Source organism: Nicotiana tabacum, chromosome 18, assembly GCF_000715075.1.
Source record: "Nicotiana tabacum cultivar K326 chromosome 18, ASM71507v2, whole genome shotgun sequence".
NCBI lineage: Eukaryota > Viridiplantae > Streptophyta > Magnoliopsida > Solanales > Solanaceae > Nicotiana > Nicotiana tabacum.
Genome location: NC_134097.1, coordinates 78052515 through 78196693, shown reverse-complemented (window position 1 = coordinate 78196693; position 144179 = coordinate 78052515). Strand labels below are relative to the sequence as shown.

The window sequence follows — 144179 nt, the reverse complement described above, 5'->3', positions numbered from 1 at the left end:
TTCTCTGGCGCAAATTTAGATCCTTTTGCTTGAACAGGTGCTGTAAGCTCCGATGATCAGTATAAATCTCACAAGGCACACCGTATAAATAATGGCGCCAGATCTTCAGAGCGTGGACAATGGTATCTAACTCAAGGTCGTGGACAGGGTAATTCCTCTCATGTACCTTCAACTATCTGGACGCGTAAGCAATCACCCTACCATCCTGCATCAACACCGCTCTGAGGTCGATCCTCGAGGCATCACAATAGATCATATAAGACCCCAAACCTGTAGGCAATATCAAAATTGGGGTTGTAGTCAAAGCTGTCTTAAGCTTCTAAAAGCTCACCTCACACTCTTCCGTCCACTGGAACGGAGCACCCTTATGGGTCAGTCTGGTCATAGGGGCTGCAATCGATGAAAACCCCTCAACAAAACGATGGTAGTAACCCACCAAGCCAAGGAAACTGCGGAACTCTGTAGCTGAGAATGGTCTGGGCCAACTCTACACGACCTTTATTTTCTTCGGATCCACCTGAATATCTCCACTCGATACCACGCGGCCTAGAATGCCACGGAATCAGACCAAAACTCACATTTCGAGAACTTAAAATATAACTTCTTCTCTCTCAGAGTCTGAAGCACAGTCCTCAGGTGCTGCTCATGATCTTCCCGACACTGGGAGTACACCAGAATATAATCAATAAAGACAATGATGAACGAGTCAAGATACGGCCGGAACACACTGTGCATCAAATGTATAAAGGCTGCTGGGGCATTGGTCATCCCAAATGACATAACAAGGAACTCGTAATGACCATACCGAGTCCCAAAAGCTGTCTTCGGGATATCTGGTTCCCGAATCTTCAACTGATGGTAACCTGAGCGCAAGTCAATCTTAGAAAACACCTGTACGCCCTGAAGCTGGTCAAACAGATCATCAATACGAGGCAAAAGATAATGATTCTTCACTGTAACTTTGTTTAACTGGCGATCATCGATACATATACGCATAGAACCATCCTTTTTCTTCACAAACAAGAGAGGAGCACCCCAAGGTGATACACTAGGCCGAATAAAACCCTTATCAAGCAATTCCTATAACTGATCCTTCAACTCCTTCAATTCAGGAGGGGCAATACGATACAGAGGAATAGCAATGGGCTGAGTGCCCGGCAACAGATTAGTGCCAAAATCAATATCTCTATCAGGAGGCATGCCTGGAAAATCAATTGGAAACACATCGGGAAAATCCCGTACTACTAAAACTGAATCAACTGAAGGGGTATCAATACTGACATCTCTCACATATGCTAAATACGCGTCACACCCCTTCTCAACCATACGCTGAGCTTTAAGAAAAGAAATAACTCTACTGGGAGTGTGATCTAAAGTACCCATCCACTCAACACGCGGTACACCTGACATAGCCAGTATCACAGTTTTGGCATGACAATCAAGAATAGCATAATGGGGATACAACCAGTCCATGCCCAAGATAATATCAAAATCTACCATGTTGAGCAACAATAAATCAGTTGTGCTCTCAAAACCACTAAGAGCAACCAAACACGACCGATAAATGCGGTCCACAGCAAGAGAATCTCCCATAGAAATAGAAACATAAATAGGGGAACTCAAAGAATCCCGAGGTACACCCAAATGCAGACCAAAATAAGAAGACACATAAGAGTAAGTGGATCCTGGATCGAATAGAATTGATGCATCTCTGTGACAATCTAGTATAATACTTGTAATGACAGAATCGGAGGCAGCAACCTCGGTACAGGCAGGAAGGGCATAATATCTGGCCTGGCCACCCCCTCTAGGGTGACCTCTACCTCCACCTCTAGCTGGCTGAGCAAGTGGGGTAGCAACTAGAGTTGTAATCATAGCCTGAGAACTCTGCGGGGCACGCGGTGGCTGAGAAGCCTATGGAGGTTCACTCCTCCCAAGTATGGGGCAATCCCTCACCATATGGCATGTGTCACCACACTCAAAACAAGCTCTAGGAGGATGTGGTGGAAGTGACTGGCTCGGGCCAGGTCTGTTGGACTGACATCTGAAAGCACCCTGCGTAGGAGGCGTGCTAGATAATTGAGGTGCATAATAAGGCTCCTAAGGTCTAGGAGGAGCTGGGATACCACTGGCTACTAGAAAAGCTGAATGAACATGGCGACTCATATATCCCCTACCTTGACGACCTGCAGCTAGGGCACGAGCACCAGAATAATGGCCCGACTCTTAAGACCTCCTAGCCTCCCTCTCCTCTCTCTCCCTAGCATGCATACCCTCAATCCTCCTAGCAATGATCACCACCCGCTGATAAGAAATATCCATCTCCAACTCATGAGCCATGCTAGACCTGATGTTGGGAATAAGGCCCTCAATAAACCGGAGAACCCTCTCGCAAACAGTAGAAACCAAGGCTGGTGCATGCCTAGCCAAACTAGTGTAATAGACAACATACTCTGAGACAGTCATAGCACCCTGTGCAAATGCTCAAACTCTGCGCGCCATGCGTCTCTAAGGCTCTAAGGAACATACTCTCTCAGGAATAGATATGAAAACTGAGTCCAAGTCAGTGAAACAGATTTATCCGGACTGTCTAACTCATAGGTGCGCCACCACTCATATGTGGCTCCTCGAAGCTAGAAAGTAGTGAAGGAAACCCCGCTCGATCCTGATATACCCATGGTATAGAGAATGCAGTAACACTCATCCAGAAATCCTAGACCATCATTTGATGCTAGACCACTGAATACAGGAGGCTTGTACTTCTTAAACCTCTCAAGTCTGTGCTCCTACCCCGGCCTGAGACGTAGCTACATCAAGGGGAAGCAACCCAGCCTGAGCCAAAGTGGTGTACATGCTCATGAACTGTGCCAGAGTCTCCTAAAGTGCTGGAGTAGTAGTAGCAATAGGCATATTAGGTGTCTGGGCTTCGGCTGGATCTGCTGGTGGTACCTCGGCGGCAGCTCGCATAGGTGCTCTGGCTGCACCACGTGTGCGTCCTTGGCCTCTACCCAGGCCCCGGCCTCTGATGGCTGCAGTAGGGGGCACAGGTGCCTGATCATCTCGGGTAGCGTGTGTCCTCACCATCTGTGAGAGAATAGAAGACAGAAGTTTAGAATTGTGATGTCCAAAATATCGCACGACAAGGAAATCAAATAAAGTGGAAATTTTCCTAACAGTTACATAGCCTCTCATAAATAAGTACAAACGTCTCCGTACCGATCAATGAGATTCTAATAAACCGGCTTGTGATTCATGACTCCTATTCTTTCGATCAAAAAGTCGCAGATTCTATTAGCTTAGAATTTCTTTGTAGAATCAGTTACTTGAAGTGTTATTTACATTATGCAATTGGATTGAATAGATTTGGGCCATTTGGAGTCAAGTACTTGTGGCAGGAGCGTGGTTTCGGATTGATTTGAGTTTGTTCGAGGTAAGTGGCTTGCCTAACCTTGTGTGGGGGACCTTCCCCTTAGGATTTGGTATATTTGATAATTGAAATGCCTTGTACGTGAGGTGACGAGTGCGTACTTGAGCTAATTGTTGAAAATCTGATTTTCTTTAAGTAATTTTAATTGTGTTCCTTTTTCCTGTCTTATACTACTTGAAATTTAAGTCTATTGTTAGCCTAGAAAAGCATGTTTAATTTACTTAATTGCTTACTTACTAAACCTACCTTAATTGTGTTACATGAAGCATGTTAGGTTAGAATTACCTATTTACTTGGTATGAAATTGAGCTTAAATGAGTATTCCTTGTGTTGTTGCTGCGTGTTTTACTTTGGGACTACGGGATGGCATCCCGGGAGATCCCCTACACATATTTATGATTTGAGCTAAGGTGCGGGATACCGAGAGATCCCTAGCACGGATATTAAGGATACCAAGAGATCCTCGGGATACCAAGAGATCCCTAGCATATATTGAGGATACCAAGAGATCCCTAGCATATATTGAGGATATCGAGAGATCCTCAGGATACCAAGAGATACCTGGCATATATTGAGGGTACTAGAGATATCATCAGGATACTGAGAGATCCCCGGTTATTTCCTTGTGATTCTTTTTGCCTCTGTTTTAGTTATTGAATTCCTTGCTTTCCCGTATTAAATTCTTATTGTTAGTTTTCAACTGTACTGCTTATCTTATACTATCATATCTTATATTTTTATTTTATCTCAGTAGGGCCCTAACCTTCTTCGTCACTACCCGACCGAGGTTAGGCTTAACACTTACTATGTACCGCTGTGGTGTACTCATGCCTTTTCTGCGCATATTTTTCATGTGCAGATCCAGGTACTTCGACTCAGACTTACCATCTTTGAGGCGAGGCAACCTTTTGGTGACTTCGAGGTATATCTACCGCATCAGCAGATCGAGAAGTCTCTCTCCATTCTCTCTTGTAGTTACAGCCCTTGTGTATTTACTTTGTTATAGACTTCAGACGACTCCAAATACTCTTTCGATCAAAAATTCTATCAAACCTCATCAGAATGACCTGAAATTCCGCACACACATCACATTCAACACTACGAAGCTATTCCAACTTCCGGAATTCCATTCCGACCCTCGGATCAAAATATCACTATCAAACCGGAAACTTCAAAATTTGACCTTTCGGCATTTCAAGCCTAAATTAGCTACGGACCTCCAAAAACACAATCCGAACATGCTCCTAACCCCAAAATCACCCCACAGAGCTAACGGAACCCTCGAAATTCCATTCTTAGGCCGTCTTCACACTGTTCCAACTACAGTCAACTTTCCAACACTTAAGCTCTCATTTAGGGACTAAGTGTCCCAAAACTCTCCGAAATTCAAAACCGAATATCCCGACAAATCAAAATAGCAGAAATAAATATGGGAAAAGCAGTTAATATAGGATCGAGGCGTTAATTCTTAAGACGATCGGTCGGGTCTTTACAATACCAAGTAGGGTCGGGCCCAAACGAAAACACCTTCTCCTAGTTAAAATAGGATTTTCTCTCTGTAAAAATTTTGGAGGCATGCCGCATGGGGTGATGCACCAAGCGGTAGTAGTGAGAAACATTAGCGAGCTTGTAATTTGACAGGAAGCAGGAATTGTACAGCCGCGGCACCCCACGCACCGCTCCACACGCTGCGGATGTGGAAGTTTCTCAGAATGTTCCTTTTTGCTAGCTTTTGGCCTCTAGTCTTGGTTCTTGACCCTCGAACGTGATCTTGGGTTTTTACTTAGACTTCAAAGCTCCAAATAGCCCGAATTAGCTCCATAACATCTACATCATTCAGAATCACTCCTACAATGCATAAAACATGCAATAAGTACAAAACACTAGCGTTTAAAGCTCCAACAAAATTAAAGTGCAGTGATTTAGAGTGCAAAAGACTAAAACACGAGATTATAGCCTACCATGTGACCAACGAATGAACATGTCTCAGTACATACAAAATTCAGTGTAGAAGTGTAGCATGAGTACGTAAATAACCGCATACCCCGGAAGTATCTAGCCTAACCCTAAAGAAGTTGTGACGAGGGGTTGACATTGACACTTACTAGTGGTCATCCAATAAATCAGGTATAATGATGAGGCATAGCAGGTAAAACAACGAAATAGATATAAGTGAATAATACGATCATCGACAAAACAATAAATGTGAGGTCCTTAATAACTGGATACTACCTCAAATGGAATACATAATTGTCAACACCTGACAAAATTTCCCATCTCAAGTCAGGAAAACTCATGGGTATACTGACTTCTTATTAAATATTACACATGATTCTGCCGAGGTAAACGACCCGATCCCTTAAGAGTATATTACAATGTACTGCTGAAGCTAACAGTTCGATCCCATAATAATATTGCTGAGGCGTTCAATATGATCCCATTAAAATATAAAACCTAAATGGGTCCTTGATCCCACTTACAAATATACGTGTGGGTAATGAAATTTAAGAAAACTCCACGATTAATACGCATCATGCGGGAGAAATCCGTAAGGGAAGTTCAATTTCCACGGCTAATCAAGTATCTCATTAAATATCAAAAATAGTAATTCCATTACTCTACGCAAGTCTAGTCTCAGAATAATGTAAATTAAAGCATTTAAACAAGCAAAAAGAACTCAAATAGTACAATTTAAGCATGGCGTAAGTCTAAGTCTACCCGGACCAAATCAAGAATTCTATCATGTGCATAGACATTTGTCACCTCATACGTGCATATCCCCCACAACATGTAGCACATATCAAATACAATACCTACGGGGTAAATTGCCCCTCACAAGATTAGATAGGAGACTTACCTCGATCCGAAATCAGATTACCGGATCTAACGCCTCTCTAACACCTCAAACAGATGCCAAACGATCTAAAACTAATCAAACAACGTTCAAACCAATCAAAATATACTCCAATACTTGTAATTTAAAAATTTATGACAATTTCCAACTCCACTCAGAAAGTCAACAAAGTCAACCTCCGGACTCACTTGCCCGGATTCCAAAAGGTTTCGAAGATAAACATTACTCATAACACCATTAACTCAAATATATAATTAATTCCTAATTCCATATCCAATATCGCGGTCAAATCGAAAATATCAATTCTAGGGCTTCTGCCAAAATTCCAACATTTTCCACTTACAATCTTGATTTTACAAGCCTAAATTCATTTATATCCATGAAAATATAATCAAAAGTGGGTTAGAAACACTTACCCTCAATAGATGGGTGAAGTGGCCATCAAAAATTGCCCCCACAGTTGACTCCAATTGGTGCCAAATGAAAAATCAGATGAAATCCCGAAATAAATTAAAGTCGGCCCAACGATCCCTTCTTTGATATTGCGGAAAAGCCCTCGTAATCACGAAGACCAAACTTCCCAACTGCCAATTCTCTCTTCACAAATGCAACACATCGATCGTGGATGTGGTGACCAACTCCACCATCCCTACACAAACATGATGCCTCACTCGCGAACGCGTAGGAAATTCGATGGTATCCCTTTCCCTCCTATCCTTCTACTCGATCGCGGAACCCATCTCGCGATCGTGTTGCACTGCTTCCCCCAAAGTTTTGCGAACACGTCCCCTTCTTCGAAAAAGCGAAGTACAAATGGCCAAACACCCCAAAGACCTTCGTAAATGCAACTCATTCTTCCTGGTCACGAAGAAGGATGCACCAGGCATCAGAAACAATAGTCAAAATTGCGAAATGACCCATAGCCTATCTGAAATATGCCTGAGGCCCCCGTGCCCCATCCAATCATACCAACTAGTTCAAAACTTTATCAAAACTTACCTAAAATCTCAAAATGCCTCAAATAGCATTACAATCACGAATCGACGATCAAAATCCTTCTTTTAACTTCTAAACCTTCAAACTTCGTCAAACACATCCGAATCATACTTAAACATTCCAAAATTATGCCAAATTTTATGAATAAGTCAAAATCACAATACGAACCTATTCCAAGGCTCGGAATCTCAAACAAATATCAATAACACAAAATTCCACTTCAAATCAAACTTACGAAATTCTAAAATTTTCAAAATGCCATTCACAACAAGCGTCGAAACGCTCCCAGTCCACCCAAAACTTGATCCTAACATACCTCCAAGTGCAATATTATCATATGAACTTAGTATAACTTTCAAATCATGATTCTGAGATCATTTTCTTAAAGGTCAAACCGTGATCATCTCTTTCAACTTAAATGTAATGACCCGGCCGATCGTTTTGAGTATTTTAGCCCCGTTACCTATTAACTTCCTCCACTATGTTCATTTGTGGTTATGACTTGTCGGGGTGTTTGGTTTGGTTGTGGGTGAGTTTGGAGTTAATTGGTACGCTTACCCCCAAGGTTGGGACTTAAGTTGAAAGAGTTTATCGGAGTTTGACTTTTTGTAGATGACTCCAGAATGACAGTTTGATTGTTCTCATAGCCTTTATAGTGATTTTGGACTTTGGCGCATGTCCTAATATTGATTTGGAGGTCCGTAGGTTGTTTTGTCTTAAATTGGCAAAAGTTGGAAATAGGTTTGACCGAGAGTTGAATTTATTGATATCGAGTCTGGTTTTTAGTTCCAAGAGCCGGAATAGGTCTGCTGTGTCATTTATGACTTGTGTGCAAAATTTAAGATCAATCGGAGTTGATTTGATATGATTCGACATTAGTTTTAAAAATTGGAAGTTTATTAATTTCATTAGGCTTTAATTGGTGTGTGATTCGTGATTTGGATGTTGTTTGATTTGATTTGAGGATTCAACTAAGTTTTTATCATAATTTACAATGTGTTGGTATGTTTGGATAGGGTTCCGGGGCCTGGGTATGATGCAGATTAAAATCAGATTTAGTTTTGGACTTAAGGAGTTTATGAAGTTTAATTAAGTCTTCTGGTGTGATCACACCTGCATGGTTTTGGCCGCAGGTGCGAGACCGCAGAAGCGGCCCTGGGGTTGCGGAAGTAGTTTGGGTTGAGGCTAGATAGATACATAGGTACGAGGATTTTTTCCGCACCTGCAAGCTCGCCGGTGCGGGCAGCTGGGAGCAGAAGCGAATTTGGGGCATGCGAGGCCAGAGTCACAAAAGAGGAGAATCTGTGCAGTTGCAAAAGCATAAAAGCGAAGGCCAGACCGTAGGAGCAGTCCAACTGATGCGCTTGGTCGGGTGATAAGTGGGTTCCGCAGAAGCAGACCCTTTGACTGCAGAAGCGGCTACGCAAAAGCGGAAATTTGGGGCGCATGTTCGATAATGCTTGGGCAGAAGGATTTAAACGAAGGCGTTCGTGTTTTCTCTCATTATTGGACTTGAGGAGCTTGGTTAGGGATGATGTTTGAGAGGGTTTTGGCTGCAATTGAAGAGGTAAGTGAAGTTTCATCACTTTTATTGATAATTAATTAATACCCAATTATTATTACACCTTATTTCATGAATCTAAGTTAGAATTTGGGGATTTTTGGACTATCAATTGGAGAGTGAGATTTGGGGATTTGATGGTCGATTTTTGGTTGGAATTGGATAATTTAAGAATGGTTGGACTCGTATCGGAATGGGTATTTGGATTTTGTAAATTTGACTGGGTTTCGAGATGCGGGGATTGAGTTGACTTTTTGATGTTTTTTAAAGATTGAAACTTTATTATCCAAAATCATTTTCTATGGATTGTATTTACGGTATTAAGTTATTTTGGCAAGATTCGAGCTGTCCGGAGTTGGATATTCGCGGGAAAAGCTTACTAGTAGGCCAATTTAACTTGTTTGAGGTAAGTATCTTGTCTAACTCTATGTGGGAGAAACTACCCCTTAGGATTTGGATTGATTGTGCTATGTATGTTATGTGGAAGACGTGTAAGCGAAGTGACGAGTGCCTACATAGGCTATATGTGATATTTGACCGGTTTATGTTATTTAGACTCTTTCCATGCCTTTAATTGAATTGTCTTAACATGTTATATCTTTTATTGTTAATCTACTCTTACATGTATTAATCTACTCTTACATGCTTTATTTGATGTTGTTAGCACTTGTATTATCTTTTACTTGTCATATTTGCTCTCATATGCTTTAGTTAAAGTTGTTACCATCCTACTGTCTTGTTACCTCTTTATTGTTGCATTACTCTTACTTGAAGTTGTTACTTCGTGGGAATTATCTTCTTCTTGGGTTATTGAAATTGAAGTTGTGGAAGCTATTATCTCATTGAGGCTGAAGTTGTTAATTTTTGAGATATCTTCTCTTGTTGAGTATTTCTCACTCATTATGTCCATATTGAGATTATCTTACACATTGTGGTTGAGCTATATGCTATTTGTTTTGGAATAAATGGTATTGTTGATTTTGGCAGGTTGTGGCATATGGGCATCTGTGGTGCGAATTGTTATTGTGTTTTGATATTGATATGCATTCGGTGATATAAGGATAGGGGTTGATACAGATGCAGTGTGATAAGGTGGTTTTGATACACGTGTTGCTAGTAAGGAAATTACTTGAAGCCACGCAGTAAGATATGGAAGGCTAAGATATGTGAGGCTATTTAGGGAAAAATAATTTTTGGCACATGTAGTGATATAATGATAGATTGTGAATTAAAATTGTAAAATGTGAATACGAGGTGATATATCGGATGTGATTCTTGTTATACATTCCATGTTGAAAAGGTTTATTGGTTGAATAGTTCTTGTTGCTTTCTTCTTTGTCTTGCATGTTTCTGTCCGTATTTGATTACATGTGGTTCACATTATGTGTTCCCTTCTTGTTACCTTTTTGCTTTAAATTTTGTCATTAACTTACATTATTAAACTTCTATTTTATTATTGATTTCCCCGCTTTTCTTTATTTATCTTTATTATGTTTTGTCCCGTTTATCTTGTCCTAGGTTGTGTCTTGACCTGACCTCATCGCTACTCTGCCAAGGTTAGGCTTAGTACTTACTGGGTACCATTATGGTGTATTCATACTATGCTTCTGCTTATTTTTGTTTAGATCCAGGTACATCTGCTCGTGCTGGACTCTAGTGATTGACTTGCTACTTTTGGAGACTTTAAGGTATACCTGCTCGACATCCGTAGGGCTCAGAGTCACCTTCTGCTATCTCTTATTACTATTTATCCTTATTTCATAAAATGATGTATATCGAGATTTTAGTACTTTTCTGTAGAGCTTATGACTCAGTCTCACCGGATTTTGAGAGATATTATATCATGGCTCAGTGTTGAGATTCTTATGAGACTTATCAGTTATTATCTTGTTTTTAGTCGTTACTTTTCTTCTTTTCATCTAGTTTGATAAGCTTACCTAGTCTTAGATGCTAGGTGTCATCATGACATTCTAAGGTGAGAATTTTGGGTTGTGACAAGTTGGTATCGGAGCCTAGGTTACATAGGTCTCACGAGTCGTGAGCAAGTTTAGTAGAGTATTGCGGATCGATACAGAGACGTATGTACTTCTCTTCGAGAAGATGCCAAAACTGTTAGGAAAATTCAACATTTTTGATTCCTTATCACGTGAACTTGTTGATTTTGAAAACTGAATCTTTTCTTATGTTCTCTCACAGATGGTGAGGACACGCACTGATGGATCTGATGCTCAGACACTCGTGCCCCCTGCTAGAGTAGGGGTGCTTATCTGGCAGTTTGAGCGGATTATTACGCTTAATAGTTCAGCTTATCAGTTATCGAGTTATTAATATAGTAATCTGCTATCCATCCAATAAGACAACATGTGATTTGGTATCAGATTAATGATTATCGGACGATTTATCGGCTAAATCAAATTTTTAAAATATTAAACCCTAGTTATTTTGGTTGCATAGCTAAGTATAAGCACTTGAACCTTTGATGTTCAATTTGGAAAGATCCAAGGGTCATCATGATACAAACTGGAATAATATATTATCTTGATCACATTGTACTCTTTGGCAATAGGCAGCTCTTTGCAATCACTTTTAAAAGGATTGTACACATAAAGTGCATTACTTAATAGAGGATCACATATACACAGTAGTTCGTGACATGAGCCGAATCCAATAGTACTTTATATACATAGGGGTAAAGTGTAAATATAAAAATTCTTAACGGATTAATGATTTATCCGATAAGAAAATTGAGTCTCGCCTCCAAACCGTTAAGCCGTTAATTATAAAATCTCAATCCGTTCACCAACCATTACCGCAATAACCAGATATCAATAAGCCAATAAGTCATCGATTCAGTTTGGTTAATGGTTACGGTTCGATTTTGAACAGTCCTATGCTAGAGCCATGAGAGGCTGGGGCCGGGATAGAGGCTAAGGAGGAGCACGTGGTGCAGCAAGAGTACCTGCCCGAGCAGCGACTGAGGATCCACCAGTAGCTCCGGTTGGGGGACAGGCACTCGAGGTGCCTGTTTTCATCCCTGCCTTTCAAGAGATCGTAGCACAATTTTTGAGCATGTTCGATACTCTAGCTCAGGAAGGGTTGATTCCCCTTGACACCAGATACATCTCAGGCTGGATGAGGAGCTTAGACTCCCGCGACCCGGACTCCAGAATAGTGGGTCCATATTGATCAGGTATCGGAGGTTATGCCATCACATCACTTGATATCGGTTCAGTCTGAGGTCATGACAGAGGCATCTGAGGAGGAACAAAGGAGATTTGAGAGTTCAAGAAGTATGATCCTCCTACTTTCAATGGCACGACTAGCAAGGATGCGTAGGGTTTTCTAGAGAAATGTCACCGTATTCTCTGCACCATGGGTATCGTGGAGGCGAGAAAAGTTGCTTTTACTACATTTCAATTGGTAGGAGAAGTGTGCCGTTGGTGGTAGGCTTATGAGGAGGGCAGGCCAGCTGATGCAGCCCCACTCGCTTGGGATCGATTTTCAAAGATATTCTTGAGAGAATTTGTTTCCCAAACCATTCGCGATGTATGGCACACAGAGTTTGAGCAGTTGCATTAGGGGACCATGTCAGTATCAGAGTATGTTATCAGATTCAGTGAGTTGTCTAGACATACACTTGCCTTGGTTTCTACAGTCGGGGAACGGTCGGCAAATTCATCGAGAGGCTCAAATATTGTATTAGATTCAGTATGGCTCGAGATTTAGAGATAGATATTCCATACAAGCATGTGGTGAGATCGTGTGGAGGTTGGGTATGCAGGGTCATGAGATAGAGGAAAGGGAGGCCAAGAGGCCTCGAGATTCTGTAAGATATAGTGGTGCCCGCGCTCCAGTTGTAGCCTATCATGAAAGAGGCTATGTGAGCAGCACGGTTCATTCAACACTTCCAGCTTCTAGTAGTGCCCTAGCTGTCTAATACCTCAGGTTGCACATTTTCCTAACCCACTATCTAGCGCACCTCCTACACGGGTTGCCTTCAGCATTCAGTCTAGCCGACCAGGCCAAGGTAAGTTTTAGTAGCCACGCAAACCGAGCGCTTGCTTTTAGTGTGGTGATACCAGACATATGGTGAGGGACTGCCCCATACTCAGGAGGGGTGCACCTCCACAGACTACACAAACTCCATGTATTCCTCAAGGTTCAAAGACCATGGTTGCTGCTCTAGTTGTCACTCCACTACCCCACCAGCTAAGGGTAGAGGTCAGACGGGTAGAGGCTGCCCTAGAGGGGGAGGCCAAGCCCGTTTCTATGCTTTTCCTGGTAAGACGGAGGAAGTCACATTAGACGTAGTCATCATATGTATTTTTCCAGTTTGCCATAGAGATGCATTAGTCTTATTTGACCTAGGCTCCATTTATTCGTATGTGTCATCTTACTTTGCTCCGTATTTGGATATATCTCGTAACTCTTTGAGTTCTTATGTATATGTTTCCATGCTTTTGGGAGATTCTATTATTTTGGACAGTGTTTATCGGTTTAGTTATTATTGGTGGTTTTGAGATCAGAGTTGATCTATTATTAATCAATATGGTAAACTTGGATGTAATCTTGGGCATGGACTGGTTGTAGCCCTATCATTCTATTATGGATTGTCACGCCAAGACTATGACATTGGCTATGCCTAGTTTACCACGGTTGGAGTGGAGGGGTACATTGGATTACATTCCTAGTAGGGTTGTGTCCTTCCTTAAGGCACAACAGATGGTTGAGAAGGGGTGTGAGGCATATCTAGACTTTTATGAGGGATGTTAGTACTGATACTCATACCATTGAATCAATTAAGGTAGTGAGAAATTTCCCTAATGTGTTTCTAGCAAACCTACCAGGCATGATGCCCGATAAAGATATCGATATTGGTATTGACCTGGTGTCGAGAACTCAGCCTATTTCTATTCCACCATATCATATTTTCACCAGTAGAGTTGAAGGTGCTAAAGGAACAACTGCAAGAGTTGCTTGATAAGGGTTTCATCTGGCCTAGTATGTTACCTTGGGGTGCTCCGGTTATGTTTGTAAAAAAGAACGATTCCTCGATATGGATGTGTATTGATTATCGGCAGTTGAACAAGGTTACAGTGAAGAACAGGTACCCATTCCCCCACATTGATGACTTATTTGACCAGCTTCAGAGTGCTTGAGTGTTCTCGAAGATTGATTTGCGGTCAGGGTATCATTAACTAAAGATTCCCGATCTGAATATCCTAAAGATGGCATTTAGGACTCGGTATGGTCACTACGAGTTCCTTGTGATGTCATTTAGAATGACCAACACCCCATATCATTTATGAACCTGATGAACAGTGTATTCAAGCAATATCTTTTCATCATTGTGTTTATTAATGACATCTTGGTGTACTCCCGCAACTCGTAGGATCATGAGCTGCATTTGAGGATCGTGCTCTGGACCTTGAGTGAGAACAAGTTGTATGCAAAATTCACAAAGAGTGAATTTTGGCTTGATTCAGTGGCATTTTTGGGTCATGTGGTGTCTAGTAAGGGAATCAAGGTAGATCCAAAGAAGATTGAGGCAATTCAGAGTTGGCCTACACCGTCTTTAGCTATTAAGATCTAGAGTTCCCTTGGTTTGGCCGGATATTATCATCGTTTCGTAGAGGGTTTCTTATCCATTGCTACATCTTTGACCAGATTAACCCAGAAGGGTGCTCCATTTAGGTGGTCTGACGAGTGTGAGGAGAGCTTTCAGAAGCTCAAGACTACCTTGACCACAGCTCCAATTCTAGTTTTCCCCTCACTATTGGGTTCATATACAGTTTATTATGAAGCATCACAGATTGGTATTGGGTGTGTCTTGATGCTTGAAGGTAGGGTGATTGCTTATGCTTCGCGGCAGTTGAAGTCCCATGAGAAGAACTACCATGTACATGATCTAGAGTTGGCAGCTATTGTTCATGCATTAAAGATTTGGAGACATTATCTCTACGGCGTGTCTTGCGTGGTGTTCAGAGATCATCGGAGTCTACAACACTTGTTTAAGAAAAATGATCTGAATTTGAGATAGCAGAGGTGGTTAGAGCTATTAAAATACTATGGTACACTATTCTGTATCTTTCCGGGAAGGCCAATGTAGTCGCCGATGCCTTGAGTTGGAAGATAGAGAGAGTGGGTAGCCTTGAGTATATTCCAGTTGGTGAGAGAGCATTAGCATTGGATGTTCAGGCGTTGGCCAATCAGTTTGTGAGATTGGATATTTTGGAGCTCGACTGGGTTCTTGCTTGTGTGGTTTCTCGGTCTTCCTTGTATGAGCGTATCAGAGAGAGTCAATATGACGACCCCCATTTTCTTGTCCTTTGGGAGACATTACAACAAAGTAATATAAAGGAGGTTTCTATTGGGGATGATGGAGTGTTGCGGATGCAGGGCCGGTTATGTATGTCCAATGTGGATGGGTTGCGTGAGTGATCCTCGAGGAGACCCACAGTTCGCGCTACTCCATTTATTCGGGTGCTGCAAAGATGTATCAGGATTTGAGGCAATATTATTGGTGGAGGAGAATGAAGAAAGATATAGTAGAGTGTGTGGCTCGGTGCATAAACTTTCAGCAGGTTAAGTAGGAGCACCAGAGGTCGAGAGATTTGCTTTAGAGACTTGAGATTCCCGAGTTGAACTGGGAGCGTGTTACCATAGATTTTGTTGTTGGTCTCCCACATACTTTTAAAAAATTTGACGCAGTGTGGGTGATTGTGGACAGGTTGACGAAGTCGACATATTTCACCCCGGTTGTGACTACTTATTCTTTGGAGCAGTTGGCTAAGATACTTATCCGTGATATTGTTCGTCTCCACGGTGTGCCAATGTCCATTGTACACGAGGCAGTACCTCATTGTATTATTTTGTTGTTTGTCTCGTGTTGCAAAGAGCTTTGGCAAAAATATTTCTTGTATGTTTTGTTCTTCCTTGTTCTAGCAGTTGTTGTCCGTATATGATCATTTTGGTTCTCTTCAGTTGCTTCTTTTATATTGTTTCCATGTTTAATTTCCGGTATTAGTTCATGATGTTATCTTTTTTCATATGACTTATTTCTTCGCTTTCCATTAATTACCCTTATTACATTTGCATACTGCTTATTTATATCCTAATAGGTGTCTTGACCTGGCCTCATTATTACTCTACCGAGGTTAGGCTTGATACTTATTGGGTACCGTTGTGGTGTACTCATACTACGCTTTTGCACATTTTTGTGTAGATCCAGATATGTCTGCCCGTGTCAGACGATAGAGTTGATTGAGTTGCTGCTTGGGAAACTTCAAGGTATACCTCTTCCGCAGGCCTCGAAGTCACCTTCCCTTTTATTTTGTTTACTGTTGTAGTTCTTTAAGATGGTAATGTTGAAGTTATCCAAGTTTTACTCTATAGAACTTATGGAACAGTTCCACTTGATTTGGGAAGCGTATTGCTGAGATTTTGTTTTGTATTGAAAGGTTATATCAATTATTCAGCTTTATTTTAGTATTTTGATAGTTATTTCTGCTATGTTATTATTATTTTTGAGGCTTACCTAGTCGTAGAGACTAGGTGCCATCACGGCATCCTACAGATGAAAATTGGGGTCATGACATATCTTCTTAATACCTTGTTTATAGATGAAAAGTTGTTTTAATTTATATCAAAATAAGCTAAATTAAGTAATAAAAAAAAGAATATAGGCTAAAAGATTGGGGAAGTACCCAACCTGCACTTCTTTGCAATTGTTTCTTTTATTTTATTTATGTGATTGAGACTTAGTTGACCTCCATTGTTATTTATTTACTGACTTGCATTTGACTTAATTGTGGTTTATGTTATGGTTCGCTTGATTCAGAATACATAGTTGAGCGTCATTGAACTTTTTGAATTTTAATCGTAACAAATTGTTATTTTGTTCAGAAATTTATCTTTCTCGTTCTAGTTGTATCATAATGAACAGGTCTTATCCTACTTTATTTACTTTTACAATTACAAACTCAAAGTTAGTCGCAAATATGTTCCGCCTAAAATCGTTTATACCCCCAATTTTACTGTAAAAATCAAAATCTTAACTTCAAACAACGGATATTCTCTCCCACTTATCCTACCCAATATCTATAGTACCTTTACTATTTTCAATTCCCTCTTCTATGTAAATTCTTTTTATTGTAAATATGATATTTTTATAGGTTTACCTATATTTTAAATTTTTATTACAACTTCCTATAAATTGTAGTTTTGTCACGGCCCAATTTCTATTATAGACCGTGATGGTGCTCAACATCGTTGTTAGGCAAGCCAACAGTGAACTACCCATTTAATTGCTCATTTTAATATTTTTAAAGTCATTGAATTTTATTTAATAAAAAAACAAATAGTAAGTGAGCATAGTAATATAAAACATGAGAGTAAGATAGTGAATTAAATAATCAAAACCCATGAGTGTCTAATAAAATTCCTAAAACCCGGTGTCACAAGTGCACGAGCCTTTAGTAGAATATACAAAACACCCTAAAATTACTGTCTGAAACAGAATAGATAGAAATGATAAACATAACAAGAGAAGGCTCCGAGGGCTGCAGAATGGAGCATGAAAAGCAGCTCACTACTAGGCCTCCAGGTAATGCGGATGCGCGCGTGGACGAACTCCAGATGTACCTACCTCAGAACCTGCACAATATGTGCAGAAGTGTAGCGTGAGTACATAAACAACGTGTACTCAATAAATATCTAGTCTAACCTCGACAAAGCAGTAATGAGGGGTCGACATCAACACTTATTAGTCGTCAATATATATAATGCAAGAATTATAATTAGGCATGAAATATAACAACAACAACAACAACAATAATAATAATAATAGAATAAGAGGCAATAATTTAAATGATTCTTTAATAAAATAACAAATTTAAAGTCCCCAAATATCACATGCAAATCTCAACAAGTAAAGGCCAACATGTATTTACAAATTCTCAAGTCATGAAGGATATATCGAGTATAATCGGACTTGTAGAGACAACACACACGAGTTATCTCGTGGTCGTATGGCCCAATCCATAACAATTGTGTACATACACTACCGAGGTTGTACGATCCGATCCATGGATGCATCACATTATATGCAAATATTATTGAGGCGCTCGGCCCGATCCACAGGAATAGAAAACTCATCGGATTACGAATTCGTGTTTGCAACCCAAGGCAAGCCCATAAAGGAATTATGAATTTTACATTAATAACTAATCATTCCACCAAATCTCTAAGTAGTGAAGTTCGGTTACATAATCTTTAGTCAACTTTTTACTTATCGATACAAGTAATTAAACTAATAAGTTGAATTCAAGTGCAAGTATTTCATGGTAAAATCCTATGTATACCCGGACATCAAATGAATTTTAGCTACATAGGAACTCTCACCACTTCGTGCGTACGTAGAACCTGCAATTAGTAGTAAATAAAATTTAAAAACTTATGTTGTAAATTTTCTCTTACAAGGTTAGGCAAGAGACTTACCTCATTTTCAAATCCAATTTTCGGTCCACAAATCAATCTAAAAGCCTCGAGTCGATGCCGGAAAATCCGAAACTAGCCAAAGATTGTACAAACTAATCAATAACCGCTCAAAAGTTCATCATTTAACTATTAGAGTAATTTTTCAATCCAATTTGGAAGATTCCTAAAATTCACTCCCGAGCCCACGTGCTCGAACTCCAGAAATTTTTGTAAATAATTATTACCCACAACCTTACGAACACACATATACAATTTCTGCCCAATTCCATAACCATTTTCGTGGTCTAATATCATTTTTATCAAAATTTAGGTTTTTCAACAAACTCCTAAAAATTTTACATTTTACATGTTAAAATCTACCTATAATCTATGTATTTTACTTATATTGTATATAAATCACTTACCTTCAATAGCTAGGTGAAAACCCCTCTCCAAGAAGCTCTATAATTGGCCAAGAAAGTGAGAAATGAACAAAATGGCCAAAATCTCGTTTTTATTAAAGTCACTGCCTAGTTGACCTTTCTTCGCGATCATGGAAGAAGCCTCACAGTCGTGAAGGCAAAGCTCCCAAGCCCAGGAAAGTCTTCTTTGTGATGGGGACAAGACTATCACGAATGCAATGCATAGAGCCGCACTCTCATAGTGAACGCGAACCTCCAGTCGCGAACGAGAAGGGCAACTGAGTTGCCCAGGAACAGGCCTTCTACAAGAACGCGACGAGGCAATCACGAACACAAAGGCCAATGGTGCCAAGCCTCCGTGAACGTGGCCTTTTCTTCACAAACATGAAGATCAAAATCACTCCGTCTCCAAATCTAATGTGAGAGTACCTCCATGTTCGCAAAGAAGGAAAATAGAACCAACATATCAGTATTTTTAGACATAGCTCCGGGCGGTCCGAAATGCACCCGAGCCACCCGAGACCCTATCCAATTGTACCAACAAGTCCATAAACATAATATGGACTTGCTTGAACCCCTGGAACATGTAAAAGAACATCGAAAACTAAGAATCGCACCCCAAAACCATATTGAATCAACTTATGAACTTCAAACTTTTCAACTAGCTCTGAACGCGTCGAATCATACTTAGACTACTTGGAATCGCACCAAATTTTGCATACAATTCATAAACTACCATAAAGAACTATTCCAAGGCTCGAAATCCCAAATGGACCTCAATAACACCAAAGTCTACTCCAAACCAAATTTAAAGAACTAGAAAATCTTCAATGAACCAACTTTTAACATTAAGCGCTGAAACGCTTCCGGATCACCCGAAACCCGATCCGAGCACACGCTCAAGTCCACAATCATCATATGAACCAATTGGAACCATCAATTCCCGATTTCGAGGCCGTTTACTAAAAATATTGACTCAAGTCAAACTTGGTCATCTTAGGCCACTATAAAGAACTACGTGTTTCGATTTCAAGCTGAACCCTTCCAAACCCAAACCAACCACCCCCCAAGTCATATAATAGTAAAAGCACATACATGGAGTCTTAATTAGGGGAACAGAGATCTACAAAGCAAACCAACCGGTCGGTTCATTACATTCTCCACCTCTTAAATAAAGGTTCATCCTCGAACGAGTCTAGAATCATGCCTGGAGTGCTAAATAAGTTTGGATATCTGCTCCTCATGTCCTCCTCAGTCTGCTAAGTTTCTTCCTCTGCTAGTTGACCCTTACACTAGATCTTTACCGTAGAAATCTTCTTGGACTTCAACTGGGGAACCTGCTTGTCAACAATAGCAACTGGATCATCCTCTTAACCAAAGCTCACATCTAGCTAAACCGTGTTGTAATCTAATACATACGACCTGTCGGTATGGTCCTTCCGGAGCATAGACACATGGAAGACTGGATGAACTCCCAATAGACTGGGAGGAAAAGCAAGCTCATAAGTAACTTCTCCAACTCGCCTCAATACCTCAAATGGGCTAATAAACTTCGGGCTCAGCTTGTCCTTCTTCCCGAACCTCATGATACCCTTTATCGGTGAGACTTTCAAGAGAACCTTCTCACCCACCATGAACTATAAATCACGCGCCTTTTGATCCGCGTAACTCTTCTATCTAGACTATGCTGTGCGAAGTTGCTCCTGAATCAACTTTACCTTCTCCAAGGCATCCTTTACTATATCAGTGCCATATAACCTAGCCTCACCGAGCTCAAAGCATCCGATGGGCAAACAACATGGCCGACCATATAAAGAATCAAATGGAGCCATCTCGATGCAGGACTAATAACTGTTGTCATAAGCAAACTCGGCCAAAGGCAATAATCGATCCCACTACCCTCCGAAGTCAATCGCACATACTCTAAGCATATCCTCTAGGATTTGAACTGTCCACTCTGACTGCCCGTCGGTCTGAAGATGAAAGGTTTTGCTAAGCTCTACCAGAGTACCTAACTCGCTCTGTACTGCTCTCCAAAAATGCAAAGTGAACTGAGGGCCTCTGTTTGAATATAAATCTGGGCCAATCTTTCTGAAGAGTACGTAGTCACAACCGGAGTCAAGTGTGCCGACTTGGTCAACCTACCGACAATGACCCAAACAACATCAAACTTTCTCAACGTCCATGGTAACGCAATTACAAAGTCCATAGTGATCTGCTCCCATTTCCACTCCAGTATAACCATCTGCTAAGTAGGTCACCTGGACTTTGGTGCTCATACTTAACTTGCTGGTAATTTAGGCATCTCTCTACATACTCAACTATGTCCTCCTTCATCCGCAACCACCAATATTGTTGCCTCGGGTCACGATACATCTTCGTAGCACCTGGATGAATAGAATACCAAAAACTGTGTGCCTCTTCTAAAATCTTCTCCCTCAAGCCATCAATATTAGAAATACATAGGCGACCCTAGAGTTGCAGAACACCATCCTCACTGATAGTAACCTCCTTGGAACCACCCCGTAGTACAATATCTCTAAGAACCAGCAAGTGCGGATCATCGTACTAACAAGCCTTTATTTGCTCAAATAATGAAGACTAAGCCACAACAAATATAAGAACTCGACCGGGCTCTGAAATATTCTACCTCACAAGTTTGTTAGATAATGACTGAATGTACAAAGCCAATGGCATCCCCTCTGCTGAAATAAATACTAAACTACCCATACTCTCGGCCTTTTTTATCAAGGCATCCGCAACCACATTCGCCTTGCCCGGATGGTAAAGAATGGTAATATCATATTCCTTCAGTAACTACAGCTAGTTGTGCTGCCTCAAATTTAGATCTCTCTGGTTAATCAAATGCTACAAGCTACGATGATCGGTGTAAACCTCACATGACACACTATAAAGATAATTCCTCCAGATCTAGAGAGCACGAACTATCGCGGCCAACTCCACATCATGTACAGGGTAATTCTTCTCGTGGGGATTCAACTGATATGAAGCATATGTAATAACTATCCCCTCCTGCATCAATTCACAACCTAGGCCAACATGTTAAGCGTTGCAATACATAGTATACATCCCTGAACCAGAAGGCAATACTAAAACCAGTGTTGTAGTCAATGCGGTCTTGAGCTTTTGAAAGCTCACCTTCCAATCATCAGATCATCAAAATGGAGTACCCTTCTAGGTCAATCTAGTCAAAGGTGCCACAATATATGAAAAACCCTGCACAAACCGGTGATAATAACCTGCAAACCCTAAAAAACTCCTGATCTCGGTTGCTGTGGTAGGATGAGTCCAACTCTGGACTGCCTCGATCTTCATAGGATCTACCTTAGTACCCTCACCTGATACAACATGCCCCAAGAATGCCACATAATCTAACCAGAACTCGCACTTGGAGAACATACCATATAGTTTCCGTTCCTGCAAGTTCTAAAGCACAACTCTCAAAAAAAAGTTTGTGCTCCTCCATACTACGCGAGTAGATCAATATGTCATTAGTGAAGACAATGACAAATTAGTCAAGATATGGCTTGAACACCCGGTTCATCAATTCCTTAAATACCGCTGGGGCGTTGGTCAATCCAAAGACATCACTAGAAACACATAGTGGCCATATCTAGTCTAGAAAGTCGTCTTCGGAACATTTGAAGCACGAATATTCATTTGATGATACCTAGATCTCAAGTCGATCTTAGCGAACACCCTGGAACCCTGCAACTGGTCAAACAAATCAGCAATACGTGGCAACGAGTACTTGTTCTTAATGATATCTTTGTTCAATTACCGATAATAAATGTATATACGCATATTCCCATCCTTCTTTTTCACAAATAATATCGGTGCACCCCAAGTAAACACACTCAACCTGACGAACCCTTTTACTAGCAACTCCTCAAGTTATTCCTTCAACTCCTTTGACTCTTTTGAAGCCATGTGGTACGTTGAAATAGAGATAGGCTAGGTACCTGACACCAAATCGATACTGAAATCGATATCACGATCTGGTGGCATGCCTGGAAAATTAGAAGGAAATACATCGAAGAACTCCTACACCACGGGAACTGAATCAATCATGGGAGTCTCTATAGTAGTGTCTCGAACATAAGCAAGATAAGCCAAACAACACTTCTCCACCATGTGTCGAGCCCTCAAGAAAGAGATAACCCGATTAGATGCACTAATAGATGAACCCATCCACTCTAATATAGGAAACTCTAGTATCACCAAGGTAACAGTCTTGTCATGGCAATCAAGAATGGTATGATACGGAAACAACCAATCCATACCTTAGATGACCTAAAAAAGGTCATGTCGAGCAACAGAAGTTCCGCTCTAGTCTCAAAACCATAGAAAGCCACAATACAGGATCGGTAAACCCGATCCACAAAAATAGAATACCCTGAATCCAGGGGGAAAATCTCCTCAGATGACCAAGCTCCCTGCACTCACAGCAACCTCTCGGTGCGGAAGATGACTGAACTTGAGTCTGACCCTAGGGACCTGAATACCCACTAGAAGAACCCTGAATACCCGGCGGATGGTAGGAGCTCTATGGAGTGATACTAAAATAGGGACGCATTGGTGCACCTCGAGAAGGCAGTGGTACTGAATAAGTGGGTCTACATGATTGATTGATCCCTCGCTAATTGACCTCTACCTCCCAAAGGGGCACCGCTGAATCCTCCAAAATGTCGAGGCCTTTTCTCCCCCATCGTATACAATTGGCATGGTTAAGGATACCCTCAATACGCCAAGCTATCTCTGCAACCTTCTCATAAGGAGTCCCCATCTCAACCTCTCGGGTCATAGTAACTTGAATACCATAATTTGAGATGTAACACTATTAGAATTGATGTTTAGAAGTAGTATTCTAACGTTAATCACATTGAAAACCACCTTAGGTAGCATGAGAACCCTTAGATGGCTTGAGTATGAGAGGGGAGGTTTAATCTTTAAAGAATAAAGCTATTTTCTCTCTCCTCATCCCTTTTCACTACAACAAATTCAGCGATTTTCTCTCTCCTCATATATTTTAGCATCCCGCAAAATTTATTTTGTAAGAAACCGACCAAAATCGGTCGGTTTTTCATATAAAATAAATTAAAATTGATATTCAAAAAATCGATCGAAATCAGCCAGTTATTTCAGACAGTCAGTTTAAAAAACTGGCTGATTTTGGTCGATAATTTTATATTTTTAATAGAACCGACCGAAATCAGTCGGTTATTTTCGTGCGAAAATGCAATTAAAGAATACAAGAGAGTCTTAAACCAAAATGTACCAATAGTCTAGTGGTAGCATAATATAATGCCATAGTACAGGCCCTAGTTCGAGTCCCAAACGATGTATTTTATAATTGCATAATTAAAAGTACCAACTGAATTTGGTTGGAAAATACCGACCAACATCGATCGGTTTTTTTGGCAGATTATTTCTTGTTTGATCTTTATTTTGTTGTTATTATAGATCTTTTGTATTTGAGCCAAGGTTCTCCCGGGAATAGCCTCTCTACTATCAGTCGTAGGGGTATGGTCTGAGTACACTCTAACCTCCCCAGACCCTACTAGTGGGATTATTACTGGGTTGTTTGTTGTTGTTGTCAAAATTAATTTACCCACCAAAATCGGTCAGAAATTGCAATGGAATATGGTTGCTAGTTTTTACCGACCAGCTTAATTCGACGGAATAAAGTTGGTCGAAAACTGGTCGATTTTTTTAGTTTTCCGACCGATTTCGATCGGTATTTCTGGACGGTTTTTGCCAGTTTTCTAGTAGTGGTTAACAATAGTTTACTCTTGGGCATCATAGCTTTCACGACCTAAACTGACAGGCAGCGACGAGTGACCGAGTCCTACCTATCGAACACCCCTAAGCATGCGTCTAAGATATGAACCTGAATGACGTTTGCTGAATTACGAGAATAATATACATGAAGGAAACCTGCCAAAAAGGCATATGTACATATACATGCGAAATACAGTGGACGAGCCGGCAAGGCTGTTATTGACAAGTGTATACCCAAAACTGAAAGCCAACAAGGCCACATGCTATCCGACTATACATAAATGTCTACATGCCTCTAATAGAAATACAACTATACAAAGACGTGACTGAGTCACGTTATACCCATGTATATATACAAGCATATTACACCAAAATCAAAAACCGCTCCGGATCAAGTGAAGCACATCAACTTTTGCTGATCAAGGATCCTAAGAAGGGGGACCATCAGCTTGTCTGCCTGCACCTGCGGGCATGAATGCAAGCCCCGTGAAATAGGGCGTCAGTACAAAAAATGTACTGAGTATGTAAGGCATGAAAATCAGTACATAAAAGACATAGATATGACATGGAATAAAGATATCCATCTGTAAATCTAAATAACTTTATAAATTCTAAAACATTTATAATGTCATGCACGTGCATATAAATGTCGTGTCATGCATAGGTATAGGTGTACATAACATCATCAAGCTACTGAGGGCATCCTATCATATCGTCTCGGCCACTGTGGGAAACATTATCAACATATACCAATTGATCAGGTGGTGCTGCGTATATAATGCCGTAACCTTTTTCCCGTATCCCATATAAATATAATATGCATATATACACGTATATAACTCCATCTGGTCATGTGTCAATGTACATGTATAAATGCATGAAATGCATAAGAAATACATTAATAATATTTACTCGGAATGCCATAAAAATCAATATGCCTTTCGGAAAAACTTTATCAAATACGCATTGTTCTGAGACCCATGAACAGACGATCGAATAATAAGACTTATGGGAGAATAAGAATATACACATCTCTAGCATTTCTATGAGTAGAGTAATTTATGGTAGTTAAGCATTTGCTCGTTTCGTTTGTGTCGTATAAATCATGTCAAAAATAAAGAACGGATAACCTTAACAAACCTGGAGTAGGAATAAATCCGTATAATATTTTTGGAAAAGATTGCACCGCACTCCTTCAGAACCGCAAAATTTTATGTTGCTACGGTTCTAACAATTCTCATTGGAATTGTTTGCAAAATTTTGTTGGAAGCTAATGACTACTTAGTCATATGTTTCCAAAATTTCGTTGGAAGCCAATTTCATTGGAATTGTTTGAAAAATTCTCGCTAGCGTCTGTTCTTGAGTATTTATGAATCACAATTCGCCTTTGAATTTCTCTAATCAAAAAATGAACTAAACATTTTAAAAGTGACCCAATTTTTTAAAAGAGACCAGATGTTATATTCACATTGAGTGTTTGCACATTGAAGTTAGATAGCCACTAATCTTCATATGACTACTTAGTCATTGGATTTGTGAGCTTCCTTACTTCCACGTATTATCTCATAATTTAGTAATTAACTAGGTAATGTCCCGTTACCCGATAATTAACCAATTACCCGCATAATTAAGAATTATCTCAAATTACCTAAAAATACTACTCAATTTAAATATACTTTATACATCATACTATCACGGTCATATGGTACCTTGTATGGTACTAGTCTATAAGTATCGAGTATAATCGCTCGACCTGCATTTTATCCCTAATCGGCAACCTTCAACGAAACTCGTTTTCTTTAATTTGTGTACCCTTTATCTTTCTTGACACTTATCGCTTGTTATAAATAGCATAAATACGTTAACCTCAAGATAATCTCATCCCCGAGTCTACGTCTATTAACTGAAGATGAAACCTTTAACATATGAAAACATGAGATGTAACATCCTTCCCCTCTTAGAAACATTCGTCCTCGAATATTTAATTTCCCAGGATCTACATAACTTTGGCAGAGTCGCCTTTGTAACAACACTACTACCAACTCTCCCTGTAGACGCTCAATAATTCAACACCACATAGGACCATAATCATCAATAAAGACAATGGCCCCACACGACTAATGACAATAACTAACATAAGAATCCGTACACATACCTTAAGGTTGTGATGTCTCAGTTGGACCCTTCTCTGGAGGAGCAAATAAGTAGGAATATCTAGACTTCATGTCTTCCTTAGCCTCCCAAGTCATTTCTTCCACATTGTTGTTTCTCCAAAGTACTTTCACTGAAGCTACGTCTTTAGTTCTCATTCTCCGAACCTGTCTGTCTAGTATAGCAATGGGAGTTTCTTCATATGATAGCTGCTCTATGACCTGAACGTCATCAACTGACACAATTCTGGAAGGATCTCTAATACATTTACGGAGCATAGACACATGAAACACTGGATGTACAGACTCCAAGTCCAAAGGCAAGTCTAACTCATATGCTACCTGCCCTACCTTGTGTATGATCCTATATGGTCCAATGTACCGAGGGCTAAGTTTTCCCCTTTTTTCGAACCTCAAAATGCCTTTCATCGATGATACCTTTAAGAATACCCAATTGTCAACCTAAAATTCCAAGTCTCGCCGTCGATTATCCGCATAAGACTTTTGACGGCTTTGAGCTGTTAATAGTCTTTCCTGTATAAGCTTAATTTTCTCGATTTCCTGGTGTACTAATTCTGGTCCTTCTAATGTAGTTTCCCCAATATCGAACCACTAGATAGGCGGCCTACACTTCCGTCTGTAAAGAGCTTCATCCGTAAAGAGCTTCGTATGGAGCCATCTAAATACTGGAATGGTAGCTATTATTATATGCAAAGTCAATAAGCGGTAGATGATCATCCTAGATACCTTTGAAGTATGTCACACAAGCTCGTAACATATCCTCCAACGTCTGAATAGTATGTTCAGCCTGTCCGTCTGACTGGGATGAAATTTTGTACTAATATTTACTTGAGTCCCCAATCCTTTTTGGAAGGACCTCTAGAAGTTAGCTATAAATTGAGCTCCTCTATCTGAGATAATAGATACAGAAACACAATGCAGTCGTACTATCTCCTTAATATAAAGCCTTGCATAATCCTCTGAGGAATATGTAGTCATAATAGGGCAGATAATGGGTTGACTTTGTAAGCCTATAATGAAATCCATATTGATGGGTACGAGGTAAGCCTATAATGAAATCCATATTGATTACTTCCCACTTCCAAGTCAGAATCTCTATAGCCTGCAATAACCCACCAGGTTTTTGGTGTTCAATATTGACCTGCTAAAAGTTAGGGCACGGAGTAACAAACTCCGCTACATCCTTTTTTCATTCTGTCGCACCAATATACTTCCCTAATATCATGATACATCTTTGCTTCTCCTGGATAGAATAACGAGAATAGTGAGTTTCTCTCATAACCCGCTGATACAGCCCTGCAACATTAGGGACACATAATCATCCTTGATATCAAAGGACCCAATCTTCTGTAATCTCAAACGGTGTCTTCTCCTTCTACAGGGTGGTATCCATATAATGATCTAATAGAGGATCCTTGTATTGGCATTCCATTACTTTAGTTATTAAGGAGGATGTTTCCGTATCCTAAATAGTAATTCCAATATCACCTGAGTCCAGTAACCGAACTCCAAGACTAGCTAGCTGATGAACCTCTTGGGCTATTCCCCTCTTTTTTTGGCTGTAAATATGATAGGCTACCCATAGATCTACGGCTGAGGGCGTCGGCTACTACGTTTGCCTTCCCCGGATGGTATAAAATATCAATGTCATAGTCTTTAAGTAGCTCCAACCATCTCGTTTGTCGTAAATTTAATTTCTTTTGCTTAAAGATATACTGGAGGCTTTTATGATCTATATAGATATCAACATGAATGCCATACAAGTAGTGCCTCCACATATTTAGTGCATGAATCACCGTGGGTAACTCTGAATCGTGGGTCGGGTTGTTCTTCTCGTGCTTTCTTAGTTGTCTAGAAGAATAAGCTATAACCTTACCACGTTGCATCAACACACAACCCAATCCAACTCCTGAAGCATCACAATAGATCACATAACCATCGGTCCCTTCTGGGAGAGTTAGAACTGGTGCTAAAGTTAATATGTCCTTTAATGCCTGGAAACCCCATTCGCAAGCATCAGTCCATTGAAACTTTGCTCTCTTCTGAGTCAACTTTGTCAAAGGTGCTGAAAGGGAAGAAATTCCCTCTACAAATCTCCTGTAATAACCTGCCAAACCGAGAAAGCTATGAACCTCCGTTGGTGTTGTAGATCTAGGCCAAGTCTTCACTGCCTCAATCTTTTGTGTATCCACCTGGATGCCTTCACCCGAAATGATATGCCCAAGGAAAGCTACAGAGGTCAACCAAAATTCACATTTAGAGAATTTTTCATACAACTTCCTTTTTTTTAGAACTCGGAGCACAATACGCAAGTTATCTGCATGCTTAGCCTCTAAACGAGAATATACCAATATATCGTCGATAAATACAATTACGAATAGATCTAAAAAGGACCTGAACACACGGTTCATAAAATCTGTATGCAGTGAAATCAGGGGGATCTATTTCCCACTATTAAGGTACATTCGAAAAGTCATGCCAGCATCTCGAGATTGTAGGATCACGATCGAGCCCCCTCCCTCGAGGATCGTCTACGACCATGCAGAGACTCCAAGGATAAGGAATTTGTCCACGACCCAATGAAGGTTACGAAGACGGGGGACTCCCGAGACTAGTGGCTAGAGTCAATAGGCACTAGTACCATGCCTAGCCGTCCCATCCCCATGTCTTTACATTCAATACACTTTGTACTATATGGTATTCCCTCTCCTATATAAGGGGAATCCATGCCACTTTGTAAATGACTGATGCTGCTCCATTTCTCCACAAGTGCAATAATCTCTCTCTCTCTCTCTTTTCTTTCTAACTTGTTCATTCTTACTGGCCCGAGGTTACCTTGATATCCATTGTTTCCTTACTAGTTCTTCATCGTATAACTCGGTATTGGCCATAAAGAGCCTTGTTTAATTATATCTTCAGTTGTTATCCCATCCCTGACGATCTTCGATACCTCGAATTCGACCCTGACGTTGACCCCGAGGTCCCCCCTCGACTAGACCTACACCCGGGCAGCAGGCCCTCCGGTTCGATAAAAAACTACCTTGTTTTAGCTTTCATCTCGTTATTAAACTCTACATTATTAGCATCAACTGTTCTAACAACTAGCTCCGGAATAGATCGCGTATTTTTAGAATCCCATTTACAAATTTAATTGTTGTTACCATTTTCACGGTAAATAGTTTGACACCTACCGTGGGGCTAAAAATAATAGTGATTATTTTCTTGCTGGTTTCATTGCATAAACACAAATTATCTTTCACACTTTTTCTTGTCCAAGATCCTTGATTTTGGGTCAAAATGTCTGGCTCGGTAAACGGAGTCGAGAACGACAACCTCGAAAATCACGGGGAAAATGGCGTGGCTGTCCCGGCCGCTGGAGCACAACTACAGAATCCCGATAATGTGCCCGAACCAATTATAGCAGACGCAGACTCATAGGACACACAACAAGTCGACGAAACTTCTCACACCAACAAAAGCATACAACACAACGACCAACACGAAGCTCAAAAAACCCCGGCCCGGGAAGATCAAGAAGTTAGTATTCATGTTATTTTTGAAATGTTGCAGGAACAGCAAATGGCTATTGCATAGTTGCAAAGCCATCCGAGAACCCCCAATACAGCGGCACTAGAGATAGCTCCCCCCCCCCCGCCGAGCAAGTACCCGAAAGATCAAGCAACAATGGGTCAGTGGCTGACCCCGCCATAGTGAAGTTGCTCGAGGACCTCACCAAAAAGATCGAATCAGGTGAGAAAATGATTGTAGCCAACGATAAAAAGGTCAAGACCTATAACTCTAGGGTGGATCAGATCCCGGGAGCACCCCCGGTCATAAAAGGTTTGGATTCGAAGAAGTTTATACAGAGGCCATTCCCTGAGGAAGCGGCCCCAAAGCCCATTCCTAAAAAATTCAGAATGCTGGAACTCCCTAAGTACAACGGTACTACCGACCCCAACAAACACGTTACTGTCTATACCTGTGCAGTAAAAGGTAAAGATATAAAGAATGACGAGATCGAGTCTGTATTGTTGAAGAAATTCGGAGAAACACTTTCGAAAGGGGCCATAACTTGGCTCCCAACTCCATAGATTCATTCGCCATGTTAGCAGACTCCTTCGTAAGTGCGCACGCTGGCGCCATCAAGGTAGCAACAAGGCAGTCCGACGTGTTCAAGATTAAGCAAAGGGAGAACGAAATGCTGCGAGAATTCGTGTCTCGCTTCCAGATGGAACGGATAGAGCTGCCGCTATTCTTCGACGACTGTGCAGTGCAGGCCTTCACCCAAGGCCTGAACGAACAAAGTTCGGTGGCCTCAAAGCAGCTGAAGCAGAACCTAATCGAATATTCGGCCGTGACCTGGTCGGACGTCCACAACCGGTACCAGTCAAAGATTAGGACCAAGGACGACCATCTGGGAGCTCTTTCGGGCTCAGTGTACCAAAACAGACTCCTAGTAAAAGAATCGAAACCAAACAAACAAAGATACCAGTCGTACCTCGAAGACAGAAGGAACGCCACAAGGAACAACCTACCTCGCAACGATCGTAGGATAGATCGAGAACAGGACCCTTGAGGGTTCATCAACAGAACCAGGTTTGATCGAAGCATAGAGCCAACAAATGCGCCCCACTTATCGAAATACAACTTCAGCGTCGATGTGCTAGACATTGTGTTTGCCATTAGCAAGAACAGAGATGCCAGATGGCCCAGACCGTTACATTCAGATCCTTCCCACACAAACTACAATTTGATTTGAGAGTTTCACAACTCACACGGGCACCGAACTGAAGATTGTAGGCAGCTCCGAGAGGAAGTGGCCCGATTGCTCGACAACGGGCACCTTTGGGAACTTCTCAGCAGCCGGGCTAAAAATCAATTGCGAGAAGGACAAATGGCAAAGGGAAACAAAACAAACGAGCCTCAACACGTCATCCACACGATCTTCTGACGATCGCCCCGAACACGTTCAAATAAAGGACCAATTAGCAATCGCCAAATAAGCGCCAGAACTCGAGAAGCGCCATCGCCACCGAGGTATAAGCGCCCATCCCCCTTCCCATTTTCTACTTCATGGTTACCCTTGTGCAGGACAATAACCAAGATAATCAGGACGATACCCCGGCTCGAAGATTCCAAGGCTTCAGAACGTCTATTGCACTCTTTTCCTTTGAACGAATTTTTTATCCCGAAACAAGTTTTCTACCGACAAGGGTTTTTAACGAGGCAACAATAACGCACTTCCCAAGAAGGATCTAGCAAGCCTACGGGACTTTCATTACAACCAGCCCCGCGCCGGAAAATGACGAACGAAGCCCCAATAGGGAATAATGCAATGGACCGAACGGTCCAAGGTGACTCGCCAGCGCGGGTCGAGCACGCAACAACAAAACGGCATGTATTTACAGCATATGTCTACGACAAGCGATAAAGGATATCTTTCGGCATCTCATGCTTCAGAAAAGGGAATTTCAACATGCTCGCGGTGAAGGCCTCTCCATCAAACATGTCCCGAGATACTCGGAGACCTAGCATCAGCAATTCAGCACCCGCAAAACCCCAGGGTCGGAACTCCGGGCTCATAAAGTCCTTATAAGGCAAATCCGAGCTCACGAAAAGCGGTCTTCAAGCTTAAACAAATTCGATGACTCGGAGACTATCATTCATCGCCAATCGCCATGCACTAGAAAACCCAAAATTGTAAGACCCCGAGCGGGCAGACTCGGCGTAACAAGATCTATTCTACATTGCAACAAAAACTGTAAGATCTCAACAGGTATGACAAACTGTAAGACCTCAACAAGCATGAAAATTCCAAAGTTTAGGCTATACGTCGCATTTGTAAGAATCCCGAAAGGGCATACCCTCGGTGTAGACGCCTAAACTGTCACTCAGGATCAAAAATGGCTACGACCAAACACATATGACTATGGTCAAAATGACATATACAGCCAAACTAACGCGACTCGGGGACGCCCGACCATCGCTAAAGAAAAATTGCAGGCCACTTCTCCGAAAATACTTCGGAAAGAATCGGTTAAAACAGGCTTCCCTCAACAGGCAAAAACGAGCTTCGACCATGTCATCTCCAAATCACAAGGCTTCAACCTACTCAGCCTACGAGCTATGAACCTTCCAAGGTGCTCGAAACATTACCGATAACGACATGAAATCGAGGTTCTTCCGGAACCGACGATGGGTCATGCAAAAATCTTTCAAAAGACCTTAACGAGCGGAAAACAAAGCCTACAAAAAGCCCATGGGCAAAAATAGCGTAAGAGCCATTGTCTCCAGCTAATCAAGCCTCTGGGCCATATATTAAAGGGTCTCTACAACCTAACAGCATAAGAGCCATTGTTGCCAGCTAAAAAATTGACAACTTGAGGATTAAAATGAGCTCGAATAGTAACCCAATTCGGAGACCGGATCCAAATAGTTAACTATGCAAGCCTCCGGGCCACATATTGAAAGGTCTCAATGACCAAAATAGTGTAAGAGGCACTATTACCGGTCTGAAAATACTTGAAATAGTTAAAGCTCATATTGAAAGGTCTCAATTAAAGCTCGAATCGCAACGCGACTGGGAGACTGGACCCGAAATAGTTAAACTGCAACATGCCTAAGGGCACGACATAAGTTCCACTGTCAACCAGCCGAGTGAGCCTCCGTGTCACGCACCTGTAAGGTCACTTCGACCCGAAGCACAAAAGGCCATTATTGCCCGCCTATGCAGGCAGGAAAGAACTTTAGGGTCAATTAAAGCTCGAGTTGCAATACGACTCGGACACTGGACCCAAAATAGTTGAAACAACCAAATGCCCAAGGGCAAGAAATAAGAACCATCATCGCCAGCCCAAATAAACGCAAAACTCGAGGGTAAATTAAGCTTGAGTCGGATCCCGACTCGGAGACTAAACTCGAAGACAGTTAAAGCACGCAAGCCTAAGGGCAAATCTAGGATCGAATTGACCCAATTGAAACTCCAACAAGCAGAAATACAGAAGATACAAGTTGCGGGGTTCCCCCTCTTATTGCTATATATTGACGATGAAGCGCAATCTCAGCCTGCGTCATATAATGAAAGCTATATATACACAACAAAGAAGGAAAAGAATGGTCATTCCATTTTTTTTCCAGTAGTTATAGCCCGGCTATCTCCTCTTCATCGTCCTCATCATCGGACAGTAGGAACTTGGCATCGTACTCCTCTCTTTTGGCTTGCTCGATCTACCCCGAGAGATCAAAGCCCCTGGCGTGAATCTCCTCAAGGATTTCCCTTCGGGATCTGCACCTCACGTACCCCTGCTATTGTTTACACGATCAAGGGTCTTCTTCAGCTCAGCTTTAGCCGCAGCAGCGCTTCTCGAATAAGCCGCCATTTTCTGTCCCGCCCTGGTATTATTCATCACAACCTCAGACCGGACATTCACCACCTCGGTTTTCGCCCTTGAAAGCTCGGATGAGAGTCTCACGATCATCTTTGCCCGAGCAGAATCATTCGCACAAGCAGCCTAAATTTGTGCCTCAAGAACGAAAGCCCCGGCTTGAGCCCTCTCTTTGGCCGCATAATGGGCATTCACATGCGCCTGTAGCTCGATGAATTCACGTGTGACTTTTCCAACCTCACCTCAGAGTTGTTCTAGCTCATCCGCCTTATCCTTCAACTAAAACAGCAACACGTCAAGACGACGAAACAAAAAGGGAATACAGGCCAACACGAGATACAGAATACCTATTTTTCCAAAAGGGCCTCCCGGGCCCGACTCCGGTCCACCTCACGCCGTAAAGAGATGAGCTCGCTTTCTTTTGCCGCACAAAGAAGTCTAAGGGATTTCTCCCTATAACGAGCATCCCGCAACGGGGCCTCACAACGAAGTAGTTCGGCCTTGAGCCTATCAAAATCCTGAGAAAGAAAGCCACGTAAAAAAAATAAAAGAGAGGAGCGTAGGGAAAGAACATCCTTACAGTGGCCAAAACTCACCACAGGCCTTATCGCACCCCGAGGCATCTTTCCTTTTTTCGATGTTCCTTGACCCTGGGGCCAGCAATCTCTCATTCTCCTTCGGGGGATTCGACCACGCTTCGAAAGGACTCCTGGCACCTGTAGCAGGTAAATCAAATGAGCCAGCAAGAAGGAAGCCACCTCTTAGGGGAGCAAAACGCCAGACACCTACCGTGATGCTTCGCCTCCCATCTCCCTTTTGATAGATCTCGCCACCGGAGCCTATCGTAGGTCGAGCAAGCTACTAGCTTACGGGACCATTCAGCTAAATCAGGGATCTCGTCGGGCAACCAATGAGTTGCTATAAACAAACAACATAAAGATACCATTACGGGGCCAACCCCATGCTGAGTTAAAACACAGTTCAAACGAAGCACTTATGTGTGAGGTTCCATCTCTCAGGGAATGGCAAAAATTCTCCGGGGATAACATCGTTCATCCGGATTTGAATGAACCGATTCATCCATCCGCGGTCCTAATCCTCCTCGCCGCCGATCGCAGGAGCTCGGGTGGATCTACGCTGAAGAGCAATCAGGCCCCGATAGCACAATGGCCGATACAACCTCACGAGCTGGCTGAGGGTGAATTCTATCCCGGCCTTATCAGCAAAATATCTCATCGACTGTACTATTCTCCAAATAAAGGGATGAACCTGCCCCAACGTTACTTGATATCTTCTACAAAAATCAAGCACGACTCGGTCCGGGGAACCCGGCGAAAGAACGTGAATATACATGCTCAAAAACCCCTCAATGTATGTCAAGATACTCTCCTCGAGGGAAGGTTCTCGCAAAATCAAGCCTTCCCCCCATCCGTATTCTTTCTTGATCATCTCGAGGTTTTCCTCCCTTACTGATGAAATAATCCTCGACACATGCTCTCGATGGCCTAGAACATTGGGAGGTCTGCCCGGTATGCCAGCCTTCTTCGAGGCAGGGCGACCCGAATCACGCACTCCCGATATCGGGGGCGAGCTGCTGGTACCAACTAAAGGCGGAGCACAGCAGGGACTCCCTCCATCCGAGGATCAGCCGTCGAAGCGGCGACCATGATTACAGCAGAATAAAGGGAAGAAGATGAGGATCTAGGCAAAAACTTTCTGAAGCAGGAGAGCGGAAGGACTCACACAAAGCGCCAGGCCCTACAGAGGGGTTAGGCTTATCAAAACTGCAAAATCGCCGCTTGAAGGACGGATAAGTAAATATATAGAGGCTAAGTGACAACTGCTCGTTTTCCCAAAAAGGGACAATTAATTCTGGCCGCGTTAACATCACATTCTCCTTGGGGAGTGCACTGGCAGAATTATTCTAAGATCCCTCATAACTCATAAAATCAAAGGACCTCGGGAGATCCCCGACGTCATAAATATCAATTTGGGAGGAACTATCGATTCAATCTCGGGTCGGGGCTAGTCTAGAAGACCCCGGTCTATTCCACGAAAAGGCCCCGAAAGGCTAGTGCCAGAACACAAAAACAAAGAAGTAAGGAGAAGGGCTGATAGGATAAAAGCTCCTTTTATACATTGGCAAAGAGAAAAAATGTCTTTACACTATTTGTTTCCCCGGGGGGACACATGAAGCAAAAACAAAGGCATACAAAAAAGGCTCGGAGACTACTCCTCGCCATATCATCTTCAACCATATCAGGGGCAATCAAGAGCGCCAGTCTTTTTTCCACCGCACGAGCCTCCTCCAGATCAGTAGACAGCTCGTAGCCTCTAGCCTCGAGTTCTTCCAAGGTCTCCCTCTTCGCCTTCGCTTTGGCGTACTCGATAGCTTGAATTAGTCTCTGCTCAGCTACCATGGACATGTCGCGAACCATTGTATGTGTTGTGGTTGCATCTTCCTTATAAGTGGCAGCATCTCGTTCGGCCTCAGACTTAGCCGTGGCCAAAGTAACAATCTCCCTACGAGCGTCCGTGAGAAGATCCCAAGATGTCATTAATTCCCCGTCCACAATCTCGTTTCGCTCTTTCAGCCCGGAGATCTCCGCTTTCAACTGACCAATCCACGAGTTAATGTGCTTGACCTACGAAGAAGGGCAAGTCGATGAATACATGAATCTAGAACATGTGTGGATACGGGGTGAAAGGGTGGGTATGAGCGAGGCAGAGTACTTGAGTAGCGGCCTTCTCCTAGAGCGCCGCCTCCAAAGCGGTCCGAAGTTCTCCCAACTCTTTATCTCCCTAGGCACAACGAGCCTTCGAGTCCTGCAGCTTCGAAGCAACGTTATTACGCTCTTTCTCGTGGCAAAAAAGTTCCCCACGGAGCCGAAGAATGGCATGGTCATACATCTCCTTACACTCCGGCATAATAGGAAAGTTAAGAAAGACGGTGAATAACGCCCGAGAACGAAAAGAGATATGCAAAGTAAAACTATCACATATTGCATGGACTTCTCCACCGATATAACGGCGCTAGAAATATCGAGATCAGCCCTGTCAATTACGCCATCGAAAATGTTACCAATAAAATCTTCACCTTTGGAAGGAGTCCCGGCTGTGACACCGACCATCCTTTCGGCATCCCTCAGCTCCCCTAATGAAACCGGAAAGCTCGAAATGAGGTTGTATGGTTTGCCGACCTCTCCAAATAGCAACCCACGCTCTTGAAAGGCCCCGAGCTCTGGTCCCTTAAGATCAACGCCAACGGTCCTCCTAGCAGAAGCTACACCAAATCTAGCCATACGATTCAAAGCTACATCAGCGTCCTCTTTAAGGGCCCTCTGCTCACTAGCCCGGCCAGAGCCAGCCGTTCCGGATTCAGCAGCCTCTGATCGGGGCGCCTGCAAATCTTTTGCACTGGACATTGTTCTCCTCCTCAACGGACTTCCATAATCGTCCTCCCCTTCGATATTAGGATTCGACCCGGAGGTTAGAGGAGCAGTCCTATTGGGTCAGGCAATGGCTACCCTGCTCTTCCTTTTCTTTTTCATATCAGGCTCCAAGGCCTCTGCTTCACCGTCAAGGGCGGCCTCAATTGCATATTCTCGCCATGACCTGCACCAGCACAATAACTGCGATACGTTTGAGCTAAGGGCTTGGAAGGAAACACAAAATGAGAAGAACAGGCGGTAAAGAAACCTCACCGTGATTCTTGGCCACCCAACGCTCTTTAGCCTGGACGGTCCAAGACCGAACGTGGTACAGGAACTTCTCGTCCAAACACCTGATCCATCTCGACAAATCTAGGACCACCTCCGGATGCCAAGCAGCGGCTGCAGAAAGAACAAAGAGGTTATTATGACGAACGAAAGAATAGTCGAGAAGCGGTTAAAGGGAAATTCTCTTACGTCGAGCATTCCACAGCTCTAGAAAAGGCATCCTCCGGGCCGAGATGATGTCTGAGGTCCTCACTCGGATGAACCTGCTCATCCACTGTCGGTCCTTCCCCTCATTAACGCTCGTGAAAAAAAAGACTTTTTGGACCAGTGGCAGAGCTTGATTAAGCCTCGATACAACCGAGGGCAGTACAGTTGGATCAAATGGCCAAGGGTAAAAACCTCACCTCCAACCCCTTCAGTGAAATGCCTAAGCATTAACACTATCCTCCAGAAGGATGGATAGATCTGACCAAGGGTCACCTAGTATCGGGCGCAGAAGTCTAGAATAACCGGGTCGATTTCCAAGGGAGGAGATTCGACGGATTTATCAGGGCCCAGGGTGAATGGGTAAGTGTATATATAAAGGAAGCCAGCCTTAAAGTCAGTAATATTATCGTTGGGGCCGGGAATCTCTACCTCCACTGCCTTGTTCCATCGGCGGTCCTCCCTCACCTTGCTAGCATCGGTTATGATGCTAACATATCGAGACACGTGCTCACACCGACCCGACATAGAAGAGGGAGTCTCGATGACGAAATCCTTCGACATGTCAAGATCGGGTGGAGTTCATTGCTCTAAAGTGGGAACCAATCAGTTTTCTTCCTCAGGTAATCGGGATGACGATGCAGTATCATTCCGTCGGGGAACCGTCCTAGAAGTCCTAGCCATGAAAAATGGTAAAACCCTTCTATGAAAAGAAGGATGGATGTCAAATAGTAAAATTCTGATTCTTGGCCACCCAACGCTCCTTAGCCTGGACGGTCCAAGACCGAACGTGGTACAGGAACTTCTCGTCCAAACACCTGATCCATCTCGACAAATCTAGGACCACCTCCGGATGCCAAGCAGCGGCTGCAGAAAGAACAAAGAGGTTATTATGACGAACGAAAGAATAGTCGAGAAGCGGTTAAAGGGAAATTCTCTTACGTCGAGCATTCCACAGCTCTAGAAAAGGCATCCTCCGGGCCGAGATGATGTCTGAGGTCCTCACTCGGATGAACCTGCTCATCCACCGTCGGTCCTTCCCCTCATTAACGCTCGTGAAAAAAAAGACTTTTTGGACCAGTGGCGGAGCTTGATTAAGCCTCGATACAACCGAGGGCAGTACAGTTGGATCAAATGGCCAAGGGTAAAAACCTCACCTCCAACCCCTTCAGTGAAATGCCTAAGCATTAACACTATCCTCCAGAAGGATGGATAGATCTGACCAAGGGTCACCTAGTATCGGGCGCAGAAGTCTAGAATAACCGGGTCGATTTCCAAGGGAGGAGATTCAATGGATTTATCAGGGCCCAGGGTGAATGGGTAAGTGTATATATAAAGGAAGCCAGCCTTGAAGTCAGTAATATTATCGTTGGGGCCGGGAATCTCTACCTCCACTGCCTTGTTCCATTCGGCGGTCCTCCCTCACCTTGCTAGCATCGGTTATGATGCTAACATATCGAGACACGTGCTCACACCGACCCGACATAGAAGACGGAGTCTCGATGTCGAAATCCTTCGACATGTCAAGATCGGGTGGAGTTCATTGCTCTAAAGTGGGAACCAATCAGTTTTCTTCCTCAGGTAATCGGGACGACGATGCAGTATCATTCCGTCGGGGAACCGTCCTAGAAGTCCTAGCCATGAAAAATGGTAAAACCCTTCTATGAAAAGAGAGGAGGATGTCAAATAGTAAAATTCTAATTCGCGGACTTGTAAGAAGGGTGAAGATGGGAAGTATCTAGCAATCAGTGCATTTATAGGAATTGCTAGGGAAGTAGAAGAGACAAGCCTATGGCAGTTCGTGGGTTTCTCGATTATAGTATCTGATGGCGGCCCTGCACGGTTCTCTAGGGAATGGCATTTAATGCTCTTAGACGGTTGACGTCATGGAATTAAAGACCTCGAGACAACGATTCAATATCGTTTCCTATTACTTTGTTCTAGGAAACGTGGAGACTATCTGTATGCATTGAAATTAGGGGGATCTATTTCCTGCCATTAAGGTACATTCGGAAAGTCATGCCAGCATCTCGAGGCTATAGGATCACGATCGAGCACCCTCTCTCGAGGATCGTCCACGACCCTGTAGAGACTCCGAGGATCAGGAATTTGTCCGTGACCCAATGAAGGTTACGAAGACGGGGGACTCCCAAGGCAAGCGGCTAGAGTCAATAGGCACTAGTACCATACCTAGCCGTCCCATCCCCATGTTTTTACATTCAATGCACTTTGTACTATATGGTATTCCCTCTCTTATATAAGGGGAATCCATGCCACTTTGTAAAGGACTGATATTGCTCCATTTCTCCACAAGTGCAATAATATATATCTCTCTCTCTTTTCTTTCTAACTTATTCGTTCTCACTGGCCCGAGGTTACCTTGATATCCATCGTTTCCTTACTTGTTCTTCATCGTATAACTCAGTATTAGCCTTAAAGAGCCTTGTTTAATTATATCTTCAACTGTTATCCCATCCCCGACTATACCTGATAGCTCGAATTCGACCCTGACGTTGACCCCAAGGTGCCCCATCGACCAGACCTACACCTGGGCAGCAGGCCCTTCGGTTCGATTACTACCTTGTTTTATCTTGCATCTCGTTATTAAACTCCACATTATTAGCAACAACTGCTCTAACAACTACCTCGGGAATAGATCTCGTATTTTTAGAATCTTATTTACAAATTTAATTGTTGTTACCATTTTCATGGTAAACAAAATCCATGAATAATGTTGGGGAATTGGTCAAATCGAACGACATAACACAAAACTCAAAGTGCCCATATCTGGTCCTGAATGCTATCTTCGGAATATCTTCCTCCTTAGCCCTTACCTGATAGTACCCGAATCTCAAGTTTATCTTTGAAAAACACTTGGCACCTTGCAATTGATCAAATAAATCATCAATCCTTGGGAACGGGTACTTATTCTTGATTGTCACCTTATTCAACTATCGATAATCAATACATATCCGTAAGGAACCATCTTTCTTCCTCACAAATAACACAAGTGCTTCCCATGTTTATGTACTAGGTCTGATAAAGCCTTTTTCAAGAAAATTATTTAGTTGTTCCTTCACCTCTTTCAGCTCTGCGTGGGCCATTCTATAGGGAGGAATAGATATTAGATGAGTATCTAGTAGTAGGTCAATAGGAAACTCAATTTCTCGCTCTGGCGGGAGACCCAGAAGCTCATCGAGAAAAATATCAGGAAACTCATTAACCACAAGGATGAACTGAATGGTTGGTGACTCTACTTCCACATCCTGAACCCGAACTAAATGATAAATACATCCCTTTCTAATCATCTTCCTTGCCTTGAGATAGGAAATAAATCTTCCTCCCGGCGACACCGTATTACCTTTCCACTCCAAAATAGGCTCCCCTAGAAAATGAAATCGAACAACCTTTGATCTACAATCAATGTTGGCATGTCAAGAAGACAACCAATCCATACCGATTATAACATCAAATTCTACCATATCTAATTCGATTAGGTCAGTTATGGTAGATCGACTATGAACTACTATTATACAACCTATATATACTCGCTTAACTATCACTAAGTCCCCAACATGTGTAGACACCTCAAAAGGTTTAACCAATTCAGGTTTTATTCCAAACTTACTACAACCAACGGAGTAATATATGATAAGGTGGAACCTGGGTCAATTAGTGCATATACATCATATGATAAGACTGATAATATACATGTAACAACATCAGGCTATGACTCCTAGTCATGTTGTCCTGCCAATGCATAAATACGGTTCTGAGGATTGCTCGAGCTAGATGCTCCGCCTCTACCATGACTCATTGGTATGTGTGGACCTTACCTGTGTGTGTGTGTGTTTGGGGGGTACTGATGAGACGAACTAGCTACAGATCCCGCTGGCTGAGCTATGCTTGCATCACCTCTCATCGGATAATCCCTCATAATGTGGCCCGGATAAACACAAGTATAACAAATACCCAATCCCATATGGCACTGCCCGATCTGCTGCTTACCACACTGAGCACATCATGGCAAGGGCGGCCTCATCTGACTTGACTCACCCCTATACTGAGAACCTAAGGCCCGGAAATTCTAACCAGACCCTGAATATGTGGAACGATCAAATATCTTACCGCCAAAGTGAGGGGGTGCGCTAGCCGATGACTGGGCTGGATATCTCGGGTATTGTTGCCTTTAACCACCTCGAAACTCATCAGAAGTACCCGAAGACATCGCTCTCTTATTCTGGGCCCTATCATGCTGACGATCCATCCTCTACTTCTGCTTACGATCATCTACACCTTGAGCGAATGCCTGAATACGAGAAATATCCATGTCCGGCTGAAGTGAGACTGACATACAATCGTTAAGCAAGTGTGGCTCTAATCCCATCATGAACTGGTGAACCCCAATCTTCCATCTTAGATACAATAGTGGGAGTATGCCTAGCCAATGAATCAAACTGAAGACTGTACTCTCGAACACTCATGTTACCCTGCCGAAGGGTCAAGAACCTATCAACTCTGGCTCGCCTCATCTCTGATGGTAGATAATGACGAAGAAAAGCTTTTGTAAACTCCTGCCATATTGTTGGAGGGGTATTCTCACCTCTTGACAACTCCCAAGACTCGTACCAATTAACTGCAACATCTCGGAGTTTATAGAAAGCTAGCTCAACTGACTCAGTCGCAGTGGCCTTCATTACCCTTAACGTCCTCTGCATTCTACCAATAAATATCTGAGGGTCCTCGTTTGGATCTGCCTAGTGAATACCATAGGGTCTAAATTAATAAAGTCATGAACCCTCGCACTGACGGACCTATCTTCATGACCAATACCTACTTCCTAACGATGAGCTTGTGCGGCTACTAATCAGGTTAATAGCTGAATAGCATCCTCATCTCCTGACCCGGTGCATCCGGCTGAGGAGCTGGATGTACAAGGGCAGGAGCTGGAGCTGGTTCCACTCGGAACTCTTATGGAAAGGGGGGGTACATGAAGTCTAAGATAGAATCTCACTACGAGACTCTCCCCGAGCCCTGGTAACTCGTGGCAGTCGACAAGTAGTCTCACCATCCACAGACTTTCCATTCTATGTGGCTGTAGTCCTTGGAGGCTTTGCTAAAACGTAACATATCATTAGGAACATGAATTCTTATATCGCATGATCTAAGATAAATGAGAGAATAACATCCTATATGTCTTGTAGCCTTCTATCTATAAGTGTGGTGTACAACACACCCATAAACAAGACTCTACGTGACACGGTCTGTAGACAACCCTAGGACAGAACTGTTCTGATACAACTTTTGTCACGACCCACACCAATAGGCCGCGACGGGTGCCCGAGTCCTACCTATCGAACACCCATAAGCATGCGTCTAAGGTATGAACCTGAATGACGTCTACTGAATTACAAGAATAACATACAAAAAAGAAACCTGCCAAAAAGGCATATGTACATATACATGCGGAATACAGTGGGCGAGCCGGCAAGGCTGCTATAGACAAGTATATACCCAAAACTGAAAGCCGACAAGGCCACATACTATCTGACTATACATAACTATCTACAAACATCTAATAGAAATACAATTGTACAAAGACGGGACTAAGCCACATCATACCCATATATATATATATATATACAAGCATATCATACCAAAATCAAAAGCCGCTCTGGATCAAGTAGAGCACGTCAACTCTCGTTGATCAAGGATCCTAAGAAGGGGGACCGTCAGCTTGCCTACCTGCACCTACGGGCATGAACGCAGGCCCCGTGAAATATGGCGTCAGTACGAAAAATGTACTGAGTATGTAAGGCATAAAAATTAGTACATAAAAGACATAGATGAAACATGAAATAAAGAGATCCATCTGTAAATATGAATAACTTTGTAAATTCTAAAATATTTATAATGTCATGCACGTGCAAATAAATATTGTGTCATGTATAGGTATAGGTATACACAACACCATCAAGCCACTGAAGGCATCCCATAATATTGTCTCGGCCGCTATGGGAAACATCATCAACATATACCAACTGATCAGGTGGTGGTGCGTATATAATGTCATAACATTTTTCCCGTATCCCATATAAATATAATATACATATATAACGTCATCTGGTCATGGATCAATGTACATGTATAAATGCATGAAATTCATAAGAAATACATTAATTAGATTTTCTTGAAATGCCATAAAAATCAATATGCCTTTCGGATAAACTTTATCAAATACACATTTTTCTTAGACCTATGAACAAACGATAGAATAATAAGACTGTGACGACCCGACCGATCGTCTTAAAGATTAATGCCCCGATCCACTATTAACTACTTTTCCCGTATTTATTTCTGCTATTTTGAATTGTCGGGATGTTTTGTTTCGAGTTTAGGAGAGTTTTGGGAAACCTAGTCCCTAAATGAGAGCTTAAGTGTTGGAGATTTTACCGTAGTTAGAACAGTATGAAGACGACCTCGGAATGGAATTTCGATGGTTCTGTTAGCTCCGTTGGGTGATTTTGAGCTAAGGGCATGTTCAAATTATGTTTTGGAGGTCCGTAGCTAATTTAGGCTTGAAATGCTGAAAGGTCAAATTTTGATGTTTCCGGTTCTATAGTGAGATTTTGATCCGAGATTCGGAATGGAATTCCAAAAGTTGGAGTAGCTCCGTAGTGTTGAATGTGACGTGTGTGCAAAATTTCAGGTCATTCAAACGGGAGTTGGTAGACTTTTTGATCGAAAGCTTATTTTTAGATTTTTGGAGTTCTTAGGCTTGAATTCGTGGTTGATTCGTCATTTCGATGTTGTTTTAGGTGTTTTAAGGATTGGTATAAGTTTGGACAGGGGTATTGGACTTGTTGGTACCTTTGGGTGAGGTTCCGGGGGTCTCAGGATGATTTCGGATGGTTGACGGAAGGATTTTGAGTTTGGAGTTGCATCTGAAGCTATGACTACTATCATAACCGCATCTATGGTTGAGAGGCCACTGGTGCGACTCCCACAGATGCGGAATGCATCCGCAAAAGCGACAGATGAGGAAGGATCCCGGAACTGCAGAAGCGGCATATGTACCGTGTAGACATGTAATTTTTGACCCTCCCCGAGATTTTATTCTTTTTAGCATTTAAATACTTAGTTTAGGTCTAATATAGTTATTTCAACTAATTTTGACTCTTTTACATTATCTTTGGCACAAAAACGAAATTACAAAAAAAAAATAGTTTCATTAATATTTTGTAGTCATATTATTTTACTAGGATTTTTATTTTTACATAGTATTGAAAAATACCAAAAGAGTTTCATAGTGTAATATTATTTGTTTTAATTAATTATGATTAGTTTTATATTTTTATTTTATAAATTTATATCATTTTTCAAAAGGAAGAGTGAGTTTTTGGGTTAGTTTATCACATTTTTAATGAGATAGGTCCATTTTTAATCTTTTGGCCCAATTTTTAAGCCCAACAAGACCTAACCCATTACCCCTTCTTTTTTAAACCCTTACACCCCACCCCTAGGGTCTGCTTCTAGAACCTTAGACTAGAACACAAAAAAAAACTAACTGAACTTTAAGAACCCCAGGGGCGCCCATCTTCTTCTTGGAGAGGCTAGCTGAACCATAGTAAGAGAGACCCAAAAAGACTCCAAGCCATCAGCAGCCTGAACACGACCAAACTCACCGGAAAAGAGATCAGCGCCCATATCCTTCTCTCATCAAGCAAACGACCACCCATCGCCGCCTCTCCGTCAACCAGCCTCCCGCGCAGCAGTAAGTCCGGCGACAAACCAACAGCTTTCCACCTCTGGCCCTTCCAAAAACCAACGAAGAACAACCAGGTCAACATCGACCAGCTAACCCGCCAGCGACCCTGCCACCGCCGTTCCTCCGTTATGAACCAGCAGTAGCCTCCGCTGTCAACCAGCAGCATCTGCAAGCTGCGAAAGAAAAACGAAAAAACTTAAGAGGGTTTGCTGTTAGTGTTCATTCTTGAATTCATAGAAGAACAAGTTTCGTCATGATCTAGAAAGAAGATAATGTATATCATCCTTTTAAGAATTACAAATAGCTTGAGTCTCCTAACATCTGATAACAAAGTGAGAACGAGAGGATGAGTTTGGACTAGAGTGTCCCAGTTATCCCTAGCCTCACGAAGGCATTCTCAGTTTCGAGCTTGGGGGCGTCCGTACGAGGTTTCCGATCCAGGTTCGTAGGCTTGAAGCAACCACTGATGTGCACTTGATTTGGAGTTTTACTGTTCAATATAAAAGAGGGAGTCATCTAAGGTTCAATCTTTCTCTTTCCTTTGTTTTTTTGGGTTTATCTCCGTGAGTTGTTTGCGTTTGTTTACTGTTCATGCTTCAATGGTTGTTTTGTGAACTACTTGCAAATTTCGGCTTCAGATTCCTTTGAGTTTTGTTTTGTTTGGAACTTTAATTATCATCTATTTTGTATTAAAGCTTAAGTTGAATGGAGACATTAAGTGGGGTTGGGGATAATTGTGATTAAGTGGTATTGATTTGTACGTCATTTAGTAAATAAATTAAATAATAGACTATAAGCTTGTAAATAAAATCTAATATTTAGGCATGTGTTGATTTTTATTAATTTCGTTTATTTACTTGCCAAAAATCAGTAGTATACATAGGTTCGCTAACACGGGTAGGCAAACCTTAGGATTTTGTTAGTTTCGAGGCGAGAGGTCGTTCCCTTAGTTAAATTTACCCGGGGAATATCCCAAGAGATTTGTATATATTTTATTCCGAGGAATGCCCCGTAGAACTTTGTAATGAGAAGTCAAAAGTAGAACTTGTAGTGTTTTATTCTCGTTTTCTATTTTCTTTTATTAGGCGGGGACGACCTCGAGCCTCATGTGTGTTTATTTTATTTTTTCGTGATTTTACCTCAACTTGAATATTTTAGAAGCCAACTTGATCGAGTTCGCAACCGTACTAGTTACGGGACTCGGGGAATGCCTAACACCTTCTCCCCGAGTCAAATGAACACCTTACCCGATTCTCTAGTGCGGACTTAGTTTTAGAGTCTCAAATGTTTTAAAAGGAAAAGTCATTTTAAAAGAAAAACGGTGACCTGGCACACCAAAATCAAAGTCAGGTGGCGACTCTGAGTTATTTTCCTTTTGAATACAATATTTGTCACTTTCAAAATTGAAAACCTTTTTCAAGATTTTCACTAAATCTTTTTATTCTTTTTAAGAGGGTTTGGTGAGTTTGATAAAAAGGGGGTGTGACATACCGCACCTGCGAGACCGCAGATGCAGATTCTAGGTCGCAGGTGCGGCGGAGAGGTTTTAAGTGAGAACCGCAGAAGTGGTATAGCAGATACGATGGGTGGACCGCAGATGCGGGATTGCTGGACAGAACATATAAATAGTTGTCTTTGTAAATTTGAGCTATTCTTTCACCATTTTCATCCGGGAAGTGAGCTTTTGGGGAGATTTTTGAGAGGAAATTCAAGGGAACTTCGAGGAGGTAAGATTATTGGAACCTAAACTCGTTATTGAGGTGATTTTTATCATTATAAACATGAAACTTTAAGGAAAATCAGCGGTAATTTGGGGGTTAGGGCTTGACTAATTAGAGACCTTTAAGGGACCATATGAGGTCCAATTTTGGTACTTTTGGTATTACTGAACTCGTGATAGTGTGAGGATTCTGGAAATGTAAATTTTACTTGATTCCAAGATGTGGGCCCGAGGGGCGTTTTGGTCATTTTACCTAATTTCGCGTATTAGCTTAGAATTTCTTTGTAGAATCAGTTACTTGAAATGTTATTTATATTATGAAATTGAATTGAATAGATTTGGTCCACTTGGAGTCGAGTACTCGTGGCAAGAGCATGGTTTCAGATTGATTTGAGCTGGTTCGAGGTAAGTGGCTTACCTAACCTTGTGTGGGGGACCTTCCCCTTAGGATTTGGTATTATTGATAATTGAAATGCCTTGTACGGGAGGTGATGAGTGCGTACTTGTGCTAATTATTGGAAATCTGGTTTTCATTAAGTAATTACTAGTATGTTTCCTTTCATGTTTTTATTACGTGCACTATTTAGTCTGTTGTTAGCTTAGGAAAGCATGCCTAAGTGATTTAATTGCTTTATTTGCTCAAACTGCTTTACCTGAATTATGTACAACATGCTAGGCTAGAATTACTTGTTTTCCCTAGTATGAAAATTTGACATTTCTGAATATTTTCCTGTTGCTACTGTGTATTTACATTGGGACTACGAATGTGGGATTCCGGTAGCTTCCCCTTGTCTGTTTACATTTGGGACTACGGATGTGGGATTCCGGTAGATCCCCCTACACAGTTATATGGAACTACGGGACTGTACCCGGCAGATTCCCCCAGTACTGGATATTTACATTTGGGACTACGGAACGGGATTCCGCTAGATCCTCGCGTACTATGAGCTGGACTACTGGACGGTATCCTGAGAGATCTCCGATTGTTATTTTTGGTGCTGAGTCGTACTTCTTTCTGTGTTTACTTTGCCTCTATAATAGTTGTTGTTGTCCTTTATATCCTGTATTACTTTTACTGCGGTACTTATTTATACTGTTCTATTCTACACTGTCGAACTTTATATTTTATTTAACCTCAGTAGGGCCCTGACCTTCCTTGTCACTACCCGACCGAGGTTAGGCTCTGCACTTACTGAGCACCGCTGTGGTGTACTCATGCCCTTTCTGCGCATGTTTTTCATGTGCAGATCTAGGTACTTTGACTCAGTCCTATCACCCTTGAGGCGTGGCGACTGATCTAGAGACTTCGAGGTATATATGCTGCGTCCGAAGACCGAGGAGTCCCTTTCCGTTCTTTCTTGTAGTGATAGCCCTTCTATTTTCTTCTATTGAGGGAGACATTCCGGAGTTAGAGCATTTTTATTATATACATAGCTTGTGATTCATCGATTTCCGGGTTTTGAAAAAATGTATTGGTTTTAAGAGTTAATATTGTGTATGCTGAGCGGCACTTTTAAACGTTGTTTTATTACTCTATTTCTGTTTTAAATAGTTTTCTTCCGCAAATTTGGTTTATTTTTTGCATTTTAGGCTTACCTAGTCGTAGAGACTAGGTGCAGTCATGAGGGTTCACGGAGGGCGAACTGGGGTCGTGACAAAGACTTATGGGAGAATAAGAATATACACATCTCTAGCATTTCTATGAATAGAGTAATCTATAGAAGTTGTGCATTTGCTCGTTTCGTTTATGTCGTGTAGATCATGCCAAAAAGAAAGAAGGGATAGCCTTAACATAACTGGAGTAGGGAAATATCCGTATAATATTCTTGGAAAAGATTACACCGTACTCCTTCAAAACCGCAAAATTTTACGTTGCTACGGTTCTAACAATTCTCGTTGGAATTATTTGCAAAATTTTGTTGGAAGCTAATGACTACTTAGTCATATGTTTCCAAAATTTCGTTGGAAGCCAATTTCGTTGGAATTGTTTGCAAAATTCTCGTTAGCGTCTGTTCTTGAGTATTTGTGAATCACAATTCGCTTTTGAATTTCACTGATCAAAAAATGAACTAAACCTTTTAAAAGAGACCCAAATTTTTAAAAGAGACCAAATGTTATATTCACCTTGAGTGTTTACGCATTGAAGTTAGTCGTAGAGACTAGGTGCCGTCACGAGAGTTCACGGAGGGCGAACTGGAGTCGTGACAATAACTTATGGGAGAATAAGAATATGCACATCTCTAGCATTTTTATGAATAGAGTAATTTATAGAAGTTGTGCATTTGCTCGTTTTGTTTGTGTCGTATAGATCATGCCAAAAAGAAAGAAGGGATAGCTTTAACATAACTGGAGTAGGGAAATATCCGTATAATATTCTTGGAAAAAATTGCACCGTACTCCTTCAAAATCGCAAAATTTTACGTTGCTACGGTTCTAACAATTCTCGTTGGAATTGTTTGCAAAATTTTGTTGGAAGCTAATGACTACTTAGTCATATGTTTCCAAAATTTCGTTGGAAGCCAATTTCGTTGGAATTGTTTGCAAAATTCTCATTAGCGTCTGTTCTTGAGTATTTGTGAATCACAATTCACTTTTGAATTTCACTGATCAAAAAATGAACTAAACCTTTTAAAAGAGACCCAAATTTTTAAAAGAGACCAAATGTTATATTCACCTTGAGTGTTTACGCATTGAAGTTAGTCGTAGAGACTAGGTGCCGTCACGAAAGTTCACAGAGGGCGAACTGGTGTCGTGACAATGACTTATGGGAGAATAATAATATGCACATCTCTAGCATTTTTATGAATAGAGTAATTTATAGAAGTTGTGCATTTGCTCGTTTCGTTTGTGTCGTATAGATCATGCCAAAAAGAAAGAAGGGATAGCTTTAACATAACTGGAGTAGGGAAATATCCGTATAATATTCTTGGAAAAGATTGCACCGTACTCCTTCAAAACCGCAAAATTTTACGTTGCTACAGTTCTAACAATTCTCGTTGGAATTGTTTGCAAAATTTCGTTGGAAGCTAATGACTACTTAGTCATATGTTTCCAAAATTTCGTTGGAAGCCAATTTCGTTGGAATTGTTTGCAAAATTCTCGTTAGCGTCTGTTCTTGAGTATTTGTGAATCACAATTCACTTTTGAATTTCACTGATCAAAAAATGAACTAAACCTTTTAAAAGAGACCCAAATTTTTAAAAGAGACCAAATGTTATATTCACCTTGAGTGTTTACGCATTGAAGTTAGTCGTAGAGACTAGGTGCCGTCACGAGAGTTCACAGAGGGCGAACTGGAGTCGTCACAATGACTTATGGGAGAATAATAATATGCACATCTCTAGCATTTTTATGAATAGAGTAATTTATAGAAGTTGTGCATTTGCTCGTTTCGTTTGTGTCGTATAGATCATGCCAAAAAGAAAGAAGGGATATCTTTAACATAACTGGAGTAGGGAAATATCCGTATAATATTCTTGGAAAAGATTGCACCGTACTCCTTTAAAACCGCAAAATTTTACGTTGCTACAGTTCTAACAATTCTCGTTGGAATTGTTTGCAAAATTTCGTTGGAAGCTAATGACTACTTAGTCATATGTTTCCAAAATTTCGTTGGAAGCCAATTTCGTTGGAATTGTTTGCAAAATTCTCGTTAGCGTCTGTTCTTGAGTATTTGTGAATCACAATTCACTTTTGAATTTCACTGATCAAAAAATGAACTAAACCTTTGAAAAGAGACCCAAATTTTTAAAAGAGACCAAATGTTATATTCACCTTGAGTGTTTACGTATTGAAGTTAGTCGTAGAGACTAGGTGCCGTCACGAGAGTTCACGGAGGGCGAACTGGAGTCGTGACAATGACTTATGGGAGAATAAGAATATGCACATCTCTAGCATTTTTATGAATAGAGTAATTTATAGAAGTTGTGCATTTGCTCGTTTCGTTTGTGTCGTATAGATCATGCCAAAAAGAAAGAAGGGATAGCTTTAACATAACTGGAGTAGGGAAATATCCGTATAATATTATTGGAAAAGATTACACCGTACTCCTTCAAAACCGCAAAATTTTACGTTGCTACAGTTCTAACAATTCTCGTTGGAATTGTTTGCAAAATTTCGTTGGAAGCTAATGACTACTTAGTCATATGTTTCCAAAATTTCGTTGGAAGCCAATTTCGTTGGAATTGTTTGCAAAATTCTCGTTAGCGTCTGTTCTTGAGTATTTGTGAATCACAATTCACTTTTGAATTTCACTGATCAAAAAATGAACTAAACCTTTTAAAAGAGACCCAAATTTTTAAAAGAGACCAAATGTTATATTCACCTTGAGTGTTTACGTATTGAAGTTAGTCGTAGAGACTAGGTGCCGTCACGAGAGTTCACGGAGGGCGAATTGGAGTCGTGACAATGACTTATGGGAGAATAAGAATATGCACATCTCTAGCATTTTTATGAATAGAGTAATTTATAGAAGTTGTGCATTTGCTCGTTTCGTTTGTGTCGTATAGATCATGCCAAAAAGAAAGAAGGGATAGCTTTAACATAACTGGAGTAGGGAAATATCCGTATAATATTCTTGGAAAAGATTGCACCGTACTCCTTCAAAACCGCAAAATTTTACGTTGCTACAGTTCTAACAATTCTCGTTGGAATTGTTTGCAAAATTTCGTTGGAAGCTAATGACTACTTAGTCATATGTTTCAAAAATTTCGTTGGAAGCCAATTTCGTTGGAATTGTTTGCAAAATTCTCGTTAGCGTCTGTTCTTGAGTATTTGTGAATCACAATTCACTTTTGAATTTCACTGATCAAAAAATGAACTAAACCTTTTAAAAGAGACCCAAATTTTTAAAAGAGACTAAATGTTATATTCATCTTGAGTGTTTACGCATTGAAGTTAGATAGCCACTAATCTTCATATGACTACTTAGTCATTGGCTTTGCGAGCTTCCTTGCTGCCACGTATTATCTTATAATTTAATAATTAACTAGGTAATGTCTCGTTATCCGATAATTAATTAATTACCCGCATAATAAAAAATTATCTAAAATTACTACTCATTTTTAATATACTTTATACATCATATTATCACGATCATATGATACCTTGTACGGTACTAGTCATACGCATCGGGTATTATCACTCGACCCATATTTTATCCCAAATCGACAACCTTTAATGAAACCCGTTTTCTTTAATTTGTATACCCTTTATCCTTCATGATATTTACTTATCGCTTGTTATAAATAGCATAAATACGTTAACCTCAAGATAACATCATCCCCGAGTCGACATCAATTAATTGAAGACGAAACTTTTAACGTACGAAAACGCGAGATGTAACAACAGCCCGCGCCCATCGGCAACTGCGACGCCCAAATAAAATTAATTTTTGTTTTGGCGCTCTGATTGGCGACCGGCGCACCCCCGAGCGCCCAAAAATGCGGCCATTTTTCTGATGGACAATCTTTAATGAAACATTTATGACTTTTTATAGGAACATCGAAATGGCGAACGATTTGAAGCGTTAGAAACTCGACTTCAAGGGTTTTCTTTTGATATATAGATAAAATTTCAATTTATTTTATATTGATAAATATGCTCATTGAGTCCAATTCTGTATTGTTTTATATCTTGGCGTACGGTCATTTGTTCCACAACAGACATGTGTCGCTCAGTATTTTGAGGCAAACGGAAAACCGCCACACCGGCACTCCTAATCCCCTAGGAGACGCTTGAGCTTAGGGGGTAGAAACGTCACACTCTTTGTTACCATTTTCTTAGAAAAAGAATCAGAAAGATTTTGTTTAAATAGCTTCAGATTTATTTCATTCCCTCCGAAAATACACAGAAGAAAATAATTATAGTATTTCAGTGAAACTTGTGTCTTGCGAGGCAAACAACCATGCAAACAGATTTCAAACAAATATGTAGGCTATGGCATTTGTCTTAGCACAAAGTATCTGTTACAAATATTGTTGAAATAACCAGATATTACATGAGATGAAAGTTACGTGTGTAGACGTCTAATATTGTTGTCATACTTCCTATAGTTCTTCCTCCACCCCCCCCCCCCCCTTTAAGCACATTCTTGACTTTGGCCCAGTAATAGCGTGTGAACAAGTCTATAAAAAGAAAATAAAAAATGACTAATTAATGATAACTATTCATTAGAATACTAAGAATCCTTTTTATAATATATCTCTGTGACTCTGTCCTTGATCTGACATCGTGAAGGTTTCCGTGACATTAGCAATGTCCTAACTAAAACATCAAATCCTAGATTATTATGAAGGAAAAAAAAAGTAATCGAAAAAAAATTTAACAAGAGGACCCACGAGGGATATCCTTGTAATCTTCTGCACCTCATCATGAACGATTGAACTCGTGAACTTATCTCTAATTCTAGAGAAGGGTATTGCATGAGTTGTTCTATCAGGTCAACTATATATGGGGACAATGCTTAATACTACTATCATTTTTATGTGTTCTAGTATTATCTTCCCACTTATCACCAAAAAAAAAAGGAAAATAAAAGAGAGTGAGAATATAACCAATACTAAATATTTAAATATAGATTTACCTTGTGTAAACTGAGAATGTAAAAAAAAAAAAAAATTGACTCAGCATGTTTGTGTAATTCTATAACATGTTGTAGTTGGTAAGCTTTCTATTCCTATCGAGGGTCATTTCCGAGTACATGATTTTTGATAGAAGAGTGTGGAAGTCAAGAATTAGGGTAGACGTTTAGTAGTAGTCGAGCGTATTTCTTTTACATACATGTAGTATCAATATTATTCTCGGACTTTCTTATACTTTGGTTTTTATTGCTACCGATTGTTTTTTTTTGTTGCGGTTATCTTATTAGCTTCTTATTGTTATTGTTTCTTGTTGCCGTTTCTTTTTCATGGCTTCTCCATTACTGTGTTTCTTTTAAACAATATTGTAACTATGCTTTTCCTGAACCGAGAGCTATCGAAAATAATCTCTCTACCTTCACAAGGTAAATGTAAGATCTGCATACACACTACCCTCCTCGGACCCCATTTGTAAGATTACACTGAGTTTATTGTTGTTGTTGTGGGTAAGCAATACCACTTTTTGAGTTTTAATTTAATATACATCAAGCGAAAAGTTTTAATACGATTAGCGGATAATCTGTGTTAGTCTCAAAGTTATTAATCCAACCTATTGTGAATAGTCACATGTTTTTATCTTTTAAAAAATGTGATAATGTAAGATATCTTATGCGATAAACTCCATTAATTATGGTAATTAACTGATAACATGATACTGTAAAACATTCGTTTATATTGTCGGTATATTGAAATTAAACAGAGACATGAATGAGAGTAACTTTTGTTAATCCAACATTCTATATTCTTTCACTAATTTGAGTCCAAGTGTAGTAAAAAAAGAGAATGTTTGTCTGAAGGAATTCTCTGCTGCATTCAATTCCAAATCCCTGGAAAACTGGTTAATCCATTATTTCAACCTTTCCCATTAGAGAATGTATGTGCTTTCATTTATTACGAATTTTCATTTTTTTTTTAACTTTCCAAATGAACCTACGTACTCTTAACTTTACCAGAATGGAAAATTTGTACTACTCTATGGAACAGGAGGGATTTGTCATCTAATATTGAAATGTACGGAACACATGGACCGTATATTGGCAAAAGATTGTGACAGTAGTAAGTGGGGTATTTCCTGTTTCCAAACCACAGATTCATACCTCTTGACCCACTCCCTTATTAATATCCTTAGTTGTCATTATTGACTAAGGTGTACTCTCTGCATCCATTGCTCATTCATGACATTGACACAAACTGAAAAAAAAAATCGCATTTTAATGATGTGGCCGTGCTTATTAGGCAACAATATCTTAGGTGACAGTTTTGTTATAATTTCTGGCACCAAAATTAATGAGTTTTCAGTGATTCTCATTTTATGGAAAATATAAGGATATTTTATTGTCTGGTAACACAATTTAGTTTTATAATTTTACTGCTAAAAATGCTTAATTTGATGACCATTCCTGAAATTAATCCCAGCATGGTTTTTTTTTCCCCGAAGACATACTCTTTATGTTAGATTCTTGTTCAAAAGACATCTGATGTCTAAAGAAAATAGAATAGTTCAGTGATATTCCAAATATATAGTCTCTTACATTTATTTACATACTTTTTTCTTATTTCAAAACTAAGGACCCGGTTGGCTATAGATTTTATCAAAATATATTTGGCGTTTTTTTGGCAAATACATGTTTGTCTAGATTTTATCTACATTTTGGCAAATTTTCAAAATCCAAAACTAGCTCGAGAGCTGATTTTGGCCCAAAATATCACTATTACATTTTTTAAAAATTGCCTCAAATTTTTGTATTTTATAATAGAGCCCACCATTTTATTATTTTGTAACAATTCTGCTTCGTCTTCTCGGTCACCTGATAGTGTATTATATAGTTTATTATAAAAATAATAATTTTGTACCAAATATATTTATGTTCAGGACAATAGTTTGCGATAATATAATGAATGTTATTGATAAAGGCACTCTTGGGTATTTGTGATAGTTTTTAGAACTTATCGGTATAAGTCATGTTTCATGTTTTTTTTTTAAAAAAGGTGAAATATGTTTTGAAAATTTATGTCCAAACACATTTTCATCTTCAAACCAAACTTCATCCAAATTAAATTTTTTAAAATAAATTTTGGAATCTATGGCCAAACCCTAGCCAAGTAGTTTAAGATGACAATACTCAAGAACTGTCATAATTCATTTATGAAGAGACTACCTCAAGTTTTGGGCACTGAATATGAAAGTGAAGGACAAAGTACCAATCCAGATGGAAGCTGTGGGGATGAATCCAATTTAATCCATACAATAATAGGCATCCATATACTTAGGAGTTGGTACAATTTAATAGGAGGAGCAGAATTTAAACAATATCGGTTGTGAATTGAAAATGTGAATTTTAAAATATCATACAAATAATTTTTACTTAGTTAAAACTCATATATAAAGTTCGAACCAGTCTTGAATTCTGCCCAAATCCGGGTATTCAAGCAGTGCATTTTGTATATGTTTGTAATGCAAGTTGCTGAGCTGGGGACTCTATTTAGGAGAAGGTGAATATTTACCAAGTCCTTTGATGGAAACATTAAAGACATGGGTCCCTAAAACCATAGCAAATCATTACAAAAGAATTTGCACTCAATAGTTGGAGATTACATAAAATAAAATAAAATAAAAGGGAGTTGTGGGGTGTCCTCATTAATTTAGAATATATGATATCATTCTTTGTCGGTCCTTCCCTTTTACAGTATTTTAAAGCTTTAGCTGAGAAAACGATAGTACCATTTTCTTGAAGTTAAAAGTTTTCCACCCTTCTTTTCATCTAAAAGTTCTCCTAATGAACTTCAAATCTATTCTAGAAAGCACAAAAAACTTGATTCTGATTGTCATGATGGTGGCGTTGAAAAATGGCTTTATACTAATTACTCTCTCTCTGTTAATTATAAAGAGTCAATTTAACTAAACTTTGAAACTAAATCAAATTAGTTCAACTTAGTATTTAGAATTAAAATTTAAATATATAAAAATTACACGAAAAATACTATAAGTTATAATTTTTCTTATATTAATATGATAACAAAATATATTTTACAATGTTGGTCAAACTTCACGTAATTTGACTTTCGATAAGCGAAATGTGTCATCTAAATTGAAACGACGGAGTAATATGCTAAATACATGTCAATAGGCAACTCTGGAATTGAGGGGACGTTTAGGTCGTGGCACAACTTTTCCTTAATTTGCTTGTTTATGTTTTCCATTTCGTAATACTTTTATTGAATTTTCATTAAAACGTTGTAATATGTGATTGTATAATGTCTTTTGATATATAGATGCTAACACCAAAAATTTGAATTCGGGCATGGACCAAGAATGTGACTAGGTCTTCGTCTAATCAGACATTGATCTTATATTTTATCATAGGACCATTTGTACATAGAGTGAACATCACCAAACAATATTCAACATCAGACATCTTAATCTTTTACAATATATCTTATTTCTAATGTTGATCATTTGGAAATTGTTAGTTGATGAATTTGGCTGCTAGATTTTACCTATCTCGACCGGTTCAAAATTTTAGGTAACAATTGCGGTAGCATATTGCCATCGTAACTAGTTCGAGGCACGTTTGGATCTAGAAAGTTTGCTATGGGTTCGGCAGAACTCAATATTTGTATTAAGAATTCAACGAAATATATATAAAAATTAAATTCATAATCCTAATGTCACTCTTCTAGAATATAATTAGAGCCATGAAGTTAAATCTTGACTAGGAGTGACAAACGGACGGGTCGAGTCGGGTCGGATATGGTTCGGGTCGAAAACGGGTAATGAAAAATGGATAAATTATCTGACCGACCCATATTTAATACGATAAAAAATAGGTTAACCGGTGGATAATATATGCATATGATCACTTTTGGGAGAATTCTTAGTCTCCCTAACTTGAGGAACATCCAATTTGAGGCTTTACAAATGTAAAAGTTAGACACAGTAGTTATCTATTAGTTATCCATTAGTTTTCATTTTCTAAATGGATAATATGGTTATTATCCATATTTGATCCGTTTTTAAAAAGTTCATTATCCAACTCATTTTTAGTGGATAATATAGGTGGTTACTGTTTTCCTTTAACCATTTTGCCACTCATAATCTTGACTTCGCCTCCGATTTGGATCCTTGTTCTTATATCCTTAACATTCAAGAGAAAATTCATAATTTTTGGAAAACTAGTTTGGTTTTTGCGGGTTGGTGTTAAGGAGCTCTCAAATCATTAGGCATCATTTTACTAACTATATTTGTTTTAAGAAAATTTACAGAAGGGGCCAACTAAAATTTTGCGGTGTTTATGGCTCCGAACGAGGTTGGAAGACTGGTGTTGATTTGTCACATATCAGTACTATATGGGGAAGTGCACATAGTTTTAAAAGAAGCAGAGGATGTCTTCTTCAACGTGTGGCTATGATTTATTAGTGAAAGTAGCACCAAAATCTTAATTAGAGGTCCACCTATGGAAACCTAAGTCTGTTTCTTTGTGTTGTGATTGAAGTGTAGCTGTACCATGTACGATCATAGAAAGGGAGATCTGAGATTTATCCTAACGTTTGATTGGAGACAAATATCATAAGATAAATGAAAGCATAATATAACAACAGTAACATGAGGATATAACATTAAAGATATAATTAAAATGTTAAGGAGATTATGGTACCTTTATTTGGTTGAAACACTATAGGCTATGTATGATCTTGATTTCATTTGAGCTATTTTATGTTATTATTCGTGTCTTCATCATCCAAGATGTAAAAAAAGAATTACGAATAAAAGTAAAAATCTATTAGAGATTTAATAGGTTGTTGATCCCTCGAGAGGTGCTTTAGGACTTCAACGTCAAGGAATTATACTTCTATATAGAACTATGTATAAAAAAATATTAATAACTCCTGTTAGGGGTTTGCTAACCGGTTACAGAGTAAGTTATTCATGTACTAGAGATAACATAACTAATACGTACCATATTTGATAGCCTTTAGTTGCTTTGTACAAAAGTCAACATAGAGGTATAAGTGATATATGAACAAGTTATACAACAAATCCAAGTATTATATATGCAAGGTAGAATGAGGAATAACTTATAATACATGTATAGTAATACGTGGATTAAACAATCAAATGACCAACAACCTCCTATATTTATTTTAAATTACACATTGTATAATTGACATAAATAAACATTCAATAAAATCTAATCTCTACATTACAATCCATATTACTAATTCATACATTACTAATATTTCCTTATATAACTAATCCCTCGTAAGAAAACCACGCATACATAATCCTACATAACTAAACCCTTCATGTTTAATCCCTACATAACTATGTATAACTAATCCTTATATAACTTGTAATGACCTGATCGGTCGTTTTGAGCTTTTGCATTTCACTCGCTAGTTCTCGGGCATGACTAGCCCCGTGAGATGTATTATGACTTATATAAATTGTCAGTTTTGGTTTTCAGGATAATCGGAATAGATTTGGAAGAACAATTCTCAGTTTGAAGCTTTCAATTTGAAAGGTTTGACTTTTTAGTATTCGATCTCGGATTTGGATTTTTATAATTTGGTTGGCTCCGTTAGGTGATTTCGGACTTAGGAGCACGTCCGGAATGTATTTTGGAGGTCCGTGGTAAATTTAGGCTTGAATTGACGAAATTGAAAATTTGATATTTTTCGGTCAGAAGTGGAAATTTTGATATCTGGGTCGGAATGGAATTCCGAAAATTGGAGTAGGTCTGTTGTGTCATTTGTGACATGTGTACAAAATTTCAGGTCATTCGGACGAGGTTTGATAGACTTTTTGATCGAATTCAGAATTCAGAAGTTTTGGAATTCTTAGGCTTGAATCCGAGGGTGATTCGATGTTTTGATATTGTTTTGAGCGTTCCGAATGTTGGAACAAGTTTGAATGATGTTATGGGATATGTTGGCGTGTTTGGTTGAGGTCCCGAAGGCCTCGGTGAGTTTCCGGGTGGTTTCGGACCATTCCTAGGCCATTCCTAGTTGCTGGTTTTTGGCTTCAGGGGTGTATAGTGCGTTAGCATAGATCTGACCGCGTTAGCATAGAGAAAATTTGGAAAAATGGAGTTGTGCTATGCGATCGCATAACTCTTCCCGTGATCGTATAGAGTAAAATTTCTATTGCACTGACCCGACTTTGGAAGCTTATATCTCACAATTTATAAGGAATTTGAAGATGATTCAAAAATGAAAGTTGATGTCTAGTTTTCGGAAAGTTAAACTAATTGTAATTTGGTGTTTTGTACAAAATGTTATGATCATTACACTAGAGGCTGTCCGGAAGAGTTGGAGAAGGCTGTTGGAAAAATTTGTTCTACGTGATCGCGGGGGAATGGTCGTGATCGCACAGGGTAAAAGAAGGGCTGGAAAATTTTGTGCTTTGCTATCGCATTAGTTTTTATGCGATAGCATAGGGTAAATGCCTGGGCAAATTATTAAGTACTCTATTTCGAGGATTTCGGCCATTTTTGCATTTTTGGAGTTGTGGAGCTCGGATTGAGGCAATGTTTGAAGAGATTTTCAGAGGATTGATTGAGGTAAGTATTCTTCATCCAAATTTGGTTAAATCTCATGATTATGTCTTGATTCTTATCATTTAATTTGGGAATTTGGGGTGAAAATTGGGAAAAATATAGGAAGGTTTGGAGAGTTGATTTTAGGAATTTGGATGGCCATTTGATGTCGGATTTTGGTGAATTTGATATGGGTAGACTCGTGAGCGAATGAGTTTTTCCGTTTGTAATTTTTATTGGATTTCGAGACGTGGGCCCGGGGGCCGGGTTTGAGCCAATTTCGGAATTTTTGAGTTAATTTGATTTTTTTGCTTGGGCTTTGTTCTTTTAGCGTATATTGATGATAATATACTGATTTTGGTTAGATTTGGAGTATTTGGAGGCCGATTCGAGAGGCAAAGGTATCGCGGGCTAGGGTTTGGACCGATTTGAGGTAAGTAATGATTGTAAATATTGTCCTGGGGGTATGAAACCCCGGATTTCACATCGTTGTTCTACTTTGAGGTGACGCACATGCTAGGTGACGAGCGTGGGGTCGTGCACCGTTGGGGATTGTGACTTAGTCCATCCCGTATGACTGTTAAGTCGCGTATTTGATTGAAAACTATTTGATATCATTGTGTTTTAAAATTATTACCATGTTTTGGGCTGAATGGCATATTTGGGCCTCGTACCAACTATTTTGGACCTTTGGCGAATTTTTACTACTATTCCTCACTATTTTGACTTTATATTTGTACTCAGTCATGCTGTATTCTACTATTTTTCATAACTCAGCTATATTTACTTATTTTTGTTATTTTAAATGATATTTTGGGCTGAGCATCATGTTTTACTGTTGCCCGAGTGGCTTGAGAGATTTCGGACTGAGTAAGGCCGAGGGCCTGTGTTGTGAGGATATTATGGGATCGGGCTGCGCACCACAACAATATGGTACTGATTTATGATTATGAGGCCGAGGGCCTGATTTATTATGCCATGAGGTAGCTTGATATGAGGCCGAGAGCCTGTTTGATTATGCCACGAGATGGCTTATTATTGTGCTTGGGCCGTAAGGGGTCCCTCCCGGAGTCGGTACACCCCAAGTGAGCGGGGGTACCCAGTGTGAGTGATATGATGTAGCCCGAGGGGCTGTTGTTGTTTCATATTTTAGCTTGAGGGGCTGTTCTTGATCCATGTTTTGCCCGAGGGGCAGTTCTTGATTCATGTTATGCCCGATGGGCTGATTACGAGTGATTGTGAGGTAGCCCGAGGGGCTGGTTCTATTGATATTATGCTCGAGGGGCGATTTATGGTACATGTTTTTCCCGACGGGCTATTTACGTTTCTATCATTTTTACTCACTGTTTTATCACTCGTTTGAAACTATTGAACGCTGTTTTAAAGTATTTTACTGAAACTAAGTTTGATTTACGAAGTAAATGATTTCTGTACTGTTTTGGAAAGGTACTGCATTTGCTGTAGAGTTATGACGTGGTTTACGTGTTTTCTTATTCCTCAGCTTTTATTTACTTTTATTACTTATTGAGTTGGCGTACTCACATTACTCCATGCACCTTATCTGCAGATTCAGGTATTTCTGAACCTGGTAGCGGGTGTTGATTGCACAGTGGCAGAGTCATTGGAGTTAGCAAGGAAGCTACCCGACATTCGCAGCCCTACTCTTCTCTCTCTTGTATTCGTTAAATTGTTTTAGTATATTTTCAGACCTTAGTAGATGCTCGTGACTTGGGACACCCCGATGTCGGGCTTGTGTATTTATTCCACACTGTCCATTTAGGCTTACATTACGAGATATCTGTTTAATTAAAGGCTTAAAATGATTGTTATTGATTAAATAGTTAATTCGGGAGTTGAGTCGGCTAGCGTAGTTTCACGATAGGCGCCATCACGACTAGGTTAGTTTTAGGGTCGTGACAAGTTGGTATCAAAGCCTAGGTTACATAGGTATCACGAGTCATGAGCAGGTTTAGTAGAGTCTCGGTATCAGTGGTGCATTGACGGCTTGTGATTTCCTGATCGAGGGACGAGGTGTGATTTTTGTGCGTTGATCTTGGGCCAGTCTGGAGGACTTGAGGTCGGGCTTTGCCTGTAGCTTGAGCCCTGAGCTATTGATTGCGTGAGCGCACGTTTCTAGATTCATATGTTCGATAGTGCCCCTATTAATAGAAGTAATTACTGGATAGTTACGTGATGAGTGCTATATGACTGTGAGATGTGTTCATATGAACTGAATGAGACGAGGAAGGTATTCTTGGGGGTAGCAAGAACTATCTGGTGCTTGATTTCCATCGTGAATGGATGTATGGCCCCGAATTGTGGGTGTGTTGAAGGATCTTCTCATGATTGCCTAGTTAGGTAGTGAAGTAGATTTTACGTTGTGATATGAGTTCAGACTCATGAAGATTAAGTGATTGTGTAATGTTTATGATGGTGGAAAGGTATAAAGAGATGTTAGTTTGAGGCAAAGCAGGTGGGTTATCTACTGCGGAGTGTTCTGAAGTTTTTGTGATCCTTATGTTGTTTGTTGGAAGATCTCTTTTACCAGTGAAATATATGTGTTGCAATTTGAATTTGGGTCGCTTAAGAGAGTGGTCTTGACTGTTACGAGGGTGAATGCGAGATTTGCAGAAGATTTGAAGTACTAGATGGTCTGTGTTGCACGAGCTTATGAAGGATTGAGTTTAATCTCACTATGGTATTATGGAAGTAATAGGGTATATGCATTATGAGTTATTGTTTGTTTTGATCTATGGCTTTGATCCAAGTGGCGAAGTCTGCTATTGATTAGTTGATTGCACGGTTATGTGCTATGTTGGTTCCAGTTTGAGGCATACTGGTGAATCAGTTATGGCTCATGGAGGTTGAGACCGAGGATGGCTCGAGTAAAGAAAATTTCAATAAAGGTTATGTTATGTTTATGGGTGTATGAGAATCACGGAATGACTTGAGTTGTTATTGGTAAAAGATGTACGGTGCATCGAACAAGAAGTTGCTTGGTTGCATTAAGGTGAGGTTATATTCTGATGTGCCGGAGTGCTAATGGGGCACAGGTCGTCCAGTTCGTTTGATCGGTCTAATTGCGGTTTGAGTAGAGTGGGTGACTCTCGAGAATGGTTCTAATGGGTTCAAGATTTTTCATGTAATAATTGGAGATTTTAAGGTTGTATATTTGGCTAGAAACTGAGGTTTGCATTAGAGGGTGTCAAGACTTGTGACATTTCTCTATCAATTTTGGGATTCTATATATCAGTATCAAGAAGGTGAAGGTAATGGATTTGGATTCGCAGGAAGTCTATTCAGGGTAGGTATTTTGAATGTGATGCTTTTGGGAATATTTAAGAGAGTATTCAGCGGCTTATAAGCCTTAGACGATGTGGTTTTATGCTTGGGTCTCGTGTGGTGAGTCTGGGTTGAGGAATTGTGGTATTATTGCAAGGAGAAGTATCAATTTGAAGGTAATTTAGAAGGAACTTGGATAAATAGGACAGCTTGGTAGTGGGTGGGATCGGCATGGTAAGGGTTATGATTAGTTCTTTGGGTGCTTACGAGGTAATGAGTTTCTACAGGTGTTTCGAGGCAATGCTCTTTGGTTTTAGTGGCCTGCATAGCTTGGTTATGTTAGAGGGATTCAGTCCTGACGGTTTAGTTTTATGCAAATGGAATTCGGAGAGTTCTTGATGGTTTCTACCACGGTTAGAGATGTATATTTTCTATGAGCATGAGGAGCATGGGATGTATAGTGATTTTCTTCTAGATGGGATCACTGGAAAGTTCTTGGCTAGTTGAGTACGTAGTTGTTTGTGGCTCAGAATGGATATGAAGTTCTAATGTTTATCCTAGGATGGTATGGTATATGCGGTGTATTGTGTAGGATTGAGATTTGCATGTGTAAGGTCGCGGTTCAATTTTGAAAAGAAGGTCACAAATTCTTAGGTAGCATGGACAGTTTCAGATGACTAGATAAATGAGATCACTGATTGGTGTGGCTTGATGAGGGTATACATTTTATAAAGGGCAATGTGTTTGAGTTGAGGATACTTCATTAGTATTGCGGCACTCTCTTGTTGGATCGACTACTGATATTCGAGTTTGCTTGGTGGCACAAAAGAATTATAGGAGTACCTCTTGTGGAATGATTGGGTATTAGAGGTGTGTTGTATATTCAGATGGTGGAGTTGGGTTCAGATATGGTGATTCGCATGCTGTATGGATTTAGAGACTAGGAGTCCTCATAAATATGTTAGGTCGGGGTTGTAGACCGCATATATCGGTCTTGTGTGGTAACTATTGGAGGTTTGGAGACCTAAGTGGATCCTTGTTGCTTAGTATGCTAGATTTTGGTATGATATGAGGTATAGACTGGTTGTCTCCGTGTCGTGTTATTCTGGGCTGTTGTGCTAGGACGACGACGTTGGCTATGCCGGGAATTCCATGGATTGAGTGGCGAGGTTCGATGGAGTATGTTCCCAGTATGGTGGTTTCATTTTTGAAGACCCAGAGGATGGCTGGGAAGGGTTGTCTTTCTTATTTGTCCTTTGTGATGGATGTCAGTGCAGAGAATCCTACCATTGATTCAATTTTGGTGGTGAGGGATTTTCTGAATGTGTTTCCTACTGCCGAGCATGTTGCCGGACAGGGTTGTTGATTTCGGTATTGATTTGGTGTCGGGCACTGTACCGGATTGCATCGACAGAGTTAAAGGAGTTGAAGAAGCAGCTTTAGAAACTTCTTGATAAGGGGTTCATTGGTAGGCCAATAGGGATGTGTGTGCTACATCGAGTCAGCTTGGTTGACTCCGAGTTGTATTGTTGAAGGATGTGTTGATTCGATTGTTATTGAGCTTATAGTGATGTAGGGAGATCTATGGGTTACTTTTCCGTGTTGCGAGGCGTTAGGAATTGTTGGTTATAGGCACATGTGGTGCAGTTTTATTGGGGTCTCTCAGTAGGATTCGAGCGGGAAGAGTATTGGGTATTGCTCGGCAGATGTATCGGTTGTGTCCTTTCGGGTTTGTGTAATGTTATGTCAATTGCTTCGCCGTGGTTATGATGATTTGCTTTGGTTCTAGACATCAAATTGCGTGTGGTTGTCGATTTTGAGCATAGTGACTTGCGGTGTTTCATGTGGACCAGTGTTTGGATAGGGTCGCACATTGCAGCGAAGTTATGTGGAGGTATGACCCTTCGGGTTGGATTCATGTGTTCTGTTTCTATGACGTGTGATGGGTTCTTAACATTGTGTTGTGGTGGTACTGGTGAGCTTGCGGTACAGCTCTTTCATTTGAGTCATTTTTCATGAATTGAGTACGTTCAGATTGTTGCTTATTAGTGTGCGGATTGCACGAGTTGTGGATTTAGATGGTATGGATGTGTCATGTCACCAGAGTAGCTGTGTTGGATTAAATGAGATCATCATGATCTAAAATAAATACAAACAGATTCAGTTTCAGCATGTTGGAAGGATAATATCGATGTTCGGCTCAGAAATTTGCTAGGGTCCTTGCCAAAGGAGGAGTGGCTTTATAAATGGTTAATTTGAGGAATGGTTATGACTTATTCTATGTTTCATTTATCATTGGCAGTATACGGAAGTGTTGGAATGAGGCTTTGTTTGATAAGAGATTTATTATTGGTATTCGGTTATTTTGAGCAACTGTTGTGATTAGAAGTGATCATTACGAGTGTTTGAGTACTAATAAATCATGTAATTGCATCTGAGGTTGTAGGAATGGTTTGTTACAGCTTGTTCGGGCTTATTCAGAGTATAGATGTGAGATTCTGATCTTGTAGATTATTTTAGAAGTGGAAATGTGGTTCTAAGGTTTATGACTAGGTTGAATTGTGAAATTTCAGTTACATTGTGTTATCGGACCTATATGAGATAGGGTGACGTGGGATCACCCCCGGATATGTGCATGGTAAGGTTACACAGCGATTTGATGGGTTTTAGAACAACTCTGGGCACGTTCGAGGACGAACGTATGTTTAAGTGGGGGAGAATGTAACGACCCGACCGGTCGTTTTGAGCTTTTGCATTTCACTCGCTAGTTCTCGGGCATGACTAGCCCCGTGTGCTGTATTATGACTTATGTAAATCGTCAGTTTTTGTTCTTAGGATAACCGAAATAGATTTGGATGAACAATTCTCAGTTTGAAGCTTTAAATTTGAAAGGTTTGACCAAGTTTTGACTTTTTAGTATTCGATCTCGGATTTGGATTTTTATAATTTGGTTAGCTCCGTTAGGTGATTTTGGACATAAGAGCGCGTCAGGAATGTATTTTGGAGGTCCGTGGTAGATTTAGGTTTGAATTGGCAAAATTGGAAATTTGGCATTTTCCGGTCGGCAGTGGAAATTTTGATATCGGGGTCGGAATGTAATTCTGGAAATTGGAGTAGGTTCGTTGTGTGTCACGACCCCGGTTCGCCCTCCGTGAACTACCGTGACGGCACTTAGTCTCTACGACTAGGTAAGCCTAACAATGCGGAAATAAAACCAATTTGTGAAAGAAATAATAAAAACGAAATAGTGAAATAAAACAGTGTTTAAAAGTGCCGCTCGGCATACACAATAACAACTCTCGAAATCTGAACACATTTCCCAAAACCCGAAATCTCATGATCACAAGCCTTTGAATGTCTACAAGTATCTAACTCCAGAATATCTAACAAAGGAAAGGAAAATACAGAAGAGCTAATACTAAAAAGGGGGAGTAGAAAGTGACTCTTCGGTCTGTGGACGCAAGAAAAAATGCCTCTGAGTCTCTACAAGCACCTCGTCTCAAGCATGATGAGTCTGAGTGGAGGTACCTGGATCTGCTCATGAAAAACATGCACAGAAAGGGCATGAGTACACCACATCGGTACTCAATAAGTGCCAAGCCTAACCTCGGTCAGGAAGTGACGAAGAAGGTGAAGGCCCTACTGAGATTAAATGAAATATAAGGTATGACAGTATAAGATAAAGCAGTACAATTGAAAGATATAAGAATCAATACAGGATAATAAGGATAACTATAACTGAAACAGAAACAGAACAATCACCAGGAATACCACTCTTCTCAAAGATAATAACCGGGGATCTCTTAGTACCCTCAATACATGCCAGGGATCTCTTGGTATTCCGAGGATCTCTTGGTATCCTCAATATACGTGTAGGAGATATCTTGGTATCCCGCACCTCAACTCAAATCATAAATACATACAGGGGATCTCCCGGGAAGCCGTCCCATAGTCCCAAAGTAAAACACACAGTAACAACACAAGGAATACTCAATTAAGCTAAATTTTGTACCAAGTAAAACAGAAAATTCTAACCTAACACGCTTCACATAATACAATTACAACAGTTTAAGCAATAAAGCAATTAAGTAAATTAAACATGCTTTTCTAAACTAACAACATGTTTAAGTTTCAAGTAGAGTAAGCGGGAAAGGAAAACACAATTAAAGCTTCTTAAGTGAAAACATGATTTTCAACAATTAACATAAGTATGCACTCATCACCTCACGTACAAGGCATTTCAATTACCACAATACCAAATCCTAAGGGGAATGTCCCCCACACAAGGTTAGACAAGCCACTTACCTCGAATCGGCTCAAAAGTCAACCCGAAACCACGTTTTTGCCATGAGTACTCGACTTCAAATGGCTCAAATCTATTCAATTCAATTGCATAATGTAAATAACACTTCAAGTAACTGATTCTACAAATAAATTCTAAGCTAATACGCGAAATTAGGCAAAATGACCAAAATGTCCCTTGGGCCCATGTCTCAGAATCAGGTGAGATTTGCATTTTCTGAATCCTCATACTCTCACGAGTCTATACATAACAAGAACACCGAAATCGGAGTTCAATTGTCCCCTCAAATACCCATTTTAAGGTCTTTTAATCTCAAGCCCTAATTACCCATTTTCCCCAAATATTTCACCAATAATTAGACCTTTAATCACATATAAACGAGTTATGAAGTAAAAAATATTACCTCCAAGTGATTCCCCTTCGGTTCCTCAAAAATCACCCTCAAAAGCTTCAATCCCGTTCAAAAATGGTGGAAAAATGAAGAAGGGTCGCGGATGGGCTATTTAAATACTGCCCAGATATTCCTTCTTCGCGAACGCGGAAGGCCCCTCGCATTCATGAAGCAGAAATTCACTTGAGTCCAGAATCCTTCATCGTGAACGCGATGCCCAGGTTGCGAACGCAATGCAACACCTTCTCCACCTATGCGAACGCGGGAACAACATCGCGAACGCGTAGGTATGAAACCTCCCAGCCTCGCGAAAGCGGGAGACTCTTCGCGAACGCGAAGCAAAAAACTCCCCCAACCCCAGCTCCTCTTTGCGAACATGCGACCCTACTCGCGAATGCGAAGAAGGAAACCAGAACTGGGGTACTACAGTTTTTCTGCAATTTCAACATGTTCCAAAATGCCCCGTTGAGCTTCCGAAACATACCCGAGGCCTCCGGGACCTCAACCAAATATGCCAACCAATCCTAAAACATCATTCAAACTTGTTCCAACATTTGGAACACTCAAAACAACATCAAAATACCGATTTAGCATCGGATTCAAGCCTAAGAACTTCAAAACTCTCAAAATAAGCTTTCGATAAAACATACTATCAAACCTCGTCCGAATGACCTGAAATTTTGCACACACGTCACATTCAACACTACGGAGCTACTCCAACTTCCAAAATTCCATTCCGACGCTCGGATCAAAATCTCACTATCGAACCGGAAACTTCAAAAATTCAACTTTTGGCATTTCAAGCCTAAATTAGCTATGGACCTCCAAAACACCGTCCGAACACGCTACTAAACCCGAAATCACCCAACGGAGCTAACGAAACCATCAGAATTCCATTGTGAGGCTGTCTTCACACTGTTCCGACTACGGTCAAATTTCCAAAACCTAAGCTCTCATTTAGGGACTAAGTGTGCCAAAACTCTCCGAAACTCCCAATAATTCCCCTGGCAACTCATAACAGCAGAAACAAACACGGGGAAAGTAGTTAATAGGAGATCGAGGTATAAATTCTTAAAATGACCGGCCGGGTCATTACATCCTCCCACACTTAAACATTTATTCGTCCTCGAACGAGCATAGAGACATACCTAAAGTAGTGAAAAGATGAGGGTAACGACTGTGCATATCCTGCTCGGTCTCCCAAGTCGCCTCCTCGACCGGCTGACCCTGCCACTGAACCTTCACTGATGCAATGTTCTTTGACCTCAGCTTTCTAACATGCCTGTCCAATATTACCATTGGCTCCTCATCATAAGATAGATCCTTGTCCAACTGGACTGAACTGAAATCCAACACATGCGACAGATCCCCGTGATACCTCCGGAGCATAGAAACATGAAATACCAGATGAACTCCTGCCAAGCTGGGAGGTAAGGCAAGCTCACAAAAAACCTCCCCAACACGCCTCAATATCTCAAAATGGCCAATAAACCTCGGACTCAACTTCCTCTTCTTCTCAAATCTCATACCGCCCTTCATAGGAGAAACCTGAAGCAGAACCTGCTCTCCAACCATATAGGAAACATCACGAACCTTCCGGTTTGCGTAGCTCTTCTATCTAGACTGGGCTGTACGGAGTCTATCCTGAATTACCTTAACCTTCTCCAAAGCATCTTGAACCAAGTTTGTGCTCAATAATCTGGCCTCACCTGGCTCAAACCAACCCACCGGAGATCTACACCGCCTACCATATAAAGCCTCATACTGTGCCATCTGAATGCTGGACTGATAGTTGTTGTTGTAGGCAAACTCCACCAATGGCAAGAACTGATCCCAAGACCCTCCAAACTTAATCACACACGCACGGAGCATATCTTCAAGAATCTGAATAGTGCGCTCAGACTGTCCGTCCGTCTGAGGGTGAAATGTTGTACTCAACTCCACCCGAGTACCCAACTCACACTGAACGGCCTTCCAGAATTGTGATGTAAACTGAGTGCCTCTATCGGAAATGATGGAAACTGGAATACCATGCAGACGAACAATCACCGAGATATAGATCTCTGCCAACTGCTCCGAAGAATAAGTAGTCCACACTGGAATGAAGTGCCAAGACTTGGTCAGCTGATCCACAATTACCCAAATAGCATCGAACTTTCTCAAGGTCCGTGGGAGCCCAACTACAAAGTCCGTGGTGATCCGCTCCCACTTCTACTACGGAATCTCTATCTGCTGAAGCAACCCACCCGGTCTCTGGTGCTCATACTTCACGTACTGACAGTTGATGCACCGAGCTACAAATCCAACTATATCTTTCTCCATACGCCTCCACTAATAGTGCTGTCTAAAATCCTAATACATCTTCGTGGAACTCGGATGAATGGAATACCACGAACTATGAGCCTCCTCTAGAATCAATGCTCGAAGCCCTTCAACATTGGGTACACAAATCCGACCCCACATCCTCAATATCCCGTCATCACCAATGGTCAGATCTATGGCATCACCATGCTGAACCTTTTCCTTGAGGACAAGTAAATGAGGGTCATCATATTGATGCTCCCTGATATGATCAAATAAGAAAGACCAAGAAACCATGCAAGCTAGAAGCCGACTGGGCTCTAAAAGATCCAATCTCACAAACTGGCTGGCTAAGTCCTGAACATCCATCACCATAGGCCTCTCCGATGCTGGTAAATAAGCCAAACTCCCCAAACTCTTTGCTCGACGACTCAAGGCATCGATCACCACATTGGCCTTGCCTGGGTGGTACAAAATAGTGATATCAAAGTCCTTCAGCAACTCTAACCACCTCCTCTGGTGCAAGTTTAGATCCTTTTGCTTGAACAGTTGCTGCATGCTGTGATAATCAGTATAAATCTCACAAGGCATATCGTCCAAATAATGACGCCAGATTTTTAGGGCATGAACAATGGTAGCTAACTCAAGGTCGTGGATCGGATAATTCTTCTCGTGATCCTTCAACTATCTATACGCGTAGGCAATCACCCTACTGTCCTGCATCAAAACCGCTCTAAGGCCAATCCTCGAGGCATCACAATAAACAGTGTAAGACCCCAAACCTGTAGGCAATATCAAAATTGTGGCTGTAGTTAGAGTTGTCTTGAGCTTCTGAAAAGTCGCCTCACACTCTTCTATCTATTGGAATGGAGCATCCTTCTAGGTCAACCTGGTCATAGGGGCTGTAATCGATTAAAACCCCTCAACAAAATGACGGAAATAACCCACCAAGCCTAGAAACTGCGGATCTCTGTAGCTGAGGATGGTCCGAGCCAACTCTGCACTACCTCTACTTTCTTCGAATCCACCTGAATACCCTCTCTCGACACCACGTGGCCTAAGAATGCCACGGAATCCTACCAAAACTCACATTTCGAGAACTTAGCATATAACTTCTTTTCTCTTAAGGTCTGAAGCACTGTCCTCAGGTGCTGCTCATGATCTTCTCGACTCCAGGAATACACAAGAATATCATCAATAAAGATAATGATGAACGAGTCAAGATACGGCTGGAACACACTGTGCATCAAATGCATAAAGGCTGCTGGGGTATTGGTCATCCCAAATGACATAACAAGGAACTCGTAATGACCATACTGAGTCCTGAAAGCAGTCTTCGGGATATCTAGCTCCTGAATCTTCAACTGATGGTAACCTGAGCGTAAGTTAATCTTAGAAAACACCCATGCGCCCTGAAGCTAGTCAAACATATCATAATACGATGCAAAGGATAACGGTTCTTCACTGTAACTTTGTTCAACTAGCGATAATCAATACACATACGCATGAACCATCATTTTTCTTCACAAACAAGATAGGAACACCCCAAGGTGATATACTGGGCCTAATAAAACCATTATCAAGCAATTCCTGTAATTGATCTATTAACTCCTTCAACTTAGGAGGAGCCATACGATATGGAGGAATAGAAATGGGTTGGGTGCCCGGAAACAAATCTATGCCAAAATCAATATCTCTATCAGGCGTCATGCCCAGAAGATCGGCTGGAAACACATCAGAAAATCTTGTACTATTGGGACTGAATCAACTGAAGGGGTATCAATACTAACATCTCTCACATAAGCTAAATATGCGTCGCACCCCTTCTCAACCATTCGCTGAGCCTTAAGAAAAGAAATAACTCTACTGGGAGTGTGATCTAAAGTGCCCCTCCACTCAACACGTTGTACACCTAGCATAGCCAACATCATGGTTTTGGCGTGACAATCAAGAATAGCATAATAGGGCGACAACCAGTCTATGCCCAAGATAATATCAAAATCTACCATGCTGAATAACAATAAATTGGCTCTGGTCTCAAAACCACTAGGAGCAAGCAAACACGACTGATAAACTCGGACCACAACAAGAGAATCTCCCACATTAGTAGAAACATAAACAGGGGAACTCAAAGAATCCCGAGGTACACCCAAATGCGGAGCAAAATAAGAAGACACATAAGAGTAAGTGGAGCCTAGATCGAACAGAACCGATGCATCTCTGTGACAAACCAGTATAATACATGTGATGATAGAATCAAAGGCAACAGCCTCGGTACGGGCAGGAAGGGCATAGTATCGGGCCTAACCTCCCCCTCTAGGATGACCTCTACCTCCCCGACCTCCACCTCTAGCTGGCTGAGAAGGGGGGTAGCAATTGGAGTTGTAACCATAGCTTGAGAACTCTTCAGGGCACGATGTGGCTGAGAAGTCTGTGGAGGCACACTCCTCCCAAGTCTAGGGAAATCCCTCACCATATGGCATGTGTCACCATACTCAAAACAAGCTTTTGGAGGATGTGGCGGCTATGACTGGCTCGGGCCGGGTATGCTATACTGACCTCTGAAAGAACCCTGCGCAGGAGGCGCACTAGATACTGGAGGTGCATAATAAGGCTCCTAAGGCCTAGAGGAGCTGGAATACTATCACACTTCCTTTTTCACCTACACCCCCGGAAAGGGTATAAATACAGGTAAAGGGAGTATTTTCAATTAAAGGACAACCGAAACAGGATTTATTATAAAGATTCAGAGTCTCCACTTGGGAGATTTATGGTATCCCAAGTCACTGGTTGAATCCCGAATCGAGGAAAATATGACTCTATTTAACAGTCCGCGAACTAGAAATCCGGGTAAGGAATTCTGTTAACCCGGGAGAAGGTGTTAGGCATTCCCGAGTTCCGTAGTTCTATCACGGTCGCTCAATTGTTATATTTGGTTTAATTATCTGATTTTAAACAATTACAAAACTATGTACTGATTTTAGCTTTTTAACCGCTTTTATTCAATTTTTAAGGAAGATTGAACGTCGTTCAAAACATGTCATTGGATCGCGCCACATGAAATGCACCCGCAATCCGCGACATATTTTATTCAACATTGTTGGGATTTGGATTTGGGTCATATGAAATGCACACCCGAAATTATTAATTAAAGAAAATCAATTTTAGGAACGCTCCTAAAGCAAACTACGGAGATTCAATTTTCAATAGCAACATTTGTGAGAGCCACGTGTCACGGAAATTATTGTGGAAGGAACAAAATAAATTAGTGTCGGAAATGTGGGCTAGTTTGTAGCCTTACTGACAGTTGGGCCAAACCAATTAGGCGAACAAAACAGTCATTGAGCCGGAGAGTTTTGAACTCGTGTGGCCCATTCATCATTTACCATTACAGTAGCCTAAATATCAAGAGCTCTAATTGTTCGATTCATTTTAAAGCTTAAAATACCACTAATGTAACTCAAATAGCAACAAAATCAGGATCCTAAAAGTTATTGATGCTTTAACAGAAATAAATATAAGCATGTATCACAACTAGTGAACAAATGGAATTAAGAACTCTAAATATATGGCTCTAGGACCAAAACATCTAAGAAAAATTTCAACATAGACTCACATTCATAAAGGGAAAGAAGAAATTGCAGGGGATAAGATAAGCAACAAATCTAATCTTTTCATTTCTGAAACTTAATTAGGCAAAAAATCTCCAAAACATGAAGCATGGGAATTTACCTCTAAACCAAAATTCAGAGAAGTCTTTCGAATGAACTGAGATCGGAACCGTCATCGATAAACTTGTACGACACCTCGGCTTCGCAGACGGATAGCTCGGACGAACCTATATCGAGACTACTATTTCATCAACTTTTCCAACACCACTCGTCACCTCCCTTTCACTCCTGATCTTTCATTGCTGCTTCCCTCCCGTTGCAGCTATGTGCGTGTGTGTTGTAGATGGGAAGCTACGACAACGGAGGGCTTTCTTGTTCAAGGAGGTGTGTCATGGTTGAAGAAGGAATACAAAAAAGGCTGACAGTGGTAAGACGACGTGAGTAAGGAGCTGTTGGTGGCCTTTTCAACTCGTTTTTCGGCGAGGTCATCGTTGTTCTGTTGAAGAAGGCCGATCAGTAACGAAGGGGTCATTCGTGTTGGTTGAAGAAGAAGCTTAGGTTCCTAAGGTTTTGGTGGTGTTCACTGAAGAAGAAGAAGAAGAAGAGAAGGTTCAGTAGGGGTCGTTTATGGCTGCTTCCTTGTTCATGGCTTCTCAAGGAGATTAAAACGAGGGGGTGGGGGGTCGTGAAGAAGACGACGCAGGGGGGTGGGGTTCGTTCCCTGCGCAACTACGTTTTCCAGCATTCTTCGTTATTATCATGCGAAGCTTTGCTGCTTTTCGTTCCAGCCCTCCTCTCGTTAGGTGTTAGCTTCTTATATATACATAGGTCTATGTTAGTTTTGTAGGATTTTTAGGTTAAGAGGTATGGGCCTAGGAATTATGGGCTTGGCAATTGTGGGCTAGGTCCAAAATTAGGCCTAAAGATGGGTTGCTCGAGCCCAAGCTCTATTCTTTCGCTGCGAACGAGATTAAAAATACGGGCCCATTTGTTAATTATTCCTACTATTCAAATAATTATTAAAATAAAACTAACCATTAAAACAAATCTATTTTTGGTATTTTCAAATATCATATTAAAATAAAAATACGATACTATTTTGTATATATATAAAAAATTTTAAGATTTTTTTAGATTAAAAATGACTACAAAACATTAATGAACCTATTTTTGTGATTTTTTGTTTTCTTGTAATAAAATAAAGTAAAAGAGTCAAAATTACTTAAAATATCTATATTATGCCTAAATTAAATATTTTACGCTAATATATAAAAAATCTCGGGGAGGGTCAAAATCACATGTCTATAGCTGCCCCTCTTTGACGGGAAACGTACATAGTTTTCAGACAAAGACTGACTAGACAAGTTTTTGACCCGACCCTTATTTGGAGAGACTAAAGCTAAGAGAGAAAGGAGTGTGACCGAGCCCTAGTATCTGGGCTGCCTACATATCCTTGGCTATAAAGGAATCAGGCCACGTGTAGTTCAGAAATGAGTGAGGTGATGGAGTATACCGAGGTGGAGAGCCGGTCGAGGTGTCGTTCCGTCGAGGTTCCGGTCCGCAGTCCTACTATTACATCAAAATCAAAACATGAAAAAGACTAGCTAAGCCTATCAACTACGAGTTACAAGATTCCTATCTATAAGTCTTCTGAAGCTTGATCTTGAGTCTTGAATGGTTCTTCATGCAGACTTTAGATTTGAACCTTGGCGCTTGTTAGCTGCAGGTGCTAGCTCGTTCTTCTTCAGCTTTTGGGTCAGGACCGGACATGTAGTGCTTGTGACTTCCACCACTTCTTAAGCAGTTCACATCTTTCATCAACTTCTGCATTTGGATTCACTTCTTGCCTTTCTCTCTTTTCTTTATTGTGACTAACTTTTGTTGATTACCTCGGACTGTTGACTCGCATTCTTGCCGCGAGATTCTTTGGTTGCTGACTTGAATTGCAATCTAAGATTATTTTCCTTTTCTTCAGGTGGACGCCTAATTGTTGAACTCGAACCGTCTTCTCTTGTTACTTGACACTGTTCTCCTTTGCACCTTGAACCATTTTCCCCTGAAACTTGAACTGTCTTCCTTTGAAACTGTTTTCCCTTGAAACTCGAGTTGTCTTCCTTCGACACTGCTTTCCCTAGAAAATTGAGTTGTTTCCCCATGTTCTCCAGGTGGGTGCCTTATTACAACAAAAATAGACAAAACAAAGAAATTTTCTGCCCCAGTTTGCACTAGGAAGTTTTGTGGGTTGTTAGCAAAATTGTAAACCGCTTGAAATATTGATGCAGCGATGAAATTACACAAAATAATAGACTAGGAAAACTATAAACTAAGCTTGACTAAAATAAAAACTGACCCTATTCTCCAGGCGGGGCTCCCTGACTGCTAACTTGAAACGTGTTCCATACTCTCCAGGCGGGGTCCTGACTGCTGACGTGAAATGTATTCCCTACTCTTCAGGCGGGCTCCTGACTTGCTGACTTGAAATTTATTCCTTGCTCTCCAAGCGGGCTCCTGACTTCAAGATAGACAAAACAAAGAATTTGAAAGCTAAAATTTAAATTGTACTCCCTTGTTCTCCAGGCGGGCTCCTGACTACTGCGCTTGAATGTATTCCCTACTCTCTAGGCGGGCTCCTGACTTCAACTTGGAATGTATTCCCTGCTCTCCAGGCGGGTACCTGATTTCAACAAAATAGACAAAAACAAAAGTCCCCGTTAAATCTTTCTATCTAAGAGGATCTTTAAACAACTCCCCGTTATCCAGGAGGGTCCTGCAAATCAAAAGTCCAATTTTATCTTAAGAGTGACAACTTTTATGGCTGAATTATACTACCCTACAACAAATTTTATGCTAAATGTTGTTATCTAATCGAAATCTTAAAGCTAAGTCCCATTACTCAGGAGGGTCCTGAAAACTCCTAATTGAATCCTATCTCGAACATGCAAACTTCTAAACCAACTTATATTCTTTTGGGATACATTTATGCTAGATTATGCTATTTTCTGAACTTTAAACTAGGTCCCATTTTCCTGGAGGGTCCTGAAAATCAAAAATCAAACCTGTTTGGTGACTGCCTTTCCCACAGAGGGTTTCTCCGAAACAAACGAGATTTCTGCCCCTGTTTCAAATCAAAGAAAAATCTTATCAGTTTAAAAATGTGGTGGTTGGTTTGTGGCCTTGACTTTGAGGGAGATTGCTCCTTCACTTCCCTTGATAACTGATTTCCACTCGAGGACCTTGCTTGCTTATGGACTAACCACTTTCTCTGTCATCCTTATCACAGAAAATGCCCCTTCTCCGTTCAGACCCAATTCCCTTTATCTATTGCATTGCTCATGAACTGACATTTACCAACCTTTGTGTTTTACTGAAAATACCTTTGATTCATCCACCTAACACCTTCCATCTGTTGCATCGTGCCCTTGTATTGACATGAATTCCAAAGCACATTAATTGCCATCCACCTAGTGCGCATATTGTTCCTCCCTGACTTAAATCACTGGCCTTGGCCTTGAAGTCTATTGTTCCCTCACTTGTCACGATAACTTTGATTTCGGCTTGGAATACCTTGCTTGTTACTGGTTAAACACTTTCTTTGTTGATCTCATCACAGAGAATACCTTTGACCCGTTCATCCAACATCCTCTATCTGTTGCACGGTTCACGAATTGAAATATACCAAACCTTTGTATTTCTAATGGACCCCAAAGCATGTTGATTATTACCAACTCAGTGTGATTGTTGTTCTTTCCTGACTTATGACACTGATGTACTGGACAGATCCCGTTTTGTGCAATTGGAAAGATGATGGCAAATTTTGAAGTCATTTTTCACTTATTTTGACCAAACCGACTCAGGAAGAAGAAGTAATCAAGACAAAAGGAACAGAGTAAAGGACAAAGGAAAGAGATGATTCCTAACAAGAAAACTACAAAGTAGAAACCTATCAGATATGGATACCAACTTTAATGACCATGACATGCACATGTTGATTAAGTGGACTAATCTGTCAAACAAGTCTGATGTTCGACTCTTGTTATACCCCTGAACCATGAAACTGGACTTCAATGCTCTGATTATCCGATCTGATTCACAATCCTTATTCGACTTGTAGTGCCTGAAGGGTTTTCACCATCAAGGCTATCTCATTCTATTCTTTCTCTCAACTTACCGTCGCCTTACGGTTCCCGCGAGGGTTTTCACCAATAAGACTCTATCATTTTTGGATTTCTCTCAGCTCCTGTTGCCCTACGGTGCCCATGAGGGTTTTCACCAATAAGACTCTCTCATTTTCATTATTTTTCTGCTTGGGCCAGAGTATTGCCCCTGATATGTATTACCTCTCCTTGCTTGACTTGGAATTCCTCGAAGACTGATCGGAAGGTCTTTCTTTGGACCGTAATGTGGGCTTTTGGATAGGGTTAAAAAAAAGGATATCAAAGGCTCAAAAACAATTCTCATAGGTTCAAAATTACAACTTTCGGAATCAGATTCCATACAACAACCACAATTTCTGCCCTAGTTTCTTGCTTGTGGACTTTTGGATTTTTATTTTGATTAGACCGAACCGTGAGGCTGCCTACGTATCCTTAAAAAGGAATCAGGTCGAACGTAGTTCATGACATAGGAATTGCTCTGTTGTTGTGATTTTTCTTTTCTTTTCTTTCTTCCTTTTCTCTTTTTGTTGTTTTGTTGTTTTTTCTTTCTTTTTTTCCTCTTTTTTTCTTTTTCTTCTTTTCTCTTTTGCTTTTCTCTTTTTCTTTTTATTTTTTTCTTCTTCTTTTCTCTTTCCTTCTTTTTTCTTTTTTTTTTCTTTTTCTTTCTTTCTTTCTTTCTCTTCCCTTTTCTTTCTCTCTTTCTTTCTTCCTTTTCTTATCTTTCATGCTTGTGTTTTCGATATTTGCTACTGATTCCGAAAGAGGGGCATGAAAGAAATTAAATAAGGCTCAAAAAGGGTGACGAAGGATAAAGTGTTTAGATAGAGGAACAAAATTCCTTCGTCATTCTAACCTTCAAACCTTCCAAGTACAAACAACACAATCAAGGAAAACATTCGTAACATCTTTTGGTTGCGCCAGACTTGATGACTGTACCCACACATTCGCCTTCTATATTTGTTATATACAAAGCACCATTGGACAACACTCTCACTCTCATTACCGCGAACGACCCCCTACAAATTTGGGGCAAACTTGCTTTTATCTTCAAATTGATGCGGCATGATGCATTTCAATAGGGGTTCTTTATGTTCTATCTGCCCCAGTTTCACACAATTCGGGCTTGAAGTGATCTCAAAATGGCTTTACTTATTTCCCTCAAATGTCCTTACATCTTCAACATTGTTTCATTGCTTCATGATTAAACTGACTTTTAAAACCAGGCTGAGAATTATGCATGCATGTCACGTCACTAGAGTCAATAGGAAAAAGACTATAAAAGGAAAAGAGAACTAAATAAAAATGACTAGAAATAACAGAAAACAGAAACTTGCATTAGACAGATGGTGAAAGGGTTTGGACAACAAAACAGACAAACTAGACTGGGGTTACAAACCTAGAACAAACCTAGAAAACACTAAGCAGACTACTAGACTAAACAAACTAGGCAAAATAAGAGGATAGAAGGGTTTGAGTCACAATACAATATCTGGATTACAACCCTGAAATAACCCGGACAACAAAAATGACAACAAAATAAACCACCAAAACTCCCCCCTGTCTAACCAAGACAGGAGCGTCTTTCCAATTGCCAGGCTCGGCATCTTAGCCACTGAATTCTGCATCAACATTACTAGGACCTTTACAAACTTCCATCACATTGTTCTTAACAAGTTGCTTTTGGGTTCCCTTTGCTGGCTCGTTCTTAAGATCAGCCTCTGATAGCACTGAAAACTTTGCAGCACGTGGACCTTGGAGGATCTTAGAAGAATTTTCATATTCCTTTTCAAAACAAATCATAATCACCATATGCATCTCATTGCGAGCAGGCGATGGACTTTGGCTAGTGTCTGCTGCATCTGGATTTTGCACGACAATGTCACCTGCATCAATAAGCTTCTGAACTGCTTTCTTCTTATTCTAACACTTCTCTATGTCATACCCTGGGGCATCTGAGCAATATGCGCACCTTTGAGAAAAATCAAACTTCTTTGACAGAGGGTTCGACATTTTTATATGAATCGGCTTCAACATGTCCAATTGCTTCAACTTTTGGAACAAACTGGCATATGACACTCCCAATGGGGTGAAAGCCTTTTCTTTTTTCAGCAACCTCTCATTCTTAAATACTTGATTGGGCCAGAAACCTGATCCAGGGGGTTTTCGATAGGCTCGTGGGGGTGGATAGGCATTTTATGAAGCTGGGTACTGAGAGAGTGATGTACGATTTTGGGAGTTCCGTGGAGAGAAGTGGCATTAGGGAGGAACATCTGGTGCATCAGGATATCCATGGGGACGATGTTGAGGCTGGAAGTGTTGATCGGGAAAGCCCATCGGATCATCTTTTCTGTTTCTCTTTCTTCCACCCAAGCTTATTGGGATGTTCTGAATGTGTTTTGAACAGCTCATGATTTTACCTGATTTGATTCCCTCTTCTACCATCTCCCCCATTTTTAACACATCATTGAAAGGCTTTCCCAAGGCCGAGATCAAATGACTAAAGTAGGTGGGCCCCTGGTATATTAGGAAGAGCTCAACCATTTCTTCTTCCCCAATCGGGGTATTGACTCGAGCAACCTACTCCCTCCATCTGAGTCCAAATTCTTTAAAACTTTCCTCCGGCTTCTTTTCCATTTAGATAGGGAGGAGCGGTCTGGGGTAACACCTGATCTGTATTGAAAGTATCGAACAAAATCTTGAGCCATGTCACCCAATGTAGGCCACTTACAACCATCTTGACGATTATGTCATTCCAATGCTACCCCAGTCAGGCTCTCACTGAAGTACGCCATCAATAAATCATCTTTCTCGCCAACACTTCTCATTTTATTTCAACAATCCATCAAATGGGCTACCGGATCCCCACACCCATCATACAAGTTAAACTTTGGCACCTTAAACCTCGCAAGCAGATGAACGTCGGGGGATATAGACAATTCTTTGTAAGACATGCTACCCTGACCTCCCATTCCTTGCTTGTTCATTAAAGACTGTTCTATGCCTTTCAGCCTCCTGGGTATCCCATATCGCCTTTTTCTTCTTGTGAACTCTTCATTTACAACATAAGACCCATCCCGCGGACCCTGCTTGTATGAGTTGGGAACCTTGTGGGCAACCTCTGAGGGGTAATATTAGGCATCATGAGCTTTGAATGAGTATTCATCGTCGGGGATAGTAGATGTGACAGGAGGACGATTTTGGGGAGAGGTAATTAGAGGATGAGTGATGGAGCTACTAAGACGGTTGGGAAAGCTGTGATAAGCGGGTAGATATGGAGAGTATGGAGTATCATCTGGCATTGTGTTCGGAGCTTGGGTAAGGACGGCATCTAGAAGGCTAGGTGGTGGCGGGGGTGGTACCTTCCCAGTCATCCAAGCCTGATACATGTCAACCATGTATTGTTTTAACATCTTTACCTCTTCAACCAACCCATTGTTCTGTTCAACCAATTGCGTTCGAGCATCGGTATCAACCAACTTAGTTCCGTTGTCGTCTGACATTGCCTTTTGACTTTGTGTTGTAGAGAAGAGTTACCACTTTAAAAACCACAAACCAACCACCCTTATGCTATGAATATAACAAAACGAAGCCATCACGTTAGCGTTAGGGCATTTAACATAAAATAATCTCACTTTACGTGCAATGCACCTAACCACAGTTATCGGTTCTAAAATGACTTCGAGGGTACAAAGGTCAGTTGACATCATCCCAATTTGTTCATTTCAACCTTCTCTTTTCTTTGTCTTTCTAGGACTTCTTGGCTTGCCCATTTTCCTTCATTTCTCTTTTTTTAATCATTACTCTCTCTTTCTCTCATATCTTACATCCCACAATTGCACCTCTTTTTTTCCTTCTTTTTTTTTAATAATAAAAAAAATGATTCGATCGACCCCTATGTAGGTTGCCTACGTATCATGACCCTGCATGAATCAGATCTTTGCGTAGTTCTGGGAGATAAGTGTGAAATAAAACATTTTTGGGGTTTTCAGTTTTTATAAAAATAGATGCTTCGATTACAAAGACTCAATACTAACAACTTCCAAAAGACTTACAGACTCTGATGCAAAGACAAACACAGACTCCGAAAATAAGCTATCACACTCTAAAGAAATACAGACTCAAAACAGAAAGAAAATACAGACCCAACATGACCTACAGACTCTGACGAAAATGAAATACAGACTCAAACAAAAAATCACGAGTAAATCAATGTTCCTGGTGCCCGCGAGACATCATTCGGTCTCGCCACGGGCCTATGTGCAAGATCCCTTTGAAGTCGGTCCAAGTCGTTCATTATTTGTTTAACAAAGGTCATCACTGCTGCAAAAAATGTAGTGTGAGTCATATCCTCACAGATGTGGCAATCCTCACAGACTCTGTGCGGAGCATAAGGCTGGATACTCCGCAGACCCATCAACAGCAAAAAACACACCTCAGCCGACATATAGATTACTTCGTTGACCGAGAGCCATCCGAATGTCCATTCGATCTTATTCACAGTCAAAGATCTTAAATGAGCATGCCATGCTTCCGTGCCATCTGGAAACTCATAACCTTCTACTCGTTTTTCATGTTTTTCGATGCACTCGAGGCCAATCATACAACAATTCAAGTATTCGGGACGATGGAAAAGGTGTTCCTCCATCCATATTTGTAACAGCATATTGCATCCTTCAAAGAACTTTGCTCCTTCTCGACAACGAGTAAGAGCTCGGTAAATTTCTGCCAAGATCAACGGCACTATAGTCCCATTTGGCTTCTTCGCCATAAAGTCAACTATCCCTACTAATCCCATCTCTATGTTCCCATCTTTTCTCGAGCAAACCAGAATACCAAGGAACGCCACTATGAAAGCCAATCCTCTCCGAGCTTCCCACTTGTCTTGATTCCCAGCATGAGTAAGACCAGTATCTGGTGTTTCGAAGCCACGTGGATTCCTGTATCGTCGGTACAGAAAGTAGAAGGTACAAAATCCTTTGGCCAAATTTCCATCTCGGACGTCTCGACTGATGCTTAACAAGTCCAAATATTTGTGGGGGGTCACTATTCTTGGTGCTACCTGGTATTGACTTCTGAGATTCCCTTCGAAACCAACATAGCCTGCTATCTCTTCTAGCGTAGGAGTTAACTCAAAATCCGCAAAGGCCTCAATCACGTCTTTTCTGGGCTTGACCTTCAAAAGCCCAATAAGACCGCCTAGTGCTTTTGTCGCAATTTTTCTACTGTCGTTCCCCAAATCATGCCACCACATATGTAGCTCCAAAGGGATATCTTCACGGACTGAGAAAGGTTTATTTTGATTTGTGCTCATCCTGCACATTTATTAAGGTGATTTTAGTTTAAAAGAAAACCATGACTCATTTTGACTTAAGAAAAATGACCACTTCCAAAATTTCCATAAAACATTCGGCCTTGCCAACACGGCCTTTCAGCACTTCAAAACGAAGATTTTAAGGCTGTGTCAACTAACCGGCCAAAACCTTTGAAAGGGACGAGAGTGGATGTTCTTGCGAAAACAGCCTTCCGGCGCCCTTTTAGGGACATTCAGCTATTTCTGACAAGAATAGCATCATCCTAATTATTTTCAAATCAAAGTAAAATTTTTGGGCTTTTGGGCTATTTTTGCAAAGAGAAAGTTGGACCCGATAGGGGTTGCCCACGTGTCTCACACCCTGTGAGAATCAAACTGGCGTAGTTCGAGCAAAACACACTATTTTTGAAAACAAGAGTCTATCGTTTTTATTTTATTGGCAAATAAAACTATTTTTTGAAAATAAAACGAACTATTTTGAAAACAAAACCTCTTTCTCTCTCCCTTTTGTTTTTTTTCATGTCCTCGAAAATTCGGCAGAGTTTCGACACTATTTGGACATTGATTTTTTTTCAGAACAGGCGATTAACTCTCTTTAACCCTCGTACTGTCATTTCTCTTTCCTCAACCTTTCCCAATATTCATAAACCGGTCAGCATACAAGTTTGAAGTAAATAAATGCACAAGTAGCAAGTAGGATGCATCAGGATGGTCTTTTGTTTCGGGTGCACTTGTCCTAGACAGACCCAACCCCTGTGTTGAGTCTCCAAAGTCAAAATACACATGATGCAAACAAACGTTCCTACTAGGGATCCAGCATGAGGTATTGTTATATTAGGCTTAAAACCTGGGTTTATTTGTTTTAGACCTAGTTTACCCGAGCGAACAGCTCGAGCTAGGGGGGGCAGCGTACCGGGAATATAGAAGCTTCACCGACTTTGCAACTTGTCCGAACCTCGTTCTAAATTTGGAATATGACTCTAACAGAAAATAAGTCACACGAAGTGCACAGTTCTTCATGATTTAGAAGACTCAGAGAGAAGAGGGATTTCAAAACAGTTTATATACAGTTCACGGAATATCAAAGCGGTAAAAGCAATCAATTAGCACATTAGGCCCAAATCATGTAACAAAATCAGATAATGGATAAAGCCAACTATAACAATTATTCTAAGCTCGAATTCTTGAACCCTGAACCAGAGATTCTAGGTTCGATCCCCAGCAGAGTCGCCAGAGCTGTCACACCTCCTTTTTCAACTACACCCCCGGAAAGGGTATAAATAAAGGTAAAGGGAGTTTTTCCAATTAAAAGACAATCGAAACGAGATTTATTATAAAGATTCAGAGTCGCCACTTTGGAGATTTATGGTGTCCCAAGTCACCGGTTGAATCCCGAATCGAGGAAAATATGACTCTGTTTAACAGTCCGCGAACCAGAAATCTGGGTAAGGAATTCTGTTAACCCGGGAGAAGGTGTTAGGCATTCTCGAGTTCCATGGTTCTAGAACGGTCGCTCAACTATTATATTCGGCTTAATTATCTGATTTTAAACAATTACGAAACTATGTGCCGATTTTAGCTTTTTAACCGCTTTTATTCAATTTTAAGGAAGATTGAACGTCGTTCAAAATATGTCTTTGGATCGCGCCACATGAAATGCACCCGCAATCCGCAACATATTTTATTCAACATTGTTAGGATTTGGATTTGGGTCACATGAAATGCACACCCGAAATTAGTAATTAAAGAAAATCAATTTAAGGAACGCTCCTAAAGCAAACTACGGAGATTCAATTTTCAATAGCAAAATTTGTGAGAGCCACGTGTCACGGAAATTATTGTGGAAGGAACAAAATAAATTAGTGTCGGAAACGTGGGCTAGTTTGTAGCCTTACTGACAGTTGGGCCAAACCAATTAGGCGAACAAAACAGTCATTGAGCCGGAGAGTTTTGAACTCGTGTAGCCCATTCATCATTTACCATTACAGTAGCCTAAATATCAAGAGCTCTAATTGTTTGATTCATTTTAAAGCTTAAAATACCACTAATGTAACTCAAATAGCAACAAAATCAGGACCCTAAAAGTTATTGATGCTTTAACAGAAATAAATATAAGCATGTATCACAACTAGTGAACAAATGGAATTAAGAACTCTAAATATATGGCTCTAGGACCAAAACATCTAAGCAAAATTTCAGCATATACTCACATTCATAAAGGGAAAGAAGAAATTGCAGGGGATAAGATAAGCAACGAATCTAATCTTTTCATTTCTGAAACTTAATTAGGCAAAAAATCTCCAAAACATGAAGCATGGGAATTTACCTCTAAACCAAAATTCAGAGAAGTCTTTCGAATGAATTGAGATCGGAACCGTCATCGGCAAACTTGTACGACACCTCGGTTTCGCAGACGGATAGCTCGAACGAACCTATATCGAGACTACTGTTTCATCGACTTTTCCAACACCACTCGTCACCTCCCTTTCACTCCTGATCTTTCACTATTGCTGCCCTCCCGTTGCATCTATGTGCGTGTGTGTTGTAGATGGGAAGCTACGACGACGTAGGACTTTCTTGGTCAAGGAGGTGTGTCATGGTTGAAGAAGGAATACAGAGAGGGCTGACGAGTGGTAAGACGACGTGAGTAAGGAGCTGTTGGTGGCCTTTTCAACTCGTTTTTCGGCGAGGTCATCGTTGTTCTGTTGAAGAAGGCCGATCAGTAACGAAGGGGTCATTCGTGTTGGTTGAAGAAGAAGCTTAGGTTCCTAAGGTTTTGGTGGTGTTCACTGAAGAAGAAGAAGAAGAAGAAGAAGAAGAAGAAGAAGAAGAAGAAGAAGAAGAAGAAAGCTAAGAGGCACTGTTTATGGCTGCTCAAGGAGATTAAAACGAAGGGGTGAGGGTGGGGGGTCGTGAAGAAAATGACACAGGGGGGTGGGGGTCGGTCCTCGTGCAACTGCGTTTTCCAGCCTTCTTCGTTATTATCATGCGCAGCTTTGCTGCTTTTCGTTCCAGCCCTCCTCTCGTTAGGTGTTAGCTTCTTATATATACATAGGTCTAGGTTAGTTTTGTAGGGTTTTTAGGTTAAGGGGTATGAGCCTAGGAATTATGGGCTTGGCAATTGTGGGCTATGTCCAAAATTATGCCTAAAGATAGGTTGCTCGAGCCCAAGCTCTATTTTTTCGCTGCGAACGAGATTAAAAATACAGGCCCATTTGTTAATTATTCCTACTATTCAAATAATTATTAAAATAAAACTAACCATTAAAATAAATCTATTTTTGGTATTTTCAAACATCATATTAAAATAAAAATACGATACTATTGTTGTATATATTTTTTAAGATTTTGTTTTACATTAAAAATGACTACAAAATATTAATGAACCTATTTTTGTGATTTTTTGTTTTCTTGTAATAAAATAAAGTAAAAGAGTCAAAATTACTTAAAATATCTATATTATGCCTAAATTAAATATTTTACGCTAATATATAAAAAATCTTGGAGTGGGTCAAAAATCACATATCTACAAATACCACTGGCTGATGGAAGAGCTGAATGAATAGGGCGAATCATATAACGCCTACCATGATGACCTGTAGCTGGGGCACGGGCACCAGAATAATGGCCCAACTCTCGAGACCTCTTGGCCTCTCTCTCCCTAGCATGCATACTCTCAATCCTCCTAGCAATGCTCACCACCTGCTGATAAGAAATATCCATCTCTAACTCACGAGCCATGCTAGACCTGATGTTGGGAATAAGCCCCTCAATAAACCGGCAAACCCTCTCGTGGATAGTAGAAACCAAGGCTGGTGCATGCCTAGCCAAACTGGTGTAACGGACAGCATACTCTGAGATAGTCATAGCACCCTGGCGTAAATTCTCAAACTCTGCACGCCATGCGTCCCTGAGGCTCTGAGGAACAAACTCCCTCAAGAACATATCTAAAAACCGAGACCAAGTTAGTGAAGCTGCCTCATCCGGGCTGTCTAACGCACAGGTGTACCCATAGTGCGGAGAATACGGCGACACTCCTCCAGACATCCCAGGGCATCATCTAAGGCTAACCCACTGAATATAGGAAGATCATACTTCTTGAACCTCTCAAGCCTCCACTGCTCATCCTCTAAAACTGATGCCTTGTCCTCGGGCTGACTTGGGGCTACAGGCTGTACAGGAATAATCTTCGGGACCTGATTAACATGCACTCGCTGCTCAGGAGTGTGGGCAGCGGGGGTCTATGCACCTACCCCGGCATGAGATGTGGCTGCAACAAGGGAAAGCAACCCTGCCTGAGCCAAAGTGGTGTACATGCTCATGAACTGCGCAAGAGTCTCCTGAAGGGCTGGAGTAGTAGTAGCAGTAGGCGTGTCAGGTGCCTGAACTCTGGCTAGAACTGCTGGTGGTACTTCGGTGGCAGCCCGCGCAGGTGTTTTAGCTATACCACCTGTACGTCCTCAGCCTCTACCCCGACCCCGGCCTCTGACGGCTGCAGTAGGGGCGCAGGTGCCTGATCATCTCGGGTAGCACGTGTCCTCACCATCTGTAAGAGAATAAAAGACAAAAGTTTAGAATTGTGACATCAAATCTCGCATGACAAGGAAATCAAATGAAGTGGAATTTTCCTAACAGTTACATAGCCTCCCGTAGATAAGTACAGATGTCTCCGTACCGATCCGCAAGACTCTAATAAATTTGCTTGTGATTCATGACTCCTATGAACCTAGAGCTCTGATACCAACTTGTCACGACCCCGGTTCGCCCTCTGTGAACCATTATGATGGCACCTAGTCTCTACGACTAGGTAAGCCTATCAATGCGGAAAATAAACCAATTTGCGGAAAAAATAATAAAAACGAAATGGTGAAATAAAACAATGTTTAAAAGTGCCGCTCGACATACACAATAACAACTCTCGAAATTTGAACACATTTTCCAAAATCCGGAATCTCATGATCACAAGCCTTTGAATGTCTACAAGTATCTAACTCCAAAATATCTAACAAAGGAAAGGAAAATATAGAAGGGCTAATACTAAAAAGGGGGAGTAGAAAGGGACACTTCGGTCTGCGGACGCGGTAGATATACCTTGGAGTCTCTACAAGCGCCTCGTCTCAAGCGTGATGAGTCTGAGTGGAGGTACTTGGATCTGACCATGAAAAATATGCACAGAAAGGGCATGAGTACACCACAGCGGTACTAAATAAGTGTCAAGCCTAACCTCAGTCGGGTAGTGACGAGGAAGGTTAGGGCCCTACTGAGATTAAATGAAATATAATGTACGACAGTATAAGATAAAACAGTATAATTGAAAGATAACAATAAGAATCGATACAGGATAATAAGGATAACTATAACTGAAACAGATCAGAACAATCACCAGGAATACCACTCTTCTCAAAGATAATAATCGGGGATCTCTTAATAGCCTCAATATATGCTAGGGATCTCTTGGTATCCCGAGGATCTCTTCGTATCCTCAATATATGCTAGGGATCTCTTGGTATCCTCAATATATGCTAGAGGGATCTCTCGGTATCCCGCACCTCAACTCAAATCATAAATACGTACAGGGGATCTCCCGGGATGCCGTCCCTTAGTCCCAAAGTAAAACACACAGCAACACAAAGAATACTCAATTAAGCTAAATTTCGTACAAAGTAAAAAAGAAATTCTAACCTAACATGCTTCATATAATACAATTACAGCAGTTTAAGCAATAAAGCAATTAAGTAAATTAAACATGCTTTTCTAAACTAATAGCAGATTGAAGTTTCAAGTATAGTAAGCGGGAAAGGAAAACACAATTAAAGCTACTTAAGTGAAAACAGGATTTTCAACAATTAGAACAAGTACACACTCGTCACCTTACGTACAAGGCATTTCAATTACCACAATACCAAATCCTAAGGGGAATGTCCCCCACACAAGGTTAGAAAGCCACTTACCTGGAACCGGCTCAAAAGTCAACCCGAAACCACGTTCTTTCCATGAGTACTCGACTTCAAATGACTAAAATCTATTCAATTCAATTGCATAATGTAAATAACACTTCAAGTAACCGATTCTACAAATAAATTCTAAGCTAATACGTGAAATTAGGTAAAATGACCAAAATGCCCCTCAGGCTCACATCTCGGAATTTATATTTACATTTTCAGAATCCTTAATCTCACGAGTCTATACATAACAAGAACACTAAAATTGGAGTTCAATTGACCCATCAAATACCCATTTTAAGGTCTCTTAATTTCCAGCCCTAACTACCCATTTTTCCCAATTTTTTCACCACTTATTAGACCTTTAATCACATATAAACGAGTTATAAAGTCAAAAATGTTACCTCCAAGTGATTACCCTTTGGTTTCCTCAAAAATCACCCTCAAAAGCTTCAATCCCGTTCAAAAATGGTGGAAAAATGAATAAGGGTCGCGGATGGGCTATTTAAATACTGCCTAGATACTCCTTCTTCGCGAACGTGGAAGGCCCCTCGCATTCGTGAAGCACAAATTCACTTGGGTCCAGATTTTTCATCGTGAACCTGATGCCCAGGTCGCGAAGGCGATGCAATACCTTTTCCTCCTACGCGAATGCGGGAACAACATCGCGAATGCGTAGGTATGAAACCTCCCAGCTTCGCGAACGCGAAGCACAAAATTCCCCCAGCTCCTCTTCGTGAACGCAAGACCCTATTTGCGAACGCAATGAAGGAAACTAGAACTGGGCTGCTGCAGTTTTTTTGCAATTTCAACAAGTTCCAAAATGCCTCGTTGAGCATACGAAACACACCCGAGGCCCCCGGGATCTCAACCAAACATGCCAACCAATCCTAAAATATCATTCAAATTTGTTCCAATCTTCGGAATGCTCAAAACAATATCAAAACACTGATTTAGCATCGGATTCAAGCCTAAGAAATTCAAAACTCTCAAAATACGCTTTCGATCAAAAAGCCTATCAAACCTCGTCCGAATGACCAAAAACTTTGCACATACGTCACATTCAACACTACAGAGCTACTCCAACTTCCAAAATTTCATTCCGACCCTCGTATCAAAATCTCATTATCGAACCAGAAACTTCAAAAATTCAACATTCGTCATTTCAAGCCTAAATTAGCTATGGACCTCCAAAATACCATCTGAAAACGCTCCTAAATCCGAAATCACCCAATGGAGCTAACAGAACCATCGAAATTCCATTTTGAGGCCGTCTTCACACTGCTTCGACTACGGTCAAATTTTCAAAACATAAGCTCTCATTTAGGGACTAAGTGTCCCAAAACTCTAATAGGGCAATGAGGCATAAATTCTTAAAACAAACGGCTGGGTCATTACATTGTGTCATTTGTGACGTGTGTGCAAATTTTCAGGTTGTTTGGACGAGGTTTGATTGACTTTTTGATCGAATTCGGAATTCAAAAGTTTTGAAATTCTTAGGCTTGAATATGAGGGTGATTTGATGTTTTGATGTTGTTTTGAGAGTTCCGAAGGTTGGAATAAGTTTGAATGATGTTATGGGATATGTTGGCATGTTTGGTTGAGGTCCAGAGGGCCTCGGGTAAGTTTCGGGGTGGTTTCGGACCATTCCTAGGCCATTTCTATTTGTTGGTTTGTGGCTTCAGGGGTGTATAATGTGTTAGCATAGATCTGACCGCGTTAGCATAGAGAAAATTTGGAAAAATGGAGTTGTACTATGCGATCGTATATGTCTTCCCACGATCGCATAGAGGAAAATCTCTGCTGCACTGACCCGACTTTGGAAGCTTATATGTCACAAACTTAAGAAATTTGAAGATGATCCAAAAATAAAGTTGTAGCCTTTAATGTCTAGTTTTTGGAAAGTTAAACCAATTGTAATTTGGAGTTTTGTACAAAATGCTATGACCATTATACTAGAGGCTATCAAGAAGAGTTGGAGAAGCCTGTTGGAAAAATTTGTTCTACACGATCGCGTGGGAACGGCCGCGATCGCATAGGGTAAAAGAAGGGCTGGAAAATTTTGTGTTTCGCTATTGCATTAGTTTTTCCGCGATAGCATAGGGTAAATGCCTGGGCAGATTATAAAGTACTCTATTTCGAGGATTTCGGTCATTTTTGCATTTTTGGAGCTATGAAGCTCGGATTGAGGTGATTTTTGAAGGAATTTTCAGAGGATTGATTGGGGTATGTGTTCTTCACTCAAATTTTGTTAAATGTCATGATTATTCATGATTCTTATCATTTAATTTGGGAATTTGGGGTGAAAATTGGAAAAATGGAGGAAGGTTTGAAGAGTTGATTTTGGGGATATAGATGGTCATTTGATGTCGGATTTTGGTGAATTTGATATGGGTAGACTCGTGAGCGAATGGGTTTTCCAATTTTGTGATTTTTTTCGGATTTCGAGACGTTGGCCGAGGGCCGGGTTTGAGCCAATTTCGGAATTTTTGAGTTAATTTGATTATTTTTGCTTGGGCTTTGTTCCTTTAGCGTATATTGATGATAATATACTAATTTTGGTTAGATTTGGAGTATTTGGAGGCCGATTCGAGAGGCAAAGGCATCGCGGGCTAGAGTTTGGATCGATTTGAGGTAAGTAATGATTTTAAATGTTGTCCTGAGGGTATGAAACCCCGGATTTTACATCGTTGTGCTACTTTTAGGTGACGCACATGCTAGGTGACGAGCGTGGGGTCCTGCACCATTGGGGATTGTGACTTGGTTCGTCCCGTATGACTATTAAGTCGCGTATTTGATTGAAAACTGTTTGATATCATTGTGTTTTGGAAATTATTATCATGTTTTGTCCTAAATGCCATATTTGGGCGTCGTGCCAACTGTTTTGGACCCTTGGCGAATTTTTACTACTACTCCTTACTGTTTTGACTTCATATTTGTACTCAGTCATGCTGTATTCTACTATTTTTCATAACTCAGCTATATTTACTCGTTTTTGATATTTTAAATGATATTTTGGGCTGAGCATCATGTTTTACTGTTGCTCGAGTGGCTTGAGGGATTTTGGATTGAGTGAGGCCGAGGGCATGTGTTGTGAGGATATTATGGGATCGGGCTGCATGCTGCAGCAGTGAGGTACTGATTTATGATTATGAGGCCGAGGGCCTGATTTGTTATGCCATGAGGTGGCTTGATATCAGGCCGAGAGCCTGTTTGATTATGCCACAAGATGGCTTGTTATTGCCCTTGGGTCTTAAGGGGCCCCTCCTGGAGTCTGTACACCACCAGTGAGCGCGAGTACCCAATGTGAGTGATATGATATAGCCTGAGGGGCTGTTGTTGTTTCATATTGTAGCCCGAGGGGCTGTTCTTGATCCATGTTTTGCACGAGGGGCGGTTCTTGATTCATGTTATGCCCGAGGGGCTGATTACGAGTAATTATGAGGTAGCCCAAGGGGCTAGTTCTGTTGATATTATGCCCGAGAGGCGGTTTATGGTACATGTTTTGCCCGATGGGCTGTTTACGTTTCTATCATTTTTACTCACTATTTTATCACTCGTTTGAAATTATTAAAGGTTGTTTTAAAGGGTTTTACTGAAACTGAGCTTGATTTACAAAGTAAATGATTTCTGTACTATTTTAGAAAGGTACTGCATTTGCTGTAGCGTTATGGCGTGGCTTACGTGTTTTCTTACTGCTCAGCTTTCATTTACTTTTATTACTTACTGAGTTGGCGTACTCACATTACTCCCTGCACCATATGTGCAGATTCCGGTATTTCTGAACCTGGTAGCGGGTGTTGATTGCTCAGTGGCAGAGTCATTGGAGTTTGCAAGGAAGTTGCCCGACGTTCACAGCCTTACTCTTCTCCCTCTTGTATTCCTTAAATTGTTTTAGTATATTTTCAGACCTTAGTAGATGCTCGTGACTTGTTACACCCCTATGTCGGGCTTGTGTATTTATTCCACACTGTCCATTTAGACTAACATTATGAGATATCTGATTAATTAAAGACTTAAAAATAATTGTTATTGATTAAATGGTTAATTCAGGAGTTGTGTCGGCTGGCGTAGTTTCACGATATAAGCCATCACGACCGGGTCAGTTTTATGGTCGTGACATAATTAATCTTAAATTATTAATACTTGCATAACTCTGACCAACAACTAGACAACCCCTTAATATTTCAGGACTAGACGGTTTCTTTTGTTCAAAAGCACTTTGATCGAAATACAATTTCAAGTAGCCTTTTACCTTTTTACACATATTAAACGCCCAATAAGTGGCAGTGGAGAGAATGCTTACTGCCTTACTGGACAGTGAAAGATGATCGTGACAACAAATACTTTCATTCAAGAGACTGGGATAACACATGATGGTGAAGATAAAAACTACATCTAGAAAAAAGGAATTTTGTTTGAGCTATAAGTGGATGATTTAATTATATATCTACTTCATCCGTTTCAATATATATGATATACTTTGACATGAAATTTTGACATTAATCTTGTAATCCTATTAATTTTAGGACATAATACTAAGAATCCTAAATGAACCAAACGAAAAAAGATAAAACCCCAAATTGAAAGGAACTATTATACATTCAAAGTCATAATACTACGGTAGGTTTATGGCTTCATATTGGACACCCAACGAGGATTTAAAGAGAAAAACTTCAAACTTAAACAAATATAACAAGAGAGTTCTTCTGGTTTGATCTTTTAAGCAACTAAAAGTAAAAAAATAACAAATACAAAAAAGGATATAATATGTCATATATCTATGCATAAAGAGTATAGAATTTATTTAAAAGTTAAAACACAAAAGACAGATGTTGTCCCTTTTATTTTTTATATTTTTTTCTTTTTAAGTAATATCTTAATTTGGTCTATTCTAAATTTTAAGTTGCAACTGGTAAGTCATTGTTATGTTTACTACTTTAGTAAATCAGTGTAATATTTAACAAGAAAAAAAGAGAAAAAAGAACTCTTCAATAAGGAAGCAATTTTTCGTCAAATAATAAAATATAAATTAAATAAACAAGACAAGTACTCATTAAGAAGGAATAAAAAATTTCAATACAAAAGAAAATAGCTTTTCAAGAAGCATTATCTAATTTAAGAAGGAACAAAATTGTTCTATCAAGAAACGCAAAAATATGTAGGCATTCTTTATTTTGTTTAGAGACATAATTATTTAGTTACAAAAACTAAATGGAAGGTTTAGATATAGGTCGTTGAATTATCTGCCCTTTATATTCAGTAAACAAAAATTATTTGTATATCGTAAAAACTGTGAACAGACTCGTGAAAATTAGGTGCAAGATCAAATGAAAGCAACTACCATAGAGTTTTGTGCTTACGAGTTACGAAAATCATACGATTGATAGTATTGCTAAAATTTATGTTGCGGAAAGCAAATTCTTGTGGTGCTAAAATATTGAGTTTTCATCTACAATATTGCACTCTTTTATTTTATCTTGCAGATTTTAAGGTGAGTTTAACTTTTTAATTATAATTTGTAGATATGACATACTTTTATTTTCTATTTTACATATAAACATAGTTACTCTATGAGGTGAGAAGAAATTAAAAGTGTTAAACATGCGATCTAGAGTTTAGAGAGAACGAATCAGTCATGCTCACTAAAATAGAATCTAAGATTTTCTCTTGTGTTTATTTATTTATTATACTTTTATGTAATATCTATTTATAATACCTGTCAATATGACTTGTCTCTTCATGTTTTAGTTTCGATTAAGGTCAAATTCTTTATTTTTTCTGGATTTTATATTATTTGTTTTAATTAAATTAGAATGTTAACCTTTTTATTTATTTTTTCCATCGTACCTTTTAAGTAAAAATAAAATAAAAATTATGTAGCATAATTATCCATAACAAAGAAAGTGAATCAATACGGATATCTTACAAAATAAGAGAAGAGGATAAGAAAGAACAGAAATAACCATCTTTAAGTTGATTGATTATCTTTTGCAGGTAAATATATAATTTATGTTGAAAGAATATAAAAATAGTTGAAATTCTTCCTAATGCGTATGAAAAAGACTACCTTGAAGTGAGAAAAAACTTATGGAAATGGAAGGAATATATTTTTTAAATATCGTAGCTTATTCTTTGTGATCACTATAATAATTAAATTTATTTCTAATAATATTATTACTGTAGACATTTAGAAATAAAAAAGTTAGCCACTAATGCTATCATTCTAATAGAATAGTAAAAGAAAAAGTTGCAAATTTGTTTTAGAAGGAGCATAATTTTTATCATACTCTGTTTTAATTGTAGATAAAAATATTATAAAGTCTTACCCTTTGATAAATAAAACTTCTTATTTCCTATAATTGTTGTAGAACTTTGATTGAATAATTGTGACGACCCGGCCAGTCGTTTCATGAGTTACCGCTCCGTTTCCCCTATTTCTGCTTCTTTATGCTTCGTTATCCGTGTTTTATGTGATCGGGTTGATCAGTTTGAGTTCGGAGAGGATTTGGTAAGAAATGAGACACTTGGTCTCTTTTAAGAAGGTTTAAGTTGGAAAAGTCAATCGGATATTGACTTATGTGTTAGAGAGCTCGGATGTGAGTTCCGATGGTTCGGTTAGCTTCGGGAGGTGATTTATGGCTTAGAAGCGTGATCGTAATTTATTTTGGAGGTTCGAAGTAGAATTAAGCTTGAATTGGCGTAGTTGATATTTTGGCGATTTCCGGTTGATAGGTGAGATTTTGATATAAGGGTCGGAATGAAATTCTGAGAATTGCAGTAACTTCGTTGTGTTATTTGGGATGTGTGTGCAATATTTCAGGTCATTCGGACGTGATTTGGTTGGGTTTTTGATTAAAAGCGTATTTCAGAAGATTTTAGAAACTTAAGCTTGAATCCGATGTGTTTTGAGTGATTTGATGTTGTTTGAGGTGTTTTGATGACTGGAGCAAGTTTGAATAAGTTTTAGGATGTGTTGGTGCCTTTGGTTGAGGTCCCGGGGGCCTCGGTGAGTTTCGGGTGGTCAATCGGACCATTTCTAAGTTTGAAAAATTGCAGAAGTTCAGGTTCAGCTATTGCAGGGTTTTGCCTTTCGCGATCGCGAGGGGAGTCCTGCGATCACATAAAAGGAATTAAGGAAGTGGCCCAGTTGCTATTCGCGTTCGCAGAGATTGGCTTGCGATCGCATTGTTTGGGGAGAGTGTGCACTGCGAACGCGTGCAAGGGGTCACGATCACGTAGTGTTAAATGGACCAAGGGTTTGGGGAGGAATTTGTTCAACGTGAACTTTTGAATTGGTCCGCGATCGCGTAGGGTCAGTGGCTCAGGCATTACGATCGCAGGTTCTTGGACGCGATCGCATAGAGTTATTTTGGGGAGTTTAAAATTTATTCTTCGCGATCGCGTGGGAAGTGCCACGATCGCGATAAAGTAAAAGTAGGCCTGGGCATAATGTTTTAATTCATTTCATCCGCGATTTTAGAGCTCATTTACTCCATAGTTGGTCTTTTTGAGAGCTTTTTGAAGGAAATCGAAGAGGGATTCAAGGAGAAACATTTGGAGGTAAGAATTTCGGACCTAAAACTCGAATTTATTGTGAAATCCACCTAGAAAATCATGAAACTTAAGCTAAAAATTGAAGAATGTAGGGCTTGAGATTTTGGACTTCAAATTGGGATTTGAAGGACCATTTGAGGTCGGATTTGAAAACTTTTGATATGTATGAATTCGGGGGTGATGAGGAATCTAATGATGTGAAAATTTCTGAGTTTCGAGAAGTGGGTCAGGGCTCGGGTTTTGCTAATTTCGGGATCTTTGGTATTTTTCGATTATTTTCGCTTGGGCTTTGTTCTCTTATCATATTGTGACGTATTCGTTCTAATTTTGGATAGATTCGACATGCGTGGAGGACGATTCGAAAGGCAAAGGCGTCGCGAGCTAGAGATTTAGCCGATTCGAGGTGAGTAATAATTGTAAATGATGCTCTGAGGGGTTGAAACCCCGGATTGCACATCGTAGTGCTATATTGAGGTGAGACACACGCTTGATGACGAGCGTGGGGTCGTGCACTATTGGGGATTGTGACTTGGTCCGTCCTGATTGATGATTTTACCGCATATTTGACTGAAATTTATTTGCTATCATCATGTTTTGGGCTGATTTCCATATTTGGGCATCGTGCCAACTATTTGAACCCTTCATGGATTTTATCACTATTTTCCTCACTGTTTTGACTTATTACATGAACTCAGTCATGCTGTGTTCCATTGTTTTAATACTTAGCCATTTTTACTCGGTTTTGAGACTTAAATAATATTTTAAATAATGTTTTGGGCTGAGAACTACTGTTTTACTAATGCCCGAGGGGCTTGTGATGATTTTCAGACTGAGTACGGTCGAGGGCCAAATGTGAGGAATACACTGATACTGATATGAGGCCGAGGGCCTGAGATACATATATACTCCACGAGGTGGCTTGACTGATATGAGGTTGAGGGCCTGAGATACATACATACGCCACGAGGTGGCTTGACTGTTATGAGGCCGAGGGCCTAGATTTGATACCACGAGATGGCTTGATATTGCGCTTGGGCCGTAAGGGGCCTTCCCGGAGTCTGTACACCGCCAGTGAGCGCGGGTACCCATTGTGATGTGAGATTGAGCCCGAGGGGCTAGCACTGTTCTGCGATTCGAGCCCGAGGGGCTGGTATTATTCTATGTGATAGTCCGAGGGGCTGGTATTGTTCCATGTGATTGCCCGAGGGGCTGGTACTGTTCTGAGATGTTGCCCGAGGGGTGGTTTTTTTGCTGATACTGTGCCCGAGGGGCGAACTTTTACTTGTTATTTACCTGTTAATTATTTTTCTTACTTGCTGAAAAAGGGATTTTACTTGATTCTTCACTGATTTACTGATTTTTAAGTGATTGTTTTTCTGCTTCGGTATAGAATGCCTTGTGTTTTACGTGTTTTCTTACTTTCAGTCATTATTTATATTTATTACTCACTGGGTCGGAGTACTCACATTACTCCCTGCACCGTATGTGCAGATTCAGGCGTAGTAGGTCCTGCTCCTGAGTGTTGATCCTTCCAGTCCAGGCGGTGTTTCGGAGACTACAAGGTAGCTGTTGGCGTCCGCATCCCCCCATGTCTCCTTTATCTTACTATTTCTATGTTCTTCAAACAGTTGTACCAGATATTGTATTTAGCAGACTCGTGTTAGGATCCTTAGTTGCTCATGACTTGTGACATCCCGATTAGGGCTGTGTCGGGTTGGAAATTTCGCTTTGTTATCTTTATTTCCGCTAATTGTACTATTAAATCATGTTTGAACTATTCTTATGCTATTTAACTGCTTAAAAGGACGAATTGTGTTAGACCGGCTGGCCTAGTCTTTCCGAAAGGCGCCATCACAATCGGGTTCAGGGTTAGGATCGTGACAATGACGTGCAACCAAATGTGTTCGCACAAGAATTTGACTTCCTACGCTAAAAATGACTAATATTTTTTTAATACTTTTACAACATATGCTCACGGCTTAATCCATAATATTGAATTATTTGTCTTAACATGATTTTCCATTTAGGTAGTAACAAAATAGGAAATTGTCACGACCCAAACCGATGGGCCGCGATGGGCACCCTGTACCTTACTCAACCGAGCATCAACGTAACGTATCTTTCTTATTACATCATCATATACACGTGACATACGAGCCTAATAGGCCAATATAATCATTTATAAACTCAAAACATAGGCCGACAAGACCGTACAACCTTTTACGTACATGACATATGTCTACAAGTCTCTAAGAGTACATAAATGTCATAAAGGTTGGGACAGGGTCCCTCCATATAAAACAATACACGTCTAAATCATACTAACCAAACAAGGAACTCCAAAGCAAATGGAGCGCACCAACATCTTCCACTGAGCTGATAGCCTACTTGGAGGGCTCTCGACCTGTCTATCGGGACTTGCGGGCATGAAACGCAGCGTCCCCAGGCAAAAGGGACGTCAATACGAAAAATGTACCGAGTATGTAAGACACATAAATAAGTACATAATAGACATGGAAGAAATATAGAGCAATTGACTCAACCTGTAAGTCTGGATAACTTTGTAAATCATAAATTACTTTTAGCATCATGTATATGCGTATGAATGTCATGTCATGCATAGGTACATGTTTCATAATATCATTAGCCTCTGAGGGCATCCCATCATATCATATCAGCCACTGTAGGCAAAATCATCATCGTATACCAGCTGATCAGGTGGTGATGCGTATATTACGCCATAACCATTCCCATATACCATATACATATATATACATACATATATAAGTGTATATAACGCCGTCTGAGTCATATTTCAGGTACTATGGGCAACATCATCATCATATACCAGCTGATCAGGTGGTGGTGCGTATATAACGCCGTAACCTTTTCCCATATCCCATATACATATATTTACATATATACGTGTATATAACACCATCTGGTCATGGGTCAATGCACATGTATAAATGAGTGAAATGCATGAAAAATACGTAATAATTTCAATATTCCTTCCGGATAGACTTTTCCAACTGCGTATTATTCTGAGACCCATGAACAGAAGATAATAATAATTCTCATGGGGAATCAAGAATATAGACACCCCTACTATTTTTATGAATAGAGTAATTTATGGAAACTGTGTATTTGCTCGTTTTTTCAGTATCATATAGACCATGCCTAAAGAAAGAAGGGATAGCCTTAATATATCTGGAGTAGGAACAACTCCGTATAATTATCCCGTTAGAAACCTTCGGGGATTGAATTTAGAACCCAAAAATTGGTTTTAAGCTTCTGCACCTACGTTCTTGGTTTGAAATCTCACTAGAAATCTTGGCAAAATTTGGACGAAAATTGCTTGAATTGAAGCTTTTGCTTGAAATTAAAAAAGTTCTGCTTTCACCGTTCTTGGCCTTTAAAGCCAAAGGCAAATTGGTTGGAGAAATCACGTTTTTTTTTTTTTTTTTGTGGGAACATTGTAGGTATTTTGTAAGAAGTATGTTGCTAAACTTTCAATTTTCAGGTCTGATTGCATTGAAATCTTTGAAGGAAAATGTCTTAGGTGTCTTAGGATAATATTTTTGTCTAAAATCCTAGAATAAAGTGTCTTTGTACTTGACACATTTCTTGCCACCTAATCCAAGATAACTATTAGTCATTTGGTCAAGAATTGGTTTCTTGTCACGTGGGGTTAGGGAATTTTAGTCTTTATCCACTAATTAATTAATTAGGTAATGTTCCATTACACAGTAATTTATCAATTACCCGTATAATTTAAAAATTGTCTCAACTTAATTAAATACTATTCTCTTTTAACATACCTTGTATATTTTATTATCATGGCCATGTAGTACCTTATATTACACTAGTCCATAAATACCGGATATTTTAGCTCGGACTGTATTTTATCACAAAATGGCAGACTTTGACAAAATTCGTTTTCTTAGACTTGCTCCCCCTTTCACCTTCATGAATTTACTAATCACTTGTGAAATAACATAATCCTTATAATCCCCAAATAATCTTTTCCTTGGACTGATGTCAATTACCTTACAACAAATTAAACGTAAAATACTGCAAGGTGCAACATCGTCGTAACTTATTACTGCGAAGCATAATATCACCGTAATGTAATACTACATGGTGCAACACTGTCTTAACTTATTACTGTGAAGCGTAATATCACCGTAATGTAATACTATCGGGTACAACACTGTCGTAACTTAATACTGCAGAACGTAACATCAATCGTAATATATTACTGCAGAGGATAACATCATCGTAATATATTACTGCAAAGCATAACAATGACGTAATACTGCGGGGCATCACAGAAATGTATACTTAGAACATCATTTTTAAATTAAAATTTATTAAGAGGATATGATTCTAATATTTTGTTCCTCATAAAATAAATATAATATAATAAAAATAACAGTAACTAACCTTAAATTTTTACACGATGGACGGGAATATCGTGCAACACATGTTTGTTCGGAGTTCTACAGATATATTGGATATCAATGAACTATTTGGTGAAAACGTAATCCATCATATTAAATATGTTTAAACTATAATACATAATTATCTAACTAACATGACTTAATTGATCATTTGTGTAAGTTCTGATGATTTCCTTTTATTTTGAATTTACGTATTATGCTAATGTAATAATATTTTTCACCATTTAGATGATTGTTGTATTATTATACATAAAATTTCTTTCACTAATTAAATTTTGTTGTTCCTTCATATAAATAAATGTTTAAACCATCACATATAATTATTAACGTGCAACGCAGTTCATAGATACTAGTAATAAATAAATGTAGATAGTCGTTTATGTTTTTTTTTGTTGCTCAACCTCGATATATTTGATATATTCATTTTACGAAGTTTAAGAAAAAAAGATTTTTTTTGGAACTAGTGGTCTTTAAAGCGTAAATGATACAAGTTTTGTGGCGCCATAATATTTGTGGCTACAAAATTTAAGGATAAAATCGGTAAAATAAAATGTCTAAATATAAAATATTTTTAAATATATAAGTATGTTATTTTTTTGGGAAAGAATTAATAAAAAATTATGCCATATAAGTTAAAACGAAGCGAGTATGTGAAATGAAAACCTAGAATATCATAATGAAAGGTTAGTGAAAAGTTATTGCAATAGTCATGCGCTATGAAGGGGACATAATATGTGTGTCCTTGAAAAATTGAAGTGGCCACTTTTGGGGTTATCTTCAAAGCCAGCTTTTCCTAAGCTCGGTACAGAATTACAGATGCATTGAAGCACAACTAATTGAAAAGAAAGATCAACGATATCAGAAACAATAGCATTACACTTCATGTTTATTCCTTGTTACTGCACTTGATTGTTCTCCAGAAGTTCACTTTGAGCCTTTAATTCTATTCAAAATCATTAAAGGGGATTATTAGACAGCAATAAGTGGAAAATGTTTACTCCGCACTACTTGGTAAATACATAACATTTATCTGTCTTTTATATGAGACTTATCACTTATTTATGATTAATTAATATATATTGTTATTACAATTTATTACTTAACAATATTAAATGAAACAAATTTGTTGCATGCACCTAATCAGATAAGCTTCTTCCACTATCTGTTCCTCCATCCGTCCAAATGGCCCTTTTTGTGTGACGACCCGGCTAGTCGTCTCATGAGTTACCACTCCGTTTCCCCCATTTCTGTTCCTTTATGCTTTGCTTATCTGTGTTATATGGTATCGGGTTGGTCGGATCGAATCCAGAATGATTTTGGTAAGGTTTGAAACACTTAGTCTCTTTCGAGGAAGCTTAAGTTAAAAGAGTCAACCGGATGTTGACTTATGTGTTAGAGGGCTCGGATATGAATTCCGATGGTTCGGATAATTTCGAGAGGTGATTTGGGACTTAGGAGCGCGATCGGAATGGGTTTTGGAGGTTCAGAGTAGATTTAGGCTTGAATTGGCGAAGTTGATATTTTGGCGATTTCCGGTTGGTAGGCGAGATTTTGATATAGGGGTCGGAATGGAATTCTGAGGGTTGCACTAACTCCGTTGTGTTATTTGGGATGTGTGTGCAAAATTTCAGGTCATTCGGACGTGGTTTGGTTGGATTTTTGATCAAAAGCGTAATTTAGAATATTTTGGAATTCTTAGGCTTGAATCCGATGCGAATTTGGTGTTTCGATATTATTTTGAGCATTCCGAAGGTTGGAATAAGTCTGAATGACGTTATGGGATATGTTGGCATGTTTGGTTGAGGTCCGGGGGGCCTCGGGCGAGTTTCGGGTGGTCAATCAGACCATTTCATGAAGTTTAGAATTGCAGAAATCTGCTGCTCAGTGTTGCAGACTAATGCTCTTCGCGTTCGCGAGAGCGGAGCAACGATCACGAAGGGTTAGCTGGAGAAGGCTGATACTTTGGCCTTCATGTTCGCGATGGAGTCTTCGCATTCGCGAAGGGCTAGGAAATGATGCATCGCGTTCGCAAGGTCTGCTCCGCGTTCTCATAGAAGAAATTAGCCAGCTGTGTTTTGAGATATTTTGTTCATCGCGTTCGCGGGCGAGGGAGAACGTTCGCAAAGATCTATTTGGGTTAAGCATCACGTTCGCGATGGGGTGGTCCCGAAGAAGGAATTTGGTCAACGGAATCTTGTGCTTCGCGAACGCGATGCTTTGACCGCTTTCACGAAGAAGGAAATTTAGGGCTAGACAAAATGTTTAAGTACTCGTCTTGTCTGCGATATTGGGGTTTATTTCTTCCATTGTTGGTCGTTTTTGGAGCTTTTTGAAGGGGATTGAAGAGAGATTCAAGGGGAATCACTTGGAAGTAAGATTCTTGAACTTAAAACTCGATTCTAATGTGAATTCCACCTAAATAATCATGGAAATTTAGCCAAAAATTGAAGAACTAGGGCTTGGGAATTTAGACCTTTGATTGAGGATTTGAAGGACCATTTGAGGTCGGATTTCATAACTTTTGATATGTATGTACTCGTGGGGAGATAAAAAATTTATTCATGTCAAAATTATCGAATTTCGAGACGTGGGCCAGGGGGTCGGGTTTTGATAATTTCGGGATTTGTGTCGTATTTTGATTATTTTCGCTTGGGCTTCATTCCCTTAGCCTATTTTGACATCCTTGTTCTAATTTTGGATAGATTCGATGCGGGTGGATGCCGATTCGAGGGGCAAAGGCGTCACGAACTAGAGATTTGATCGGTTCGAGGTGAGTAATGATTATAAATGATGTTCTGAGGGTTTGAAACCCCGGATTGCACATCGTAGTGCTATATTGAGGTTAGGCACGTGCTTGATGACGAGCATGGGGTCGTGCACTATTAGGGTCTGTGACTTGGTCCGTCTCGAATGACTATTTTATCGCGTATTTGACTGAAATCTATTTGCTATCATCATAATTTGGACTGAATGCCATATTTGGGCCTTGTGCCAACTATTCAAACCCTTCGGGGATTTTTACTGGTATTTGCTTCATTGTTTTGACTTTATACTTGAACTCAGTCATGTTATATTTCACCGTTTTCGTGCTCAGCCATGTTTACTCTGTGTTAAACACCTATATGATCTTTTAAATGATATTTTTGGGTTGAGAATCATGTTTTACTATTGCCCGAGTGGCTTGTGAGGATTTTGACTGAGTAAGGCCGAGGGCCTATGTTGTGAGGATATACTTGATACTAATTATGAGGCCGAGGGCCTGAGATATGCACGTTACGAGGTGGCTTGATTGATATGAGGCTGATGACCTAGTGATGATGCCACGAGGTGACTTGATATTGCTCTTGGGCCGTAAGGGGCCTCTCCAGGAGCCTGTACACCCCCAGTGAGTGCGGGTACCCATTGTGATGTGAGATTGAGCCCGAGGGACTGGTATTGTTCTATGTGATTATCCGAGGGGCTGGTATTGTTCTGAGATGTTGCCCGAGGGGCGGATTTGTTGGTACTGTGCCCGAGGGGCGAACCTTTATGTGCTTATTTTCTTAATTAACTGTCCATTACTTGCATAATTGTTGAAAAAGGCTTTTCATGAAATTACATTTGATATAAAGTATTTTTGCCTATCTTTCACTAGTTTACTGTTTTAAATGATTTTAATGCTTCATTATGGAATGATTTGTGTTGTACGTGATTTCTTGCTTTCAGTCTTTATTTACATTTGTTACTCACTGAGTTGGAGTACTCACTTTACTCCCTGCACCCCGTGTGCAGATTCAGGCGTTGCGGATCCTGCCAGTGCGAGTTGAGAGCTCCCGACAGATATCGGAGTCCACAAGGTAGCTGTCGTCCGCAGTTCCGTGTTTCTCCCTCTTTACCATTTCTATCTCTTATCAGACATTTGTAATAGTTTGTAGACTTTTCAGACTTGTATTAGATTTTATAGATGCTCATGACTAGTAACACCCCGGTATCGGACTGTGTTGGGTTGTTCTTCTGCATATTTATAATATCATCTGCCACTCTGGTTTATTTATTCATGCTTAGACTGTTTCTTATTGTTTTACTGTTTAAAAATGGAATTGGGTTTAATTGGCTGGCCTTGTCTTCACGAGAGGCGCCATCACAATCGGGTCCGGGTTTAGGGACGTGACAAGTTGGTACCAGAGCCTAGGTTACATAGGTCTCACGAGTTATGAGCAGGTTTAGTAGAGTCTCGTGGATTGGTACGGAGAAGTCTGTATTTATCCTCGAGAGGCTACAGAACCTTTAGAAAAAACTTCATATTCTTGAAATTCTTGTTACTCGAATTTGTTGATCCGAGTACCAAGCTTCTGTTATTCTATTCTCTCACAGATGGTGAGGACACGTGCTATCGGTCAGGATGGCCGACCACCAGTACCACCAGCCATGGCCACTAGAGGCCAAGGACGCTGTCGTGGTCATGGTAGGGGCAGAGCAGCTAGGGTAGCACCGGTAAATCCACCAGCTGCCCCAGTTCAGGATCAGGTCCCAGTTATGGGTGCTCCAGCAGCACCAGCTGTGCCCATTGTGATTCCGGGTCTTCAGGAGGCCTTGGCTCAAATCTTATCAGTTTGCACTAGCCTAGCTCAGTTAGTTTCAGCCACTACAACCGCAGATACTTCTCAAGCCGAGGGAGGCAATCAGACTCCCATCGCTCGAACACCTGAGTAGGTCGTGCAGGGACTTCAGACGTCGGGGGCACATCCAGCCCAGCCGGTTGCAGCTGGTCAGGACTATGTAGTCCCTGCTATTCCTGAGGATGAGCAGCGTAGGTTAGAGAGGTTTGGTAGACTGTAGCATCCGACCTTCAGTGGTGCAGAGGGCGAGGATGCCCAGGGTTTCTTAGATAAGTGCCAGAGAATTCTTTGTACAACGGGTATTCTGGAGACCAGTGGGGTCGCTTTCACTACTTATCAGTTTTCTGGGCTGCCTTCACTTGGTGGGAGGCTTTTGAGAGGTGTAGGCCTGTTGGCGCAACACCCCTTACCTAGGAGCAGCTCTCCGTTCTCTTTCTAGAGAAGTATGTGCCACAGTCCCGCAGAGAGGAGCTACATAGGGAGTTTAAGTGGTTGCGTCAGCGAGAGATGACTGTGATGCAGTATGAGATGAGGTTCTCTGAGTTAGCTCGTCATGCTATTTGGTGGGTTCCGACATATAGAGAGAGGATTAGGAGGTTTATTGATAGCCTCACATATCAGTTCGTATTCTCATGACCTGGGAGAGGGTGATTGGTGCTACCTTTGAGGAGGTTGTAGACATTGCTCGGGAGATTAAGTCTGTTCGTCGCTAGGAGCGCGAGGAGAGGGAGGCCAAGAGACCTCGAGGATCTGGTACTTATAGTGGTGCTCCTTCGAGAGGTCAGTTTCAGCACGACAGATGCCATCCATTCAGGCATGCTCAGCAAGCTCGCCCAGGTTATCGTGAGGCATCATCGGGTCATGGTTCTCACATTTCTCATCAGGGCCCGTCATCCCTTAGTGTCCTTCCAGCTCAGAGTTCGTCCCGTGCTCCATTAATTCAGGGCTCTTCTATGCCAGGTGCATTTGCTAGTCACTCTGGTGCGAGGGGTTCCCTTTAGTCCCCTTCTCTAGCAACTGGGAGTTGTTATGAATGTGGTAAGATGGGTCATATGTGGAGGCAGTGCCCTCGTCGTCTTGCGAGTTCATCTCAAAAGAGGGGTCAGTAATCGGCTTCAACGCTAGTTGCTTCATCACCACCCGCTCAGCCAGCTAGGGGTGGAGGTCAGTCAGCTAGGGGTTGCCCCAGAGGGAGAGGTCGATCATGTGGCGGTCAAGCCCATTTCTATGCACTTCCGGGCAGACCCGATGCTATTGCTTCAGATGCTATTATTACAGGTATTATTTCAGTTTGCCATAGAGATGCCTCTGTATTATTTGATCTCAGTTCCACCTTTTCTTATGTGTCATCATACTTTGCTCGTTATTTTGGTACACCCCGTGAGTTTCTTGCTTCACCTATTCATGTATCTACCTCGATGAGCGATACTATTGTTGTAGATCATGTGTACCAGTCGTGTGTGGTGACTATTGGGGGTCTGGAGACCTGTGTGGATCTTTTATTATTGTGTATGGTGGATTTCGATGTCATTTTGGGCATGTATTGGCTATATCCTGTTGTGTTATTCTGGACTATTATGCTAAGACAATCACATTGGCTATACCGGGTGTGCCACGGATCGAGTGGCGAGGTGTGACTGATTATGTTACTAATAGAGTGATCTTATTCTTGAAAGCCCAGCGTATGGTTGGGAGGGGTTGTCTTTCGTATCTAGCCTTTGTGAGGGATGTCGGTTCTGAGACTCCCAGTATTGATTCTATTCCAGTTGTGAGGGATTTTTCCGTTGTGTTTCCTGCAGATCTGCCGAGCATGCCACCGGACAAGGATATTGATTTTGGTATTGACTTGGTGCCGGGCACTCAGCCCATTTATATTCTGCCATATCGCATGGCACCAGTGGAGTTGAAGGAATTAAAGGAGCAACTGTAGGAACTCCTTGATAAAGGGTTCATTAGGCCTAGTGTGTCACCTTGGGGTGCGTCGGTTCTATTTGTGAAGAAGAAGGATGGCACTATGAGAATGCGCATTGATTATAGGCAATTGAACAAAGTAACAATTAAGAAGAAGTATCCTTTGCCTCACATTGATGATTTATTCGACCAGCTTCAGGGAGCGAGAGTGTTCTCCAAGATTGATCTCTGTTCAAGCCATCACTAGTTGAAGATTAGGGACTCGGATATTCTTAAGATATCTTTATGGACCAAATATGGTCATTATGAGTTCTTGGTGATGTCTTTTGGGCTAACTAATGCCCTACTAGTGTTCATGCATTTGATGAACAGTGTGTTCCGACCTTATCTGGACTCATTTGTCATAGTCTTCATTAATGAAATTCTGGTGTATTCGTGTAGTCAGGAGGAGCACGCAGAGGATTTGAGAGTTGTGTTACAGAGATTGAAGGAGGAGACGCTTTATGCAAAATTCTCCAAGTGTGAGTATTGGCTCAGTTCAGTGGCTTTCTTGGGGCACGTGGCGTCCAATGAAGGTATTCAGGTTGATTCGAAGAAGATAGAGGCAGTTCAGAGTTGGCCCAGACCAACCTCAGCCATAGAGATTCACAACTTTCTTGGTTTGGTAGGTTATTATCGCCGGGTTGTTCAGGGATTCTCATCTATCGCATCGCCCTTGACCAAGTTGACTCAGAAGGGTGCTTCATTTGTATGGTCGGACGAGTGTGAGGAGAGCTTTCGGAAGCTCAAGACAGCTTTGACCACAACTCTAGTGTTAGTTTTGCCATCAGCTTCAGGTTCATATATCGTGTATTGTGATGCTTCAAGAGTTGGCATTGGTTGTGTATTGATGCAGGATGGTAGAGTTATTGCTTATGTTTCTTGTCAGTTGAAGCCCCATGAGAAGAACTACCCCGTTCATGATTTGGAGTTGGCTACCATAGTTCACGCATTGAAAATTTGGAGGCATTACTTGTATGGTGTGTCTTGTGAGGTGTGTACTGATCATCGTAGCCTCCAACACTTGTTCAAGCAGAAAGATCTCAATTTGAGACAGCAGAGGTGGTTGGAGTTGCTTAAGGATTATGATATCACTATATTGTACCATTCGAGAAAGGCCAATGTGGTGGCCGATGCCTTGAGCCGAAAGGCAGTGAGTATGGGGAGTTTGGCATACATTCTAGTTGGGGAGAGACCTCTAGCAGTTGATGTTCAGGCCTTGGCCAATTAGTTCGTGAGATTAGATGTTTCGGAGCCCAGTCGGGTATTGGCTTGTGTGGTTTCTCGGTCTTCCTTATATGATCGCATCAGAGAGCGCCAGTATGATGATCCGCATTTGCTTGTCCTTAAGGATAGAGTTCAGCATGATGATGCCAAAGATGTGACCATTGGTTATGATGGGGTGTTGAGGATGCAGGGCCAGATTTATGTGCCTAATATGGATGGACTTCAGGAGTTGATTTTGGTGGAGGCCCATAGCTCGTGGTATTCCATTCATCCGGGTGCCACAAAGATGTATCAGGATTTGAGACAGCATTATTGGTGGAGAAAAATGAAGAAAGTCATTGTTGGATTTGTAGCTCAGTGTCTCAATTGTCAGCAGGTGAAATATGAGCATCGGAGACCGGGTGGCTTGCTTTAGCAGATGGATATTCCCGAGTGGAAGTGGGAGAGGATCACTATGGACTTTGTTGTTAGACTTCCACGGACTTTGAGGAAGTTCAATGCTATTTGGGTGATTGTGGATTGGCTGACCAAGTCTGCACACTTCATTCCTGTGTGCACTATCTATTCTTCAGAGCCGTTGGCAGAGATCTATATCCGGGAGATTGTTCATTTGCATGGTGTCCCAATTTCCATCATTTCAGATAGGGGCACCCAGTTTACTTCGCAGTTTTGGAGGTCTGTGCAACGAGAGTTGAGTACTCAGGTTGAGTTGTGCACAACCTTTCACACTCAGATGGACGGGTAGTCCGAGCGTACTATTCAAATATTGGAGGACATGTTGCGTGCTTGCGTCATTGATTTCGGAGGGTCATGGTATCAGTTTCTACCACTTGCAGAGTTTGCTTATAACAACAGCTACTAGTCGAGTATTCAGATGGTTCCATACGAGGCTTTGTATATGAGGCGGTGTAGATCTCCAGTTGGTTGGTTCGTGCCCGGTGAGGCTAGGCTATTGGGGACAAACTTGGTGCAGGATGCTTTGGAAAAGGTGAAGGTAATTTAAGAGAGTCTTCCTACAGTGCAGTCAAGGCAAAAGAGCTATGCTCACAGGAAGATTCGAGATGTGTCCTACATGATTGGTGAGAAGGTTCTGTTGAAGGTTTCGCCCATGAAGCGTGTTATGAGATTTGGGAAGAACGGTAAATTGAGTCCTTGGTTCATTGGGCCTTTTGAGGTGCTTCGGAGGATTGGGGAAGTGGCTTATGAGCTTGCTTTGCCACCTAGCTTGTCGAGTGTGCATCCGGTATTTCATGTTTCTATTCTCCGAAAGTATATTGGGGATCCGTGTCATGTTTTGGATTTCAGCACGGTTCAGTTAGATGATGGTTTGCCGTATGATGTGGAGCCAGTGGCTATTTTGGGTCGTTAGGTTTGAAAGTTTAGATCAAAGGATATAGCTTCGGTGAAAGTGCAGTGGAGAAGTCAGCCCATGGAGAATGCTACCTGGGAGACCGAGCGAGAGATGCAGTGCAGATATCCTCACCTGTTTGAGGCTTTAGGTATGTTTATTGACTCGTTCGAGGACGAACGTTTGTTTAAGTTAGGGAGGATGTGACGACTCGTCCAGTCGTCTGATGAGTTACCACTCCATTTCCCCCATTTCTGCTCCTTTATGCTTTGTTTATCCATGTTATGTGGTATCGGGTTGATCGGATCGAATCTGGAACGATTTTGGTAAGGTTTGAGACACTTAGTCTCTTTTGAGGAAGCTTAAGTTGGAAAAGTCAACTGGATGTTGACTTATGTGTTATAGGGCTCGGATGTGAATTTCGATTGTTCGGATAGCTTCGGGAGGTGATTTGTCACTTAGGAGCGCGATCAAAATGAGTTTTGGAGGTTCAGAGTAGATTTAGGCTTGAATTGGCGAAGTTAATATTTTGGCGATTTCCGGTTGGTAGGCGAGATTTTGATATAGGGGTCGGAATGGAATTCTGAGAGTTGAAGTAACTCCATTGTGACATTTGGGATGTATGTGCAAAAGTTCAGGTCATTTGGACGTGGTTTGGTTAGGTGTTTGATCAAAAGCGTAATTTAGAAGATTTTGGAATTCTTAGGCTTGAATCCGATGCGAATTTGGCGTTTCGATGTTGTTTTGAGCATTACGAATGTTGGAACAAGTTTGAATGAGGTTATGGGATATGTTGGCATATTTGGTTGAGGTCCCAGAGACCTCAGGTGAGTTTCGGATGGTCAATTGGAGCATTTCATGAAGTTTAGAATTGCAGAAATCTCCTGCTCAGTGTTGCAGACAAATGCTCTTCGCATTCGCGAGAGGGGAGCCGCGATCGTGAAGGGTTAGCTGGAGAAGGCTGAGACTTTGGCCTTCACGTTCGCGATGGAGTCTTCCATTCGCAAAGGGCTGGGAAATGATGCATCGCGATCGCGAGGTCTGCTCCGGGTTTGCATAGAAGAAATTGGCCTGCTGGGTTTTGAGATATTTTGTTCATCGCATTCGCGGGCGAGGGAGAGCTTTAGCGAAGGTGTGTCTGGGTAAAGCATCGCGTTCGCAATGGGGTGGTCGCGATCGCGATCGCGAAGAAAGATTTTGGTCAACAGAATCTTGTGCTTCGCAAACGCGAGGCTTAGACCGCGTTCGTAAAGAATGAAATTTAGGCCTGAACAGAATGTTTAAGTACTCGTCTTGTCCGCGCTTTCGGGGTTTATTTCTTCCATTGTTGGTCGTTTTTGGATCTTTTTGAAGGGGATTGAAAAGGGATTCAAGGGAATCACTTGGAGGTAAGATTCTTGGACTTAAAACTCGATTCTAATGTGAATTCCACCTAAATAATCATGGAAATTTAGCCAAAAATTTAAGAACTAGGGCTTGGAAATTTAGACCTTTGATTGAGGATTTGAAGTACCCCTTTAGCATATTTTGACGTCTTCGTTCTAATTTTGGATAGATTCGACGTGAGTGGAGGCCGATTCGAGGGGCAAAGGCGTCGCGAGCTAGAGATTTGACCGGTTCGAGGTGAGTAATGATTGTAAATGATGTTATGAGGGTTTGAAACCCCGGATTGCACATCGTTGTGCTATATTGAAGTGACACACACGCTTGATGACGAGCGTGGGGTCATGCACTATTGGGGATTGTGTCTTGCTCCGTCCCGAATGACTATTTTACTGCGATTTGACTGAAATCTATTGCTATCATCATGATTTGGGCTGAATGCCATATTTGGGCCTTGTGCCAACTATTCGAACCCTTCGAGGATTTTTACTGGTATTTTCCTCACTGTTTTGACTTTATACTTGAACTCAGTCATGTTATATTTCACTGTTTTTGTACTCAGCCATGTTTACTCTGTTTTAAACACCTACATGATCTTTTAAATGATATTTTTGGGTTGGGAATCATATTTTACTATTGCCCGAGTGGCTTGTGAGGATTTTGACTGAGTAAGGCCGAGGGCCTATGTTGTGAGGAAATATTTGATACTGATTATGAGGCCGAGGGCTTGAGATATGTATTACACGAGATGGCTTGATTGATATGAGGCTGAGGGCCTAGTGATGATGCCACGAGGTGGCTTGATATTGCGCTTGGACCGTAAGGGGCCTCTCCAGGAGTCTGTACACCCCCAGTGAGCGCGGGTACCCATTGTGATGTGAGATTGAGCCCGAGGGGCTGGTATTTTTCTATGTGATTGCCCGAGGGGCTGGTATTGTTCTGAGATGTTGCTCGAGGGGCGGATGTTTTGGTATTGTGCCCGAGGGGCGAACCTTTATGTGGTTATTTTCTTAATTAACTGTCCATTACCTGCTTTATTGTTGAAAAAGGCTTTTCATGAAATTACATTTGATAGAAAGGATTTTTGCCTATCTTTCACTAGTTTACTGTTTTAAATGGTTTTACTGCTTCATTATGGAATGTTTTGTGCTGTATGTGATTTCTTGCTTTCAGACTTTATTTACATTTGGTACTTACTATGTTAGAGTACTCACTTTACTCCCTGTACCCCATATGCAGATTCAGGCGTTGCAGATCCTACCAGTGTGAGTTAAGAGCTCTCGACAGATATTGGAGTCCACGAAGTAGCTGTTGATGTCCGCAGTCCCGTGTTTCTCCCTCTTTACCATTTCTCTCTCTTATCAGACATTTGTAATAGTTTTTAGACTTTTCAGACTTGTATTAGGTTTTATAGATGCTCATGACTAGTGACACCCCGATATCGGGCTATGTTGGATTGTTCTTCTGCATATTTATAATATCATCCGCTACTTTGGTTTATTTATTCATGATTAGACTGTTTCTTATTATTTATCTGTTAAAAAAATGGAATTGGGTTTAATCATGAGAGGCGCTATCACGACCGGGTCCTGGTTTAGGGTCGTGACATTTTGTGGCCTATATTTAGAATTTGGCCATTTTTTCAAAGTCCAACACATGCTTTGAAAATTATGTTGAATATTAAAATTGAGAGATGCTCGCTTTGTGTAGCGATTCGACCGGCCATTTTGAGTTTTTAAATCCCATTCTCTTATTCAAGACTTTCCGTAGGTTGTGTTGATGTTTTATGACTTGTGATTGTGACGAACCGATATGTAATTTGAGTACTAGCCCTTATTTTCGTGTTTCGATATCTCTATTAGATCCAGTTAATATTTTTCAATTTGTGTGCGTATTTCGTGTCTTTTTCAGAAAAGTTTTTACATAAACTTTTGAAGAAAATATGATTTTTGCCTTTAAAAATATGTGAGTTGACTATGGTCAACATTTTCTGTAAACGATCCCGGATCGGTGTTGACGATTTCGGTAGGTCCATATTGTAATTTTGGACTGGGGCGTATACCCAGAATAAAAATCGGAGGACCTTAGGTTGATTAGACTTGTTTTGCCGAAAGATAGTAATTTGAAAGTTAGGATATTTTCTAGGTTAGACCGTAGGTTGACTTTATGAGTATCAGGTTTGAATTTTGATTTCTGAACTTGGTATAGTCCTGTTTTGCTATTTGAAACTTGGCTGCAAAATTTGGTGCAAATCGGAGTTGGTTTGTTAGGATTCAGACGCTTGGTTGTGATTTTAGAGGTTCTTGAGTTTTCTTCGAAATTTCATACATTTTGACGTCCGATCCATAGTTCTAGATGTTATTTTGGTATTTTAATTGCGAGGGAGTTCCTATTTTGTTATTACACTTGTATGCATGTTTGGTTTTGAGCCTCGGGGCTTGGGTGAGTTTCAGATAGGCTACAGACCATTTCAGACTTAAAAAATGCTGGTTTTCAACTGTTTCTGATGTCTGGTGTTTTGTGTTTTGTGCTACTCTCCCAATTGTGAAGGAAAATTTGGGTCTGGGGCTGATTTGTTCTTCGCGTACACGAAGTAGAGGAGGGCTTACCCTTCGCGAATGTGACCGACTTCACATATAAGCGAAGCTTTGTGGGGATATGGGAAGGTCAGCTGGTTACTCATCGAGAACTTGGGCCTTGTCTCTCGAACGTGAAGGGAAGGAGGAGTTGAACCTCGCGAACACGAAGAGTACCTCGCGAAGGCGAAGGCGAAGGCATTCTAGCTGCTGCTCTTCGCGAAAGCATTAGGTGATTCGCGAGTGCGAATAACCTGAAGCCCAGGTATTAAAATATTTAAAAGTTGGGGTTTGGGCCTTTTTTCACCAATTTCAAGTTAGAGCTCGGCTTAGAGGTGATTTTGAAGATGTTTTTCATCCCAACTTCATAGGTTTGTAAATTTTAACTTGTTTTGTTACATTTGCATAAACACCCATTGTTTTGTTGACTTTTTCAAATTTCATCAAAGATCAAATCTTTTTCACTCGTGGGTAGTTTCTAAAACTTATTTTGAATTATTTGAACTATATTTGTCTAGATTTGACTGGTTTGGAGGCTAATTCTAAAGGAAAGGTCGTGGTTGAGTGTTTGATTTGATTGCGAAAAGAGGTAAGGTTGGGTCTAACATTGACTTGAGAGAATTAAGACTTGTTGAATTAATTGTTATGTGAATTATGTGAGGAAACAGCGTATATGCGAGGTGACAAGTGTATATGCGCCGTCATGGGATTTAGCATTCGGAGTTGGGATATTTATTTCCATGGCTTTATTTATTCCATGTTACTTCCCCGTTATATGCTTTAACAGTTATACGTTTTTACTTGACATTTATTCGACACTGTTACTTGTCATTTAATTTTTACTTGCCTTAATTTATTCATTTCTCGCACAATTTCTTCTTATTTGCTACTTGTTTCTACTTGCCTTAATTGTATAGTTTAACTGTCACATGTTTTACTTGCATTTATTATTTTTATATTATTTGATGCATTTTATTATGTTGTTTCGATCATGTGAGCCATTTAATTTTTTTGTACTAAAGAGTTGATAAAGTTTGAGATTTCGAAGAGTTGGGTATTCTCCATTATTTATGTGGTTCTTTACTGTTCTGTATATTTCACCTTCTTTGTTTTGATATTTTGTAAATATTGTTGTTGAGTTGTTTATGTTAATATTTTGAAATTGTTTGGGGATCCAGTTGCACTCCGCAACAGTATTGAATGGTATTGAAATAATACGAAGGAATGAAGATGGATCATGATATGAACAAATGATGATATGGTGATATCAGATTGTGCACCTCAGCGGATTTGATATGTTGCAATTATTTGAGATTGAAGAACTATCCTCGGTGTTGTGATATGAGGCTTCAGACTTTGTTATTCTGGGGTTCTCTAGTAGTTGACATTTGGGTCCGTTTATATGAGTTTCATTGCATTATATATATTCCTATTTTTCGGTTATTATTATTTCGTGCCAGTTACTTGTGTGTGACTTGCCATAGCCTCGTCACTATTCATCGAGGTTAGGCTCGGCAGTTACATGGATTCGGTTGTACTCATGGTACACTTCTTGACTTCTTGTGCAGATATCATTGTTGGTCGCAACAGCGTGTAACGAGACTGCTCGAATTAAGCTGCTTTCGGAGACTTAAGGTATAGCTGCACAATGTCCGCAGCCTTGAAGTTCCCTTTCATTCTATCATTACTATTTATTTAGTTTCAAACAGTTGTATTTTATTCAGACTTTATACATAGCACTCTAGATGCTCATGAATTAATGACTCCAGATTCTGGATATGTTTAGATTTCGTCATTTGATATTTTGTGAACCTATTTCATATTATTATATTTTATTATTATTAATATTTAATTTAAATTGTTAAAATATGTTATATAATTTAGTTAACATTAGCTTGCCTAACAAGTGATATGCTAGGCGCTATCATGATCCTGGGTGGGATTCCAGGTCGTGACATGTGGGGATGGGTGGTTTGATTTCGGAGAGGTTCTAGAGTGATTTGGAAAACTTACTTTCTATGTTGAGGCTTAAGGTTATAAGAGTTGATCGAAGTCAACATTATGGGTAAACGACCCCAGATTAGTATTTTGAAGGTTCTAATATGTTGATATAATTAGTTTAGACTTGTACGTACGTTCTGTTCAATTCTTGGTTGGCTTAGGGTTGATTCAACACTTTTACTTGAAAGTTAGAAATTCAAATTTAAGAGAATTTGAGAATTTTTGTTTGATGCCTGATACTTAGTTTTGATATTATTTATGGTATTTCGAGCCCTCAGACAAGTTTGTATACGGTATACAAATTTGTTAGGATGATTGGACGGGGTCTTGGGAGCTCGGATGCATATCGAGGTGGATCTATATCATTTTGAGGTAAGTGTGAATTTTCTTATTTCTGATGTAGCCGCACCTATGATGCTATGGTCGCAGATGCGGAGATCGCACCTACGGGAAGGGGTGCACATCTGCAAAGGAGGGATATGGCAGGAGATGTCACACATGTAATGTAAAGTCATGCACATGCGGTGTCACAACTGTAGCCAAGTGGTTCCCATAAGTGATAATGCCTGACAAATTCTTTTAAGTCGAGATTTAGCTCATTTTCATTATTTTTGGTATTTAGACATTAAGAGGAGGTAATTTTTAGGAGATTTTTGCCCCAAGTCGGAGGGTAAGTAATTCTTACTTGGGTTTGATTATGAGTCTTGATTCATGAATTTCTACATCTAAACTATAATATAAGTGTAAAATTTGGAATTTTTGTACTACTAAAGAGAGTTTATTTTAAGGTTTTAAACACCAAATTAGACTCGATTTTATGAACTAATTATATATTTAGACTCACAGGATTATGGGTCACCGGAATTTGACCTTGAACTCGATTTTGACTACGTGGGCCTGAGTTGATTTTTTAATAAATTTTTAGATTTGATTTAATATTGAAGCTTTATTATTTGGAATTATTTTCAATAATTTGATTTGACTTGGGGAAATTAGGACTTGGTTCAATTAATTATTATGTGAATTATGTAGGGAAGCGACGTATATGCGAGGTGACGAGTGTATATGCGCCGCCATGGGACTTAGCATGTGGGGTTAGGATATTTATCTCCATGATTTTATTTATTCCATGTTATTTCCTGTTATATGCTTCGACTGTTACATGTTTTTACTTGACATCTATGCTATACTGTTACTTGTCATTTAATTGTTACTTGCCTTAATTATTCATTTCTCGCACGATTTCTGCTTATTTGCTACCTGTTTCAATTTGTCTTAATTGTATTTTAATTTTAACATGTTTTACCTTTATTTTTATTTTTATATTATTTGATGTACTTTATTAGGTTGTTTCGCTCATGTAAGCCGTTTAACTATTTTGTACTGAAGAATTGGTAAAGTTTGAGATTTCGAAGAGTTGGATATTCTACGTTTTTTCTGTGGTTCTTTGCTATTATGTATATTTCACCTTCTTTGTGTCGATATTTTGTAAATATTGTTGTTGAGTTGTTTATATTAATTTAAATTGTTTGGGGATCGAGTTGCACACTGCAACAGTATTGAAATAATATGAAGGATTAAGGACAAATTATTATATGAACAGATGATGATATGGTGGGATCTGGTTGCGCGCCGCAACGGATTTGATATGTAGTAATTGTTGAGATTGTAGACCTATCCTCGGTATTGTTATATGAAGCTTGAGATTTTCCTATTCTGAGACTCTTTGGTAGTTGAACTTCGGGTCCGTTTATATAAGTTTTATTGCTTTATTTTTATTCATATTTTTCGGTTATTATTATTTCGTACATGTTATTTGTGAGTGACTTGCCATGGCCTCGTCAGTACTTTGTCGAGGTTAGGCTCGGTACTTATATGGTACATGCGGTCGGTTTTACTCATACTATACTTTTGCATTTCTTGTGCAGATATCGGTGTTGGCACCAGCGGCGCCTAGTAAGACTGTTCAGATTCAGTCACTTTCGGAGACTTAAGGTATAGGTGTATGGCATCAGCATCCTTGAAGTCCCTTTCCATTCTATCCTTACTGCTTATTTAGTTTCAAACAATTGTATTTTGTTCAGACTTTATCTTTAGCACTCTTAATGCTGATGTATTCGTGACTCCAGATTCTGGGATATGTTTAGATTTTGTCATTTGGTATTTTACTAACCTATTTCAAATTATTATAGTTTATTATTATTAATATTTTGATTTAAATTGTTAAAACTTGTTAAGTAATTTAGCTAATGTTGGCTTGCCTAGCAAGTAAAATGTTAGGCTCCATCACGACCCTGATGGTAGGATTTCGGGTCATGACAAGTTGGTATCAGAGCACTAGGTTGCCTAAGTCTCACGAGTCATGAGCAAGCTTAGTGGAGTCGGGAGGATCGACACGAAGACATTTGTACTTATCTTCAAGAGGATATAAGGCTTTAGGAAAATTTCATTGCTTTCTTTCTCTATTGTGCGATTTTTTTCCATTACAGAAGCTTGAACCATTTTATTTCTGTTCTCTCATAGATGGTGAGAACTAGCACAACATCTACAGCTGGGTAGGATCCAGATCTCCCTGTTGTAGCCACTACTAGGGGTAGTGGCCGGGATTGAGGTAGAGGTATAGGCAGAACTCAGCCTATAGCCAGTGCAACGACACCTGTTGTGGAGTCTCAGATTGATCATGATGAGGAGATCTTAGTCCAGCCAGCAACGGTCAAACCCGCTTAGGTCCCGGAGGGATTTATAGACACTCTCATACTTCAGGACGCTCTAGTTCTCTTAGTTGGACTTATAGAGAGTGTGGCTCAGGCCGAAGTATTTCGTATGGAACCAGCTGTCTCTTAGGCTAGGGAGGAGCACAGAATCCTACCACTCACACTCCGGAGCAGATTACTCCTATGTATTAGACTCCGGTAGTTCCAACAGTTGGGGTAGTTTAGCGCATTGTTGCTAAATATCCTGGGTTGAGGCCCGTGATATCTTTTGAGGGATTTCTGAGGTTGGATAAGTTCACCAAGCTGTTTCCTATTCAGTTTGATTGTACCCCTTCTGAGGACCCACAGGACTATTTGAACTGTTTCCATAAGGTGTTTCATAACATGTGTATTGTGGAGTCCAATGGAGTCGACTTTGCAGTGTTCTAGATGACCGATTCTGCTAAGAGGTGGTGGCAGGATTTTTAGCAGATCAGACCAGCCTACTCACCTCCACTTACATAGGATCCGTTTTCGCAGCTATTTCTAGAGAAGTTTATTCCGTTCACTCTGAGAGAGGTGTACCGTAGACAGTTCGAGTGCCTCCAGTAGGATGGCATGATGGTCACCCACTATCAGACCAGATTTGTGGACCTGGCTCATCATGCACCTATCTTGATTCCCATTGATTGGGAGAGATGAGGAGATTTATTGAAAGTCTTACTTTCGTCATTAGGCTTTAGATGGACAAGGAAATAAGAGATGTAAAGATTGCTAGATGGATCAAGATGATTCATAGTCAAGGTAGATAAATGGTGTTTGAGAAGAGGACTCGTCATTTTGGTTGTTTTAATGGTGCCTAATCTAGAGGCAGAGGTTTCTTTTGTAGGGGCAATCCTCCCAGGCTGATTTAGTCAGCACTCCAGGCATCCCACGATGCTTCAGGCAGTTGTGGTCCATATGGATCTCATCCTAAGCAACTAACATTCAGTACACCTTCAACTCCTATCAAGGCACAATCGCTACAGAGTTACTATAGTGGTTATCCGGGCCGTAAGGGCCAGTCTTAGCTTTACTAGCCATAACAGTCGAGAGAGAGTGCTTCATGTGTAGAGGTACATGTCACATAAAGAGGTACTGTTCTAGATTGATGAGCATCACACATCAGCAGGGTTATTGTTCCATTATGCCAGCAACGGTTGTTCCACGGCCCGCACAACTAGCTATACGCGAGGGTAAGGAAGCTAGAGGTGGTGGTCAAGCCATTAGAGGTGGAGGCCAGCCAGTTAGAGGTTTTTCGAGAGGCAGAGGTCATATTAGTAGGGCTCAACACCAGTTTTATGTATTCCCAGCTAGACCCGAGGAAGAGTCTCCCAACGCCATCATCAAAGTATTGTTTCGGTTTACTATTGAGATGCCTCAGTTATATTTGATCTGAGCTCTACTTATTCATACATCTCATCCTAGTTTTCTTCCTATCTAGTTGTGCCTCATGGTTCTTTGAGTGTTCCTCTATTTGTGTCCATGTTTGTGGGAGATTTTATGTAGTGGATCGTGTTTATTGTGCTTGGAGACTAGGGTAGACCTTCTACTTCGTGATATGGTGTCCTTTGATGCTATCTTGGGTTTGGATTGGATGTCACCTTATCACTCTATTTTGGAATTTAACGCCAAGACGACGAACTTAGCCATGCCAAGGTTGCCCCTATTAGAGTGAAGAAGGCCTCCTGGCCATTCTACCAGCATGGTTATTTCTTATATGTAGCCTTGACGTATGGTCGAGAAGGGATGTCTAGCATATTTGGCCTATATCCGTGATCCTAGTGCGAAGGTTCCTTCCATGGATTTAGTACCAGTTGTGCATGAGTTTTTAGAGGTATTTTTCTTACAAATTTTCCAGGGATGCCACTTGACAGAGATATCGACTTCTGTATTGACTTGGCTCCGGGCACTCAACCCATTTCTGTTCCACCATACCACATGGCCCCAACTGAGTTGAAGGAATTGAAGGAGCAATTGCAACATTTGCTTGATAAGGGATTTATTAGACCTAGTGTATCGCCTTGAGGTGAACCAATGTCGTTCATTATGAAGAAGGATGGTTCAATGAGGATGTGCATATATTACTGGCAGTTGAGCAAGGTCACAAGAACAAGTATCCGTTGTCGAGGATTGATGACTTATTTGATCAGGTTCAGGGTGCCAAGGTATTTTCGAAGATTGATCTAAATCTAAGATTTGACTACCATCAGTTGAAGATTATGGCATCAGATGTACCTAAGACAACTTTTCGGACTCGGTATGGTCACTTTGAGTCCTTAGTGATGTGGTTTGGATTGACTAATACCCTAACAACATTTATTGATTTGATAAACCGGGTGTTCAAGCCTATTTGGATTCTTTTGTGATCCTCTTAATTGATGATATTTTTGTCTACCCATGCAGTCTCGAAGAGCATGAGCAGAATCTTCGAATACTACTTCATACTTTAAAAGATAGTTAGTTATATGCCAAGTTTTTAAAGTGCGAATTTTTGTTGGATTCGGTTGCCTTTTTGGACCATATTATATCTTTCGAGAGCATTAATGTGGATCCTAAGATGATTGAGGCCGTTTAGAACTAGCCTAGACCTACTTCTGCTATAGAGATTCAGAGCTTCCTAGGTTTGGTGGGTTATTATTGTCGGTTCGTGGAGGGGTTTTCATCTATCTAAGACCCATTAACAAAGTTGACTCAGAAGGGTGCTCTTTTCAGATGGTTTGACGATTGTGAGTTGAGCTTTCAGAATCTCAAGACAGCATTGACTACAACCCATGTGTTGATATTGCATACAGGTTTGGAATCGTATACCGTGTATAGTGATGTGTCACATATTGGTCTTGGAACGGTGTTTGTCACACCTCCTTTTCCCTACCTACACTCCACGAGGGGCGTAAAGGAGTTTTTTCAATTAAAGGACAATCAAGACGGGATTTGTTTATTAAGAGATTCAGAGTCGCCACTTGGGAGATTTATGGTGGCCCAAGTCACCGGTTGAATCCCGAATCGAGGAAATTATTGACTCTGTTAATAGTCCGCGAACCAGAAATCCGAGTAAGGAATTATGTTAACCCGGTAAGAAGTGTTAGGCATTCCCGGGTTCCGTGGTTCTAGCACGGTCGCTTAACTGTTGCATTTAGCCTTTTATCTGATTTTATCACATGAAGAGCCTATGTGCCAATTTTACTTTTAACCGCTTTTATTCAACATGTATTTATTTAAGAGAAAGTGAACGTCGTTTAAGGCGTGCCTTCGAATCGCGTCACATGAAATGCACCCGCAATCCTAAACACACTCTATTCAACGTTTTGGGATTTGGATTTGGGTCGCATGAAATGCACACCCGAATTTAAGAAGGTAATTTTACTAAAATCGCGTCGAAAGTGTCTAACGTGTCATTATCTTTTGGGAAGGCCGCGAAATTCGCTAAACGACCCGTCCCGAATTTCTAAGTATTTCGATAACCAATTATTGAGGGACCCGCATTTTATGTTTTCTTGAGCGAGGCTCGTCTCATTTTATTTTAAAGGGTAAACCTAAGAGCGACTATATTTTTCTATTTTTTGTTTTTTTTTGTTTCTAAAAGAAAAAGAAAAGATCATAATTGGTTAACATCAAAGTCCGGGTTTCGAGTTCAAGTCAGGGTCCAAACAAAAGGACGAACCTCTTAGCTTGAACCCGCTACCTAACTTAAAGCCCATAGCCTGTCATTTAAGTGCTAATGAATCAGTGGCCACTTCAGTCTTGGGCCCAAGGAGCCCGAAGCAAATGACACATGCGGGCAAGACAAAATTTCAACCAACCAATATATTAGCCCAAATAGATGAGAACACCTACTGAAATTGATTCTCAACGGGTCCAAATGCACCAAACGTTAAGTGACTGAATTTTAATTCCAGTTATTTTATCTACTGACTTTAACTTGAATTCTCCAATACTATTAATGTGAAATCCCAAATGGAACGTGATTTAAAAAACACAAAATGGACCAATTGTTTTGGATTAGGCAATCCAGGTCATTACAAAGTAATTATGTAAACATGAGGTTAGTATCATATTTTACTACTTACGCAGACTTGAAACAATGACCAACTCATTTATACTAAGTGAACAACAAGCTGGAAATAACGACTAACAATGGCAAACTGATTCTATTTTTGATGATTTCATCTAGCTATGATTAACACACAAGTTCAGTTACGCTTCATCGAAGCTGCAGGTTCCATAGTTTAACAATCCAACTAATTCAAATTCGAGGTCTAGTTAATACAGTCCAAACAGTCCAATATAAACTCCAATTAATATAGTTCTAAACAGGCTGTAAATGTCCCCATTATACAGCCAAGTACTACACGAAATCATCAGCCTTATGCAATGTCAGTATAACTACCACAAAAATAACTAAGTTCTAACAATCAACAGGAGGCATTCATTGACACATAGAATTGATGAAACTTCTTTATTCCAACTTCCAGTTCAGTTACATGGTAGCGAGTTCAAAATTGGTACCTGAAAATGGAATATGTAACAGAAGAAGAAGATCAGCAGCAGCACGAGCAGCAGTCAATAAACCAAAATTCAGCTCAAACTAGGAATAGTATTTGAAAATATATCACACCCTAAACAAAACACCACTAATCGACTGAAATGCACCCAAATAGACTCGAAATACTTCTAAAATACTTCAGCAAACCCAGAACTCAAGCTATAAGACAGAATTTGAAAGCTAGAACTCAGCCACTAACTGAAAACCTCTATGAAACAGTAGGTTCTTCATTTTTTTTAGTTTTTCTGGAGATTTCTACTGTGTTTGGGATTTTTGGTTTGAATTCAAAAGCAAACTCTGAAACTGAAAAAATGAAAGGAAAAAGTTCAGTATGAGATTTTTTAGGGGCTGAAAAGAAGACCCTTTTACAAGCATGAGGATGCCAATTTATAGGCCACACCCCAGTGAGAATCAGATTTTTTTAAGTTTCTTTTTAATCCTTCCTTATTTTCAGATTAGTCCTTTAGTTTGTGACTTGCCAAACAAGCAAGTCCCTCTATTATGCCAACATCTACACTAAAGTACCATTCTAGAAGGCCCTAGGATGCTCTTCTACCCACCAAATACCTGTACTACCCCTACCCTTACTTTGAAATTACTATTCTTAAAGCAACTACCCTTTTCTATACCTAAAATGCCCTTCTACTAGTCTGAAATTTACAGCCCAATGCTAACTACACCAACCCCTTACCCCTGTTAAAAAAAAATCAACTGAGGTTAATCCTAATGAGTCTAAACCAGCTATAACCAATCAACAAAACTAAAATCTAATCCTAACTCACCTAAATGCTTCAATTAGTACTACCATTGGACTGAAGTAAACAACAATTAAACGAAAGAAATGAACTAACGATTGACAAACAACACTGAAATTATAAAACTAACATCATGAACTGGTAAACACGGATTAAACACAAGATTGAGACTAAAAATAGAACATAATTGTGAACTGAATCACGACTAATTCCAATATAACAAGAGTTAAACGAAGACGGTAAAATCGAATCAAAACTAAAGAGACAAAACTCAACAAACTAACAAAGAATTACTCTAACATTTAAGCGAACGCAAGGATGGACTAATGTTACTTAAAATCAATAAAGAACTAGACTAAAGAATCCAAACTAACTTAAATTAACATGACAAGATTAAAATCGAACATGCATGAACTCAGAATTAACTATGAACGGTCTTCAAAATCGACCAACTGGAACAGAGAAGAAGAAGAGACTATTAGGCTACACTGATGGAAATCGAGCTTAGAAAGTTGAGGAGAAACTCACCGATGGAGAGAAAACTCCGGTCAGCCACTGCCGTCCGAATCTTTCAAGAGTTTTTGACACGCAACATCCCTAACCATGTGTTTGGGGTTAGGGTTTTTGGCCGGAAACTCTTAGATTTGAAATTCGAGCTGCTTCACCGAGATTCGAAGGAAGATGGTCATGAATTTGGGTTGAGGGAAGTCTGGGGATGGTGTGGTGTGATTTTGGGCCAGTTTGGACAAAGTAACGACTTGGCCGGAAAATTTAAAATCTATATTCGACGGCCTTGGTTGTGATTCGAGGGAAACCAACGGTATGGTTGGAAAGAGGAGTTCATGGGGAATCTGTGGTGTAAGTTTGGGGGTGATCGACGTATGTTGCGTTTCCCGCCGGCGAGGGGTTTGGTGGCGGCTTGGATTAGGGTTTGAGAGGAGAGGTAGGGTGAGGAAGACGAGGAACTGGGGTGGGCTCTCCAACCATTTTAAATCAGAAACTTCGTTAGTTCCGGACCTTTGGATTGATGAGATCCAACGGTCCTGATTCGGAGACCACAAAACGACGTCGTTTCGATTAGAAGGGGGAACATACCGGGTTGCTGGTACTTGGGCTGGTTTGGATGAGTGAAAAGGGGGCATTGGGCCAGGCGAATTTAGCAAAGAAGTGGCCCAATTTGAATTACAGCCCTCTTCCTATACATTTCCCTTTGTTTTCTTTTCCAATTTGTTCTCTTCTCTTTTTATTTAATGCTTTCATTTTGTATATATTTTTCTGATTTTATCAAAAATGCTGAAATAAAAACTCACAATCAAATTACATTAAAAAATATATTTCTTAATTAATTCCTTAATCAAAAATGCAAACTAATACAAATTTAAACTAAAAATGCAAAACGGACCATTTTGTTATTTTCTTTATATTTCGTTCTAAAACAAATTAATCTCCTAATTAATACTAAACTATGAAATTAAATCCTAAATGCAAATGAATATTTTTTGTGTTTTTCATATGAATTATAATGCACAAATAAAATTCAACAATTAACCAAAAATAACACAAAAATGCACAAAATTGCCAAATAATGAAAGAAAAATCATTTTGTTTGAATTTTGGGAATAATTCATATATAGGGCAAAAATCACGTGCTCACAGCTGCCCCTCTTTGCTCGGAAACGCGAGGAATTTTCGTGCAAAGATAAGTGAGCACATACGAGCGATTTTTGCCCGTTCAAATATTCCATTGTGAAGCATTTTTGAAAATTGACCGCACCCTGCTTCAGAGGTTGCCTACATATCCTGGGCTAAACAGGAATCAGGTCAGTGTAGTTCGGGAGTGTCTGGTAGCTGGGACTACCAGGAGCTGTGATTTCACTACGACTGTTGTTGTTGCTGCTTGCTGACCTCCCTTATTACACCATGTCAAAATAAAAAGAAGCTAGCCTAAGCTACGAATTGCAAAATCCTATCTAAATCTTCAAACTTGCTTTTGTATTTCTTGTTGCTTTGTTGTCTTATGATCTCTTGGTGAAATCCCTTGTCGTCATTTCAAATTGCTAACTGAGATGGTGTTCCTTCCCTTCCAAATTTCTGAACTTGAATAATCTTGGACTTGAATGTATTCTTCTGTTATCCAAGCGGCTCCTGACTGCTGAACTTGAACTTGAATGTACTCCTCTATTATCCAGGCGGGCTCCTGATTGCTGAAACTTGAACTGTATGTCTCTATTCTCCAAGCGAACTCCTGACTTCTGAATTTTGAAGTTGAATGTCTCTATTCTCCAGGCGGACTCCTGATTTCAAATTAGACAAGAAATTGATTGATAACTAAAATTCGAATTGTATCACCTCTGTTCTTCAGGCAGGCTCCTGATTGCTTAAAATTTGAACGATATGTCTCTATTCTCCAGACGGACTCCTGACTTCTGAATTTTGAAATTGAAGGTCTCTATTCTCTAGGCAGACTCCTGACTTTTAAAATTTAAACTGTATGTCTCCGTTCTTCATGCGGACTCCTGACATCAAATTTGAAAAGTATGTCTCTGTTCTCCAGGCGGACTCCTGACTTCAACAAAATAATCAACCAACAAAAATTTTCTGCCCCAGTTTGGAAGCTGGGTGTATAGGTGAGTGTTAAACTGAATCATATTATCACATATTACTAAGAATTGAAAGCTAAATCTTATTATCTAGGGAGGTCCTGAAAACTCCTCATAATTACAAACCTTAGGTACTACTCTCACTACATCTTGTTATCTACAAGGGTTTAAACTACATCCTTTAATCCAGGAAGATCCTGACAACTCCAAACAATTATGAACCTAAGGTGTTACTTCTCACTATACCATGTTATCTTACCCGGGTATTTGAATTACGTCCTATTATCCAGGAAGGTCCTGACAACTTGAATTTTATCCTAAACATGCAAACTTTGCAACCAAATTATATTCCCCTATGCTATTATTGATTATCTTGTATTTAATCAAACCGCACTTTGCGGTCAAACCTGATTACTGCTTGTTTTTCCCTCCTGGAGAATTCCACCTCAACAACTAACTTTTCTGCCCCTGTTTCAATCAAAGAAAATTTTGTTAGTTTAAAACGGTGGTTAGTTGATGGCATTCTTGCTGAAAAATCCTTCGACTGCCTTGCTTTGTGTTGACTGACTTCCTTAAACTGACCCTGAACCGCTTGACTTTCTGACTGACTTTCGAATTCTCCAACCTCTGACAACCCGAATGTTTTGTACCCGTGCTGTTGTTTCATACCTCCGACCCCTTTGTCTGAACCTTTACATTTCCCACATCATTCCCAATTACTCCGCCGATGAAACTTCCTGCGACTTCCCATATTCCATTTTTACATCATGTTGTTGTTGACATGCTCTAACAACATTATGTTTTACCATTTTCGAAAGGTGGTAGTGAGCTTTGAAGTCCTTTTTGCTTGCATTGAACAAAACTGGCACTGAAACATCTTAGCTAGATAAAACCCTCAAAGGAAAATGAAATGCAATGATTTTTTTTTGGGTTGAGGATAAGAAGAATCCAAAACCAGATGACTGTTTAAAAAGAGAAGGAAAAGAAACTTATCTGAGCGGAACAGCTGGTACCAATGGTCATGACATGCATTTGGATTAATCGGCCCAATCTGTCCAACTAACCAGCTTTCAATTGCCATACTTTGTTGCCCCAGAATTTCCATCACTTGATTACTTTACCCAAACCTTAACTTTGTTCATCCTGCAGTGCCTCGAAACAGTTTTCCACCCACAGACCTTTTGCCAATTAACCATTTTTCAACTCAGTTTCGCCTTAAGGTGCCCGCAAGGGTTTTCACCAATAAGACTCTCTCATTTATTTTTCTCTCAGCTCCCGTCGCCTTATAGTGCCTGTGAAGGATTTCACCAATAAGACTCTCTCATTTTTTTACTTTGGTTTTCTTGCTTGAACCAGAGTGTTGCCCCTATCATGAGTTACTTCTACCTGCTCAACTTGGCATTTCTCAAAAACTGATCAGAAGGTCTTTCTTTGGACCATAATGTAGGCTTTTGGATTGGGTTAGAAAGAAAGGTATAAAAGGCTCAAATCAATTCAAAATGGGTTATTAATTTCAGCTTTCGGAATCTAATTTTTCGAAACAATCACAACGTTTACCCCAGTTTCTTGATATGGGACTTTTGGGTTTTATTTTGGTATGACTAAACCTCAGAGAGGCTGCCTACGTACCCTTCCGGGATCAAGTCGAACATAGTTCACTTCATAGAGACTACGTTGTTATGTTTCTCTTCTTTCTTTCTATTTTTCTTTCTTTTCCTTCTTCATTTTTCCTTTCTTTTCTTTCTTTTCCTGTCTTTTTTTTCTTTTTCCCTTTTTTTGATATCCGGCACCTGCGTTTCCTGATTGTGCCGTTGATTCCGAAAGAGGGGTATGAACGAAAACAATTAAGGCTCAAAGGGGATAATAAGGGATAAAGTGTTTGGATAGCAGAACAAAACGCCTTCGTCATTTCAATCTTTAAAAGGTGCCAAATACAAAGAATTACATTCAGAATAAAGAATCGTACATAGTATCTCTTGACCGCATCGGAATTGATGGCCATTTGTACACATTTTCCTTCTATGTCTGTCAGATATAGTGCACCATTAGACAACACTCTAGTTACAACAAATGGCCCCTGCCAGTTTGGGGCGAATTTTCCTTTTGCTTCAGCCCAATGAGGCAGAATACGTCTCAGCACTAACTGTCCGACTTCAAACTTCCTCGGACGCACTTTCTTGTTGTACGCTCTTGCCATTCTTTGCTGGTACAGTTGACCATGACACACTGATGCCAATCTCTTCTCGTCAATCAAACTCAACTGCTCGAGGCGGCTTTTCACCCATTCATCATCATCGATCTCAGCCTCCGTGATGATTCGCAGAGACGGGATTTCCACCTCTGCAGGTATTACTGCCTCGGTGCCATACACCAATGAATAAGGAGTCGCCCCCACCGAGGTACGAACGGTGGTGCGGTACCCTAACAATGCAAAAGGTAACTTCTCATGCCACTGTCTAGACCCTTCAACCATCTTCCGGAGTATTTTCTTTATATTCTTATTGGCTGCTTCAACCGCACCATTTGCCTTGGGACGGTATGGAGTAGAATGCCTATGAGTAATCTTAAACTGCTCACATGTCTCCTTCATCAAATGACTATTAAGATTAGCCCCATTATCCGTGATGATTACCTTCGGAATTCCAAACCGACAGATGATATTTGAGCGCACAAAGTCGACCACAGCTTTCTTAGTCACAGACTTAAACGTCTTAGCTTCCACCCATTTGGTAAAATAGTCTATAGCTACCAGAATAAACCTGTGCCTATTTGATGCTGCTGGATCAATTGGCCCAATAACATCCATGCCCCATGCAACAAAAGGCCATGGTGCGGACATCGTATGTAGTTCTGATGGTGGAGAATGAATCAAATCTCCATGCACTTGGCACTAATGACATTTACGCACAAAACTGAAACAATCCCGCTCCATAGTGAGCCAATAATAACCTGCTCAGAGAATCTTTTTTGCCAGAACGTACCCACTCATATGCGGTCCACAAACTCCGGAATGTACCTCAGTCATGATAAATGTGGCCTGTCTTGCATCCATGCATCTCAACAACCCGAGGTCTGGAGTTCTTTTGTACAACACTCCTCCACTAAAGAAAAACCCGCTTGCCAATTGCCGAATCGTTCTTTTCTGATCACCGGTGGCCTGTACCGGATATACTCCCGTCCTGATGTACTCTTTGATATCATGGAACCACGGCTCGCCGTCGAGTTCCTCTTCTATCATATTACAGTGAGCATGCTGATCACGGACCTGAATCTACAATGGGTCAACATACGCCTTATCTAGATGATGCAACATCGACGCCAATGTAGCCAAAGCGTCGGCAACCTCATTATGAATCCTTGGAATGTGCCTGAACTCTATAGCCTGAAACTGCTGACAAAGCTCATGTAGACATTGCCAGTATGGTATAAGATTTAAATCCTGTGTTTCCCATTCTCCTTGAAGTTGGTGTACCAGTAGGTCCGAGTCACCCATGACCAAGACTTCCCATACACCCATATCTACAGCTAATCTCAATCCCAATATACACGCCTCATATTCTGCCATGTTGTTCGTACAGTAAAAATGAAGCCGAGTTGTAACAAGGTAATGCTGACCTGTTTCCGAAATAAGTACCGCTCCTATTCCCACGCCTTTCATATTTGTAGCCCCATCAAAGAAAAGTTTCCATCCCAGCTTCTCAGCTTGTTCCAATTCATCAATGTGCATCACCTTTTCATCAAGGAAATAAGTTTTCAAAGGTTCGTAATCTTCATCGGTGGGGTTCTCAGCCAAATGATCAGCTAATGCCTGTGCTTTCATTGCAGTCCGTGTCACATAGATAATGTCAAACTCTGTAAGCAGGATCTGCCACCTTGCAAGCCTCCCTGTGGGCATAGGCTTCTGAAAAATATACTTCAATGGGTCCAAGCGAGATATGAGGTAAGTGCTGTAGGATGACAAATAATGTTTCAACTTCTGTGCCACCCAAGTTAAAGCGCAACATGTCCTCTCCAGATGAGTATACTTAACCTCGTAAGATGTGAACTTCTTGCTGAGATAGTAGATATCCTGCTCCTTTCTACCCGTAACATCATGCTGCCCCAGTACACAGCCGAATGAATTATCCAAGACCGTCAGATATAGAATCAAAGGCCTCCCTGGTTCTGGCGGGACCAACATGGGTGGGTTCGACAAATACCCCTTTATCTTATCAAAAGCCTCTTAACATTCATCAGTCCATTTGACTGCAACATCTTTCTTTAAAAGCTTGAAAATCGGCTCACAAGTTGTCGTGAGCTGAGCAATGAACTTATTGATATAATTCAATCTTCCTAACAAACTCATCACCTCAGTTTTGTTTCTTGGAGGTGGCAATTCCTGAATAGCTTTGATCTTCGACGGGTCTAATTCAATACCCCGCCGGCTGACTATAAATCCCAACAACTTCCTAGATGGCACCCCGAAAGCACACTTTGCAGGATTGAGCTTAAGATTGTACCTGCGAAGCCTTTGAAAGAACTTTCTCAAATCTCTGACATGGTCGGACTACTGTCTAGACTTCACGATCACATCATCCACGTACACCTCGATTTCCTTATGTATCATATCATGGAATATTGTTGTCATGGCCCTCATATAAGTTGCTCCAGCATTTTTCAAACCGAACGACATGACCCGATACAGTACGTTCCCCACGGCTTGATGAATGCCATCTTTTCTGCATCTTCCTCGTCCATTAGAATTTCATGATAACCCGTGTAACAATCCACAAAAGAACCAATATCATGTTTGGCACAATTGTCAATCAGTATATGGATGTTGGGCAGTGGGAAATTGTCCTTTGGACTCGCCTTTTTAAGATCTCGGTAATCGACAAACACCCTAGTCTTGCCATCTTTCTTCGGCACAGGCACAACATTAGCTAACCAAGTGGGATACTGTGTAACCCGAATGACCTTTGCATCAAATTACTTGGTAATTTCTTCTTTGATCTTCACACTTATGTCCGTTTTGAACTTTCTCAACTTTTGCTTGACAGGAGGGAGTGCCGGATCAGTGGGTAATTTATGAACCACTAAATCGGTACTTAGTCCCGGCATATCATCATACGACCATGCAAAAACATCCTTGTATTCGAACAATACTTTAATTATCTCCTCCTTGAGTTGTGACTCCAAATGAACACTTATTTTAGTTCCCGAATATTGTCTTGGTCCCCTAGATTAACTGCTTCTGTGTCATTTATGTTAGGTTTGGGTTTTTCTTCAAAGTGACTTAATTCTTTGCTAATTTCTTCATACGCCTCGTCATCGTCGCATTCCACCTCATCATCACACTCGATTTCTTGTATTATTTTTTCTGAGTTAGGTTGGCTTTTAAAATTGGGCCGAAGATTCCTCATGCATGTCATGTCATTGATATCAGCATAAAAAGAACTGTACAGAAAAGAAAAGAAAAATGGAAACAAAATTAGGAATGAAGAAAGAAGAAAATTGCATTTCATTGAATGTAAAGATAACAGGGTTTTAACTCATCCAAACGGACGGAACATAGCAACTTAATTACAAACCCTGGAATAATCCAGGTGAATAAAAGGAAAACAAAACCCACTACCACGACTCCTTCCGAATTGGAAGAGGAGTAGCTTCCCAATTGTTGACATTAGCACATGGTACGATGTACTGTATATCTGCTTTGCTTGACCCTTCCATGGCCTCACCCATGTTCACTTCAGCAAATACCCCCTTGAACACCTTATCCAAGTTCCCTTCTGCACCAATCAGTGGACCCGACACCTTTGCCAATAACTGCTTCTTAACACCCGGCCTGATGAAGGACTTGGACAAGCGTGGAATCGGTTTGGGAAGAACCCAAGCTTTCTTTTTCAACTTACGAGCTCTTCTAACCTCTGCCGCTGTTGGTTTGAACCCCAGTCCGAAGGTGTCAAGCTTTTTGGGCAGAGAAACAGGTTGAACAATGCCCTGAAGCTCAGCCCCCAGACCTTTTCCTGGCACGAACCCATTACTCAGCATTTCTGATACTACCATGACGGTCGCAGCTGTCACCCTGGGACATGGAATGCTTTTACCCTCGGGCACTCTATTCACCGGGACCATGTCGAAGACCTGATACACCCATGGTCCCTTATCATCTTCAGTTTCTATAAAGGGCACAATGGGATCATTTATGGCGCATGTGGGATCTTCCCCATATAACACGATTTCTTGTCTGTCCCACTCGAACTTGACCATTTGGTGCAGTGTGGAAGGCACTGCTTTGGCCGCGTGAATCCATGGTCGACCCAACAAAAGATTGTAGGACACTGCAGCATCCAACACCTGAAATTCCATAGGGAACTCAACTGGGCCAATAGTCAATTCGAGTATAATATCCCCCACTGTGTTTGTTCCCCCTCCGTCGAACCCTTGAACACAAACACTATTTTTGCGGATTCTATCATCGTTAATCTTCAACTTGTTCAATGTGGACAACGTACAAATATTAGCACTTGACCCGTTATCGATCAACACCCGAGTAACCATTGAATCTTCACACTTGACCGTCAAGTAGAGAGCTTTATTGTGTTCTGTGCCTTCCACAGGCAATTCATCATCAGAAAATGTTACCCTGTTTACCTCAAAGATCTTGTTGGCAATTGTCTCCAAATGGTTCACTGAAATTTTGTCGGGCAAATGAGCTTCATTGAATATCTTCATCAAAGCTCGACAATGCTCGTCAGAATGGATCAATAATGACAACAACGAGATCTGGGTCGGTGTTTTTCTCAATTGTTCAACAATGGAATAATCTTGCACTTTCATTTTTTTCAGAAATTCCCCTGCCTCTTCTTCCGTCACAGCCTTCTTGACTAGCACGGGATTGTCTTTAGCGCCCCTAGCCTTTCTCAACTCTTTGGGAGCAAAACAACGTCCCGACCGAGTTAATCCTTGTGCTTCACAACTCTCTTCCTCAATTTCCTTTCCTTTGTATGCCACCACTACCTTGTCATATTTCCATGGCATGTCTTTGCTATCAGCCACATGTAATTGGACTACCGGCTTTATGACGACTGGTTCTATGTAGGCCCCTTTCACAACAACCACGGGCGCATATGATGCCCCTGTTACCACTAACTTGGTTGGCTCTGGCTTTTTTGCACCGACAAATGGCCCTTTCCCCATTACTACCATCGGCTCGTCTTTTATATCTTCCGGCTGAATTGCTAGCTTTACCTTAACTGCCTTTCCCTTGGCTTCAATAGAACAGATTATCATGACCGTCTGCGAGGGCTTTTTAGGCTCTGCTCCCTTATGTATCAGTTCAATCATGTTAGTCTCATGAGGTGCTGGCAACAGGTTTTGGTTAATGATTGGCGCCTCCGGAGCCTGTACCTCAATACGGCGATTATCAATAAGTTCTTGCACCGCGTTCTTCAATTTCCAACACCTCTCAGTATCATGCCCCGATATCCCTGAGCAATACTCACAGCTAACAGAATGGTCCAAGTTTCTGGGAGGGGGATTTAGTACTTTGGGCTTAATTGGGGTCAACATTCCCAACTGTTTCAATCTGTGGAAAAGAGAGGTGTAAGATTCTCCCAACGGAGTAAATGTTTTTTGTTTCGGGGCCTTCTCATTTCTAAAATCTTGGTTTGGGTGAAAGCCAGTTCCTGGTCTACTAGCCCTGGGAGGTGGATAAGTGTTTTGTGGAGGTGGATATGTGTTTTGGAGAACCGGTGCACGCCATTGCGGGTGCGTCGGGGATTGAGTATACGTCTGGGCATGGTGAATAGAAAAGTGTGGTTCTGGTGGTGGGTAGTAATGTTGTGGTCGGCCATATGGGGTATATAGATAATTTAGATGGTGGGGTCTGGGTTGGTTGTAGTAGGGTTGAGGGTTATTGGGCCTGGACCAAGTACTAGTTTCAACTGTAGCAACTTCTTCCTTCTTCTTCTTTCCAAGCACACCACCAGTACCGCTTTGGATGGCCTGGGTGGTTGCTTTCAATGCCGAGTAGCTCAAGATTTTGTTATACTTCAATCCCTCTTCAATCATGGCTCCCATCTTTACCACTTTATTAAACGACTTTCCGACAGATGTCACTAAATGACCAAAATAGGTAGGCTCCAATATTTGCAAGAAGTAATCTACCATCTCACTCTCCCTCATCGGAGGATCAACCCTTGCTGCTTGTTCCCTCCAGCGGAAACCAAACTCTCTAAAACTTTCTCCGGGCTTTTTTTCCAGCTTCAACAATGACAGACGATCGGGGACTATCTCAAGGTTATACTGAAAATGGCCAATGAATACTTGTGCCAAATCATCCCATGTATACCATCGGCCGGGGTCCTGTCTCGTGTACCATTCCAGTGTGGACCCGCTCAGACTTTGACCAAAATAGGCTATCGACAATTCATCCTTCCCCCCAGCTCCTCTCATTTTACTGCAGAAACCCCGGAGGTGGGCCACCGGGTCGCCATGTCCCTCGTACAAATTAAACTTGGGCATTTTGAAACCTGTGGGCAACTGGACATCAGGGAAAAGGCATAAATCTTTGTATGCAACGCTGACTTGGTTGCCTAAACCATGCATGTTCTTGAAGGATTGCTCCGGGCTTTTGAATTTACGAATCACTTCCTCCTCTTCTGCATTCTTAACCGGTTTCTTAACTTCTCCCGAGATTTCAAAATGAGGAGTATAGGTATATGGCTCAAGAGTTTTAAAAGTGGGTTCAGGAGGGTAAATTTGGGTGTCGTGAGCTTGGAATAGCGGCTCACTGGATGATCTATGTAACGTGGCTGGGAGAGGTGCCACGAAGACTGGACCCATAGGTAGGGGAGGGTTCTGTTTGGGTGGTGGAGCTGGAGGGGCATATGAAGTGGTACCATAGCCCTGGGTGTGATAGGGGAAGGCTGAAGATGCGTGGGGAGTGGTGGGCTCCTGAGCCTGAGCCAGATGCAGATGTAAGATGAATTAGCGGGGTATAATGGTTCCGGATGTCCCTGAGACCATGCCCGATGCATTTCGGCCATTTGCGCTTTTAATTTCCTCATTTTTTCCTTCATAGCACTCACATCTGTTACCTCAACTTCATTTGAAGGGTCCACGAGACTGATATCCGAGTCCTGTCCTGTCATGTTTACTTTATCTTTTGACCGGGTGTTGTATGGGTGAGTCGCCAGAACTGCCAATCAACTAACCACCTGCCTAAACTCACACATTTAGACAACCACTTTGTTAGCGATTAAGTCTTAACAGATTTGACAACCGCACGTTGGCATGAATGCACTTATACAGTTAATCATTTCTATTATGCGTTTGCTCGATTGCATGAGTCATCCAGGCATTTCGTTCTTTGTTTCTTTTTACCTTTCTTTCAATTTTCTCATTCTATCCCTTTCTTGTGTCCTTTTCTTTCTTCTATTTCTTTCTCTTTTGTTTCCCACTCTTTTTTTTTCTCCTTCTCTTTTCATTTTTCTGCTCTTTTCATTCTTTCTCTTTATTTTCGCTCCCTTCTTTTTATCTCTCCCTCTTTCTTTGTTTTCTCTTTTTTTTCTTTTCCCGTTTTACGATTACGGTCGAATCCTATGGAGATTGCCTACGTATCATGACCCCGCACAAATCAGACCAAGCGTAGTTCGTGAAAATAAATGCAAAACAAGGATAAAATAATTTTTGGAATTTTTAGTTTCATTGCTAAAACAAGCTATTACAAACTAGACACTTTTGCATGATGAAAATAACAGACGCAAACTAAAAAAAACACATACTCCAAGACTACAAACATACTTGACATGAAAAGACTATGGAAAGACAAAAGACAGACTCAAAAGTAGAAAACTACAGACACGGATTATGCATACTCTAATGCTTCAAACTTAGGTGTCCGCGGGGCATCGTTTGGCCTCGTCGCGGACCTAGGTTCCAAATCAATTTCAAGTTGCTCTAACTCATTCATGGTTCTCTTCACATAGATCAATACTGTTGGGACAAAGGTAGTATAGGTCATATCTTCACATGCCCGACATCTTTTCAAAATGGCGTGAGCGATGGCTCTGATCCTGTCTTTGGTTTGCTTCTTTTCTATGAGTATGAGTTTTATCTGATTTCTGCATGTCTTTAAGGCCTGAGAATCTTACAGATGCTGACTTTGCAACTGCTGCACTTCTACTTCTATTTGGGCTAACAGGTCGCAACACTATCTACTTTCAATTTCAAAATCTCTAGCCTGCTTAACTGCTTTGCTCTCAAGGGCAACCACCTTTCTCTTCAGATTGGCAACAATTTTCTCGTGGTCCCGTTTCAACTGATTCAAGTACTGACGACGTTCCTCTGTTTTCGTAGCCCATTGTGTTTTGAGTTCTGCTATGACATTCTCGTCTTTCTCCAGTTCGCCCTATCGGTCCCTAATTTCGTTTCATAGCCCCTTTATCAACTGCTCGTCTGATTGACTCCTCGGTTGGTTATTAACGGCTTTCCTCAGTTGATGGATTTGGGCCTTGAGCGCCTCATTCTACTAGGCTAGCCTGTTCTTTTCTCCTTGATCGGCGACAACCTGCACACTGTTCTTGAATTATAGGCTCTCAATTTGTTGCTTTAGTTTGCCTATTTCTACCCGATAACTCTCTTCTTTTGCTAACCAGCCCTATTGTTCTTGTGAATCGTCTGAGAACTGTTGGACATGGGCTCTCTTGGCGGGCCTCTGATGAGTCGGGAACCTCTTTCTAAACCACATACAGTATTTTGGATCCACCTCCCCTCTGGCTAAATTTCGCACAATAGTTCTGGGCTCAAGGTACCTGCATTCGTTCCACAATTTGCGAATTTTATCTTCCGGGAAGGTGACTCCCATATTTAGCTCAATGACATACTTGCTCAAATCCTCATCTTTAAGGATGACCTGGAACCTTCCTAACTGACGTAGTACCCGATGGGGAGCATATGGTTGGATGCTCCGGACACCCATTAACAGAATATAACACTCTTCCGCTGCCATGTGTACCATCTCGGTAACAGGTAACCACCCGAATGCCCACTCGATTTGATCCGCTGTGAGTGATCTCAGTCGCGCCAACCAATCTTCAGTACCCTCAGGGAGTGCAACACCTGTCACCCGCTTTTCGAATCCTTCAATGCATTTTAAACCAGTCAGACCATGAGTCATATATCCCGCTCGGTGACAGAGATGCTCTTGCATCAACAACTGGAGTAATAGATTACAGCCCTGGAAAAACCCTCCTTGCTCTTTACTCGTAGTCAGTGCTCTGTATATTTCCGACAAAACCAGCGGAACTATAGTGTTGTTGGTCCTCTTGATTGCGATGTCAGCCATCCCCACAAGACCTATCTCAATTTTCTTGTCCTCTCGCGGACAGATCATTATTCCCAAAAATGCAGTTAAGAATGCCAATGTGCGTCGTGCTTCCCACTTATTTCTATCTCCGACATGAGTCAGTCCCAAGTTTGGTTCTTCGAAACCCCATGGAGTTCCGTAATGCTAGTAGAGGAACTGAAGAGCGCAACATCCCTTTGATAAATCATCATTGTGCATGGTCCGTCTAATGTTCAACAAATCCAAAAATTTGTGCGGAGTTACTGGCCTCGGAGACAACAGATACTGACCCCTCAGATTCCCATTCAACCCGGCATACCCCGCGATTTCCTCCAGCGTAGGTGTAAACTCAAAATCCGCAAAGCGAAACACATTACGGGTCGGGTCCCAAAATGGTATTAAAGCCTCGATGACATCCAACCTTGCCCTGACATTTAATAGACCGATGAGACCTCCCAAAATTCTGACCACTATTTCTTTGCTGTTCTTTCCCAAATCGTTCCACCACATGTGGAGCTGGAGGGGGACCTCAGTAAGGATGGTGAAAGGTTTGTTTTCAACTGTGCTCATCCTGCACATTTATTAAGGTGATTAAAAGGAGTAAAATTTATTTGATTCAAAACAAAGCTACTATTTTTGCTTTCCCAAATTAAAATGAAAGATCCGATTCGTCAAACACGGCCCTTCAGCACTTCGGAAACAAAGATTTTAAGGCTGTGCGGATTAACCGGTCGAAATCTAAAAATGATCAAAGGGGCCGTTATGACAAATCAGCCTTCCGGTGTCCCTTTCGGGCACATTCGGCTATTCCTGACAAAAATGGCGTCACCTGACTTATTTATGATAAAAATTAAAATTTTGATATTTTTGGTTATTTTTTGCAAAGGGAGGTTGGACCCGATGAGGGTTACCTACGTATCTCACGCCCTGTGAGAATCAAATCGGCGTAGTTCGAGCAAATTAACCGAACTATTTTAAAACAACTCTTTTTTCATTTTCATTTTTTGGCATTTCATAAGCAAAAATAAAAAATAAAAAAAAAACTGCTTTTAAAAACAAGACTCTTTTTTTTTCTTTTCTTTTTCAACGAACAACATATTTTCCCCAACTAAAAATAAAAGACTATTTCCCTTTTCAACAAACAATAAAACAACCTATTTTGACGAACTAAAAATAAAAGACTCTTTCTTTCTTTTTCAAACCAACAAAAAACAACCTAAAAATACAAGATTCTTTTTCTTTTTCTTTTCCCTTTTGAGTCACGCAAACGTATTAAAAAAACATTTTCTCTTTTTTTTTTTTTCATTTTTTCAAAGTTTTGGCAGAGTTTCGATAGTACTTGGGCATTGTTGTTTTCCTAAAATGGGCAATTAACTCTCTACGCTGCTATTACTCTTTTTCTCTTTTTCTCAATTTTTGACATTCCCGAGATTTAGAAGCCGGTCAACATGCAAGTCCGAGCAAATAAATGCACAGAAAAAAAGTAGGATGCATCAGGATGGTCTTTTCATTTCAGGTTGCTAGCCCTAGACGGACCCAACCCCTGTGTTGAGTCGCCTAAGTCAAAAATGCACATGATGCAAATAAGCGTTCCTACTAGGGATCCGACATGAAGTTGAGTTATTCTAGGTTCAGAACCTGGGTTTTTGTTCTAGACCTGGCTTACCCGAGCGGACAGCTCGAGCCGAGGGGGAGGCAGCGTACCGGGAATACAGAAGCTTCGCCGGCTTTGCAACTTATCCAAACCTCGTTCTAAATTGGGAATTAGACACTATACAGAAAAGAAATCACACGAAGTGCACCCTTCTTCATGATTTAGAAGACTCAGAGAGGAGATGGGTTTCGACACAGTTTATATACAGTTCACAAAATATCAAAGCGGTAAAACCAGTCAACTAGCACGTTAGGCACAGATCATGTAACAAAATCAGACAGAGCCTAAACACAACAATTTTTCCAAGCTCGAATTCTGAACCCTGAACCAGAGATTCTGGGTTCGTTCCCCAGCAGAGTCGCCAGAGCTCCCACCTCCTTTTCCCTACCTACACCCCACGAGGGGCGTAAAGGAGTTTTTCCAATTAAAGGACAATCGAGACGGGATTTGTTTATTAAGAGATTCAGAGTCTCCACTTGGGAGATTTATTGTGTCCCACGTCACCGGTTGAATCCCGAATCATGGAAATTATTCACTCTGTTAACATTCCGCGAATCAGAAATCCGAGTAAGGAATTTTGTTAACCCGGGAGAAGGTGTTAGGCATTCCCGGGTTCCGTGGTTCTAGCACGGTCACTTAACTGTTGCATTTAGCCTTTTATCTAATTTTATCACATGAAGAGCCTATGTGCCAATTTTACTTTTAACCGCTTTTATTCAACATGTATTTATTTAAGAGAAAGTGAACGTCGTTTAAGGCGTGCCTTCGAATCGCGTCACATGAAATGCACCCGCAATCCTAAACACACTCTATTCAACGTTTTGGGATTTGGATTTGGGTCGCATGAAATGCACACCCGAATTTAAGAAGGTAATTTTATTAAAATCGCGTCTAAAGTGTCTAACGTGTCATTATCTTTTGGGAAGGCTGCAAAATTCGCTAAACGGCCCGTCCTGAATTTCTAAGTATTTCGATAACCAATTATTGAGGGCCCCGCATTTTGTGTTTTCTTGAGCGAGGCTCGTCTCATTTTATTTTAAAGGGTAAACCTAAGAGCGACTATATTTTTCTATTTTTTGTTTTTTTTTGTTTCTAAAAGAAAAAGAAAAGATCCTAATTGGTTAACATCGAAGTCCGGGTTTCGAGTTCAAGTCCGGGTCCAAACAAAAGGACGAACCTCTTAGCTTGAACCCGCTACCTAACTTAAAGCCCATAGCCTGTCATTTAAGTGCTAATGAATCAGTGGCCACTTCAGTATGGGGCCCAAGGAGCCCGAAGCAAATGACACATGCGGGCAAGACAAAATTTCAACCAACCAATATATTAGCCCAAATAGATGAGAACACCTACTGAAATTGATTCTCAACGGGTCCAAATGCACTAAACGTTAAGTGACTGAATTTTAATTCCAGTTATTTTACCTACTGACTTTAACTTGAATTCCCCAATACTATTAATGTGAAATCCCAAATGGAACGTGATTTACAAACACAAAATGGACCAATTGTTTTGGATTAGGCAATCCAGGTCATTACAAATTAATTATGTAAACATGAGGTTAGTATCATATTTTACTACATACGCAGACTTGAAACAATGACCAACTCATTTATACTAAGTGAACAACAAGCTGGAAATAACGACTAACAATGGCAAACTGATTCTATTTTTGATGATTTCATCTAGCTATGATTAACACACAAGTTCAGTTACGCTTCATCGAAGCTGCAGGTTCCAGAGTTTAACAATCCTACTAATTCAAATTTGAGGTCTAGTTACTACATTCCAAACAGTCCAATATAAACTCCAATTAACATAGTTCTAAATAGGCTGTAAATGTCCCCATTATACAGCCAAGTACTACACGAAATCATCAGCCTTATGCAATGTCAGTATAACTACCACAAAAATAACTAAGTTCTAACAATCAATAGGAGGCATTCATTGACACATAGAATTGATGAAACTTCTTTATTCCAACTTCCAGTTCAGTTACATGGTAGCGAGTTCAAAAATGGTACCTGAAAATGGAATATGTAACAGAAGAAGAAGATCAGCAGCAGCACGAGCAACAGTCAATAAACCAGAATTCAGCTCAAACTAGGAATAGTATTTGAAAATAAATCACACCCCAAACAAAACACCACTAATCGACTGAAATGCACCCAAATAGACTCGAAATACTTCCAAAATACTTCAGCAAACCCAGAACTCAAGCTATAAGACAGAATTTGAAAGCTAGAACTCAGCAACTAACTGAAAACCTCAATGAAATAGTAGGTTCTTCATTTTTTAGTTTTTCTGGAGATTTCTACTGTGTTTGGGATTTTTGGTTTGAATTCAAAAGCTAACTCTGAAACTGAAAAAATGAAAGGAAAAAGTTCAGTGTGAGATTTTTTAGGGGCTGAAAAGAAGACCCTTTTACAAGCATGAGGATGCCAATTTATAGGCCACACCCTAGTGGGAAATCAGATTTTTTTGGGTTTCTTTTTAATCCCTCCTTATTTTCAGATTAGTCCCTTAGTTTGTGACTTGCCAAACAAGTAAGTCCCTCTATTATGCCAACATCTACACTAAAGTACCATTCTAGAAGGCCCTAGGATGCTCTTCTACCCACCAAATACCTGTACTACCCCTACCCTTACTTTGAAATTACTATCCTTAAAGCAACTACCCTTTTCTATGCCTAAAATTCCCTTCTACTAGTCTGAAATTTACAGCCCAATGCTAACTACACCAACCCCTTACCCCTGTTAAAAAAAATCAACTGAAGTTAATCCTAATGAGTCTAAACCAGCTATAACCAATCAACACAACTAAAATCTAATCCTAACTCACCTAAATGCTTCAATTATTACTACCATTAGACTGAAGTAAACAGCAATTCAACGAAAGAAATGAACTAACGATTGACAAACAACACTGAAATTATAAAACTAACATCATGAACTGGTAAACACGGAATAAACACAAGATTGAGACTAAAAATAGAACATAATTGTGAACTGAATCACGACTAATTCCAATATAACAAGAGTTAAACCAAGACGGTAAAATCGAATCAAAACTAAAGAGACAAAACTCAACAAACTAACAAAGAATTACTCTAACATTTAAGCTAACGCAATGATGGACTAATGTTACTTAAAATCAATAAGGAACTAGACTAAAGAATCCAAACGAAGTTAAATTAATATGACAAGATTAAAATCGAACATGCATGAACTCAGAATTAACTATGAACGGTCTTCAAAATCGACCAACTGGAACAGAGAATAAGAAGAGACTATTAGGCTACACTGATGGAAATTGAGCTTAGAAAGTTGGGGAGAAACTCACCGATGGAGAGAAAACTCCGGTCAGCCACTGCCGTCCGAATCTTTCAAGATTTTTTGACACGCAACATCCCTAACCATGTGTTTTTCACAAGAGAACACATGGTTAAGGATGTTACGGTCCAAAATCACAAAGATTTGGGGTTA

The 144179-nt window shown here is 40.5% G+C and overlaps 1 protein-coding gene and 1 long non-coding RNA gene across 3 annotated transcripts; one reads left to right on the top strand and one right to left on the bottom strand.

Annotated features, from left to right (window-relative positions):
• Nucleotides 1–45536: 45536 nt before the first annotated feature.
• LOC142172923 (uncharacterized) lies at nt 45537–49055 on the top strand. Its single transcript, XR_012702151.1, has 3 exons — nt 45537–46307; nt 47843–47911; nt 48754–49055. It is a non-coding gene; the product is annotated as an uncharacterized LOC142172923 (long non-coding RNA).
• Nucleotides 49056–75786: 26731 nt separating this feature from the next.
• LOC142172922 (uncharacterized) lies at nt 75787–87454 on the bottom strand. 2 transcript variants are annotated; one of them, XR_012702150.1, is made up of 2 exons: nt 86360–87454; nt 75787–77242 (listed from the first exon to the last, which is right to left on the bottom strand). XR_012702150.1 is itself a non-coding variant. In XM_075236997.1 (2 exons), exon 2 carries the CDS (start codon nt 84031–84033, stop codon nt 82918–82920), a length of 1116 nt encoding a protein of 371 aa, XP_075093098.1. In that variant the 5' UTR covers nt 84034; nt 86360–87424; the 3' UTR covers nt 82696–82917. The 2 variants fall into 2 exon arrangements, 1 of the variants encoding a protein (XP_075093098.1); XM_075236997.1 differs by lacking the exon at nt 75787–77242 and adding an exon at nt 82696–84034 and having other exon boundaries at nt 86360–87424.
• Between the last annotated feature and the right edge of the window lie 56725 nt (nt 87455–144179).

What these genes read in the sequence shown, in the direction of transcription:
- LOC142172922 (XM_075236997.1), bottom strand. Translation starts at nt 84,033, where the DNA reads ATGAGCACAAATCAAAATAAACCTTTCTCAGTCCGTGAAGATATCCCT.